Source organism: Bufo bufo, chromosome 3 (genome assembly GCF_905171765.1).
Source record: "Bufo bufo chromosome 3, aBufBuf1.1, whole genome shotgun sequence".
Classification (NCBI taxonomy): Eukaryota; Metazoa; Chordata; class Amphibia; order Anura; family Bufonidae; genus Bufo; species Bufo bufo.
In genome coordinates, this window is record NC_053391.1 from 434,424,403 (window position 1) to 434,568,581 (window position 144,179).

Here is a 144,179-nt window from a genome sequence, read left to right on the forward strand (position 1 = left end):
TCAAGAGGTAGTCCCCTGAAATGGTTTTCACTTCACAGGTGTGCCCTGTCAGGTTTAATAAGTGGGATTTCTTGCCTTATAAATGGGGTTGGGACCATTAGTTGCATTGAGGAGAAGTCAGGTGGATACACAGCTGATAGTCCTACTGAATAGACTGTTAGAATTTGTATTATGGCAAGAAAAAAGCAGCTAAGTAAAGAAAAACGAGTGGCCATCATTACTTTAAGAAATGAAGGTCAGTCAGTCAGCCAAAAAATTGGGAAAACTTTGAAAGTAAGGGCTATTTGACCATGAAGGAGAGTGATGGGGTGCTGCGCCAGATGACCTGGCCTCCACAGTCACCGGACCTGAACCCAATCGAGATGGTTTTGGGTGAGCTGGACCACAGAGTGAAGGAAAAAGGGCCAACAAGTGCTAAGCATCTCTGGGAACTCCTTCAAGACTGTTGGAAGACCATTTCAGGGGACTACCTCTTGAAGCTCATCAAGAGAATGCCAAGAGTGTGCAAAGCAGTAATCAAAGCAAAAGGTGGCTACTTTGAAGAACCTACAATATGACATATTTTCAGTTGTTTCACACTTGTTTGTTATGTATATAATTCTACATGTGTTAATTCATAGTTTTGATGCCTTCATAGTCATGAAAATAAAGAAAACTCTTTGAATGAGAAGGTGTGTCCAAACTTTTGGTCTGTATTGTATATATATTTTTTGTCTTTTATATATATTTTTATTATTATTTTTTTATTTTATTTATTTTTTATTTAAGACTATTTTCACACTTGCTTTTGGTGCGGATCCATCATGGGTCTTCACAGACGGATCCGTTCAGATAACACAAACGTCTGCATCCGTTCAGAACAGATCCGTTTGTATTATCTTTAACATAGCGAAGACTTTTAATAGCTGATTTAAGGTCCCCCCATATGTTTTTATGTATTTTTTCGGCACGGCTCCGACGGTCCCCCACTGATTCTTTACATCAATGCTTATGTGTGCGCTAACTTCCTGTCGCACTGCCTTGTGGGTCCTAGCGCCGCGCCGTGTGGTTTCAGCTGTCTATCAACTCCTACATGCATCCCCCCCATTCATATTCCGCTTATTTCTCCAGCCTGCCGCCCCATTTGCCTAGAATTTACATTGGAGGTGTTTACTATGTTAAATAGCATAGTGCTCTGCCTCCTTCATTGATAAGAAAGTGCACTGCCCGATGACATCACTGGACCAGAGGGGCGTGGCTTAGTGCTGTATGTTGCCGCCTAGTTACCGTCCTCCTGCATAATTACAGTGGCTGACGGTGACGTCACCGGAATCCTTGTGAAGTGGAAGAAGAGGCTTCGCTCTGCACAATGGGCCCCGGTACGTCACTGACTCTGCAAAAATCTGCAGAGAATTTCTGAATTGAAAACGGGACATCAGAAAAGTCTGGTAAAGGTAGCACAGGCATGTATGTAATATTTAGGTGACTGATATACACTTACACCAATGTCCCCAATGCTGGACATCCCCTGTAAGCTGGGGTTTGGCACCTCACACCTGCCCGTATCAAAACCGCCATTGATTTTAAAGGGGTTTTCTCAAAGTAGTTTACCAAAATCTGATCGGTGGAGGTCCAATTCCCTTGCTGATCAGCTATTTGAAGAGGCCGCGGTTATCCAGTGAACTGCGGCCTGCTCACAGCTTACCAAATACAGCACCGTACATAGCGGCGGGGCTTGGTATTGCAGCCCCCGGGTTCATTCACTTGAATGGGACTGATCTGTACATAGGCCATGTGACCCATGAACATGACATCACTGTCCTAGTAGGAAGAGCCTGAGGCGCTGCAACCTCTTCCAACGGCCGATTGTCGGGACTGTCAGAAGTGGGACCCCCACTGATCAGGTCATCAATATCGAACTCCAGGAAAATTCCTTTGATGGGCTTTTCTCATGGCAAGTCATCAGTTCAGCTCTGTTCACACTATAGTCCACAGTCCCAAGAAGCTATTCCTGCCATCAAAATAACGGAAACCCTGACAGACCCCACCAGACTCTATAAGGTCCAATGGTGACCATTTGGGAATGTCAGATGATGGATCCCAATCTTTCAGATTTCAGCTTTTTGTCTGTTTTCATGACAACTTGACATTTTGTTCCGCACACCATGTCAATGTGGCATAGGGTATTGGGTAGGTTTCATTGACATCCTTACACTGCCTAATACTTGCTGTAGTAACCATTCCCTTTTTGCTGTAGAGTATTAGCACTGCAATGTACTATGCTCTTGCAGCAGCCCCTAGTATACAGACTCGGTCCACCATGTCACACACTGCACATTACCTTCCTGACTGGACGCTGCGGCTCTCCCCTTCCCTCACTGCACGGACACGGCGCCCATGTCCAGTCTGCTGTCTGCCGGAGCCCCGCAGCCTGCCATGAATCCGACCGACCGAATCCTTCCAGGGGTGGGCCCAGCATCAGCGAGCTGCGCCTGCTCCGTGCCTCAGACCGCGGGCGGGTTCCCCTCAGTGTCTGCCATCAATGTCTTACATGGCGTCGTGACCAGAAGTCAGTGTCTGGTCTCATCTCCATATACAGCCCTAAAGGATGCAATCTGTCTCACCTAATATTTCCCCCCACATACCGGCTCCCATCTTTTTAAACGAGGACACCTTTGGTTTATTGTGTGAAAAAGCCACTTTTCCTGCATATCTATACTTCAAATGTTTTTTTTTTTTTTACACAGCACAAAATTATCTGAATATAAAAAAGTCTAGAATCCAAATTGCATCAAATAATGAAATAATACGCAAGGCGGGCTTAACTATATAGATAGGAACCAGAGAAATGCATCCTGGATCAATATTGTAAATGTAATAATGTAAATCTATCCCTCAGATCAAAAAGTCCCCTTTCACACGAGCGAGTATTATACGCGGGTGCAATACGTGATGCGGACGCATTGCGCCCGAGCGGAATCCGGATCCATTCATTTCAATGGGTCTGCGTTGGTTTTCACGCATCGCTTGTGCGTTGCCTGAAAATCGCAGCATGTTCTATATTCTGCGATTTTCACGCAACACTGGCTCCATAGAAGTGAATGAAGGCTGCGTGAAAATCGCATCCGCATTTGCTTGCGGATGAGATTTTCACTGATTGTTGCTGAGAGATGTTGTTTGTAAACATTCAGTTTTTTTATCACGCGCCTGCAAAACGCATTAAATCGCATTGCACCCGCGCAATAAAAACTGAACGCGATCGCAGACAAAACTGAATGAACTTTCTTGCGAAATGGCGCATTTTTCACTGAACGCATCCGGACCTAATCCGCTCACGCTCGTCTGCAAGGGGCCAAAGAGGGACGTTTAAGGAGCAAAGAGGGACTTGGGTCAAAAAGAGGGACACTTCGGAGGTCTGCATTCATGCGTTATTCCATTGCCGCAAGCAGGGACGTACACAGATCTCATAGGGCCCCATAGCAAAACTCGGTATGGGCCACCTGCACCTAGTTTCCCAGTGTAGGTGTAGAACATGCGCAGCTCCCCAGATTGCTGACAAATTTACGTTTTAGTTTTTTTTATCAAGTGGAAGAAATTTTAATTGAATTGAAATTGTAATAAAAAAAAAAGTTGTCTGGTCTCCCCCACTTCATCCAACTTCTACGTTGGAAAAAGTGGAAAAGGTGCTTTAAAAATATGGCGTTTATACTGAATGACGTATCTCTCAATGTATTTACACCAGAAAATCACCATAAATACATTTGGGGACATTTATCAAGACCAGCGTATTGTACAGGAACTAATATGCGACAACTTCAGTTCATTCCGGAGGACCGAAGCTGCTGCACAATGCAAACCAATCCCCCCAGCGGAGATTGAAGGAGCCGGAGCACAGCTGGGTTTTAGCACATTCAGGGGTAAAAGTCTGCGATCGGCATTACCGCCAGTTGCAGACTTTGGCCGCGGTATCTGCTGTATGAAACAGCTGGCACCCGGCGGCTATGGGGCTCGGCACATGTGTGAGCGGGCGCCATGTTTAAAGTCCCAGTCAGCGTCGTACATGTACAGTACATGAAAATGCAGTGTTTTCACACAGGGAAGAGAAGGACAAGTTCTGTGCCAGGGTGTCCTCCCCCCCGGGCGCGCCATAGGAGTTACATGCCTCTATTGTATGTAGAGCAATATTTCATTTAATGATTGTTAGTGGGGGTCGCAATGTGCAATTGCTATGATATGACAGTCGCCAGGGGCGTAGCTAAAAGCTCATGGGCCCTGGTGCAAGAGTTCAGCTTTGGCCCCCCTTCCCTTAGTGCTTTGTGGCCAGGGGCAGGGAAGCACATAGTCTTCATGCTGCCTGAGGCAAAAATTGAACCCCACCCTCGTGCCCAAATTCTTGACCTAACCCCTTCCCTCCAGCCAGAGCTGTAACTGGACCAGCATGCACTTTCTATAATACCTATAGCTACGCCCCTGACAGTCGTAAAGAATACAACACTGTTGGGATTTACACATAACGTTTCCGTGAAAATCGCAGCATGCTCTATTTTGTGCATTTTTCACGCAACGCAGGCCCCAGTGAATGGGGCTGCGTGAAAATCGCAAGTGCGGATGCGGTGCGATTTTCACGCATGGTTGCTAGGAGATGATCGGGATGGGGACCCGATCATTATTATTTTCCCTTAGAACATGGTTATAAGGGAAAATAATAGCATTCTTAATACAGAATGCTTAGTAAAATAGGGCTGGAGGGGTTAAAAATTTTTTTTAAAATAATTTAACACACCTCATCCACTTGTTCACGCAGCCCGCTTCTCTTCTGTCTTCTTCTTGTCCATGGTGATGGATCATGTGACGGACCATGTGATGAGCGCAGTGACGTCACCACAGGTCCTTTTCCTCAAAGAAGAAGAAAGAAGAGAAGAAGCCGGGCTGCGCGAACAAGTGGATTAAGGTGAGTAAAAATATATATTTTTTTTTTAACCCCTTGCAACACTGTTGGGATTTACACATAACGTTTCCACCATCGACCGCATGCCAGTTATGTGTGACTGCGATTTTTCTGCATCTCAGTCACAGCTGTAAAATAGAGCTCGACCTTAGGACACAGACATTTTTTGGGTTGTGCAACTTTTCTGAGACCTGCTGCATACCTCCCAACTTTGTAAATGAATAAAGAGGGGCGCAAAGCGCGCCGCTGCAAATTTATTCCACACTAGGCCTCGCCTTTAACTCCGCCCAAAATATAACTATACACCTAATCCCACCCAGTCCCCTTCATGCCACCACACAGTATTTATGCCCACATTTTGTCTTCACAGAATTATGCCCAGCTGTGCCCCCCAGTAATATGCCCACATTGTGCCCCCTCAATTATATGACCACATATGTCGCGTGTCACATCTTGACACCATTGACAATCATTAGGTGTGATGTCACAATGCAACCTTCATGTCAATTGACCCCTATTGACGTGAAGCCCAAGCCTAAGGGTGGCTGCACACGATGCGGATTACGCACTGATTGTTGTGCGGACAAACCGCAGTGTAAAACGGTACCAGCAAAGTGTACAAGATTAGACAAAGATCATGTGTACTTTGTTTTCTCTCTGGTATGGAAATTGACCTGCTGTGTGGATTTTTAAAACAATTGTTGTTGCATTTTTCTTGTCCGAATTTCACCTTTTTCAGTGGAAGGATGAATCTGTGGAAAATCCACATCAAATCTGCACCAAAAACTGCATAAAAAAACAGCAATATCGTGATAAATATTGCAGATTTATGTGTGATTTTTTTTGTGCAGCTTTGGTGGGGATTTTCTGCATATAAATCTGCACCATGTACAGCCACCCTTAGGCCTCTTTCACACGGGCGAGTTATCCGCGCGGGTGCAATGCGTGAGGTGAACGCATTGCACCCGCACTGAATCCGGACCCATTCATTTCTATGGGGCTGTGCACAATGAGCGGTGATTTTCACGCATCACTTGTGCGTTGCGTGAAAATCGCAGCAAGCTCTATTTTGTGCATTTTTCACGCAACGCAGGCGCCATAGAAGTGAATGGGGCTGCGTGAAAAGTGTGCAAGTGTCGATGCGGCCGCAAGCAAGTGTGGATGCGGTGCGATTTTCACGCATGGTTGCTAGGTGATGATTGGGATGGGGACCCGATCATTAATATTTTCCCTTAGAACATGGTTATAAGGGAAAATAATAGCATTCTTAATACAGAATGCATAGTAAAATAGGGCTGGAGGGGTTAAAAAAAAAAAAAATAATAATTTAACTCACCTCATCCACTTATTTGCGCAGCCGGCTTCTCTTCTGTCTTCATCTTTGCTGTCCATGGTGATGGATCATGTGACGGACCATGTGATGAGCGCAGTGACGTCACCACAGGTCCTTTTCCTCAAAGAAGAAAAAAGAATAGAAGCCGGGCTGCGCGAACAAGTGGATTAAGGTGAGTTAAATTATTATTTTTTTAACCCCTCCAGCCCTATTTTACTAGGCATTTTGTATTAAGAATGCTATTATTTTCCCTTATAATTATGTTATAAGGGAAAATAATAAAATCTACAGAACACCTAACCCAAACCCGAACTTTTGTGAAGAAGTCCAGGTTTGGGTACCAAACATGCCGATTTTTCTCCCGCGCGTGCAAAACGCATTAAAATGTTTTGCACTCGTGCGGAAAAATCGTGCATTTTCCCGCAACGCACCCGCATCTTATCCGGCCCAAATCAATGACGCCCGTGCGAAAGAGGCCTTAGGGTACTTTCACATTAGCGTTATTCTTTTCTGGCATTAAGTTCCGTCCTAGGGGCTCAATACCGGAAAAAAACTGATCAGTTTTATCCTAATGCATTCTGAATGGAGAGCATTCCATTCAGTATGCATCAGGATGTCTTCAGTTCAGTCCCTCTTACGGTATTTGGCCGGAGAAAATACCGCAGCATGCAGTCCAAAATCCTGGAACACTTGCCGGAATGCCGGATCCGGCATTATTTTTTATTGAAATGCATTAATTCCGGATCCGGCACCAAGTGTTCCGGAAAACCGGATCCGCATGCGCAGACCTTTAAAAATGTGAATTTTTTTTTATACCGGATCCGTTTTTCCGGATGACACCAGAGATCCGGATCCGGTATTGCAATGCATTTGTGAGATAGATCCGCATCCGGATCAGTCTACTAATGCTACCCATTTGCATATGGATTTCCGGATCCGGCAGACAGTTCCGTCGAAGGAACTGCCTGCCGGAATCTAACAACACAAGTGTGAAAGTAGAGCAGATCCCGAGCGGGTAATCCTCTGCGTGAAAGAGTGGGGGAAGGGGCACCCGGACAGGGGAACAGTCACATTTGTATAGGATATGTGTATAGATGCTAGGGGCACATCCATACACACACACATATATATATATATATATATATATATATATACACACTTTCTGGGGGAATATATACATATATATATATATATATATATATATATATATATATTCATAGATGTTTGGGGCACATCCATAAATATATATATATATATATATATATATATATACACACACACACCAATAAGCCCATCTATATAATATATTACATACATAGAGATGCATGCTGCCAATGGGGGCATACATACATCTCTATGTATATATCCACACCACCTGGACAGGCCCATATAAAAGGGCCAATATATGAGCATATATGTCAGGGCATATATATATATATATATATATTTAAATCTAACACTTCCCTCAACAGTTTTCCACTGACCTACAGTCATGGAAATGAGAAGCTGTGGTGTGGACTAAAGTTGGTGGTCTTTTTTTTATTTATTATCTTTTATTTTACACATTATGCCTCCCATGAAGTCACACATGACCATTGGGGGAGGAGGCATTAAACATTACTGTTTTTCTTGCTTATTTCTTTTGTAACTAGGGCTGACATACAGTGGCATATACATAAAGAAGTAAGGACCCCATAGCAAGGATCAAACCAGGCCCCCCAAACAGGACATAAGGGTTTCTGCGTAAGGGCATTTTCACACGAGCGGATCCCGTGCGTGGAATCCGCTGCGTGAAAGAGAGCCAAGCCCCATTCCGGACGTCAGAGACACTGAGGATTAACATGACTGATAATGCTCTGTGCTTCTCTGTGATCTTTTTACTACAAAATCACGGTGACAACTTTATCTGACTGTGATTTTGTAGTAAAAAGATCACAGAGAGGCACGGAGCATTATCAATCATATTAATGCTCCATGTCTCTGCTGTCCGGAAAGGGGCTTGGCTCTCTTTCACGCAGCGGATTCCACGCACAGCATCCGCTCATGTGAAAGAGCCCTAAACCCTTTTCAATAACCCTTCGGCCATTTTTTCCACTGCCTCATTTGCTAAAAGTTGTTCCTTGCATCCTCAAACTGCGGCCCTCCAGCTGTTGTAAAACTACGACTCCCATAAGGCCCTGCTGTAGGCTGATTTGCCACCATGGTAGTTACGCCCCTGCTGACATACAGTATTAGCCCTGGTAACAGGAGGTATACAGTCTCTTGACATGGGGTACAGAGCTAGTCTGGGGTCCTGCAGTTTGTGCAGTTGCCCTGGAGCTGGCAATCAGGTGATTGCTGGAACAGAAGCAGGCAGCAACATGGCAATGCCCTGACCTACATTCACAGTACTTATTGAGCTCTGTGTATACAGGGAGTGCAGAATTATTAGGCAAGTTGTATTTTTGAGGATTAATTTTATTATTGAACAACAACCATGTTCTCAATGAACCCAAAAAACTCATTAATATCAAAGCTGAATATTTTTGGAAGTAGTTTTTAGTTTGTTTTTAGTTTTAGCTATTTTAGGGGGATATCTGTGTGTGCAGGTGACTATTACTGTGCATAATTATTAGGCAACTTAACAAAAAACAAATATATACCCATTTCAATTATTTATTTTTACCAGTGAAACCAATATAACATCTCAACATTCACAAATATACATTTCTGACATTCAAAAACAAAACAAAAACAAATCAGTGACCAATAAAGCCACCTTTCTTTGCAAGGACACTCAAAAGCCTGCCATCCATGGATCCTGTCAGTGTTTTGATCTGTTCACCATCAACATTGCGTGCAGCAGCAACCACAGCCTCCCAGACACTGTTCAGAGAGGTGTACTGTTTTCCCTCCTTGTAAATCTCACATTTGATGATGGACCACAGGTTCTCAATGGGGTTCAGATCAGGTGAACAAGGAGGCCATGTCATTAGATTTTCTTCTTTTATACCCTTTCTTGCCAGCCACGCTGTGGAGTACTTGGACGCGTGTGATGGAGCATTGTCCTGCATGAAAATCATGTTTTTCTTGAAGGATGCAGACTTCTTCCTGTACCACTGCTTGAAGAAGGTGTCTTCCAGAAACTGGCAGTAGGACTGGGAGTTGAGCTTGACTCCATCCTCAACCCGAAAAGGCCCCACAAGCTCATCTTTGATGATACCAGCCCAAACCAGTACTCCACCTCCACCTTGCTGGCGTCTGAGTCGGACTGGAGCTCTCTGCCCTTTACCAATCCAGCCACAGGCCCATCCATCTGGCCCATCAAGACTCACTCATTTCATCAGTCCATAAAACCTTAGAAAAATCAGTCTTGACGTTTCAGCTTGTGTGTCTTGTTCAGTGGTGGTCGTCTTTCAGCCTTTCTTACCTTGGCCATGTCTCTGAGTATTGCACACCTTGTGCTTTTGGGCACTCCAGTGATGTTGCAGCTCTGAAATATGGCCAAACTGGTGGCAAGTGGCATCTTGGCAGCTGCACGCTTGACTTTTCTCAGTTCATGGGCAGTTATTTTGCGCCTTGGTTTTTCCACACGCTTCTTGCGACCCTGTTGACTATTTTGAATGAAACGCTTAATTGTTCGATGATCACGCTTCAGAAGCTTTGCAATTTTAAGAGTGCTGCATCCCTCTGCAAGATATCTCACTATTTTTGACTTTTCTGAGCCTGTCAAGTCCTTCTTTTGACCCATTTTGCCAAAGGAAAGGAAGTTGCCTAATAATTATGCACACCTAATATAGGGTGTTGATGTCATTAGACCACACCCCTTCTCATTACAGAGATGCACATCACCTAATATGCTTAATTGGTAGTAGGCTTTCGAGCCTATACAGCTTGGAGTAAGACAACATGCATAAAGAGGATGATGTGGTCAAAATACTCATTTGCCTAATAATTCTGCACGCAGTGTACAGTGATGGGGAAGGCAGGGACAGGGAAAAAACGTATCTGCTGTCTCAATGGGGAACCTGGCTATAACTAGCAAAGGGCTCCGATCTGCAAGGATAAACGCAAACCGCCCAGACTTTTATAGTCTATAGGCAGCCTGGAAATGTTAAGAATATTTTTTAGTCCCATTTAGGGTGGGTTCACATAGTTTTTTTTAAGCTCCAGAAGGTCAATGGGAAATATGAAACACCGAACCGCTACTGGTGGTGTTTTTTGTCTATCTTGCTTTTCAAAAACACAGAATTCTGTAGCTCTTGACTTTTTTCAGGTGTTTTGACGTTGCCTCTATAGGTGAACCACACCATTATAACAAAAGCTAGTGGTAAGAGACACTCTTCGTCAGGAAAAAAAGGAGCAAATAACGCAGGTGGGCAAAAAATTTGTGGTAATTTAATGTGTATGGAATGTGTAGATTTGTGGAGCCTTTCACATGTGGATTTTTGCTAGGATTTTTGGATGAATTGACATCACAGCTGGTAATTGCTGTTGTTCTGCTCCATTATAGGATATTGATTTACCATCATCCTTTCCATAGGGAAAAACACGATGAATGAATTGCTAGTTGAGCAAACAAACAGGCGGATTTATCAAAATCCTGGATTTGGCTCACGATCACTCATGGAAATCACTGACCAAAACACTTGGGTGTGAATGAGGCATAATTGTCAAAAATAGAACTTAAATGTGTTGGCCTCTTTCTGAAAAATTGTGATACCTTGATATTACTGAAATATCCCTTTAAAATTCTACAGTTCTACAGATTTTTTTTGGTTGCATTTCCTTAGTTAATAGGTAAAGCTTGCCATCTAGTGGCCGTTATGGATAACTGCAATAGTAGAAACATAAAATAAAATAATGTAGCCTCCATGCCACCAAACGCAGCAAATTATTATAATTTCAAGCTTATCGAACTTCCATTAATAGCATTTCAATAAAAAGGGAGGGGTTAGTAATCTTCTAGAAAAGTGTCACTGCTTTTTATACATTTGCCATGGCTCCAAAAAATCCTGCTTGTAATTTAGCAGAAAGGTATTTCATTCATTTCCTAGGGCTCGTGCACACAAATATGGAATCCACATGGAAGCTGTGTGCATGGAGCGTAAGCCTGTGCAATAGTTTTTCTTTTCACTGTCAAAATGGAAAATACAGACAGCTGTGTGTGACGTCCGCGTTGCATCCATTTTTTTGCGGATCTGTTGTAACAATGCGTATCCTTGTCTGTAAAACGGACAAGAATAGGACATGTTCTATATTTTTTGCAGAGCTATGGAAGGGACATACGGATGCGTACAGCACACTGGGTGCTGTCTGAATTTTTTGCAGACCCATTAAAATGAATGGGTCCGCAACCTATCTGCAAAAAATGCGGATTGGATGCGGACCAAAAATACGGTTGTGTGAACAGGGCCTAATACTGTAGAAGTAAGGTCACCCAAAGACATTATAAATCAGTATAAGGGCTCATCCACAGGAACGTATTTTCTTTCCGTGTCTGTTCCGTTTTTTGTTTTTTTTGCGGAACCATTCATTTCAAGGGGTCCGCAAAAAAACGCATGTTACTCCGTGTGCATTCCGTTTCCGTATTTCCGTTCTGCAAAAAAATTGAACATTTCCTCTTACTGTCCGCATTACGGACAAGGATAGGACTGTTCTATTAGGGGCCAGCTGTTCCGTTTTGCAAAATACGGCATGCACACGGACGTCATCCGTACATACAGTCGTGTACATGAGCAATGTACATAATGCTGTGCGTTCCGGTGAAAGGAGCAGTGTCCATAACGGAATCACGCTCACACACAGAGCATGATTTCCGCACTAGACACGCCTTAGTGAGGATCGCACACAGATCCATTCATTTCTATGGCTCTGTTAAAAAAAAAACGCACATGGATGTCAAATGGTCACTTTATTAATGGGGCTGAGAAATACGCAGATTACAAACGGAAGGTATCTATTTCGCAGATCTACAGTTTGCCGACTGCAAAACGGATACAGTCCTATGCACGAGGCCTAAGCCTATGCAATAGTTTTTCTTTTGACTGGCAAAAAGGAAAACACAGACATGGCTGTGTGCATCAAGCCTATGCAATAGCTTTCCTCTGGACTATACAAAAGGAAAATATACAATGGAAATATAAAATATTTTTAACCAGTTCAAGACCAGGACAGTTTCTGACGTTCATAATTAAACACAATTTTTTTTAAAGTACATAAAGCTTCAAAAGCAAGGTTTTAAAAATAAATTTTTTGTTAATACCACAAAATGCAACTTTTTTTTTTAAATTGCCCCCCTTACGTTATGGTTGTTTTGATTGATGCAGACACTGGGAACGGGGATAAAAGCTGTGTTGTGGATGGCGGCTTTTTTCACTTATTGTCATACAAGAGCTTTGGAGGCGGCCATATTCACTTTTTTTTTTTTTTCTGTTGCTGATTTCTCCTGTAACTGGGTTTAACATATTAACCCCAGTTACAGGGGAATAAAGCCTCCAGAGGAGCATTACTCCACCAGCTCCTTGTGATCACGATTGCTGGGACAGGAGCAGAAAGTGTGATGGCTATTTCTCAATGAGCGCCGTGTATTTAACAGTGGGGAAGGCATGGACGGTAATAAACCATCTTTACAATTTTTTATTGCAGATTTAGTTCTCACTGACAACTAGCTCCCCACTTCTGGAAACTTTGTAAGAACCTTTAGAAACTTTCTTACAGTCATTTGCTGACACACTGGTCATTTTAAGTCGGCTGGTGGTCTGCAAGTGGTTAATCTGACATTCATGGGATCAGATGGGTTCCAGATGATCAAATATTCTGGATTGTCAATTTTGCTATATGGCATGGGACTGCTGCAGCCAATCACTGTCCTCAGCAGTCTACCACGTCCATACACCTGCACGTCACCACTGCGGTTTGTATACAGGCAGAGGCTGGAGGACCAGATCGGTGGCACAGAGAATGGTGCTGGAGGAAAAAAAAAAGTCATTTTAGAAAAGGGTGACTTGTCTGAGATTTCTAATTATCCCTTAAAAACTATGTACACCTTTGAAGTCATTTTTTTAATAACTAATTTATATGTATTTCGAGCTAATAAAATTGTAGTACCATTTGGTTTCTACATTTCACAGTATATACAGTAGCAGCTGCAGAAGACTGTTCTGTGATAAATCAATTAGACTGGCTGCCCACTAGCTCGTATGACAAACGGACAGACGGATCCGATCTTGTAATGCATTTGTGAGACGGATCCGCATCCAGATCCGTCTACAAATGCTGTCCGGTTGCATGCAGATTGCGGGTCCGGCAGGCAGTTCCTGCAACGGAACTGCTTGCTGGATCACTCTGCTGCGAGTGTGAAAGTACCCTAAAAGAAGGCTTTTTAAGGAAAATAATACATTAATCTAGGAAAATAAAACTGAAGAGACCTTAGAACAGTGATGTCGAACCTTTAAGAGGCCGAGTGCCCAAACTGCAACCCAAAACCCACTTATTTATCGTAAAGTGCCAACACAGCAATTTAACCTGAATACTATAGTTCAATATAGTATATATTCCATGTACTTTATCATTTAGCTATTATAGCCTGCCTACATTCAGTGCACTCCCTCTGCCGTTCATAGTGCGCCCTGCTCTGAAGAATGGCAGGAAAAGTCTAAGGCATATTGGTACACCATAGACTTTTTTCACAGTGCGGGTGCTCACAGAGAGGGCTCTGAGTGCCGCCTCTGGCACCCGTGCCATAGGTTCGCATCACTGCCTTAGAATAAAAATAAAAAAAATTCCCATTAACTGGGAAACGAACACCTGGTGCCCTCCCTTTTCATTTTTGTGCTGCAGATCTGTCAATTCCCAGGCTCCTTTTCTTCCAAGATGGATACACCGCTTTTCAGACTACCTGATACACACCGCATAGGTAGTCCAAGACAGTCCTGCTGCCCTCAGATTGGCTAGCACTGCTCACACCAGGGCAGGGCTGGACATGCAAGAAGTGTCTTGGACTACCAAATGCACAGAATGCAGCATGCAGCCATCGTGAAGAGGCGCCCAGGGATATACAGATCTGCAGCCGAAGGTCACTATGTAAGTGATGTGCTTCCTAGCTAATGTGATTTTTATTTTTTATTGAATTAGAGGGTTGCTTTAGTAATTACGGTATCCGGAAAACATGGAGGACACGGTAGCCAAATATATCTTGAAGGGTTCAGAAGGAAAGAGAGGACAATCTGGAAAAGTACATGTATACAAGGAGTAAATGTTGTGAGACCTGAATATTTTACTGCATGACCAGTGATGGCAAAGGCTACTTTCACACTGGATGCAGCAGGGTTCAGCAAAAACGCTTCAATTACTGGTAATACACTGCTCAAAAAAATAAAGGGAACACTTAAACAACACAATGTAACTCCAAGTCAATCACACTTCTGTGAAATCAAACTGTCCACTTTGGAAGCAACACTGAGTGACAATCAATTTCACATGCTGTTGTGCAAATGGGATAGACAACAGGTGGAAATTATAGGCAATTAGCAAGACACCCCCAATAAAGGAGTGGTTCTGCAGGTGGTAACCACAGACCACTTCTCAGTTCCTATGCTTCCTGGCTGATGTTTTGGTCACTTTTGAATGCTGGCGGTGCTTTCACTCTAGTGGTAGCAGGAGACAGAGTCTACAACCCACACAAGTGGCTCAGGTAGTGCAGCTTATCCAGGATGGCACATCAATGCGAGCTGTGGCAAGGTTTGCTGTGTCTGTCAGCGTAGTGTCCAGAGCATAGAGGCGCTACCAGGAGACAGGCCAGTACATCAGGAGACGTGGAGGAGGCCGTAGGAGGGCAACAACCCAGCAGCAGGACCGCTACCTCCGCCTTTGTGTAAGGAGGAACAGGAGGAGCACTGCCAGAGCCCTGCAAATTAACTCCAGCAGGCCACAAATGTGCATGTGTCTGCTCAAACGGTCAGAAACAGACTCTATGAGGGCCCGACGTCCACAGGTGGGGGTTGTGCTTACAGCCCAACACCGTGCAGGATGTTTGGCATTTGCCAGAGAACACCAAGATTGGCAAATTCGCCACTGGCGCCCTGTGCTCTTCACAGATGAAAGCAGGTTCACACTGAGCACATGTGACAGACGTGACAGAGTCTGGAGACGCTGTGGAGAACATTCTGCTGCCTGCAACATCCTCCAACATGACCGGTTTGGCATTGGGTCAGTAATGGTGTGGGGTGGCATTTCTTTGGAGGGCCGCACAGCCCTCCATGTGCTCTCCTGAGGTAGCCTGACTGCCATTAGGTACCGAGATGAGATCCTCAGACCCCTTGTGAGACCATATGCTGGTGCGGTTGGCCCTGGGTTCCTCCTAATGCAAGGCAATGCTAGACCTCATGTGGCTGGAGTGTGTCAGCAGTTCCTGCAAGACGAAGGCATTGATGCTATGGACTGGCCCGCCCATTCCCCAGACCTAAATCCAATTGAGCACATCTGGGACATCATGTCTCGCTCTACCCACCAACGTCACGTTGCACCACAGACTGTCCAGGAGTTGGCAGATGCTTTAGTCCAGGTCTGGGAGGAGATCCCTCAGGAGACCGTCCGCCACCTCATCAGGAGCATGCACAGGCATTGTAGGGAGGTCATACAGGCACGTGGAGGCCACACACACTACTGAGCCTCATTTTGACTTGTTTTAAGGACATTACATCAAAGTTGGATCAGCCTGTAGTGTGTTTTTCCACTTTAATTTTGAGTGTGACTCCAAATCCAGACCTCCATGGATTAAATTTTTTTTATTTTTGTGATTTTGTTGTCAGCACATTCAACTATGTAAAGAACAAAGTATTTCAGAAGAATATTCAATTAATTCAGATATAGGATGTGTTATTTTTGTGTTCCCTTTATTTTTTTGAGCAGTGTACAACCATCTGCATCTGAATGGATCCGGTTGTATTATCTTTAATATGGCCAAGATGGATCCATCATGAAATCCATGGTGGACAGATCAGTTTTCTACTGTGCCAGATTGTATCCGAGAAAACTGATCCGTCCCCATTGACTTGCATTGTGGGTCATGACGGAGCGGTCTTGCTCCACATCTCAGGACAGGTCTTGCTCCGCATCTCCGGTATGAGAACGGAACGGAATGCATTTTGGAACATTCCGTTCTGTTCAGTTACGTTTTGTCCCCATTGACAATGAATGGGGACAAAACGGAAGCGTTTTTTTCTGGTATTGAGACCCTATGACTGACTCAATACCGGAAAACATTAACGCTAGTGTGAAAGTAGCCTAACAAAGAATCTTCTTTTGAAGTTGGATGCATGAAGTAAGGTCCCATAGACATCTATGTATATCTGTACAACTGCTGGGAACAGTCATATTGTAGCCGGAGGTGATCAGGGGGGTGATCACCCCATATAGACTCCCTGATCACCCCCCTGTGATTGATCACCCACCTGTAAGGCTCCATTCAGACATTTGTTTGGCACAAGTTAGCGGAAATTTATATTTTTTTATGTTTCTTCTTACAAAGTCTCATATTCCACTAACTTGTGACAAAAAATTAAATCTCACATGAACTCACCATACCCCTCACGGAATCCAAATGCGTAACATTTTTTAGACATTTATATTCCAGACTTCTTCTCACGCTTTAGGGCCCCTAAAATGCCAGGGCAGTATAAATACCCCACATGTAACCCCATTTCGGAAAGAAGACACCCCAAGGTATTCGCTGAGGGGCATATTGAGTCCATGAAAGATTGAACTTTTTGTCCCAAGTTAGCGGAAAGGGAGACTTTGTGAGAAAAATAAATAAAAAATCAATTTCCGCTAACTTGTGTCAAAAAAAAAAAATCTTCTATGAACTCGCCATGCCCCTCATTGAATACCTTGGGGTGTCTTCTTTCCAAAATGGGGTCACATGTGGGGTATTTATACTGCCCTGGCATTTTAGGGGCCCTAAAGCGTGAGAAGAAGTCTGGGATCCAAATGTCTAAAAATGCCCTGCTAAAAGGAATTTGGGCCCCTTTGCGCATCTAGGCTGCAAAAAAGTGTCACACATGTGGTATCGCCGTACTCAGGAGAAGTTGGGCAATGTGTTTTGGGGTGTCATTTTACATATACCCATGCTGGGTGAGATAAATATCTCGGTCAAATGCCAACTTTGTATAAAAAAATGGGAAAAGTTGTCTTTTGCCGAGATATTTCTCTCACCCAGCATGGGTATATGTAAAAAGACACCCCAAAACACATTGCCCAACTTCTCCTGAGTACGGCGATACCACGTGTGACACTTTTTTTGCAGCCTAGGTGGGCAAAGGGGCCCACATTCCAAAGAGCACCTTTCGGATTTCACAGGGCATTTTTTACACATTTTGATTTCAAACTACTTCTCACGCATTAGGTCCCCTAAAATGCCAGGGCAGTATAAATACCCCACAAGTGACCCCATTTTGGAAAGAAGGCACCCCAAGGTATTCCGTGAGGGGCATGGCGAGTTCCTAGAATTTTTTAATTTTTGTCACAAGTTAGCGGAAAATGATTTTATTTTTTATTTATTTTTTCTTACAGAGTCTCATATTCCACTAACTTGTGACAAAAAATAAAAACTTCCATGAACTTACTATGCCCATCACGAAATACCTTGGGATACATGAAGTACCGTAGACATATGGGAAATGTAAAGTAATAACTATTTTAGGAGGTATCACTATCTGTTTTAAAAACAGAGAAATATAAATTTAGAAAATTGCGAATTTTTCAAAATGCTTGGTAAATGTTTTTTTATAAATAAAAATGAAAAATGCTGACTCAAATTTACCACTGTACAATAGTGCTACAATATGTGACGAGAAAACAATCTCAGAATGGCTTGGATAAGTAAAAAGCGTTTTAAAGTTATCACCACATAAAATGACGCATGTTAGATTTGCAAAAAATGGCCTGGTCCTAAAGGTGAAGAATGGCAGGGTCCTGAAGGGGTTAATGAACATATGAGGACTAGACCATGTTGCTGCTTTACATATTTGCTCAATTGAAGCATCTGCTCTTTCCGCCCAAGATATGTAAATGAAACGTGTCGACTGAGATTTATTAAATCTGGGAGGTACTTTGTGCAATACCTTGTAAGCTTCAGATATTGATGCTTTTATCCATCTGGCCATGGAACTTGTCACTTTAAGACCCTTATTTTTTCCCAAATACTAAATAAAAAGAAAATCAGACTTACTGAATCTCTTAGTAAAAAAAAAAAATCACAGAAAAAACTGAGATAAAAACATCCTTCACGGTATGATATACAAATCTGCGGATGTCCCTAGCCATATTATTGAATAAAATCACAGAAATAAGATAATAATGCACTTAGTAAAGTAGATGCAAGCATTATATATGGACAAAGTCCTCACTCTGATATGATAAAATCTGAGACACTTAGTCAATATATTTTGATCAAAACACATCGGACCCGCCTGACCTGAGACCACCTTGGCGCTTGGTAGGCGGGCTCAGATGTGTTTTGTTCAAAATATATTGGCTAAGTGTCTCAGATTTTATCATAACAGAGTGAGGACTTTGTCCATATATAATGCTTGCATCTACTTTACTAAGTGCATTATTATCTTATTTCTGTGATTTTCTTCAATAATATGGCCAGTGACATCCGCAGATTTGTATATCATACCGTGAAGTATGTTTTTATCTTAGTTTTTTCTGTGATTTTTTTGTCTATGTAGTATTTGCTTGAGGGAGTGGCACCTTCAAGTGTGAATGCGCTTTATCTTGGGAGTAGCATTCCTTTGTACTTTTGCCCTTCCTATCCAATAGAGCACCTTAATTAGGTGGTACATATAGGTGTGCTTGCTCCTCCTCCCATTGGTTGCTTGATGCACATGAAGGTGACTAGGAGCAGCACACCATATGTGCAGCGTCTGCGCTCCTGAACATAGAAGCCCAATGGCTTAGGTAGGTTTAGCGTAGGAACCGCTTGACCTGAGACCACCTTGGCGCTTGGTACGCGGGCTCAGATGTGTTTTAATCAAAATATATTGGCTAAGTGTCTCAGATTTTATCATATCAGAGTGAGGACTTTGTCCATATATAATGCTTGCATCTACTTTACTAAGTGAATCTCTTAGGCCTCTTTCACACTTGCGTTGTCCGGATCCGGCGTGTACTCCACTTGCCGGAATTACACTCCGGATCCGGAAAAACGCAAGTGTACTGAAAGCATTTGAAGACGGAACCGTCTTCCAAATGCTTTCAGTGTTACTATGGCACCCAGGACGCTATTAAAGTCCTGGTTGCCATAGTAGGAGCGGGGAGCGGGGGAGCGGTATACTTACAGTCCGTGCGGCTCCCGGGGCGCTCCAGAATGACGTCAGAGCGCCCCATGCGCATGGATGACGTGATCCATGCGATCACGTGATCCATGCGCTTGGGGCGCCCTGACGTCACTCTGGAGCGCCCGGGGAGCCGCACGGACGGTAAGTACACTGCTCCCCCGCTCCCCGCTACACTTTACCATGGCTGCCAGGACTTTAGCGTCCCGGCAGCCATGGTAACCACTCTGAAAAAGCTAAATGTCGGCTCCGGCAATGCGCCGAAACGACGTTTAGCTTAAGGCCGGATCCGGATCAATGCCTTCCAATGGGCATTAATTCCGGATCCGGCCTTGCGGCAAGTGTTCCGGATTTTTGGCCGGAGCAAAAAGCGCAGCATGCTGCGGTATTTTCTCCGGCCAACAAACGTTCCGTACCGGAACTGAAGACATCCTGATGCATCCTGAACGGATTACTCTCCATTCAGAATGCATTAGGATAATCCTGATCAGGATTCTTCCGGCATAGAGCCCCGACGACGGAACTCTATGCCGGAAGACAATAACGCAGGTGTGAAAGAGCCCTTAGTAGCCTCTAGGTATTGAAAAACAGCTCTCCTAACATCCAAACTGTGGAATTTTTCTTCTTTTTGTGAACTTGGGTTTTCACAGAAAGGACAGAACTCTCCTCCTGTCTATAAAGATTTCTCACCACTTTTGGTAAGAAGGCATTATCGAGTCTAAAAACAATCCTGTGGGGAAAAACCCTAAGGCCCCTTTCACACGTGCGAGAATTCCGCGCGGGTGCAATGCGTGAGGCCCCTTAGTGACCGCCGTGAACACGTATGGGTGGTCACTAAGGGGTTAATAGACAAAACTCTTAGAGTCTTCTCTAACAAAGATTGAAAGGGGCGTTCTGTTAATACTGAGAGAACCACATTTAGATCCCAGGGAGTCAGTACCGGTCTTAAAGTAGTTCTCAGTCTATCTGCACTTTTAAGAAATCGAATGAGCCAGGGATGATCCACGATTTTGTGGGATTTTGGTGGGAGTTGTAGTTTTACAACAGCTGGAGGGCCACAGGTTGAGCATTCCTGCTCTAGAGTTTCTACCAAATTCCCTATCACTAACAGATCGTCCAGATAGGGAACTATCATTACATGTCCTCAGATGAGCCACTACCTTTACCATAACCTTGGTAATTCCAAAGGGCAGAACCTGAAACTGCCTGTGAGTTCCCTTGATGTAAACTGCCAAGTGGAGGAATTTCTGATCTCTTTTGCAAACTGGAATATCATAGTATGCGTCCCTCAGATCTAAAGAGGCCATGAAGTCCTCTTTTTTAGTAGATTTATGGTAGACCTTAGTGTCTCCATATTGAAGTTTTGGGATTTTATATACCGGTTTAGAAATTTCAGATTTATTATTAGACGGAACCTTCCGTTTGGCTTTTTTACAAGAAAAACTGTCAAGTAATAACCTGTTCCTGCCTCATCTGAGGAGACGGGAACAATAGCTTTTCAGGGAAAAAAGTTCAAAAATTCCCTCCTCTTATTTTTGTTGCAAGGCCGACTTTTGAATGGGAGTAATTTTGTAGATATTTATGGGAGGAGGAAGACAAAAATTGATGTTGTAAATGCTTTGAATAATATTTAATACCCACGGATGTTGTAATTTTTTCACATTCTTTTAAAAAAAAATTTTGTTTACTTCCCACCTTACTTCTGATGTCATTGTTTAAGGGTTTCAGAATTTTTGGGTGCAAACGAGAATCCTCTGTCACTTTTTTGCATTTTTCCCCTATCCATTCTCTTTGACTGGGAAAAGGCACCTTTTTCAAACTTCCGAAAGGGAAATTTTCTTTTACCGAACACCCCAGGAAAACATTTCTTTGAATCAGAGGCTGTTTCTAGGATTTTTTCTAAATCCTGACCAAACAATAAGTCCCCGTGAAAAGGAAGGCTGCATAGTTTTATCTTAGAACTGACATTTCCAGTCCAAGATTTTAACCATAAGGCTCTTCTAGCTGCAACAGATAGGGCCGTGGTTCTGCAGTCATCCTTACCGACTCTGCAGTAGCATCTGATAAAAAATTTACAGCTTTGAGTAACAAGGGAAATGAACCTTTTAAAGAATTATAAGGAGTGTTATCTTTAAGGAGAGACTCCAACTGCCCAAGCCATCTTTTAAGGGCTCTAGCAAACGAAGTAGCGGATAGATTAGGTTTAAATAAAGCTGGGTCTGCTTCCCTTAATTTGAAGAGTCTACCTTGTAATCCATGGGGTCCTTTAAGGAACCCATGTCCTCAAACGTGAGAGCATTAGACTCCGTAAAAAGCTTTATGTCCTCATCATCAAAGGGAAGCCTATGTTTAATTGTTCTGGGAATAAAGAGCTTTCAATCTGGAACCTTCCTTTCACATTTGATTAAAGAGTGCATATTTTTATGAACTGGAAACACCCGTTTCTTTCTTTGTTCAAGGCCACTGTACATTTCATCCTGTACTGACCGCTGGACTTTCTCATCAGATAAATTCATGGTAACTCTAACCGCTTTAGGCTACTTTCACACTAGCGGCAGCCTGTTCTGACGGGGGAACAGGCTGCCAGATCCGTGCTACTGCTAGTGCACCGTGCTTCCGGAAGTCCACTCCGGCCCTATTCACTGTAATGCCGAGAGGCAGCCAGAATAAAACTACAACATGCTGCAGTTTTATTCCGGCCGCCTCTCGGCATGTTTGCCGTGCTGTAGCCGGACCTCCAGCCCGCCTTCATTATAGTGAAGGGGGCCGAAGCAGACTTCTGGCGGCATGGTGCACTAGCGGTAGCACGGATCCAGCAGGGTGTTCCCCCGCTGAAACAGGCTACCGAGAGTGTGAAAGTAACCTAAATCAGCTCCTTAGTGTCCTCGGAAGAAAATTGAAATCTCTTAAAATCAGATAGTATCAGATCCAGAAGAATCGTCTGAATCTTGCAGTTCTATGTCAGAATCTGGATCTGATTCAGAAGAGGACATTTCTGAGTTAATTAATTTGGGCTCCCTATGTTTGAAGGAAGACTGACTTGGACCAGCTATAGAACTTTCGGCCAATACAGAACGCATTTCCTGCCTAATCACGTCCCTCAATTCATCTTTGATAGATAGGACTAAATCTTTGCTATATTGCTAGTACATTTTTTGCATAATTTTTTAGCACAGGTTTCAGGTAATTTTATAGAGCAAAAAACATACTTCCTAATTTTAGGGTCTGCTTTTGCCTTCTGAGAGCTGTCTTTCTCACTCCACACGCACACCAAAAGACAGAAAATAGGTATTTAGCTAATAAAATACCAGATTAGCCACCCCCAGCACATAGGTCACATAACTGCCGGACTTCGCATATTCTCCATTGAAATAATTTCCTGATCAGTCATGCTGGCAACCTTTGTATAGCTGCTGTGCTTATATAGCCTCTCCTACCTGCAGACCTCAGGGCGACTTCCGCCTTAATCTCGTACCATTTGCCCTCCGCATCTACAGTTTAGAAGAATCAATATGCTTTCCACAGTGGAACGCCCAGGCCGCTCACTGCACTTCCGAGTTCCAGCCTATGCGATGAAGTTCCGCATTCCACCCTGGAACGCACGCCAGCCAGAAGAACTTCCTTTTGCCGCTGCAAGAGCCAAATGTATCAGATTGCAGCTATGGCCCCATGTGACCAGAGGGACTCAGTGAGTTTCTGGTCTTCTCATGGCCTCTCCCAGACTGGCGCACAGTGCGGGGGTGGAAGAAGCAGAACCGCAACCTGCAGAATGTTTGACGATCAAGCAAATTAGAAAAACCAGGTACCCCAGATAGGGATTGGTTGCCCAAAGCTCCCTCATGTGAAAAGGCATAAAAACATAAAACACCACCTCTGTCTGCCTCCACAGATGCGGACCCACGGCCTTGCCATGAGAAAAAACCCTCTCCCACCTGGAAGGGACAGGAAGACACTGAGGATTTCTGTTTGGAAATAATAACACGTTTAGTTATATATTACTATTTTATTAGAAAAAAAACAAGCTATAATACAGCCAGGCTTCTTGAACTGCTGCAGCTATTACTTCCAACATCTGTGCAGCTGGTTAGCGTTTCTTCCATGTGAATTTTCTGCGGGCACCCTCCTGGCCTGGTTTTTTTCTTTCCCTGTTGCGTGGATCTACAGTGAGTAATCCAGCTAAAAGAAACAGTTACAAGTCAGAAAGATGGAAAGAGACAAGAACCTCAAACTATACGGCGACATTGCTGGATGTTAATCATCTGCTATGGCAGCCTGGGGCTTTCTGAAGACTCCCAGGCCTGCCACTGTAGGCTGCCTATTATCCTTTAGGATACCAGAGTTTTTTTCGTTTTCATTTTTCTTCCCCATCTTCCTTAAGATATAACTATTTTTCTGTTCACATAGCTGTATGAGGGCTTATTTTTTGCGGGACAAGTTGTACTTTCTAATGCCACCATTTAATATGGCATACAAAGTAGAGGGAAGCGGGAAAACAATTCCAAATGGGGTGGAATTAGAAAAAAAAAAAAAAGAAGCAATTCCTCAACAGTTGTACGGGTTTTGTTCCCACGGTGTTCCCTTTGTGGCAAAACTGACCTGTGCCCTTCATTCTCTGGGTCAGTACGATTACAACGATACCACATATGTATGGGTTTTTATGTCGAAATAGTGTAAAAATACATTTAAACTTTGAAAATAAATAAATACAATTTTTCACATCACCATATTCTGCCCCCCATTACTTTTTTTTATAGTTATATCTACTGAGCTGTGTGGTGGTTCATTTTTTGCGGGACAATCTTTAGTTTTTATTGATACCATTTTGGAGTGTGCGACTTTTTGATCACATTTTATGACTTTTTTTGGGTAAGAGAAGCGATGACAAAATGGCATATTGGCCATTTTGACCCTTTTTTCCATTACGCCATTTGTCATATTGGAAAAATATTTTAATAGTACAGGCGTTTTTAGATGCAGTGATGCCCATGATGTTTATATTTGTAATCTATGTATTTATTTTTTTATTCAACGGAAAGGGGGGTGAATTAAACTTTTATATTTTTAAAAAGTGTTTATATTTTTTTTTTTACTTTTTTGGATTTTGAAGCTCGTATTTGAGCCTACAAAATTAATGAAAAAAAATAAAAATAATTCTGAACAATCATAGATCCATTATTTGTACAGAATTGCTCATTTCTTATGTTGGCCTGCCACCTGCTGTCCAAAATAAAAATTACAGCTTCAATACCCTGGGTCTCTGCCAGCCTCTTCCTCTCTTTGACTGACAGGGCCAGGTTCCTGCATAGTCATCTTGCCTGGCCCTGTCATTCAACTCGTATCACCGTGTCCAAAGAGGTCCAACTATTAAAAATATATTTAAATAGTAAAACATAACAAAAACTATATAAGTTTGGTATCACCATCATCGTACGGACCCGCAGAATAAGGCTGCCTGTCATTTTTAGCACAGAGAACTTCGTTAAGACAAAAACTATGGCAAAATTGTGGTGGTACCTTGTCTAGTTTTTTCCCCTGAAAATAATGGGTTTTTTTAAATAAAAATTTGGGTTTTTTATGAAACTAACATACATAATGTACCTTTTTATTTTTGCACTCCCTAAAGACTGTAAATTGTGATCATTTGGTTGCTTACATAATGCTTAATACTTTGACATGGCCTAATAGACAGATGCATATGGCAGACCCGGGGCTATAATTAGACCCCGGTTGCCATAGTACAGTATGGCCCCCTCCCCAGCCAGAAGTTGTCCTGGGGTGCTGATGGGTGACAGGGAGAGCACTCTTCCTCTTTCAAACTCCCTTAGTGCCACTGTCAACACAGTTTCCAGACATGATCGTGTACACCAATAAAGATCAGGGTGAGCCCTGACAACCAATATCTTCGGGAATCCAGAGGATTCCATTTCACATACTAATAGAAACTATAAAAAGTCAGTCAAGTAATAAAAAGGAGCTGAGCTTTATATAGGGAAGAGTGGACAAAAAAAAATGTGCACAAATCAAAAAGGAGTAAAAAAAATTGTAAGGCCTCTTTCACACGGGCGTTGCGGGAAAATGTGCGGGTGCGTTACGGGAACACCCGCGATTTTTCCGCACGAGTGCAAAACATTGTAATGCGTTTTGCACTCGCATGAGAAAAATCGCGCATGTTTGGTACCCAAACCCAAACTTCTTCACAGAAGTTCGGGCTTGGGATCGGTGTTGTGTAGATTGTATTATTTCCCCTTATAACATAGTTATAAGGGAAAATAATAGCATTCTAAATACAGAATGCAGAGTAAAATAGCTCTGGAGGGGTTAATTTTTTTTTTAACTCACCTTAATCCACTTGATCGCGTAGCCCGGCATCTCCTTCTGTCTCCTTTGCTGAACAGGACCTGTGGTGAGCATTAATTACAGGTAAAGGACCTGTGGTGACGTCACTCCGGTCATCATATGATCCATCACCATGGTAAAAGATCATCTGATGGATCATGTGATGACCGGAGTGATGTCACTACAGGTCCTTTACCTGTAATTAATGCTCACCACAGGTCCTGTTCAGCAAAGGAGACAGAAGGAGATGCCGGGCTACGCGATCAAGTGGATTAAGGTGAGTTAAATTATTTTTTAACCCCTCCAGCGCTAGTTTACTATGCATTCTGTATTCAGAATGCTATTATTTTCCCTTATAACCATGTTATAAGGGAAAATAATAATGATCAGGTCTTCATCCCGATCGTCTCCTAGCAACCGTGTGTAAATCGCACCGCATCCGCACTTGCTTGCGGATGCTTGCGATTTTCACGCAACCCCATTCACTTCTATGGGGCCTGCGTTGCGTGAAAAACGCGGAATATAGAGCATGCTGCGATTTTCACGCAATGCACAAGTGATGCGTGAAAATCACCGCTCATGTGAACAGCCCCATAGAAATGAATGGGTCGGTATTCAGTGCGGGTGCAATGCGTTCACCTCACGCATCGCATCCGCGCGGAATACTCGCCCGTGTGAAAGGGGCCTAATTGTCTCTAAAAAGGGACTAAACATGTACCTATAAATATGTCTTACTGGTGAAGCGGCTGTAAAGTATTCATCATGTGGCTTTAACTGCATCACTACATTACCTTGTCTCATGGCCTCCATTTCTTTTTCACAGACAAAACTGAGCAGGGCCCTTGATACGGCTAAACGGATGGCTCCGGCTTGTGCCGATCTTCCACTACCCGTCACTGTACATTCTGTATCATGCTTCATCAATCGGTCTAAAAACTGAAACGGGAACATGAGTTGCTCCCTAAAGAAAAATAAATGAAAGAATAAGAAAGGTGAACACGGAAGTACAATCCTCAACCACGGTCTCTGCTAAAAAAGAAACAAAAAAAGAAACACAGAACAGTAATTAACCCTTTTACAGGGTAAACAAATAGAATTATGTAATCAAAGTTTCATTTACAAGTCTACATAAGGGACTAGTAAGAGGGTAAAATACAAGACAGATGCATCATACTGTACACAAAAAAAGACCCAATACAGGGACAACGCTTAGGAACCCAATACACCAGTTACTGACACGCATTGATTGTATTAGAAAGATATTCTTATAACGAATACTCAGGTCAAAGGATTACCAATGACACTGCCAACACATTAGATAATGCCATTCATGTCTGAGATCGGAGTACCCATCTTACACAGTGGTCAGGGGAGCTGGGGTTATAGAAACAACTGAGCAAGGTTTCATAACTTCTGTTCACTTTGGAAACCGGATAATGCAGCCCACTCGGCTGTTTCTGCAATGCAGGCCGCCCTGACTGCTGATGGGTACTATGATTGCAGAGATGGGAATATCTTTTTAAGGCTTAGTTAGAAGCTGAGACATGGTACCAGAGATCTGCCACTCCTAGCTCCGTGCTGAATCTCACCCATGACAATTATTCATGGAACATTATGTCATTTTTTTTCTCACAAATTCGTTATCTGTGTTATTTATGTTGTTGCACAGTAACACAAGGACCCTTTTCTGGCCTCTGTGCTTCAAATCAAGTATTGTTCCCTCTTTTTTCCAATAGGGGATGCTACAAAGACACGCACTGAAGCAGAAAACATACCATCATTGCATCTGGAGGTGTTTAATAGAAGTACAATGCAAGAACCAAATAAAATGTTGGTCTGTACGTTATGGACCACGTTCATATGGCCATATTATGCATCTGGATGAGACTAAGCCTGTTCAAATCCCATAATATAGACCCAAAAATGTGCCCATATTAGGCCTCATGCGCATACATCTGGTCCGCGTTGGATCCGCGTTTTTTGCAGATCAAAGGCAGACCCATTCATTTTTATAGGGCTGCACAATGCAGACAGCACATGGATGTCGTCCGTGTGCTGTCCACATCCGTTTGTTTTGCGGATAAGAAAAGACATTTTTAAAATAGCCGCCAGGTATCGGTGTTTTGCGGATCCGCTGTCTGTGGACCAGAAAACACATACAGTTGTGTGCATGTTGCCTAATGGTTATGGGATAGCAGCCGAAGGCTGGAATCGACTCTTTCCTCTATTTTACTTAACATCCTCACCCTCTTACAAGTGTTCACATTTTCATAATTAGTGAAAATGAACTTTCTAGGGTAATTTGACAAACCAGGGTTGTGAATTCTATTTCTTGTCCACTAACTGCAAGTTTACAAGGTTCTCTGTACACTATACTGATGCGGACATTGCCATATGACCCCTCTTCTCTGATATCACTCATTCCTGCCATACTGTGAAATATCACTAGGATATGCCATCACTTACTAGTTAATAGGGGTCTGACTGCCAAGGCCCTTACTAACCGAAGGGGCCGTAGGGCCGTGAAGCCATGTTCCCTACAATAGCTATCCATTCTCTCTCGGGAAGGCATATCCTAGCCTCTGTATGGTGCAGCTTCAGCTAAAGATACAGTGCAAAAACTACTATAGACTGGATATCATTTTGGCGATTTCTGTACAGCTCATTAACATGCAGGCATTTCATTATTTCCTGTGGTGCTCAGGGCCAATAGTGTACACAGCACTTTGGAAATTTCCATTTGAGGGGCCAAAGAGAAAGTTATAGCCCTGGTGTGTTACATGACCCTAGTAGCACCACTGTTTTAATTATGAAAATGTATCGCTGAACAGTGAATTGAACCAAAATGACAAATATGAAAACATTATCCAAATTATTTCATATCATTGTCTCTCATTAACACATGGTATGTTGGCTTATACATAAAGCATGCAGAAATTCGCTACCTGTCTTGAAGTACTGTAAAATAATCCAAATACTCCTGTCCATTGATGGTGATTTTTCCCTTTCCTTGGTCCCGTACTATAGCTGTTGCCACTGCAGTTTTCCTGTTGCCTACAAGTAATAGCATACAGTACATGAGTAGTGCCATTATGTTACAACATATCCTAAGGCATGCAAGAGACCACCACAAAAACATTGTGATCTGTTACCGTTAACTTAGGACCGACAGTATTGTAAAGCTACATTCCAATGTTATACCATTATATTGTATTAAGCTGAGTAATGAAACGTAGATACTCTTTTGGATTATCAAGAGATATTATCTTGTTCAGATGTATTTTCTGTATATTAAAAAGAAAGAATTTATTAAAAAAAATAATAGCATTGAGCGAAGCGAGCTTGGAATAATACTGTACGGAGATTCATCTCTGTACACTATTACAATGTATGGGCTCCGATGAGCCGTAATGATTCATGAAGTCGCACGTGACTTCGTGGAATAACTTTGGTAGTTGATGTTTAAAGGTTTAAAGTGGAAAGCCACTTTAAAACTTGAAACTGAACTTGGCTTCGGTTCTAACTAGTACCTCAGAACCAAAGCAGAGTTTGTTTTCAACTCAAAAACGATACAAACTCCTATTGTGTCTAATAGTCTGCAGGCGGCTGTCCGCGTTGAGAAACAGAATCTGAGCTCTGTGCGAGTGAAAGGTCCTGGCAGTGCAGTAGGGTAGAAGCAAAGTGTGTTATGTGTGCAGCATGTGTATGTTGTGTACATTGTCTGCTCAATGATCAGTCACAATCCATAGAATACAGATGTTTGTACCAGGACTTTAGGTGGAACAAGTCTTATTTAATATCCAGTTTCTTCTGAAACAGCTTTAAAAGAGCCAAAAAAACGGACCAAAGAAGAAGGCGCTCATAGGGAGAACATGTTCCCTCACAAGGGTATATATTCTGCTCATCTGTGTATGTTGTGCAAATTGGGCATAGCTCCAGTAATCGTTTGGAATGAAGGAGACGGTCGGCGCAGCCGATGCTATCCTGAGGCAGAAGCAGATTTCCCAACCGAGTGGACGGAGCTTAAGGAGAAAGACATCGGTGGACTACTTGAGTCTCACTTTTGGATAATTGTCTTAAGAATCTTTATGGCTCTTTACTTGTCTATAGGTATATCTGGACCCTTATGAAAATGTTGAGTGTATTTGTACTTGTTTTTTCCCCTATTCCCTCTTTTGATAATTGTTTTACACTTGAGAACGGGGTCCTTGGTACCCAAAACACGCTGTCTATCTGAATGCATTAATAAAAGATTCACGGTTCTCATCTAGTCCAGTTGTGTTTTGCACCCACCAGCTATCATCCAAAAGTGAGACTCAAGTAGCCCACCAGTGTCCTTCTCCTTGAACAGCTTTGAAAGAGTTTATTCCTCTTGTGTTAACTCTATTGGATTCTGTGGGTTTGGCGTTTCTCACTGTGCCAATGGCTGGCAATGGGATGACAAAGGACAGAAGTCAGAAACAGCAGACCTCCAGAATCCCATGGAGCTAACACACTAGGAAGAGTTCTTTTACACCGAGACAGATTTACTAATCTATTGTTACTAATTATTGTTAGATTATCGATCAGTGTAAAAGCAATGAACGACAATCGGTAGATTTCTCGTCGGTTCGATCGTTTGTGTGGGCACAAAAAGCATTGTTGGACGTTAACGATTTTATACGTGTAAGGCTACTTTCACACTTCCGTTTGGAGCGGATCCGTCTGGTGTGACGCCACTCAAATTTCGCTCTGTGTAAATGCAACAGTCTGTTTACAAATGATGGAATATGTGACAGAAATGACGATTTTGTGAACGATAATCAACGCGTCTAAAAGGGTCATTGTTGAAACGTTCACTACACCGGGAAACGACTCGTTTGTTGCTCAATTGTACCAATCATCGCCTCATGTAAAAGTACCTTTAGACAGGCTGTCTAGACCTGCACCAGATTTATCACGGGCTCAGGCTGGATGCTAAAAGCTGCAGGGACAGACACTTTTGTTTAACTGTATACAAACTACTGGTTGGTTTACTTTGAGAAAGAATTCAACGCCAGAACTGTGGTGTAAAATGGCGTCTCATAGGCCACACTCCGTTCCTGTACTGTCAGGCCCCTTCCTGCTAAGCCCCACCCTCTTTTAGAGCAGAAAAAAATAAATATAGAAACCCTGGCTACACCAAAACGCACCACTTTTTGGACAGATTCTAGAAGCAGATACGTTGGTAAATGTGTGCTGAGAGTTGGACCTCATTGATCAAATATTGAGGACCAAACATGAGGATAGGTTATAAATATCTAATATATTAAGCTGAGTGTATGTATGTCCGATAATGGAATCCGCACCGTCGCATTTACAATCACGTAATTTGGCAAACAGGTACATCAGGTGTCCGGGAAGGTTTTAGACCGGGTCTCAGCTCTCTAGCACATACCGTTCCTGAGATATTCCCAAAAAAATGCAAATATGGCACATCACATGACCTACATTAGCCAATAGAAGCCTGCAGGTCTTTCTCTTCATATCCTACTTGCCATACACACGGTCACATGTCCCTTATCAGCCAATAGAAGCTCGCAGGCCCTTAGTCTCCACATACACACAGTTTTACACCAGGTTTCCATAACAACCCAGCCATTTTTCTTCACTGCTGTAGGTCAGCTTTAAAGGGGCAGGGTGCTGTGGATGACACTGTTAAGGGAGTGGAGTGCTGTGGAGGTCACAGTTAAGGGGACAGGTAGGGTAGCCATTTAGGCCACCCTCAAAAGACTGACTTAAAAACGCTGCCCCCCGTTCCAGCTAAGCACGCCCCCAATTGAAAAAAATAAGGAAAAAAATCAACTTCTGTCAGCTGCAGGGGTGGGAGGGAGGGTGACTTTCTTCCTGCAGCTCATACTCAGACAGCACAGTGCTGCTGTCTGAGAGTGAGCTGTTCAAAAGGACATCCCTGTGTCTGTCCAGGACCTGCGCCAGATGGAGGACAGGGAGTCTGAAAGCCGAACTGTCCGGACTAAAACTGGACCTCTGGCTACTCTAGGGTCAGGCTGCTGTGGATGTCACTGTTAAAGGGGCGGGCACTGTGGAGATCTCTGTTAAGCTGTTTCATGGAGCCTCTGCAGTCATCGGAGCTCTGGTCAGCGATGCAGGCTCCCGTGAACTTTCCAAGGGTAGCGCCATATTGACTTGAAAGGGATGAGCTGCAATTAGGCCATGTGACCGATGTACAAAGATGTCACTCACCTAGGAAGAGGCTGTGGTGCTTAAGGCCTCTTTTAACAACTCTATGAGGGGTCCCGGGTGTCGCACCCCACAGATCTGATAGTGATGACCTATCCTGAGAATAAGTCATAAATATCTTCCTGGATAACCCCTTTAAGGACAGTATTTTCTATATGTATTATGTTCACACTTGCGGTCTGATTCCCATTGAACGATTCATAGGTTATCTGCCTTAGAAGAAACAGATATATATATTTATAAAAAAAGAAAAAAAAGAAAAAGAGCATTGAGGTTGCCATGTAATTTAAAATAAGTTCAGCCAAACCTGTTCATTTCGACATGACTGATCTACCATCTAATATGTATTAGATGTTTGACCGCCATTCGTTTGGGAGATGTCAGATTGGGTATCTTTAATTTTCAACATGTTCAATCCTTTGCCAGAGATGTCTGGCAGGAACTTACTCTATTCTTCCCATTGAGAACACCAAACCAAACATATACGTGTATGGCAGGGGTTGGAAGAACAGCTGCTGATGGTGTATGGCCACCAGGGGCGTAGCTATAGGGGGTGCAGAGGTAGCAGTCGCTCCCGGGCCCAGGAGCCTGAGGGGCCCAAAGACCCTTGTGCCACATAAGACACTGGCATTATAGAAAGTGCATGCTGGTCAATTTACACCTCTGGCTGGAGGGAAGGGGTTAGGTTAAGAATTTGGCATGAGGGGGTGCCCTTTCAATGTTTGCCTCAGGCAGCAGGAAGGATATGGGCTCCCCTGCCCCTTGCCAACAAGCACTGAGGGATGGGGGCCCAAGCTGAACTATTGCACCAGGGCCCATGAGCTTTTAGCTACGCCCCTGGTGGCCACCTTTAGCCTCCACAGACCTAATGGAAGCAGATCATGTGTATCTAGTAATATGTCCGAATTCACACCCCCTGAAATCCATGTTACTAAATGTATACGATGACGTAGTTACCTTCCCCTGTGCTGAATGCTACTCCATGTTCATCATACTGCAGAGGACTTATGGTCTGCTTTTTGGACTGGATTTCCAGATTCTTGCTGTATCTCTGTGCATAGTCTTCCTCAATGCTGCTGTGTGGCAGGCTCACCAAGCGTCCCATCGTTTGGAGAAAATACAGGTACTGCAGGCAAACAAAAACTCATTAGGAGGTGTCAGAGTAATTGCCTGTGCTGGAGTTCTGGGCTGAAGCTTGGCAAGCAGGACTCTCATTGACATTCCCTGTCAGATTGACACTTTGGCATATGGATGTTCATTTTCAAACAGTGTGAGACAATACATTTCTATGCTCCACAAAATCCCCGGGCCCTGTTTTGCAGACAACAATGAATCAAAGCCGTTTTTAAGCTACTCATTTGTAATTGAAGGAATCTTGTCACAAACCTCTGCAAATTATATGAGCCTTCAAGAATTTCTCTCCACTTGCCAGCTGATTTGCATTTTCTTTTGGCACTTTCTACAAATGGCGTTTATGAAATTTCGCCACCTTTAAGACCTTATTAGACTTTAATCTCCTTGAACAATTAACTTTCTTTGTTTATGGGGATGCGGTTGCTATTAAAGGGACTTATGCTGCCAAAATGTGGGTATAATATAGTAGAAATAAAATAGTTTTTTTTAAGTTTTTTTTTTCTACCAGTATGTCAGGTCGGTGAAAATAAATACTGTATATCTAGAAATCCTTGAGTCATCGTTTGGAAAGTGGCTAAAAATTCTGCTCAGCCATTTCTTCGTTAACTACTTACTGGAAAGCGATGTGATCGCCCACATAGCCTTCAGAGTTTCTGTAGGAGCTGAACCAGACAGAATAGTAAAAGTGCCATTCTTTTATCCCAGTGGACAAGGCCTGATTCAGGCAGCCATTTAGATCTCCATCCACAAAACAGACACATCTGGATTCCGCGTGCCATCCCGATGCGTCCGATTTTTTCCGGATCTCAGGGATGCCCAAACTGTGGCCCTCCAAGCTGTTGCAAAACTACAACTCCAAGCATGCCTGGACAGCCTACAGCTTTTAGGACATGCTGGGAGTTTTGCAACAGCTGGAGGGCCGCAGGTTGAGCATCCCTGATGAGTTATTGACAGGAAAGGGACAAAATTGGTGCATGCTGTGAATTTCTCAGCATTTACTTTACATGGATATGTCACCTGTAAAATCCATACCAAACTAGGCACAATGACTCATTAAATTCATACTTCTCTCTACCCAATCTGTCGCCACAATGGGGAGAAAAAAAAAAACGCTGGAAATCAATATCCAAATTGTCTTAAGTGCACAGAGGGCGGACCTGTGACACTCCGTGCACCCTAGCGCCTCTGCCCTCCCATTGTAGCCTTTTCTCCTTCCAGTGGATTGACCGGGCCAGGCAAGAGCGCGGTTCAGATGCCTGGCGTGTGGTCAGTCAACTGGTAGAGAGAGCGGCTAGCAAGGGGGAATGAAGGAGCTAGGCACGAGCATCACATGCATTACAAAATGCTTTGTTTAATGAAGGGTTGATGCCAAACATCCCAGATGACAATGATTCCAACGGGATTCCACATCTGGCATGCCATCCACACATGAGTAATAAACATGTGGAGACACAACTAGCACTTATATGATATTAGAAGCAAGGAGAATAGCATTAGGCTAGCACTACACTACAACTGGGGCTATGCAGCCAAAGAGCGCAGTATCCAGATGCTACATCGCAACAGAATGAAAGTATATGTAGTCACCTTGTGACCCGCAAGTTGCCAGACATCCAGCGGATTTCTCTAGCCCTTAATGGATGTGTGGACACTTGTGAATGATTTATCACCTCTCCACAGGATAGGTAATAAATGTAGAATCACTGGGGGCTCTGACGAATGAGGGTCCTTAAGTTCAGGGTCTGAATGAAGCGGTAGTCCATCAGTCCCATAGAAGTGTGGACTAACATGTGCACTAACGCTCCATTCCAGTAGAGGGTGCGGAGACCCCTTGTTCTCAGAATCCTGTGTATAGTTAATAAATGATGTTAAGTGCGATAACCTCTAACTGGGATGTAAGAGAGTCAGCAACAGAAACCAATGAAAATGGAAGGCAAATTATTCAAATACAGTATGCGTTCTTATATGACAAGTGCATTTAGAAAGGATGCGTTTCACTTTCTGAAAACATTGCGCAAAAATGTCAAGGAATTTATGGTCTGCCCAAGCAATTCAGTCATTGGAATATTCTTCTAATGCTTTTTCTTTTACAAGTGATGCAGCTTAAGGGCTCATACAGATGACCGTATGTATTTTGCAGTCCTCAAAAAATACGGATGACGTCCGTATTTGTGGAACGGAACAGACCCTAACAGAACAGTACTATAGTACTATCCTTGTCCATTATGCGGACAATAATAGGACACATTCTATTTTTTTGCGGAATGGACATACGGAAACGGAATGCACATGGAGCAACTTTTTTTTTTTTTTTTTGCGGACCCATTGAAATGAACGGTTCCACATACGGTCCGCAAAAAAAACACGTTTGTGAGAATGAGCCCTAAACTCCAGTGGATATCCAAGTACAAGTAGTTGATACTTGATGGCAATTATGATATGCCTGACAGATTCGTTTATCAATTTACTTATAATGGGTCGGTCAGGTTTGTTGCTGCACCCTTCTGACCATCAAAAAAAAAAAAAAGTCTGATGGAAAAGTAGTAAGGTTGGGTGCACGTCTGTGCTAGTCATTTCCGGTTTTCTGTTCCATCCAGCGAAGAAATGGAGAGCTATATCTGTCATATGACCTGTCCATCGATGTGCCCCTAACAAAGCCTCTGAGGCAGATGTGAGCCTAGCCCAACGTAGGGCGTGAACAAAGCCTAAATGATGTAAAATCGGCTGCATTACAACTGAACGATACATGGTAACGTTAAAACATCCTATAGTGAAGCTCCATCTCGGATCCTATAAAGGCATTTTTTCTGCCATCACTTGAGTTTCTTTCTACTCTGTGCAGTACAGAAAAGACATCTGTAGCTATCTGCAAGCTGCTATCTGATCTGACAATGGCTTTTACTCTAACTTTGGCTTGTGAAACCAAACAGCCATTCTTGTGTCAGGGAACATCCAACAACGATTCCTGAAATCTCCATTCTCCATTAATCTGGAGGGCTACCGATTCCCTGCAGCTCCCCTTTAGTAGGGACCCCCGAGCACAGTGTAGAAAGGGTTCAGGGCATGCGGAGAAGTGGCACATCACTGACAGTAGTGATCTATGGGCTGTTGCGTTTAGTCACCTGTATATGGGGACAGCAGGGGACACAAGACCCAAGGCCAAATAATTACATATTTAACCACCTCAGCCCCCAGTGCTTAAACACCCTGAAAGACCAGGCCACTTTTTACACTTCTGACCTACACTACTTTCACCGTTTATTGCTCGGTCATGCAACTTACCACCCAAATGAATTTTACCTCCTTTTCTTCTCACTAATAGAGCTTTCATTTGGTGGTATTTCATTGCTGCTGACATTTCTACTTTTTTTGTTATTAATCGAAATTTAACGATTTTTTTGCAAAAAAATTAAATTTTTCACTTTCAGTTGTAAAATTTTGCAAAAAAAACGAGATCCATATATAAAATTTTGCTCTAAATTTATTGTTCTACATGTCTTTGATAAAAAAAAATGGTTTGGGTAAAAGTTATAGCGTTTACAAACTATGGTACAAAAATGTGAATTTCTGCTTTTTGAAGCAGCTCTGACTTTCTGAGCACCTGTCATGTTTCCTGAGGTTCTACAATGCCCAGACAGTACAAACACCCCACAAATGACCCCATTTCGGAAAGTAGACACCCTAAGGTATTCGCTGATGGGCATAGTGAGTTCATAGAACTTTTTATTTTTTGTCACAAGTTAGCGGAAAATGTGGATTTTTTTTTTCTTTTTTTTTTTTTTCTTACAAAGTCTCATATTCCACTAACTTGTGACAAAAAATAAAAAGTTCTATGAACTCACTATGCCCATCACGAAATACCTTGGGGTCTCTTCTTTCCAAAATGGGGTCACTTGTGGGGTAGTTATACTGCCCTGGCATTCTAGGGGCCCAAATGTGTGGTAAGGAGTTTGAAATCAAATTCTGTAAAAAATGACCTGTGAAATCCGAAAGGTGCTCTTTGGAATATGGGCCCCTTTGCCCACCTAGGCTGCAAAAAAGTGTCACACATCTGGTATCTCTGTATTCAGGAGAAGTTGAGGAATGTGTTTTGGGGTGTCTTTTTACATATACCCATGCTGGGTGAGATAAATATCTTGGTCAAATGCCAACTTTGTATAAAAAAATGGGAAAAGTTGTCTTTTGCCAAGATATTTCTCTCACCCAGCATGGGTATATGTAAAATGACACCCCAAAACACATTCCCCAACTTCTCCTGAGTACGGAGATACCAGATGTGTGACACTTTTTTGCAGCCTAGGTGGGCAAAGGGGCCCATATTCCAAAGAGCACCTTTCGGATTTCATTGGTCATTTTTTACAGAATTTGATTTCAAACTCCTTACCACACATTTGGGCCCCTAGAATGCCAGGGCAGTATAACTACCCCACAAGTGACCCCATTTTGGAAAGAAGACACCCCAATGTATTCGCTGATGGGCATAGTGAGTTCATGGAAGTTTTTATTTTTTGTCACAAGTTAGTGGAATATGAGACTTTGTAAGAAAAAAATAAATAAAAAAAAAATCATCATTTTCCACTAACTTGTGACAAAAAATAAAAAATTCTAGGAACTCGCCATGCCCCTCACGGAATACCTTGGGGCGTCTTCTTTCCAAAATGGGGTCACTTGTGGGGTAGTTATACTGCCCTGGCATTTTCCAGGGGCCCTAATGTGTGGTAAGTAGGTAAATGACCTGTGAAATCCGAAAGGTGCTCTTTGGAATGTGGGCCCCTTTACCCACCTAGGCTGCAAAAAAGTGCCACACATGTGGTATCTCCGTACTCGGGAGAAGTTGGGGAATGTGTTTTGGGGTGTCATTTTACATATACCCATGCTGGGTGAGATAAATATCTTGGTCAAATGCCAACTTTGTATAAAAAAATGGGAAAAGTTGTCTTTTGCCAAGATATTTCTCTCACCCAGCATGGGTATATGTAAAATGACACCCCAAAACACATTCCCCAACTTCTCCTGAGTACGGCGATACCAGATGTGTGACACTTTTTTGCAGCCTAAATGCGCAAAGGGGCCCACATTCCTTTTATGAGGGCATTTTTAGACATTTGGATCCCAGACTTCTTCTCACGCTTTAGGGCCCCTAGAATGCCAGGGCAGTATAAATACCCCACATGTGACCCCATTTTGGAAAGAAGACACCCCAAGGTATTCAATGAGGGGCATGGCGAGTTCATAGAATTTTATTTTTTTTGGCACAAGTTAGCGGAAATTGATTTTATTTATTTGTTTCTCACAAAGTCTCCCTTTCCGCTAACTTGGGACAAAAATTTCAATCTTTCATGGACTCAATATGCCCCTCACGGAATACCTGGGGGTGTCTTCTTTCCGAAATGGGGTCACATGTGGGGTATTTATACTGCCCTGGCATTCTAGGGGCCCTAAAGCGTGAGAAGAAGTCTGGAATATAAATGTCTAAAAATTTTTACGCATTTGGATTCCGTGAGGGGTATGGTGAGTTCATGTGAGATTTAATTTTTTGACACAAGTTAGTGGAATATGAGACTTTGTAAGAAAAAAATAAAAATTTCCGCTAACTTGGGCCAAAAAAATGTCTGAATGGAGCCTTACAGAGGGGTGATCAATGACAGGGGGGGTGATCAATGACAGGGGGGTGATCAATGACAGGGGGGTGATCAATGACAGGGGGGTGATCAGGGAGTCTATATGGGGTGATCACCACAGTCATTGATCATGCCCCTGTAAGGCTCCATTCAGACGTCCGTGTGCGTTTTGCGGATCCGATCCATCTATCAGTGGATCCGTAAAAATCATGCGGACGTCTGAATGGAGCTTTACAGGGGGGTGATCAATGACTGGGGGGTAATCAATGACAGGGGGGTGATCAGGGAGTCTATATGGGGTGATCAGGGGTGATCAAGGGTGAATAAGGGGTTAATAAGTGACGGGGGGGGGGGGGGGGTAGGGTGGTGTGGTGCTTGGTGCAACATATTACTGAGCTACCTGTGTCCTCTGGTGGTCGATCCAAACAAAGGGGACCACCAGAGGACCAGGTAGCAGGTATATTAGACGCTGTTATCATAACAGCGTCTAATATACCTGTTAGGGGTTAAAAAAATCACATCTCCAGCCTGCCAGCGAACGATCGCCGCTGGCAGGCTGGAGATCCACTTTCTTACCTTCCGTTCCTGTGAGCGCGCGCGCCTGTGTGCGCGCGTTCACAGGAAATCTCGGCCATCGCGAGAGGACGCGCCGGCGCGTCCACTCGGAATGAATCAACCACCTCCAGGACGCGTCTGTGCGTACAGCGGTCCGGAGGTGGTTAATGAAACACATAAATATTGATGACTGTAAATAAAAAATACATTAAATAAAAATACATAAAATGAGAAAAAAAATTATGAATCACCTGCCTAAGTGCAGATATATGCGAGGAAAAGAAGGCCATCAAGGGATGCCATCAGTGATCACGTGATCCATCACATGACCAAGTCCATTACTGCAGCTTCCTCCTCTCGCCATGTAACTTATAGATCAGACAAGGGGGCACACTATTTATGAATCCATCAGTCTCGTATTCTAGCATTATGAACTACATTTTAGTATGTAGGGAGTTTGTTCTTTATGTTGTAGCCATTTTTATTAAATTATTTATAAAACCTTCACTGGGGCGTCCATATTGTATAGTGATGCTACCCTTTTTACCTAGACCTCCACTAATAATAAAGAAATGATGTTCCTCATCACCTGTAAGATGGCGGTGGTTACATGTCATGTTTAGGTAACCGCCTTCTCAGACTGATCCTGGGTTTTAGTAATTTGGTGCAGGCGCTGAATGGAAAAGGGATCCCCTGTATCTGCTCATACGCTGGACACCTCCACGTGCCAGCAGTTGGGGGACAGTACAAAGTCAAGGCTGCTTGCACTGAGGAAACATGACTCTGACATTTTTAGAATTCTGAGTCTAAGGGCTTGTTCACACGACCGTTTTTCTTGTTTCAATAGTGTTTCCGGTTCCGTTCCGTTTTGCCGTTCCGTTTTTCTGTATGGCATATACAGTATACAGTAATTACACAGAAAAATTGGGCTGGGCATAACATTTTCAATAGATGGTTCCGCAAAATCGGAACGGATACGGAAGACATACGGACTACATTCTGTATGTGTTCCGTTTTTTTGTGGACCTATTGACTTGAATGGAGCCACGGAACGTGATTTGCGGGCAATAATAGGACATGTTCTATCTTTGAACGGAACGGAAAAACGGAAACGGAATGCATACGGAGTACATTCTGTTTTTTTTGTGGAACCCTAAATTGGCCAACCCCTTTAAAGGTAATCTGTCACCACGATTCTGGACTATTATCTGCAGCAATACACGATACGTGAGCTGTCCTGCACATAAGGGAAGCAGATCTACGGCCCCCAATTCCACTACTGCCAGCTCTCAGAGCAGAGCTGAAATACAAAGTCCACACTGCTGCGCTAATATAAGGAAGAGGACTCCTCCGCGCATGCACAGCAGTCCCGACAATGTATTAAAGCGCTGACAGCAGGAGAAAGGGAGAAGTGACCTGGGCTTCCCATCTGTAGTACTACTCATATATTACAGCAGATAGTAGTCCAACATCCTGGTGAGAGATCCCTTTTAAGTAACACATATGGTGCTTTGTTTTGAAACATCTGCATAGTATAAGATCCAATAAGAGGAGAAGTCCAGCTCAGCTCGGGTGCAAACGTTTACTCTTTTATTCTAGCGGTTTTAAAATTTCCATAAGACAAGGTGTGTACAGCGACGCGCTTCCCTGCATAGTATACACTACCTTATATAGCATATTAGTCAAAAATAATTGTGTGACCCGTGGGGGGTTCCCTGGTTTGAGTATGGTCACTTGGGACGTTCTAAACATGGCATTCATGCAGTCCTTGTGAGTACTTCCGGTTATGTGACACGCTTCTCTGTTGTGGACAATTAGGCCCAGTTTTTTTCTCCATTTTAACATTATTTTTTTTACCCATTTAATATTTATTCAAAATATCGATTTCACATTTGTGAACATTTTTTCATTCCTGCTTCTTTCTTTTTTGGTGTGTGCTATTGTTGATGGGTCCTATATTTATGGTTTAAGTTTTTTTTGTAGTGCATACATACAGCAAAGCTGACTACTACGCTTCTGTGAAGAAGAAATATCAGCTTAAAGAGGACCTGTCACCACTCCTGACAGGTCCTGCTGTAACTACATGTTTTTACTCGGAACCACCTTTTCTTATAGCTTTATGCTGTTCCATTCCTCACTTATTCCTACTAGAAGTTTATTAATTAATCTAAAACTGGGTGTTACGAGCTGGGGGTTTGTCTCTGCACAGTCCGATACAGTGATTAGACAGTGAGTGACTGCGCAGGGACACCCCTACTGGCAACACCCAGTTGCAAATTCAATAATGAATGTCAGTAGCAATAACTGAGGAACAGAACAACATGCAGTTATAGGAAAAGCCGCTCCAGAATCGTTACTGCATGGAAAATCCAAAAAGTTACTAAAACTGCAATTTAAAAATTTGCATTAGAAAGAAAAAAACACCTTTATATTTGTTTAAAAATGTTTTTTTTTTTTTTTTAAACGTGTTATTTTCTGATATGTTGTCCTTTAATGTTATAGTTTTCAAGTCATATGCTCTATTAGAAAGTGGTCAACCAACTTAACATAGTTTTATCTTAAGGGGATATGAAGGTACATTCATAAAAAAAAAATCTAAAAACTATTTTATTTGCTGTAAATGATTACTCACGTCTTGGTCAGTCAATTTTTCTACTAGCAGGCTCTCCAATTCTTCCTTAATCAACCATCTTCTGCCAGCGAGGTCTCTGTTCAAAGCAAACACACAGCATTACGCACCCGCTAATTATTCAGCCAATTAGAGACGCATCACCTGATATCGCTAATACCGGCAGCCGAGGCTTCATGAGGCACAAAAACATGGGAGAAAAATACAATTTCAACTGCTGCCTAAAAATAGCACATTTCTATGAGAACAGCAGGTCTGCTCCAGGGATATCAGAAACATAAGGAGGGGGTACTGGGGTAAAAAACCCACATTCCTGAGAAAAGGTGGAACATAATATCTAACATCAGAGAAATATTTTATTTCATAAAGGAGATCATGGATTATGATAACAATTATGACAGCTTATTCCAGGAATGGGATATCGGGGCACATAGTACTGTATCCTACTGTACACACCTCATTCATATGCCATAAAACTGACTTGGGCTACTTTCACACTTGCGGCAGGACGGATCCAACAGGCTGTTCACCCTGTCGGATCCGTCCTTACGCTATTTCGCAGGACCGCCGCTCCGTCCCTATCGACTATAATGGGGATGGGGCGGAGCTCCGGCGCAGTACGGCAGTTCACGGTGAGAGGCCGCTGGACTAAAAAGTCGGACATGCAGGACTTTTAGTCCGGCGGCCTTTCGCCGTGCCGGAGCTCCGCCCCCGTCCCCATTATAGTCAACGGGGACGGAGCGGCGGTCCGGCGAAATAGCGGAAGGACGGATCCGACAGGGTGAACAGCCTGTTGGATCCGTCCTGCCGCAAGTGTGAAAGTAGCCTTAGACCTGTTAAGGCTTTGTTCACATCTGCATTGGAGGCTCTGTTAGATACCATCAAAACAGCACATAATGCCAGGACCCCATTATAGTCAGACACCATTCAGGTCTATCGTGTCCAGCAAGTAAGGGACCAGGCAATGGCAACCAAAAGTGCAGATGTGAAGGATGCATAATGGGAAGGTTCACCTATAATGACATCTTCTGACATATCATAACTGTGACGTGTGACCCCTAATGTCCCTTTATATTCTGCATATCTAATACAGTTCAACGGCAGTGTATAGGAAACCTGAGAGGAGTGGCATTGCCCCTTCATTCTAGCAATCGGTGGGGGCCACAGGGCACAAAGGCAGACATTTTTAGTGACAATGTTAGAAGATGTGTGAAGGTGACCCTTCTATTTAAAATGGGCTGTGACTTTTTTTGGGAAATAAAGTTTAGTCAATGCACTACAAAAATACAGTAAAATGTTATAATACATTTTGGGGGAAATTATTAAAACCAGCGCAAGGGATAACAGAAGTAAAAACCCATACAAACTTAAAACTTGCATCCAGTTTAAGCAGACTTCAATGAGCTAAAAAGAAAAAGTACAGATGTAGCTAGTGTTATCTTGACTCCAGGCGGTCTCTTTAACACGACATGTAATATTGTAATGAGATTTGTGTTAACACGTTATGCCAGTCAAGGGAACGTTGGCTACAACTGTAGCTCTCCTCTCCTGAGAAGTTGCTACAATGCAGCAGTGTAGTTCAACTGTATAAGGGCTCATGCACACGGCCGTTGCCCGTATTGGTGCGGAATGGAGGCACTATTTTTTTGCGGTGTGGACGGACCACGGACCCATTCAAGTTGATTGGGTCTGGATCAGTCTGCGGAATCCGCATTGATGTTGCCCGTGCACTGGGGACCACAAATTGCGGTCCCCAATGCACGGAACAGCCGATCAACGGCCGCGTGCATGAGCCCTAAGTGTAATAGTTCACAGTATACTGCCTGGAATGGATACAACTAAAGCAAACCCTCAACAATGAGAAGCATTTGGTCGGACAACAAACATATCTTTAAAAAAACTAAGTTGACACAAAAAATATATTTGAAAGCTGGTCAACTTTTTACCATAAAAAGCTCAACTTTAATGACTTCCACTCATCTGGGAGCCTCACCTATAAGAATAGGAGTCTGCTGATTTCCAGCAGCCACCGTCACTTGTTCTGCTCTTTCCATAACTTCTATTGACTTAAATGGAAAGGGCAGAGACCCCTCCATTAAAACATCTGAATAATGTGGCGCCACAAATCAGAAGAAAAAGGAAAAAGTGTGGCACCATGTTAGCCAGTGGAAAACTAGTTTTGTGCTCTTAAGTGCCCACTCACACAACCATATTTGTTGGTGCGGATTGCGCACGGACCCATTTGTTTCTATGGGTCTAGAAAAAAAATGGACAGCACACCGCGTGCTGTCCTCATCAATATGCCCGTTCTCCAGTCCAGCAAAAAGACAGAACATGTCCTATTCTTGCCCGTTTTGTGGACAAGAACATACACTGTTACAAAACAGATGCAACACGGAAGTCACACCGATGTCATCTGTATCTTTTTTTTGCAGACCACAAACTACATACGGTTGTGTGAATGCAGCCTAAGGCTGAATGCACATGGCCGTGTTATGCCGGCCTGGATTCCTGCTGACAGCAGGAGCGCACGGCGTCATTGGTTGCTATGACGCCGTGCGCTTAATGGCGCCGCTGCACTATACACTTGTATAGCTCTATAGATCCTCTCTACATTAAACACTGCATAATGAAATATACTATACTGTCCAGGCCACAGAAAGTATTACAAAGTTTTGACTACAACTAATGAACTCCAACTGTGGTTACACATGAAAAGTTAATTCTTACTTTCTGGCAAATAATATATACCCACATCACTGGTTTCTCATTTTCCGCACTTAAGCCTTTCCTCTTGACTTCTTCTCCATATGCTCGAATTGAGAGAAACTTTGCATGTGCATCCTAGAAGCCAATGGATAAAAGAATTAGAGGCACGGGTATGAGGACATCCACTGTGGCCACGTTCAAACCAGCCTCATGCAGTGCATTCTAAGAATGTAAGCCCATATTTCCCACACTCCTGAAGTAGATATTTGGCTTGTCAACATCTCTACTCTCTTAGCAATATTTTCTCTCTTTATACAATCATTTAAAGGGAATCTGTCACCAGGAAAGTTACTGTTAAACCAAGCACAGTGCCTTGTAGGCTGAATAACGTTACCTTCCATACTGTGCCCCACTGCTGCATTCTGCAGAGAAAGTATTGGGATAAGCAATTATTACATTGCACCGCTGCTACGTAGGATACGGCGTGCAGGTAAACTCTGCAGCGGGTGCACAAGGACCGCGACCCCTTCAAACAGCTGATCAGCGGGGTGCTGGGAGTTGGAGACCCGTTGATCTGGTATTAATGGCCTATCCTGAGGATAGGTCATCAATATAACACCGCTGCACAACCCCTATAATGAAAATTACATAAATTTGGTAGTTGTACTAACCTGCAGAATAAAGGTAATTTTTACTGTAAACACAAAACGCTTAAAACAATGGTGGAGAACAGGAAATCATACAATGGTGGAGTTTTTTTCCAATTCCACCTCATTAAACAATTTTTCCCAGCTTCCCAATACATTGTATAAAAACATTAAAGGGGTTGTCCGAGTTCAGAGCTGAACCTAGACATACCCCCATTTTCACCCAGGCAGCCTCCTTGATATGAGAATTTCATGCTCTGATGCTCTCCTTTGCCCTGTGCAAAATTGCGCAGAGCAAAGGCTTTTTTTTTTTGGAGATCCGGTGACGTACCGGACTCTCAATGGGTAAAGTTAGGCGGAAGCTTCTGTCTAGCAGTGAGCCCGGTGACTTCACCGGCACTAATGGGCAGGCTTTAGCCTGTAAAACGGCTAAGGCAGTGTTAAAGCCCACCCATCAGTGCCACCAGCAACATTGCTAGGCGGAAGCCTCTGCCTAGCAGTGTGAAAAATATAAACAAAACAGCCCTTGCCCTGCACTATACAACGCAGGGCAAACGAGGAGGGGGGGGGGGGGGGGGGCTGCCTGGGTGAAAATCCCCTTTAAATGGTGCCGTTAGAAGGTACAACCTGTCCCGTAAAAGGAAAGCCTATTTGGACGACAAAGTAAAAAAGTTATGGCTGTTGGAGGGCAGGGAGAAAAAAAATAAAATAAATTGTTTACAGCACCAAGAGGTTAAAGGGAATGCGTCAGCAGTTGTAACCTACTGTATGTGGATGTTCTTACTAAGAACATGGGTGAGAAAAAGTTTTAATCTGTCGCACACTGTAGTGCTAAGTGTCAGCGGGGCGATCCCCCTTACTGTGAATTGTCCTCGGCTCTCTGTAAACAGTCCCTGACCCCTCCAGTTTGCTCACGGACGGCTCTAGAGTCCATCCAGGAGACCACGGAGCGGTCACTGAAGAGCTGAGGGGGGGGGGGGGGGGGGTTTGGGGAACATTTATTCTGGAGAGCACAAGGCACTCCTCTCTGCTTGGACAACCGGCAGACCCTTGGCATCACACTGCGCGACAGATTACTGCTTTTTGTCGGCCATGACGGTCCACATAGGTATGTTGCAACTGCATTCTTGGTCACAAATTTAGCATGGACAGCAGTTTTGTGGGTCAAACCGGCTGACAGGTTCCAGTTTAATATTATGGCTCATAAGGCAGTCAAGGCACAATGTCATTGTGATTCTGTCCGTTTTCTGTCGTCCCGGGTGAGAATGACATCCCCTGCTGTGCTATTCTGTCCGGTCCATCTGTCCATATCTCTGATCAAATGCAATGGCTCAGAGATGTGTGTCCCCTGCAAATAAGGTTATTAGGCAAATTTTCTTGTACGGAGAACAGTGGCTATGAAGAAATATCAATTTAGACTTTTCTTATAAAATATGATATGCCGTTATGGGCCGAGCAGAATTTATTTTTACAGAAAGTTAAACCAGCAGCTGTGAGCACAGGTATGGACTCCGCCATGCTCTGTAAAAGGGCAGGCAGGTTTACACATTGTTATCCATCCTAGTTATTCTCTAATGACCAGAAATGGGATTTAAACTGTATGTAAATGAATACTAATAGCGGTGATATTTCCCAGATTTAGTACTCACAAGCGCTTTGCTATTCACCGCCGAACCCTCCGCTGAGCAGAAGACAGACAAGAGCAATGAGGCTGTCACTACATGAAACACCAGCTGAGGCACGAGACTACAGGACCACATTACCCAGAAGACTGTGTGCCATTTATAAGACTAAACTCTCCAAGCCACTGGAGCAGAAAAGACATATTGTAAAACACAACTAAATAAACGATAACATTTATTTATAAAGTCAAGGGTGAGCAGAAAGGGCCCTGCAAATGGACAGAACCGCGGGAGGAACTGTACTAGTAACTGATGAAACGCCATTCAGTGTCACACAGCATACTCCTCGACACATCTTACTGTCATGGACCACTGCGGTTTTCTTCTACAAGTGTTATATTGTCTCCACACAGCAGAGGATACAAGGAACAGCTAACACATTGTAAAAGATATAAATACTACATGGCTTATTGGTCCGTGCAGAGACAGTTAGCGCAGAATGCTCTATTCTAGTCCATTTTTCCCTCTACACTAGCTTATTCAAGTCAATGCGTCTGAGATTTTTTTTTTTACAGCACATGGATAAATATCTGACTGTTGGCGGTCCAACCACTAGAGGTGCCAGAGTCCCTGGAACTAAGGAAACAGTGGTCACGTATGCAAGCTGCCGCTCCCGTCAACTCTATGAGCCTGCTGGAGATAGACTGCTGTACTTGGTTACTCTTCAGCAGTCCCATAGGGTTGGATGGGGCATCACTGCACCTCCATGATCAAACACTTTTCCCCTATCCTGTGGATAAGTTCTTATGGGGGGGGACGACAACCCCTTTAAACAGGTATTTCCATGTCAACTTTTCGTGGCCAAGATAGGTATAATAGGAGTTATAGAAAGATCTGAGGCTGGTGCGCTCAACTATTTGCTGTAAGGCTACTTTCACCACACTAGCGTTTTTACTGGATCCGGCAGGGATCAGCAAAAACGCTTGCGTTACTGATAATACAAATGTCTGCATCCGTTATAAATGGATCCGGTTGTATTATCTTTAACATAGCAAGGACTGATCCATCATGAACACCATTGAAAGTCAATAGGGGACGAATCCGTTTTCTATTGCGTCTTAGAAAACGGATCCGTCCCCATTGACTTACATTGTGGGTCATGCCGAATCCGTTCTGCTCCGCATCCCATAACGGCAAGAAAACGGACGCTTGCTCCGGTTTGCTCTCCGGTATGAGAACAGAACGGAATGCATTTTGGAGCATTCCGTTCTGTTCCGTTTTGTCCCCATTGACAGTGAATGGGGACAAAACGGAAGAGTTTTTCTCCGGTATTGAGATCCGATGACGGATCTCAATACAAGAAAATGTAAACGCTAGTGTGAAAGTAGCCCAAGTCCCATAGCAGTGAATGGGAGCTAAGCATACAGCATAGGACGGCAAGCTATCGTGTATCCGTAACTCCCGAGTTACCAGAAACAGGTCAGCTTGCTCTGCTGTGCTATATCCGTAGCTCCCATTCACTGCTGTAGGAGTTACTGAAACAATGGAGCACAGCAGGCTCGGATGTTTCAATAACTCCAGCCATACCTAACGGCAGCTTACCGTTCCTAAGCCTCTAAAACCCAAATTTGGTTATAAGCCCTCTGACTCCTCAGAGCTCTTTGGGTAGTTAGCACCTAAGCAATGGTTTTACCTTACATATGTTCCATACTACAGTGCCATTACAGTACTGTTCACCAGATAGTTTTTGGTTATTGCTTTATGCTGCTACTTCTATCTATAAGGGCTCATTCAAACTGCCATTTAATGTCCGCAAAAATGCGGATCCGTTTATTTTTTACGGATTAGATGCGGACCTATTCACTTCTATGGGGTCCTTTTCTTCCGTTCTACAGCTCCGCAAAACAAATAAAACATGTCCTATACTTGTCAGTGAAAATCAGCACGTGGCCCCATTGAAGTTTAGGGGTCTGCGAAAATGCGGAATGCAATAAAAAAAATTGCGGACATGCTAAACTGTCCGCAAAAAAAAAAATGATCCGCATTTTTGCCGACAGCATACGGTTTTCTGAAAGAGCCCTAAAAGTGTGCCCACAGAGTACGACACTGAAATGTACCAGATACATTGTATTCATTATATAGGATATCTGACTCCCATTATGGCTCTTTACTGAGAATCCCACCAGTGGCTACTCAAATGTAACAATCTTTTCCTGTGCCAATCACAGAAGACCGTTAGCTCCCTCCGATAGAAAAAGTCAAATTAGGGTTGATATCTGGTGTTCCAGGGCAGTGCTTCCACTCACTGACAGCAAGTAGAGCGCTTGAATGTATACACTAGGGATTGACCCATTGTCGGAGTTAACGATATTATTGGCAGATATTCATGATTTTCAAAAGTTATCGGTATCGGCATCTAACCTTGCCGATAACGCACCCAGCGCGCTATCACAGAACATGAGCGCGCTGCTGTCAGCGCGCTCATGTTCCCTTAGCAGCAAAGCGGAGAAGGAGTCACTCTCTCCCTCCCCCCTGTGCCGCGCTGCCAATGAGGAGAGACAAAACTCCCAGGCTGTGACGCTTTGCACTGCAATTGGACAGCGCTACAGCCAGGGAGAAGGAACGCCCAGGGAGAAACAGGGCAAACTCCTCCCTGGTGAACCGATAGTAGCAATTACCATACAGCACGGGAGAAGGTAACGGGGCCACAGCAGGCAAACGGAGCGGCGCCCAGGGATAATAGTATGCGCAGTGAGATCCCTGGGCGCCGCTCTACATGTCCAGATAGTGATCTTACAATGTTCAGCCCCATGAAAGGTCCTCTTTAAATAAAAAAAAATTAAAAAAAAATACTAAAATATTAAGTATAAATCACCCCCTTTCCCAATTTTACATATAAAACACACACACATATTATATATACATAATATATATATATATATATATATATATATATATATATATATATATATATATATATAAAAACATATCACATATTGCCATGTCCGAAAAGTCCAAACTATAAAAATATTTAAAACATTTAAATCTATGTGGTGAACGCCGTAACAGAAATTTAGTTTTTTATCCCTCAAAAATGAAAATGCACAGAATATCGGTATAAGTTATCGGCTATCGGCCTAAAAGTTCACAGGTTATCAGTATCGGCTCTAAAAAAAAAAATCTATATCGGTCGATCCCTAGTGTACACAAAATATTAGACAATGGTAGAAACTCTGTATACAATAAATTTTGCACAAAACTGGAAACCTCTATTAATAATATAAAGACGTTCCTTGAGAATATGAATTTGGAGAGGGGGAATAGGTGTTAATGGGGGCTGTCCCCAGATGACAGCCCTGTGCATATGCCATCTTCAGGGTCATCGCCAGATCAGGAACCCCTTTATGCATCAGAGGAGAGCTGCTCTGTAAGCTACTTTTCCCCAGCGGGGGGTGAAGGGAGCTGGGCCCCAAATCGCCATGCTGGCTTCATTTCCACGAGGCATCCCCTTCAAATGAAGTCCCACCTCAAGTTCCATAGCTGGTCCTGCAGAGATGCCTAAGACAGGAGCTTCCAATCCACCTCATACACTTACATGTAATCCCAAATAGATGTATTTCTAGGCCCGCATATCTTATTCATATAATGTACACTGATAGGCATGATAAAACTTGGATGGAAAGCGAAAAGGATAAAAAGGTACCTTGTTTGATAGCAGGTATGATCTGAGATGGTAAATCCCAGCAGGTTAAATGCCTGAGGTACCTTCAAGCTTCCAGCATTGTCTGTGACATTATACTTTGAGGTGTTAGGGTTAAATGGCTCTGAAGCACAGCCACTACAAATAAAAGCTTTATTCCTTCCAAAATGTGTAATTTCTTCATTATGATGGAATGCAACAAACACATCTTGCCCTTGGGTTGCTCTGTTTCAGCCAAAACAAATGCAAATGGCTTGTGGGATGACAGCTGTTTGATAAGGCCTCGACAAGACCTGCATGCTAGACTTTTTCTATCTTTTTTTTTTTTCCCCTACGAAACTTGGGATGAGAGGCGGAAGGCAGGAAGAGAATTAATGTAGCATACAGTCTAAAGGCAATGCTACAACCGTGATTAAGTAGAAAAGTTAAAAGGCACAGATTTTCCACAGCCTCGCTGCGTGCAACCCATCCGTGTAACGAGTTGACAGGCCTAGCGCGTCCTCTCCATCATCCACTCCGACAGCTAAAACGCAGCACTGCATCCTTTTTCTGAGGAAATTTGCGTCTGCACCATGAAGCGTTGTACATTATTTCTTAGCACTGCAGGGGGCTCAAGTCCATATGGAACCTTCACAAATATTACCACAGATCAAACCAGCGGCATCTCCAGGCAGATTTGACATACCTATTTAAATGAACAGCAGGGGTCCTGCGGCTGCCGGAGGCTGAGCAGGAGAGAGAACCTCTGTGGAAACTGTGCTGCGGCTCCATTACTCAGCAAAGGCGCACTCTGCATTTATCACCCCTTTCATTTCTGCCAGGGCACAAAAACTCATTTGCTCAAGGTCAACGATAACAACAGAACGAACATTAAAAAACATATTATATACACATTTATGTGTCGAGCAGGGGAAAAGGTACAGACCTTCTAGAACCGCAAATATAATACACAGCTAATCACATGTAAAATTCCCATGACACATTATTTTCCATGTATGACATGGCTAAAACCGCACTATCCAGCAGCGGTGGCTTAGGCTACTTTCAGACTCGCGTTTGGGGCGGATCCGTCATGGATCTGCACAGACTAATCCGTTCAGATACTACAACCGTCTGCATCTGTTCAGAACGGATCCATTTGTATTATCTTTAACATAGCCAAGACGGATCCGTCTTGAACACCATTGAAAGTCAATGGAGGACGGATCAGTTTTCTATTGTGTCATAGAAAACGGATACGTCACCATCGACTTACATTGTGTCTCAGAACGGATCCGTTTGGCTCAGCAGCGTTTTGGTGTCCGCCTCCAAAGCGGAATGGAGACGGAACGGAGGCAAACTGAGCCGATCCTTTTCTATTCAGAATGCATTAGGGCCAAACTGATCCGTTTTGGACCGCTTGTGAGAGCCTATGACGGATCTCACAAACGGAAAGCCAAAACGCCAGTGTGAAAGTAGCCGAAAGCCGTATATCACACTAGTGTGCCAAAAGGGTTACGCAGAATCCTAAGAAACCTTTTGCTTTCTTAGGAAATTTCTACAGCGTTAGGATTTTTTTTGGGACGGACTTGCCAACTCCACAAAATTTCCCACATATTTTGCGGGCCTTTTTTTCATTCACCATTTTTTATATGCATTTTTTTCTGTAAAGAAGCCTATGGGAAAACTCCTAAAAAATTTTTAAAAAAAAGACCATGCAGAGCACGTAAAGACGGAAAAAACTATAAAAAGTGCACAACTGCAACAAAAGAGAAATAGCGCAAATATGTTTATTTTTAAATATGCCTAATTTATTATGTCTCTTAATTAATTAATGGCATCTCTGGCGCTCCGTGTGCCAGAAACTGGTGTAAGTTATAGTAATTACAAAGGGTCGCGGGAAGTCCTTCCCCTTTCCACTAAAACCCACCCTTTTATCTCCATTTTAGAAAAGCATTGAGAAGCTCAAAAAGGTGCAAATTATGACGCAAATATGGTGTGTGCCAAAATGTGTTACTTTTTTATGGTACAATAGTGGTAGAAAAACTTCATTAGAGGCCCCGGACTTTACACCAGCTTTGATAAATCCCCCCTATGTGTGAAACCACCCTAAACCCTAGACTTCATGGAAATAGTCGGCAAGAATACTGTTGCGGACTTCTTTCTGCAGAAAATGCGATTGGCTAGGTTGGTAAATTGCTGAAACGACATGTGTTAGGGCATGATCATTTGTTATGGTTCTCAAGGACCAGGAGAAAAATAACTTCTTCAAAAATGGAACCATGTCAGGAGTATCTCAAGTGTTCTACCAGGCCAAATTCACATAAGTTGTAAGATATATTAGTACTGGTGCACGATGAAAACCATGGGCCAGTATATCTACCACCTAGTATGTAGCATATTTATCAACAGTAGAAAAGCATACATTAACCCCTTCAGGACCCTGCAATTTTTCACCTTAAGGGGTTTCTGTCACCAGAATTAACCCTATTAAACTGGCTGACATTAGCGATGTGCTAATGTCAGCTGAACCTAACTAGCCTATTCCTAGTTTTATCCATGCCCCCGTTACTCCAGAAATATAACTTTATGCCCTGTTGCGCCCCCCCCCCCCCCCACCCCCCCTCTGGATCCGCCAATGCTTCCTGCCCTTTGAGAGCAGCTACATAGGCTATAGACACAATGGTCAGGAGGGGACCTCATTGACGTCTAAGGGAGAGTTTTCTAGGCACGTTCTGTGACTTGTGTAGAAGTCAGGAGCGAGTACATAAGATGCAATATCACGTGTGTTATCCATATAGAGGTGTTACGCGTCATTGTAATTCTGCCTGTGGTAATAACAAGATAGCTACCTAGAAAAGTTACCTAATCTATATGAAGGTTCTCTCACAGATGCAATGTTGTATAGGATCTCAGATTTACTCAGCCATGGGACATCCCGACTCTTTCATGCATATAAGCCGGATCTGTTATTGCATCTTATTTCATTTTAAATTAGCTTATCTTATCTTATTTTTGTTTCCAAAGTAGCCTATTCATGGGTGCCTGTATGCATTTCTGTTAACTTTTGTGAAAAACCAATAAAAACTATTTTAAAACAGAACAGGACATCATGACCTATTATTATGCCTGGTGGCCAGTAAGAAAAGAGTGTGTGTGTGTGTTTAACATAAAAACGTGATTTAAACAGGTAATTTTCTGATGACACATTACCTTTAAATGAATCTTAAAATTCAATGGACACATACAAACCAACCAGACTTACATACGGTAGTTAACCCCTAATCAGAGTAAAATGTGGTTAAAATATAAATGAAAGAGTGGTTCTCGAAGTTTTTAAAAAAAAATAAAAAATCCAATAGCCCTCTGACCTGTGGTGGATAACCTGGTCAATACTTACCCCTCCATCGGCCCACCGATTCGGCTATGCTCTCGCTCAGGTCCTGGCCGCATGTGTTCCTGGGTCTTTGTGTTTAGCTGCATGTACAGTCGGCATCTGAACAGGAAGAGCCAGGAACACATCTGGTTGGGACCTGGGCAGAAAAGCTTGCAGACAGTTTTTATATATTTTTTTTACAGGTGAAACATGTCAACTGAAGATGATAATTTGTCTTACATGTGGGACGCATTGATTTAACTTGTTACTTGTAAAAAAAAAAAAAAATATATATATATATATATATATATATATATTAAAATACATTTTTGGATGCATTTTTTTTGACATTTTTAATGCATTTATAAGAGGGTCCATGTGGTAAAAAATAAATAAAAAAATGTCACTTTGTGAAAACTGTCACACATACATTGATAAATCTGTCCAATTAGGTTTTAGTGAATGATATGTCCAGCATAAAGATACTAATACACAAGTAATAATTATTCATTCAGTAAAGGCATAAACAACAAACGATGTAAGACACAGAGAACACATACAGCCTAGTACACGGAGTACTGATCAAGTAGAAGGAAGTCAGTATCGCCATGAAATCTGTCCCAATAAGCTTTTCAAGGCATTTATTTATTGTCTTGGAAGGAAAGAGGAAAGGCCCAGAGTCTATTTGATGGAGTCCCCGGTGTAATTTAATGCTCTGGCTTGCGGTTCACACGATTTATCATACAACATAAAGATACTCACGTGCAGTAATGAGTAAAACGCCTGCTTGCCAGTGTAGTATAGAAAGTGGAATGGACGCTTGTCTTCTCCCCACTGAATTGCTGTTGGAGAAAGAACATCACTTTAAGACATTTCCTAAAGAGAGGTGTTAATTAGGCACAGGACTGATTTGCTACGTCTGTCTAAATGGTGACAACATAGCCTTAAATTACTATACCAGAACAACTGTATCTATATTTGGTGGATTTGGAGGGCCACAGCTGTATCAGATGCATCAAATGGGAGCATTTCCCAGAATATTCGACAAAGGGCCGTTCAAATAGAGCCTAAGGACCCATTCACATCTCCATTTTTGTTCATGTATAGCGTGTATGCTGGGAAGCCCCCAACATACACACTAAACGTGTTCGGAGAGGTTATATGGGCAGTTACCTCAGTGGAGCTGCCTGGGCTGAGCAAGGTAGACATGAGCCTCAGAGCAGAAACTGTTGATGGGAGACTTATGTTGAGATGAGACTGGACAATAGAATGAGAAAAACCTAATGTGCAATGCCTTGCAGACTGCCCTCCACACATGGCCTTCACGGCTTCTCCTCAACCTGCTCCACCACCCAACATCATAGAGTCATGGCAGAATTCTATCCAGACTGTGTGTGGGACAGAAGAGAGAGAGCTGGCTCAAGGGAGCATGGCTGAACCTGGTCACAGAGAGAGGAGAAGGGTTGATACTGCAGGTCATTTGCTAGAGCAGTGGTCCCCAACCAGGGGCTTGGGAGCCACATGTGGCTCGTGACCCCCTGCTGTGTGGCTTGCCATGGGAGTCCTGAGTTATGACCATATGTACTAGAAATTGATATTGTTGCAGACCTATCCTAGATTTACCACCAAACAGTGCCAATTTGGATGGTATAATGCTAGTGTTAAATTTCACAGTAAAACATCGGGAAAAGTTTGCACTTTCATGTTTTTTGTTTCTCCACATTCAAAACTTCCCTGCTCTGTTTTTGAACTGCCTGTTGCTCACCACCATCACCGAAAGTTTAATGTGGCTCTAGTTGATGTAAGACATAGTGCTGCAGGTGCTCCCCTGACGGTATGTTTATGGCCGATACCAAGAACATGGGGTGGGGACTTGTGGAGCCTCTCATGGAGTTGGGGCTGAATGTAGTGCAGCCCTGTCACTGCTGTGGGGCACTGTACACATGTCCTGCCTGTGGTCCTACTCTGGCAGATAGCTGTACTGTGAGGAGGAGGCACTGTGGGGTGCCTTATCCTACTGTATGCTTATACAGTTGGATATGTTGCTTCCTTCCATTGAAGGTAGAAGGCATCCTCCCAATGATTACCTCTAATGTAGACTGTGTAATGTGATGTGAACAGAGCCATAACCTGCTGGAGAACAGTGTCATAAGAGTACAGTTCCTGCACAGCTCCATCATCATTATTACCATGCTGAGGTTGCATGGGCCCATAATTTACAGCTTTGTTCTCACCCTAACCTCTGCCCTTTAACCCCATCTATGTCATGGCTAAAGTAGATGGCGGCACAGAAGTAAAACAGAGTATGCTCTTTTGTAAATGCTTCATTGAAATGAAAGGGGGTGAGCTGCAAAACACAGCCAATGGACAGCTGTAGAAATATTTCTAGAAAAAAAAAAAAAAACAGCAGATGCTGTTTTTATAGTAATGGATAATCCCTTTAAAGGCGATGGACACCTTTATAGCAAATTTTTTATGATGGCATTTTACAAATTTTGAGTTAAATATAAATTTTTCATATTTAATTAAAACTGTTGAGCCGTTTTGAAGTTACAATAGTTAAAAATCAGTCTGTTTGCAAGCCGTCAGTCTGTTTTCATTGAATCCCTTCATCTGATAGTTCATGTGTAGCACTTATCGCTGATCTCTTCACCTCATAAACACTTTTTCAAGCCATATTCTTATTAGTTTAATAAGAACTGAGCTATGAGTGTTTATGAGGTCAAGACATCAGAGATAAGAGCTACAGATAAGCTCTCAGGGATTCAAAGAAAACAGACTGCTTTTAACCCTTGTATCTAAGAAACAGCTGAACGTTTTTTAATAAAGATCAAGTAAAAATTATGTTTAGTTGAAAAATGAGTAAAATGCAATTCTAAAATAAAAAATGCCCCCGAAGGTGTACATAGCCTTTAAAAGTTATTTTTTTCAATTTCCTTTTCAAAGGGCCGTTAGGCTACTTTCACACTAGCGTTCCATTTTCCGGTATTGAGATCAGTCATAGGGTCTCAATACCGGAAAAAAACGCTTCCATTTTGTCCCCATTCATTGTCAATAGGGACAAAATGTAACTGAACAGAACAGAGTGCTCCAAAAGGCATTCCGTTCCGTTTGGTTGTGTTCTCATACCGAAGAGCAAACGGTAGCATGCTGCGGATGCAGAGCAAGACGGATCCGTCATGACCCACAATGCAAGTCAATGAGGACGGATCAGTTTAGCTCTGATACAATTTAAAAAAAACACACAATAGAAAACGGATCCGTCCACCATTGACTTCAATTGAGTTCATGACGGATCCATCTTGTCTATGTTAACGATAATACAAACGGATCTGTTCATAACGGATGCAGACGGTTGTATTATCAGTAACTGAAGCGTTTTTGCTTAGTCCTGCCGGATCCAACAAAAACGCTAGTGTGAAAGTAGCCTTAGTGTGGCTACTTGAGTATTGGTATCACTTACCCAGCTGCTTTGGAAAAATCTCATCAGGGTGCTATAAAACAAAATTGAAGATTAAAGTGAGTGATAGGTAGTGTGCTAGTGTTTTAGAAATGGTAATAACACCTTGCCTTCTAACATTGTTTCTATTTTCTAATGTTTTCAAGCTTTCAAAAAAAAACTTGTTATGTCACAGCAGCATATGAAAGGTTTTGATAGGTGGGGATCTGAGTGCTGAGACGTCCACTGATTGCTAGACAAAGTAGAGAGAAGGGCTCACATAGAGCACTATCATGCCTGCTGCAGAAGATGGGCTCAATAGAAAGTCTATGAGTCTGTCTCCATTCAGTCTCCTTCAGCGAGAGCTTCTCTCTAGCGATCGGTGGAGGTCTCAGCAGACATATCAAAAGTTTTGTGAAAGTCCACTTTTAAATATTTACCCATTCAAAGGGGTTGTTTAGTGAGGACAACCCTTTTCCAAATGCCACCACAATAATCCAGGCTATATTTACATGCACATAGTTTGTTTTCTCATTATGTCATATTATTAATAAAATGTTCACATTTAAATGCATTTGTGGAAAACAAATTATTTAAAAAAAATTCTTTTATGTTTTCTCTGATAATGTTAGAATTAGTCAGGAGCTTTGGGGGCAATGTATCATAATGAGAATTTTTGATGTCCATTTTTCTTTGACTTTCTTTTGAGTTGGCGAAAGGGGCACCATATTTATCAAAAGTTGCACAATATTTGTTAAAATTGGAACATCTTTAACCCCTTCCCAACATGTGACCTAATAGTACCATATTTTTCACCCCATAAGACGCAGACCAAAAGTAGGGGAAAAATGCCCCAGCAACTTATGGGGCGAATACTAATGAGCGCTTCCATTATGGAGGCGCTCATTAGTAACAGAGCACCAGGAGGCGGTGAAGGCTCTGTACTCCCTGCTTCCTGGTCCTCGGCTTTCGGCTGTGCAGTGGTTGCACACAGCGTGAGGGCACTCTGTGACCTCACACTGTGCGCGCTGGTTCACAGCACAGCCAGCAGCAGGATGAAGAGGATCGCGCTGGAGAAGAGGAGCGGCGGCGTCCGGAGCAGGAGAGGCAAGTGTTTTTTTTTTATTTTATTAAGCATGAAGCAATGGGGGCTGCCGGGAGCTGATCTGTGGGAATGGGGGCTGATCTGAGGGAATGGGAGCTGCTGGGGTCTGATCTGAGGCAATGGGGGCTGATGAGGAGCTGATATGAGGCAATGGTGGCTACTATGAGGCAATGGGGGCTGCTGTGGGCTAATATGAGGCAATGGGGCCTGATGAGGGACTGAAATGAGGCATATGGGGGCTGATGGGGGCTGGGCTCTTATCTGAAGTCTGATTGGGGGTCATTCACATTGGGGTCTGATCTGAGGTCTTATTAACATTGAGGCTGTCAGCTGAAATCTGATTAACATTGAGGGTCTGATTAGACCTCATTCAGACGACCAATGAAAAAAATTAAAAATTTCTTATTGTCCTCCTAGGTGCATCTTATGGGCCAGTGCGTCTTATAAGGCAAAAAATATGGTAACCCCTCAGATGCCATGGTAAAATGTAAAAAAAGAAATTATCCGAATGTCGGATCCGAAAATGCCCGTACTAATATTTAAAAAAAAGATTTTTTTTTATCCCACACAGAAAAAAAAAAAAAATCAACATGGCCAAATTGCTGTTTTTTTGTCACTTCACCTCCCCAAAAAATTGTGAAAACCGTAAAAACAAAACCCAAAAAACTGTGGCGGAATTGCCTTTTTTTCCAATTCCACCACATTTGGAATTTTTTTCCAGCTTCCCATTACATCCTATGCATTATCAAAGGCTTTCTATCACTTCGTTTCACATAATTAGCTGTCAGACACTAGCGATCCGCTAGTGTCTGATCTGCCAAACCATCCTAATATAATTGCTTTTGGGGCAGCCATTTTGCTAAAAAAAGAACTTTTATTAATATGCTAATGAGCCTCTAGGTGCTATGGGGGCGTCATTAGCACCTAGAGGCTCGGTCTACCTTCACAAACTGCCGCCGCCCAGTGCGTCCCTCCAGCCCGCCCATCTCCTCCTGAATGCGATCCTGCCTGTGAGCATATGTATTCGGGGCATGCGCAGTGAATGTCTGACAGCTTCCCTGCTCAGACATCTTCACTGCGCCTGTTCCTCGGAGCACTATGACGTCATCGCGCAGGCGCAGTGGAGATGTCTGAGCAGGGAAGCAGTCAGACATTCACTGCGCATGCGCCGAATACAGGCGCTCACAGGGAGGATCGCATTCAGGAGGAGATGGGCGGGCTGGAGGGACGTGCTGGGCGGCGGCAGTTTGTGAAGGTAGACGGAGCCTCTAGGTGCTAATGATGTCCCCATAGCACCTAGAGGCTCAATAGCATATTAATAAAAGTTATTTTTTTTGCAAAACGGCTGCCCCAAAAGCAATTATATTAGGATGGTTTGGCAGATCAGACACTAGCGGATCGCTAGTGTCTGACAGCTAATTATGTGAAATGAAGTGATAGAAACCCTTTAAATGGTGCCAATAGAAAGTACCCGTAAAACAAACAAGAACTCATGCGGCTATTTGAACAGAAAAACACAAAAGCTACGGCTCCAAGAAGGCAGGGAGTAAAAAACTGAAAAACGCCTCATGAGGAAGGGGTTAAACCTTACAGTTTTGTCTACAAATCCTAATCAACATTTCCTACTCCCCTCCCCACCACTGGAGTGATCTTTGTGACTTCCTGAGTAACTTTTTCAAAAAGTCGAAAAGATAAATCTGGCATGAATCTACCGGTAATTACCATACCAAACCACACTCACTTTTAAACCCCTTTTCAAAAGTGGAGAGGATGGTGTCAAACGGTAAAAAGTTGCAAATTTTGGCGCAAAACGGCACTTGTTCCAATATTTGTGACTTTTATTAGGCAGAAAACTGGCATACAAACTTGATATATTCCCCACTGGCTACTACATACAGAGGATATAACACAGTACCTTCATAAGTGGCCGGGCTCTCTTCTCAAATAATCCAGAGGGAAAGAGATAGGCAATGGCTTTCTGAAATGAGAAAATAGCAGACTGTTCAGACAATATGCTGCACTACATACATAACCATTTTTACTAGCACATTTGCATTTAAAATGGAAAGATAGAATATTAGCATTCAAAAAAAGGAAGTCCAGTCTCATGTGAATGGAACACAAGTAAATTTCTGCGCCCGTATTTATTATGGCTGCAAATCCCAGAGCAACTGTGGGTGTAATGACCCAATACTAATAGCTTTCTAGGGGACCTATGATGCCGTTCATGTTGGTCATTAGACCCGCGGTCAGGGACAGTATTACATCTGTGTAAAATCTTCTTACGACTCCACGCACTAAATGGACCTAATAATATATCCAGGTTACAAAGAAAAGTCCATTTATCTGTGATGTAACTGGGGAAAGCAGAAGGCATGTGCGGCCACCTCTTATCATCCCATCATCAACTCTCCTTTGGGTCAAATTGCACTCGGCCCTGCACTAGGCAAGACATTTTAAGGGCTCTTTCACACCTGCGTTCTTTTCTTCCGGCATAGAGTTCCGTCGTCGGGGCTCTATGCCGGAAGAATCCTGATCAGTTTTATCCTAATGCATTCTGAATGGAGTGAAATCCGTTCAGGATGCATCAGGATGTCTTCAGTTCCGGAACGGAACGTTTTTTGGCCGGAGAAAATACTGCAGCATGCTGCGCCTTTTGCTCCGGCCAAAAATCCTGAAGACTTGCCGCAAGGCCGGATCCAGAATTAATGCCCATTGAAAGGCATTAATCCGGATCCGGCCTTAAGCTAAACGTCGTTTCGGCGCATTGCCGGACCCGACGTTTAGCTTTTTCTGAATGGTTACCATGGCTGCCAGGACGCTAAAGTCCTGGCAGCCATGGTAAAGTGTAGCGGGGAGCGGGGGAGCAGCATACTTACCGTCCGTGCGGCTCCCGGGGCGCTCCAGAGTGATGTCAGGGCGCCCCACGTGCATGGATGACGTGATCGCATGGGGCGCTCTGACGTCATTCTGGAGCGCCCCGGGAGCCGCGCGGACTGTAAGTATACCGCTCCCCCGCTCCTACTATGGCAGCCAGGACTTTAATAGCGTCCTGGGTGCCATAGTAACACTGAAAGCATTTTGAAGACGGATCCGTCTTCAAATGCTTTCAGTACACTTGCGTTTTTCCGGATCCGGCGTGTAATTCCGGCAAGTGGAGTACACGCCGGATCCGGACAACGCAAGTGTGAAAGAGGCCTAACACTTTCACAGAATTCAAACAATTTCACAGTGCCCCATCATAATAGTAACAGCAACTAGGGATCGACCGATTATCGGTTTTACCGATATTATCGGCCGATATTCAGTATTTTGAACGTTATCGGTATCGGCATCTATTTTGCCGATATTCCGATAACGTATTAGGAACACAGATTGCGCTCGCTCAGCAGCACAGGGGAGAAGGAAGCAGTGTCTCCCTCCCCCTGTGATGCTGCTGCCGCTGCCGCCAATGAAGAGACAGATGAGAAGAGGAGGGGAGGGGCTGTGGCCGCTGCGCCACCAATGAAGAGAAATCTCTCATTAATTCATATACAGTCGGCGGGAGCTGGCTGCAGAATCACATAGCCGGCTCCCGACCTCTATGACAAGTAGCTGCGATCTGCGGTAGTTAACCCCTCAGGTGCCGCGGATCGCAGCTACCGCTCATAGAGGTCGGGAGCCAGCTATGTGATTCTGCAGCCAGCTCCCGCCTCCTGTATATGAATGAAAGAGAGATTTCTCTTCATTGGTGGTGCAGTGCGCCCCCCAGTATTAATCATTGGTGGTGCAGTGCGCCCCCCCACCCAGTATTAATCATTGATGGCAGTGGCCACAGGATCCCCTCTCCCCTGCTCCTCCGATCGGAGCCCCAGCAGTGTAAGCCTGGGGCTCCGATCGGTTACCATGGCAGCCAGGACGCTATTGAAGCTCTGGCTGCCATGATAAGCTCCATGCTGCTGTGTGCACAAAGCACAGAGCAGCAGGGACAGTGTGAGCTCCTATTCACCCTGATAGAGATCTATTCACCCTGATAGAGATCTATCAGGGTGAATAGGACAAGTATAAATGAAAAATAAAGATTTACAAAAAAAAACAAAACTACACGTTAACAATAAACATTAATTTCCATCAGAGTTGTGTAGGAATTTTTTTTTTTTCAAAAATGAAAATTCCCAGAATATCGGTATAAATTATCGGCTATCGGCCTGAAAATTCACAAATTATCGGTATCGATCCCTACCAGCAACCCACTTCTTGTTTTACTGTGCCCCCTGGTAGTGCCACTGCTCACCCCTCCTCTTCTCTCTAATATGGAACCACCAAAGGGCACTCACATGTACCCTCCAAGACCGTGCAGAGCACTCCATTCTTTGCATCATAAGAATCCCGCCAGTCTACAGTTAATATCATAAAATTTTATATTATTATAGCTATGGTTAAATAAAAACCATCTACTTTAATTCTGTGATAAACAAAATGCCACATGAATATTTTCATATGCTCCAGGATTAATGGTGGCAAATACATGAATAGATTCCATACTGGTGCCACGGTTAAAAGGCAATCACCATTTTCACTAAGACTGAAAAAAACTACAACTCTCTTACAGTTTATATAATGTTATATACTTTAGGGTGCAAAAAACAAAAATAACTCCCAAAACACAGGATAAAGGTCACAGATATAATAACTGCAGTGTACTGAGGTGACCTTTCATGCAGTGATATACATAAGTGGCCTTTCATTTTCCTAATGAACAAAATTAACATAATAAATTAACGGCATGGATACCAATAAATTGTGATTAGACATAGAAATATATTTGGCACCAATTAGGAAATTGTGAAACTGTCAAGAAGAGCTGTCTGTGCAAAGGTAGGGGAAAAAAAAAAAAAAAAGAAATTGAAAAACTCACTCAAAAAAGTCACTTTCTATTGCAGATTTTGAATTTATGTCTCCAGTAAATATAGCTTAAAAGGGGTTGTCTGGGCTCAGACCTGAACACAAATCGATCTGCACTCATTCACCATGAATGAGTGGAGCATCGAAGCTGTTCACGCTCCGATGCTCCCCCTTGCCCTGGTTTGCATCATTTGGACTCTGCTAGGCGGAGGCTTCCGGCGGTCTTTAGTGCTGGCCTAGCCTGTAAAACGGGCTCACTGCTAGGCGGAAGCCTCTGCCTAGCTTATCCATGGAAAGCCCGATACGTCACCGGTTCTCCAGCCATTAATATTGATGACCTACGATCAGGACAAGTCATCAAGATCAGATTGACGGGGTGCGATGCAGATCAGATGTTTGACGAGGAGGCACTCCATGTGAGCACCGCTTCCTGGTCTTCACACTACGTGTTGTCTCCTCTGGAGCGATGGCGGAGTGTAATTACAAGTACCCGCTCCATTCTCTTGAATATATAGAGCGGTTACATGTATTACACTGCACTTCTGAGGTGAAGGATATATTCATCCGACCGGATGTGTTTTGCGGTCTGCAAATTGTGGATCAGCAAAATACGGATACCGGCCGTGTGTTCTGCAATTTTGCCAGGAGTCGGATCCCCACCAACCTGATGTTGATGACGAAAAATACCGGTCAAGTTTACACAGGTAAAAAGGGGGTGTCGTTTTGGGCGCGGCTAAACACCGGGTGTTATTTGACAACCAATCGTTTTTGCATTCTTTGAGGTTTTTAGGCATCCAGTTTTTTATTTCTTTTTTGAATTTCCTATCACTTTAAAAATAACGCAGCCTAAAATGATGCAAAAAGTCCTTATGTTTGAACAGATGGTATTGAATAAGCTCTTTATGGGGAGTGAAATAAACAAAAAGCTAGGAAATATACATTCCCTACACCTATTTCAGTGCTGCTTGCCCCCTCCCCATAAGGTGCCATAACACCAGCTTACCCGGGTCTGCTTTGTAAAAACTAAAAGAAAACGATTGTTGACAGTCACTGAGCAAAAAGGTCTTATCTGACTGTCAGAAACCTTTCATATAGATCTAAAAGGAAGTAAATATATTGAGATTCCTCTCTCGTGACAATTGTTCACTCCAGAAGCGGTCCACATATTGTATGGTAGAGATAGGACAGGAGAGGGGCAGCGTAGAAAAGAAACTTTACTAGTTTATCATTTATTTTTGTGTGTGTGGGGTGCAAGTGTTTGGTGCTGTGATCTGGACACTGGTAAATGTCTGGTAGGGAGGGGGGGGGGTTAAAAATCTACAAAATGAAACTGACTGACGTAAATGTTAAAATAAAATAAAAAAATCTTTTGCTGCTCCAGCGGTCCCCTCAGTTCTTTGTTTATTTTGCTCCGACGATAAAATGCCGTACCACATGTATGGATACAGCTGCATTCACATGACCACTGCAGCCAATCACTGGCCTCAGTGATGATGCTACCATGTACAGCACGTGGCCTCTGAGGTGGATGTAAAGCAGATTATTGCTGTAGCACAGTAAACAAAGAACGTCGGGAACGGCTCTTGAGTAACGATTTATTTTTACTTTATAAAATTTACTGTGGTCACTTTCAAACTGCAAATTCTCGGACAACCTCTTCAAGAGATAAATACTGTGGTGCAGATTCGCTAAAACGGACCCTTCCATTCCAACGTCTGTATGGAGTAAGATGTCACCATGATAAAGGCTGCCGATTGCCGATCCCTGAATTCTTTTTTTTATATTGGATGAGGTCCTCATGCTTTGATATAGAATACACTGATTTATGATAATGACTTTTAGAATAAAGAATTTGGCATTGACAGATATGTGGCAGGAATAATTCAGTCATACCCAAAAGGAAATTATGGATAAATTACCCAGCAGTAAAAAGTTGACAATTACAAATTTGTGATTATCCACTTACCAAGTCTGGGTAAAGAAATACATCAATGTCTGCAGTGCATTTGTTCTTCCATGCCCTCATCATTAGAGAAATGTGCAATAAATAACTGGTGTTGCAGTGTGTCAAAGTAAAAGAATTAAGAAATCTCTCATTACAACAACACCGATCCAAAGATGCCCATGTGTGAAAGGAGAAATTCCAACCTGATATGCGGTTGTTACTTTATAATAGAGCTACTGTACTGTCAGAAGGTAAAAATGGATACACACAGCTTGCTCACAATTTTACAAAAAATTGTTATATAAAAAATTTCATTGTTAAGCACAATTTTCAGAATTAGTAACTACTGGGGCAACAGGCTTGTTAATTATTTTACTCTGGTTCACCAAATGCAATTTTGAAAGGTGCGCTGTACACTTTAGGTCCTTGACACGTTATTAGGGTATACAGCAGAAGTTGACATAATGGTGAGCCTCTGAGGCCAGTGACTGGCTGCAGAGGTAATGGGTTGTCTATGAGACATCATTGCTGTAGGTGGGTAAGCAAAGCCCAGCAGGAAGAACTGAAGCAGAAGCGCTGGATAATACTGGGTGAGTAGTACTGCTAGACTGTTCAGGCCATTCACCCGAGTTTTCTTGCTTGTTGCTGAAACCAGACAAACCAGTTAATACTGAGAGGTCTTTAAAAGTAATCTGCCTTCCTTTCTGATAAAATTGGTTGTCCCATTACAACAGCTTAAGGGTCCATTCACACGTCCGTATGTGTTTTGCGGATCCGCAAAACACGGACACCGGCAATATGCGTTCCGCATTTTGCAGACCGCACATCCCCGGCACTCTCATAGAAAATGCCTTTTCTTGTCCACAATTGCGGACAAGAATAGGACATGTTCTATTTTTTGGCGGAACGGAAGTGCGGATCCGCAAATGTGGACAGCACATTCCAGCCCCATTGAAAATGAATGGGTCCGCACCTGTTCCGCAAAATTGCGGAACGGATGCAGACCCATTTTGCAGACATGTGAATGGACCCTATCCACAGAACAGGGGATAAGTGTCTGAGCAATAAGGGTCCAACAGCAAGAGGCCCCCACAGATCAAAAGAACGGGAACAGTGGCGGACATGAACATTCAGTTCTGTTACAATTCATTCCAGTTATTCTTTTACGAATAAGTTTATTGCTACTTATTTCATTCTTGATTTTTTTTTATTTTTTATCACTAAACGCTGTGTATTTTGGTATTCAGATATATAACATTTTAGGCAGGTATTAGCAATTAACAATAAATGCTAAAAAGGTTCCTATCCAGATGCTTAAATCCCAAGGATAAGGGGACTTTGATGTGTTCTTGGCAGGAAACCAAGTCAGCGTATGTGTCAAATATTCCCAAAGGTTAAAAAATAAAATGCATCTGTTAACTAGGAATGTGCGACCTGTAACTTCTATTTTATTGAAAGCTATTGAGCTAAAGAAAAGTTCATTTTGCTCAGCTTCCAGTAATTCTTTTCTCCATTAGAAGCTTCCTCTGGAGCCTTCACTAAATGGACTCTGGGAAGCGGAGCTGGCTCACCGGAGGCATCTGTGCTGCATTAATCTATTACTTAGCATATCTTTTCTTAATCAAGGTTTAAAGACTCTCCCCATCCAGCCTCCTGATTAAATAAGGTTATACAACTGACTCACAACAGAAGATTTTCCTGGAAAACACCTGTTTTGCATTGGCCATAAATCGAGCCTTTCTCCTGGCAGTCACAGGCAAGATAAGATGGCAAAGCACAAAGTAATTATGGATCAGAAATCTTTAGAAATGCAAGCTTCTTGAGGTGTTGTATATTATAGGATCTGTGCATGCTTAAAGGGGTTTTCCGCTCTATTTCTACTGATGACCTATCCTCTAGATAGGTCATCAGTATCTGATTGGAGGGGGTGTGACACCCGGGACCCGCACCAATCAGCTGTTTGAGAAGACTTCTCTCAGCTTTTCCTAGGCCAGTGCTAACACATTCACCTGTCACGTGGCCTAGGTGCAGCTCAGCCCCATAGAAGTGAATAGGGCAGAGCACAGCTGCTATACTATGTACGACGCTGTTCTTGGCCACGGTCCTCACAGGAACGCCAGTGCCTTCTCAAACAGCTGATCGGCAGGGGTCCCAGGTGTCGGACCCATCAGATACTGATGACCTATCCCGAGGAAAGGTCATCAGTAGTAAAAGGTCAGAAAACCCTTTTAAACCAAATGACATTGCCATTTAGTAGGGCTAGAATAATTGTATGGAAAAACTATGTATTAGACCACATTCAATGGTGGTGTTCCACCTGATCCAAGACATACGTTTAACTAGAGATACATATAAGAGCGGCGCTAAAAAGAACTATGGTGGATCACAGTAAAACATTTTTGACAGAGCAGCACAGGTACTGATGAATACACCTTCACTGGGCACAGATAGAATCATGGCCATTGACTGCAATAGCTGCTTTAGTTAAAGGGGTTGTCCACTTCTTGGCTTCTGTTGATCAATGTGTATGTAAGACAACGATATAGCAGTAATATAGCCATAAGCCGTGCCCCCTTGTTGGCCAAATCTTCTGTGCTGTCCGCATTGAGGCCTGTCCATAAGACGGTCATGTGACCAGACATCACACCACCTTCTCTATTCACACGCACTGCACCTGCAATAAACTCCCAACAAGTGAAATAAAAGCAGATGGTAGGTGCAGTGTATTTGAATGGAGAAAGGCTGAATGTTACGGTATGTCTGGAGTTTTTTTTGCCTGGCCGCGTGACTTTCCATCAGCAGCCATTTTACGGACAGGACCGCCGTGTGGACAGCACAAAAGACTTGACTACTAAGAGGACATACCTTATGAAATCTAGAAAATGGAATATAATATCAACAAATACAATATTAGTAAGTGTTAAATAGTCATCTTACATGCACACCGGTCAGCAGTATCCAGAAAGTGGCCAACCCCTTTAGTTAAGATGTCTATGTCTTTTTATTAACATTTTCTTACAGTAGGCTCATCAGTGGGTGACCTGCTAAAAAAAAAAAAAAAAAAAAACGCAATTCCGCTACAGTTTTACGGGTCTTTTTTTTTTTTTTTACGGCGCTCACTATGCATTATATTTTCTCTATTACGCCATTCACTGTATGGGATATCTTTTATTTAAATATTTGAATAGTATGGGTGTTGTCACACATGGCAATGCCCATAATGTTAATTTTTTTTTTAAATTATTTATTTTTATTGTAGACAGAAATCACTATACCCCAGTTCAGTGCTGCCACCTGAACTGGGATATACTAATAATGAGCCTAAAAGCCTAGTACAGGCTCCGGCTCCTTATTACAACAGGGGAAAGCGCGCACTTCTTGGTTTTAGCCTTCTTAGACACCGTGGCCACATTTGACCAAGCCATCTGAGGGGCTAAATGTCTGCAGTTGGCCTTACAGCCGATCGCGGACATTAGCTGTGGGTGCTGCTGTATGAAACAGCAGGCACCCGGTGTCTATGGTGCTCGCTCCATGCCAGAGACCCAATATCTGCCATACACGTACAGCAGATTTTGGGAAGGGGTCAAAAGGAACTTGCAGATCATTATGTTCTAGATCAGATAGAGCTCGGCAGACTGATATGCAACTTTTGCATGATCATTCTGAGATTTGGAGTCATGCGAGTGGTCCTCAATTGGGAGCCTTTCCTCTTTGAATTTACATACTGAGAAAGACCACTCGATTGACTCCTCATGTCAGAAAGAGCATAGATTCAGAGCCACAAAATCATATATCAACCTGCTCAGCTCCTCCTGCTCTATAACATGCTGCCCGCCGATTGGACGGCATGTTTAACATGACAGGTTCTCTTGAATGAGCTACAGCTAGGCGTGCATGCAAACAGCTGGACAGGGAGGTCGCTGGTGACGCTCTTTACATCTAGGATCTGTCAGCATCAGCTTGACGACAATTTCTATTTAACAAGGTTATTTTCGTAAAAGTAAAAATAATTAGAAACAGCAAAATTTACAAGACACTAAATTTGACATATTTGGACTATGAAGTCAATGATAGAGCTAGAGACAATGTAAACCATTAACCATTCACTGCTCGGTGAAATTTTGATATGACATGCCAGTCAGGCTGTCAAGGAATGAATAGAGCAGCCTACACTACATACATAATAAGGCTGGTCTCAATCTGTGCCCACTGAAAGGAGAACTAAGTGGTATTACCACCCTCACCAAGACCTCCTCCTCCCCTGCCCCTTATGTGTTCCAGCTGAGTAAGACTAGTGCCATGAATAAAACATAACCTTATGCCTCACATTTCTCTTGTTTTTCAGGAACAGACTGAATGCATTTCCATTATGTTTTTACCTCATACATTTGGCATTTAATGAGACTGTAATGTATAAAGCTTTATGCACTGAACATTTTCATCTTCGTTTTAACAAAGTTTACATTTGTAAGATTTTGGCGACATCATTTTAAGGAAGGGGGGGGGGGTTTATGGCCTACCCACTTGGTCGACTACTCCAACAAGAGGTTCGCGGAAGAGAAAATATTCCCTACAGACTACAAAGGAGAGCGATAGCATATGCACAACACCCCTTTTTCTCAGGAATGGTCCCCATGGATATATCCTTTAGGGCACATCCAGTAGATGATGGCACACTTGGGTTTATAACGGAGACCTGATGGATGCACGTGCATTGTGAAACCTATACCAAGTAGTCAAAAATATACAAAGTGTGGCAAGAGGCGTATGCCAGATGGGCACTATCAAACCAAGATCTGTCACACGTCCTACAAATGTAATCATAGCCCAGGGTGAACTAAAGCATGCACTGACATTCGGAGCAGCGCGTTGCCTTCTGCACATTTTCTAAATAATCCAATACCGGGGGGAATTTATTAAACTATTTTACGCCCGTTTTCTGGCACACAGAAGTTTCCAAAGTGGCACTAAACTTTTTGACTTTTTTCACTTCTCTCCATCTTTGAAAAGGGGCGAGAACAATAGATGGGGGTTAAGTGTTGTGTCACTTCAACAAGCAGGGATCAGCAACCTTCGGCACTCCAGCTGTTGTGAAACTACAATTCCCAGCATGCTCCACTCATTTCTATAGGAGTTCTTAGAAGAGGAGAACAAGTAAGCATGCTGGGAGTTGTAGTTTTACAACAGCTGGAGTGCAGGAGGTTGCCTACCCCTGATGTAGAGAACATTTGCTTGTTTTCATGGTTACGACCACCCTGCAATCCATCAGTGGTGGTCATGCTTGCACATTATAGGGAAAAAGTGCTGGCCTCTCTGGTGGCCAGGACCGTGAGATCTCACATAGGCTGGTGCATTTTTCTATAGTGTGCAAGCATGGCCACCTCTGATGGATACCATGGAAACACGCCAAGTATAATGTGATGGCAAAAAGAATCCAGCCAGCAAAGGAAGCAATATGGACAATCACAATACATTAGTAAGTGCCTTGTATTAACTTTTACTTCAGCAAATGGCATTTATAATGTAGAGAGACAATCCTTTTAAGTGGAAAGGAGAGACCACGGTCGACCCGACAGTTTAAATATAGTTTACACAAGATATTGGCATAAATTATAGTGCAAATTTACGCAGGCTCATAGCAGGCATAGATTTCAATTTCTGGTGCACAGATAGACGGGTATGAAGTGCCGGTCTAAGCAAATTTTCCCTGGCGTGTTTAGTTGCTCAGTTTTAACATAGGGAAACAAATCCTAGGCAAAAAACCTAAGCTGTAACTTTAGTAAACCTAAAGATTACTAAACCTAAGTTTACAGTGGATATTGACGTGGCATTTTAGGTTAAAAAATAATGCACCAGATCAGATGTTACATTAAAGGGGTTATCAGATGATTAATGTCAAAATGAAATCAGACATCAAATAGTCCATGACAATCTCTTACTAACAAAGCTAGAACCAGCCCTGTACCTCACATGGAACCAGAGATCTCCACATTCATTGCTCCAACTGTTCTGCTAGATATATTTCAAGCTGGCGGCACAGGGAGCATGTCCTTCCTGCTGCAGCACTCTCCTCATCACACCTCAGGGTGTGTGTCCTTTCTGCTGCAGCACTCTCCCTATCACACCTCAGGGTGTGTGTCCTTTCTGCTGCAGCACTCTCCCTATCACACCTCAGGGTGTGTGTCCTTTCTGCTGCAGCACTCTCCCTATAACACCTCAGGGTGTGTGTCCTTTCTGCTGCAGCACTCTCCCTATCACACCTCAGGGTGTGTGTCCTTTCTGCTGCAGCACTCTCCCTATCACACCTCAGGATGTGTGTCCTTTCTGCTGCAGCACTATCCCTATCACACCTCAGGGTGTGTGTCCTTTCTGCTGCAGCACTATCCCTATCACACCTCAGGGTGTGTGTCCTTTCTGCTGCAGCACTCTCCCTATCACACCTCAGGGTGTGTGTCCTTTCTGCTGCAGCACTCTCCCTATCACACCTCCGGGTGTGTGTCCTTTCTGCTGCAGCACTATCCCTATCACACCTCAGGGTGTGTGTCCTTTCTGCTGCAGCACTCTCCCTATCACACCTCAGGATGTGTGTCCTTTCTGCTGCAGCACTATCCCTATCACACCTCAGGGTGTGTGTCCTTTCTGCTGCAGCACTATCCCTATCACACCTCAGGGTGTGTGTCCTTTCTGCTGCAGCACTCTCCCTATCACACCTCAGGGTGTGTGTCCTTTCTGCTGCAGCACTCTCCCTATCACACCTCCGGGTGTGTGTCCTTTCTGCTGCAGCACTATCCCTATCACACCTCAGGGTGTGTGTCCTTTCTGCTGCAGCACTCTCCCTATCACACTTCAGGGTGTGTGTCCTTCCTGCTGCAGGTTACTCCCTGTAATTGTCCCACCTTCTAAAAAGAGATTTGGCTGGTGACAGTTGAAGGATGGAACTCAGCATATGTGTTCACCACAGCAATGTTAAAGGGGGTTTCTCATCTCAGACAATGGGGGCATATCGCTAGGAAAAGCCCCCATTGTCTTTTAGGTGCGGGTCCCACACCTAGATCGAGAACGGAGCCCCGAAAGTGAAGGAGGGCGCACTGCGCATGCGCAGCCGCCCTCCATGCATTCCTATGGGGCCGCCGAAAATAGCCGAGCACTGGCTCGGCTATTGCCGTCTGCCCCATAGAAATGAATGGGAGCATGGGCCGCACATGCGTGGCACGCTCCCATTCACTTCTATGGGAGAGGCGGGAATTAGCGCTTGGTGGTTGATGGATCCCGGAAAATCTGGGGTCCTCCAGCCACAGCGCTCCCCGCTCCGTTCTCGATATAGGTGCGGGTCCCAGCGGTGGGACCCGCACCTATCAGACAATGGAGGCATATCCTAGCGATATGTCCCTGTTGTCTAAGATGGGAATACCCCTTTAAGGAGGTGGACAGAGAAATTAGGAAAATAACAGCAGGTGGCGCTATGCAGATACATTTTATTGAATAACTCAGTCGCTATACTAAATATTTAATTACTTACAAATACAAAAACAGTCAGTCAGATTCAGGTGTTGATTTGAAAAATGTAGAATATTTTTCATAGGACAACCCCTTTAAAGTCCATGGGGAACTTCATCCTGTGCATTAGTGCACAATGGAAGATACATTCATACTGTCAGAGGAAAAAATTCTGGGACCATGTAAAAACGGTCAATGTAATGAATATGATGTATTTATTAAAACATTGCAACGATCTTAATAAATTTCTCTGCAACTAAAGACATTTATTAAAGAAGTCTAGCCCATCAAATGTGCTCCACAAAAACGCGGATCAGATGCGGACCAAAAATAGGGACGTGTGAATGGGGTCTTAGAAACTAGTGTGAACGCAGCAATTATTTTTCTAAGTAGAGAGTATTATGCAAACTATTGTCAAGTTGCTATCCCTCATTCACCTCGGGAAAATTCTGACAGAACTCATGAATACTTGCGCACTTTGGATTCATTTTGGAGTCCCACTGAAATGAATAGGATTTGATGTAGCTTTATCATAAAATTGCTAAATATAAATAAAATAAAAAGCACACAACAAAAGACACGAGTGTGAATGCACCGTTGTTTAGAACCTATGTCCTTCAGTTTTACAGTAAACTAAGAAGGTAATAAATCTGCCCTAGTGTGCTAGAGCACCAGCTGTGTTATGTTTAAGGTGCACGAGATTCCCCCAAAGTACCATATTTTCCAGTGGACGTGTAACTCCAGTTTTACAAAGCCTCTCGTATGTCATACAGACATATAGGAAGGTTATCTTAGTGGGGTTCCCGAGTTGCCATTTCCACTAATCACTAGACCTTTGTCCTTTCAGATTTTAGATATGATTAATAAAAAAACATTTCAATCAAAACAAAATCTAGTATACAACGACCTATGTCTAAAAGCTACAACCAGCCCTGTACCTCACATGGATCCAGAGATCTCCCCATTTATTTCTCCAATTGCTCTTCTACAGGGTGGGCCATTTATATCGATACACCTTAATAAAATGGGAATGGTTGGTGATATTAACTTCCTGTTTGTGGCACATTAGTATATGTGAGGGGGGAAACTTTTCAAGATGTGTGGTGACCATGGCGGCCATTTTGAAGTCGGCTATTTTGAATCCAACTTTTGTTTTTTCAATAGGAAGAGGGTCATGTGACGCATAAAACTTATTGGGAATTTCACACAAAAAACAATGGTGTGCTTGGGTTTTAACATAACTTTATTCTTTCATGAGTTATTCACAAGTTTCTCTTTGTTTACAGCCATTGACATGTCGCCGAGGTTAACACGTGAGGAGCGGATAGAAATTGTGTTGATGTCTGGTGAACGCAGTAACCGGGTCATTGCAGCAGATTTCAATGCAAGACACCCTACGAGACCACCCATCTCCCATGCTACAGTTAGCAAACTGCTTGCTAAGTTTCGTGAAACTGGTTCAGTGTTGGATTTGCCAAAATGTGGACGCATGAAATCTGTCTCTAATGAAGAAACATCAGTGGCTGTCCTAGCTTCATTCAGCAAGAGTCCACAGCGTAGCACTCGCCGCATGTCACTGGAGAGTGGCATTAGTTGAACATCCCTTTGGCGGCTATTAGCTACTCACAAATGGCACCCTTACAAACTCCAGCATCTCAACGAGGATGACCCAGATCGGCGCACTGAATTTGCAGAATGGGCAAAACAAAAATTGGAACAGGACCCTCAGTTTACGCAAAAGATTTTGTTCAGTGATGAGGCAAACTTTTATGTGAATGGTGAAGTTAAAGGGTTTCTGTCACCCCACAAAACTCATTATTTTTTTTGGATAGTTAGATTCCTCATAGCGCGATATAGGAGAATATAATAGTCTTACTTACTTTCATGAGGCCGATTCTTTAGAAAACGAAGTTTTATAATATGTAAATGAGGGCTCTACCAGCAAGTAGGGCGTCTACTTGCTGGTAGCCGCAGCAGAAAACCGCCCCCTCGCCGTGTTGATTGACAGGGCCAGCCGTGATCTCCTCCTCCGGCCGGCCCTGTCAGTAATTCAAAAATCGCGCGCCTCTGGTCATTCGGCGCAGGCGCTCTGAGATGAGGAGGCTCGTCTCCTCAGCACTCCCTCAGTGCGCCTGCGCCGATGACATCACCGAAAGAGAAGACGTCATCGGCGCACTGAGGGAGTGCTGAGGAGACGAGCCTCCTCATCTCAGAGCGCCTGCGCCGAATGACCAGAGGCGCGCGATTTTTGAATTACTGACAGGACCGGCCGGAGGAGGAGATCACGGCTGGCCCTGTCAATCAACACGGCGAGGGGGCGTTTTTCTGCTGCGGCTACCAGCAAGTAGACGCCCTACTTGCTGGTAGAGCCCTCATTTACATATTATAAAACTTCGTTTTATAAAGAATCGGCCGCATGAAAGTAAGTAAGACTATTATATTCTCCTATATCGCGCTATGAGGAATCTAACTATCCAAAAAAAAAAAAAAAAAGAGTTTTGTGGGGTGACAGAAACCCTTTAACAAACAAAACCACCGCTATTGGTCTGACACTAACCCACATTGGATAGATCCCTCCAAGACTGTTGGAACAAAAAAATTGATGGTATGGTGTGGTATATGGGGTACAAAGATATTGGGGCCATTCTTCATCAATGGAAACCTCAAGGCCACTGGATATGCGAAATTGCTACATGATTATGCACTGAAGATGGCACGTTCCCTGAGTTTTTCCAGCAAGATGGTGCACCACCACATTATGGGTGTCAGGTCAGAGCATTCCTAGATGAACAGTTTCCTGGAAAGTGGATTGGTCGTCGTGGACCAGTTGAATGGCCCCTAAGGTCTCCCGATCTGACCCCCTTAGACTTTTATCTTTGGGGTCATTTGAAGGCAATTGTCTATGCTGTGAAGATACGAGATGTGCAGCACCTGAAACTACGGATACTGGAAGCCTGTGCTAGCATTTCTCCTGCGGTGTTGCTATCAGTGTGTGAAGAGTGGGAGAAGAGGGTTGCATTGACAATCCAACACAATGGGCAGCACATTGAACACATTTTATAAGTCGTCAGAAACTTGTAAATAACTCATGAAAGAATAAAGTTACGTTAAAACCAAGCACACCATTGTTTTTCTTGTGAAATTCCCAATAAGTTTGATGTGTCACATGACCCTCTTCCTATTGAAAAAACTAAAGTTGGATTCAAAATGGCCGACTTCAAAATGGCCACTATGGTCACCACCCATCTTGAAAAGTTCCCCCCTCACATATACTAATGTGCCACAAACAGGAAGTTAATATCACCAACCATTCCCATTTTATTAAGGTGTATCCATATAAATGGCCCACCCTGTAGATTTATTTTAGGCTAGCAGCTTCTCAGAGGGTGTGTCCTATCTGCTGCAGCTAGTGGCAGTCGAAGGATGGAACTGAGCATGTGCGGTATTCTCAGTGAGCAGGACAAAGAAATAAGAAAAACAAAAACAGTAGGTGGCGCTATACAGGCAGATTTCAGTGAATAATTCAGCTATACATAGATCTCTCTTTTCATCTATTTACACTGCCTGTCCAAAAAAAATAAAAAAAAAGTTGCCACCTGGATTTACCTAAGCAAACAGTTATGAGCCTCCTATTGGATAATTACTGCATGGGCGATTATCTTTCACCTGGCAATAAGTTATTTAACCCCAACTGGTGCAATGAGTTGCTTCTCATTTCTTATACAACCATGTCGAAAGACACATCTCGTGGTCGTGGAAAAGATGTCTGTTTGAGAAGGGTCAAACCATTGGCATGCATCAAGCAGAGAAAACATCTAAGGAGATTACAGAAACGACTAAAATTGGGTTAAGAACTCTCCAACGCATCATTAAAAACTGGAATACATAAGATAGTGGGGACCCATCGTATTAGAGGAAGAAATGTGGCGGGAAAAAAATCCTGAATGATCGGCGATCACTTAAACGTTTGGTGAAATCAAAATCGAAGAAAAACAACAGTAGAACTCAGGGCTATGTTTAATAGTGAAAGTAAGAGTATTTCCACATGCACAATGCAAAGGGAACTCAAGGGATTGGGACTGAACAGCTGTGTAGCCGTAAGAAAACCACTGATCAGTGAGGCAAACCAGAAAAAAGGGCTTCAATTTGCTAGGGAGCATAAAGATTGGACTCATGTGGTCTGATGAGTCCAGATTTACCCTGTTCCAGAGTGATGGGCGCATCAGGGTAAGAAGAGAGGCAGATGAAGTGATGCACCCATCATGCCTAGTGCCTACTGTACAAGCCTGTGGGGGCAGTGCTATGATCTGGGGTTGCAGCAGTTGGTCAGGTCTAGGTTCAGCAACAGTATGTGCTCCAAGAATGAGGTCAGCTGACTACCTGAACATACAGAATGACCAGGTTATTCCATCAATGGATTTTTTCTTCCCTGATGGCATGGGCATATTCCAAGAGGACAGGATTCATCGGGCTTAAATTGTGAAAGAGTGGTTCAGGGAGCATGAGACATCATTTTCACACATGGATTGGCCACCACAGGGTCCAGACCTTAACCCCATTGAGAATCTTTGGGATGTGCTGGAGAAGGCTTTGCGGAGCAGTCAGACTCTACCATCATCAATGCAAGATCTTGGTGAAAAATTAATGCAACACTGGATGGAAATAAATCTTGTGACATTGCAGAAGCTTATCGAAAGAATGCCACAGCGAATGCGTGCCGTAATGAAAGCTAAAGGCGGCCCAACTAAATATTTTTGGTGGCGACTTTTGTTTTGGACGGGCAGTGTATATCCAGGACTGTGATGAGGGGACATACTCTGCGTCTGGAGGAAAGAAGGTTTGTACACAAACATAGAAAAGGGTTCTTTACGGAAAGAGCAGTGAGACTATGGAACTCTCTGCCTGAGGAGGTGGTGATGGTGAGTACAATAAAGGAATTCAAGAGGGGCCTGTGGTGTTCTTGTATTGGGGTCCTTTGCTGCCTGTGACAAATACCCCATATAAATGAGGACTTGCCTAGTTTTACATACACTACAGGTAAATGTACAATCACGAGCAAAAGGGAAGTGAAGTGAAAAGGAAAGCGCTCAGTTGAGCATCCCGTGGTGTGGGCAAAGCGCTAGGTCAGGACTGCTATCTCTATTCATTAGCCATCCCAGCTGGGCAGTAGGTAGGCAGCTGTTAACGTGATCAATGACTTACCTAAATGTCATCTCAACTGATTCGCTTCGAAATTACCAGCAAGTGAGACTAATGTACAGGTGCTAATTTATTTAAACCGTTCTCTTCACTTGTACGTAGCATTAGAAACTGCATCTGGCACCTAATGTTAGCTGTCAGTTGTACTTAGTCATGCCTCTTCTAATGACTCTGTTCATTAGAAATGAGCACAAATTATGAAATATTGTGAAAAATGATACGGCAAATAGATCGGACACAGCAAATCAATTAGAGAAATTTCCTGCAGAATTTGCTCTCCTAGCAGGAGGAGAACATGCAGGTTTCCGAGCAAGAGATGAGAACAATTAAAAAGCAATTGACAAGAAGTTGGCAGCCGTATTTATCAATCTGCTGGCACGTAGGCAAGGAATTGTTTCTCTAGTAAAATTGGAAATGTACATATATTTTTATGATACATGTATATACATGCACAGTGCCGCTGCCGTTACTATCGCATACCAGATAGCTCACAGTACTGAGCAATCGTCAGGGCATCCTTTCCCTCGTGTACATTTCCCTTATACAAATGCTGAACACAAAACGCGTCAGCAATAGTGGAGGTACAATTTGTTTTCCTACATACAGAAGGACATTAGGGAGATGAGGGGGATTTAGCTAGCATCTAGCTTTTATTTTTAGGGAAGAGTATTACATTGGTCAGTGTGAGGGAAAGTTCACACATGCCAAACAATGTCGCTGATTTGCCATCGCAGATTTTCCTGCAGCAGATCAGCAGCTTTTGTACAGTACCAGCAAACTGGATGAGATTGTCCGAAATTTCATCCAAGCACTGCGCCAAAAATCTGCACAGTAACTTGGCCTGTGGGGGTGAATTTGAAGTCTACAGCATGTCAATTTTAGGCTACATGCACATGACCGCGACATGTTTTGCGATTTGCAAAACACGGATGCCGTCCGTGTGCGCTCCACAATCCGCAGATCGGAACGGGCCGCTCATAATAGAAATGCCCATTTTTGTCCACAAAACAGACAAGAATAGGACATGTTCTATTTTTTTTTTTTGCGGGGCCACAGAACGGAGAAACGGATCCAGACATCACGCGGAGTGCTGTTCACATCTGTTGCGGCCCCATTGAAGCGAATGGGTCCGTATCTGAGCCGCAAAAAAATGTGTCGTGTGAATGAGGCCTTATGCTGCAGATTTTAACCTTTGCAATGGAGAGGATGAAATGCACAGCCATTTCCACGGAAAAAACGGCAACGTTATTTTCCACTATATTAAGTTCCACAAGTCATGCATTTCCGTGTGGTTGAAATCGGCATAAAAATCCACATGTAAATGCGTAATGAAATGTTACTCAGATATTGATGTGGACGTGTAGATTTTGACCCAGATTTCATTCCGGATCCGCAATGATATCCACACATAAAGCATTACGTCTTGTGAATTTCAAAACTCCATTGATTTTAATAGAAAAAAAAATCTGCGGCAAATATTGCCAGTTTCAAAAACTGATTCCACAAGAAGAACACCATACTAAAAAGAACATCTGCAGCTGTACACATTGTGAGCAAAACACGCTGGTGGGGAGGGGGGCTTGGATATCACAACCTGCACTCCAAAATTCTGGCTTCAAAATGTCGCAGCATAGGGTCTTTGCAACATGTTGGGTTCCCTGTGCAAAAACTTTGCAACTTTTTTTATATTTTTTGCCATACCCTCCAGTTTTGAAAAGTGGGTGTTAGCTATGTTAGGCTACTTCCACACTTGAGGTAGCCGGGTCTGGCAGGCTGTTCCGGCGGGGTAACAGCCTGCTGGATCCGTACTAACGCTAGCCGACAGTGCTGCCGGAAGTCCACTCTGATCCCATTCACTATAATGGGGGCGGGCCGGAGAGGCGGCCGCAATAAAACTACAGCATGCTTGTTTGCATCCGTCCCGCCTCCATTATAGTGAATGGGAACGGAGAGGACTTCCAGCGGCACGGTGGGATAGCATTAGCATGGATTCGGCAGCCTGCCGTACCCTGCTGCCGCAGTGTGAAAGTAGCCTTAATGAGTTTCACTTCAGATTTATCACTTTTTTTTTTTAAGTTGCAAACTGACTCCATCCAGTACAAACTGAAATACCACTTCTAGACCATAGTGTAAGGTTTAAAGATGCACTAAATGGAACAAACACCATGCATCATGTGATAAACCTGGTGCAAAGTACACCAATGTAGACTACTGCAAAACTGACTTCAAATATTATTCTCATGATAAATTCCCCCTACTGTGCTAAACTGGGTGCAGATTTGGGGTGTGAACTGCGAAATGTGTGAACTTAGCCTAAGGCTCAGTTCACACCTGAGCGTTTTACAGCGCATTCCTACGCGCTGTAAAACGCTCAACAAGGAGAAACCAATGCTTCCCTATGGGAATGGTTCTCACCTGGGCGTTTTACAGCGCGTACGATCGCGCTGTAAAACGCCCGACGCTCACACAAGTAAAACGCCCGACGCTCACACACGTTTTTTTGGGCGCTTGTCGCGCGTTCCCGTACATAGACTTTCGGGAACGCGCGACACTGTGTGCACACTTGTCTCTGTATGCGCGCTTGTAAACGTCCGTACAATCGCGCATACAGAGCGCTCCTTTCAGAACGCTCAGGTGTGAACTGAGCCTAAAGGTCCTACCACATGGGACATAAAACCAGTACTACAGATTTTGCTGCTGATCATCTCCAAAAGTGATGCCCAACCTGCAGCCCTCCAGCTGTTGCCAAACTACAACTCCCAGCATGCCTGGGCAGCCTACAGCTATTAGGGCATGTTGGGAGTTGTAGTTTTGCAACAGCTGAAGGGCTTCAGGTTGAGCACCCCTGCTCTAAAAAAACAGCAACAAATCTGCACGCGTTATACGCAGATTTAATTAATGTGGATTTTGCTGTAGATTGGCTGCAAATTTCACCCTATGCATTGCAAAAGGAGAAAATCGCCAGTGAAACCTGCAGCCTAAATAACGCAGATTAAACAAATCTCATCCACTTTGGTGCTATTGTAACACACTAAGGGTCCATTCACACGTCCTGATTTTTTTTCATCCAGAAAAAACAGTCTGTTTTTTGCGGATCCGTTGTTCCGCAATTGTGTCAGTTTTCCTGAATTTTTACATCTGAATCCGTTCCGTTCTTCCGCAAAAAATGGATGATATTCGGAGACACACGGTCCTTTTTTTTGCGGAAGAACGGAACGGATTCAGATGAAAAAATTCAGGAAAACTGACACAATTGCGGATCCATAGACTTTCATTAGGCTACAGACCGCAATTTGCGGATAATAATAGGACAAGTTGATTATTTTTTGCGGATCTGCGGAACGGACAAACGGAAACGGACAGCACACGGTTTTTTCCAGGAACCATTGAAATGAATGGAACCGCATCATATCCGCTAAAAAAACGGATCGGATAAGGATAAAAAATCAGGACGTGTGAATGGACCCTTAAAATGTTATGTCTGCAAATTAACAGCAGAAAATCTGCAGCACATACATCTGGCTGCATCTATTCTAAGGCCTCTTTCACACGGGCGTCGCGGGTGAGGGCAGGATGCGATGCAGGTGCGTTCAGGGAAAATCGTGTGAGTAGGCACGCAATTTTTTGTCAGTTTTGACTGCGATTGCGTTCCGTTGTTCAGTTTTTTCCCCCACGAGTGCAATGCATTTTGCACGCGCGTGAGAAAAAACTGAATGTGGTACCCAGACCCGAACCCGGACTTCTTCACTGAAGTTCGGGTTTGGTGTTCTGTAGATTTTATTATTTTCCATTATAACATGGTTATAATGGAAAATAATAGCATTCTTTATCACAGAATGCTAAGTATAATGTGAATTGAGGGTTAAAAAAATAATAAAAACATAACTCACCTCATTCCCTTGTTCGCAGCCAAGATCCTCTTCTTTGTTCTTCTTGAAGGACCTGCAAAAGGACCTTCGCTGACATCATCGCACTTACCACGTGGTGACGTCAGCGCAGATCCTGCTGAATAAAGGATCTTCATTTAGAAGGACCTGCGATGACGTCAGTGAAGGTCCTTTTGCAGGTCCTTCAAGAAGAACAAAGAAGAGGATCCTGGCTCGCGATCAAGGGAATGAGGTGAGTTATGTTTTTATTATTTTTTAACCCTCAATTCACATTATACTTAGCATTCTGTATTAAAGAATGCTATTATTTTCCATTATAATCATGTTATATGGAAAATAATAAAATCTACAGAACACCAAACCCAGACCCGAACTTCAGTGAAGAAGTCTGGGTTCGGGTCTGGGTACCACATTCAGTTTTTTCTCACGCGCAAAACGCATTGCACTCGCGCGGAAAAAAACTGAACAACGGAATGCAATCGCAGTCAAAACTGGCTGAAATTGCGTGCCTACTTGCACGATTTTCCCTGAACGCACCAGCATCGCATCCGGCCCTCACCCGCGACGCCCGTGTGAAAGAGGCCTAAAGGTGCATTAACAGATTTGTACAGACTGACTCGTTCATCAGAATGTGGTTTGCAGAAATGCATGTGCTTACCACCAGAAAAACCCAATTCAGGTGGATGGGAATGGTTTTCAGTCCCAGACATTTATGCGACAAATCTGCCACAAAAAGTCTGCAATGTTAACACTACCAATAAAGCGGATTACATTTAAACAACTCTCATCCACACTCTACAAAAAAGATCTGTGTGAATCCACGTGGAAATGGACATGTGGTGCAGATTTTAATCTTCAGCATGTCAATCTATGCACAGGGTGCAATTTGGAGGAACCTTGGCCCGTGGGCCTAACCCTAAAGCTGTGTTAGTTTCTATTTCCTTCATTGCTCCACCGACGTTGAATTATTGGTGTTCTCCTGGTAGTCATTCCAACATCTTGATCACAGCTCTGAACATACAGCAACTCTCTGAAATGAAGAATTTCCTTGATATATAGTGGAATTACTGCATAATGGAAGGCACACCAGAGGTCTCCTGTGTTCTACACAGATCTTGTCGACAACATGACCCCACAGTGGTCGTAACAAGGAAGTCACCGCAGAACTGTGAAGGCAGCGCAGTGTGTTATTTAATGTGACCAGTCCTACACAAGACAGCAGAACAAATGCCCTGGCTTTCGACAGAAATGCGCTCAGCATTACCCCGACAGTTTGATTAAAATTCACAGGGATTTGGGACAGTTTCACCAGAGTTGAAGAGTTTTCAATATAAAACTCTGCACGAAATTACTTCTCCAACCGAGCAGCTCTACTTACATCAATATCCTCTTGGGTAAATGTCTCTGGATCCTCTCCCATCATGTTGGCTAAATGTCTCTTTCCAATGTTGAACTCTTCAATCTGTTTTTTAATAAAAGCCTCTGTGTACTTTTCAGGTCCCGAGGCTGCAACATTTTTCCTCTGTACTGTGGAACTGGTATGTATTAGTCGAGACGCCTGTGCCAAAATAAGAGGGGCAGGGATACAAAAAAAACTAAGAGGAGAAAAACTAATCAAATGATCACTAAACACCAAATAAACGAGCCGGTAGAATACACAGAAGACAGGTAAGGCCATGTTCACTATATGGCATCAGCACTTACCAGCAACACCGGCGACAACATAAAGTTACAATACAATAAAAATATAATAAAACAGACTAAACTTTGAAGATTAATTGCTTTTCATACTCACTGTGATAAATGAATACAATACTGACCCTACTTACCGAAGATACAAAGGAAAAAATGCACACTGTCATCACAAAGTAGTGGGAACGTCTCAGCTTGTAGCATTGCTACTATTTAGGATTGTGTACACAATGGGTCGTCATTAAAGCTGGAAAAGTAGAACATGTCTACGTCATTTTGAAGACCTCTGGTGCACAAGGAGTAACTTGCCATGGCATTTTGTTGCCTGACCAGGCTGGCATAAGGTACTGTCCTCAATAGTAAATGTGTTGCACAACTGCAATCCTTCTCTTAAAAGGGTATTCCCATCAGGAACATTGGCGGCAAATCACCATCATACGCCATCAATGTCAGATAGGAGAGGGTCCCCATTCACTTCAGTGTGGCTGAGCTACGCCTAGGCCATGTGACCGATTAAACACATGGCCTAGGCTAAGCTGATCTGAGGGGGTCCTGGGTGTCGGACACCCACTGATCAGACACTACTGACTTATCCAGAGAATAGAGAAAGAAAGGTGTGCAGGAGCAGCACAGCAAGCGGCTAGTGTAGAGCGATAATGGAAGTCATGCAGCAGCTGGGCAGAAGATCACAGATCCAAAGCAATCCAAGGTATGTAGAAAAAGTGGAGGGCCACAGCAGCATATCCAAAATCCTTCTTTATTTCAATCGATCACCGCATAACACAGCAGCAACGTTTCGGCTAGGAATAGCCTTTGTCAAGCAAAGGCTTGACAAAGGCTATTCCTAGCCGAAACGTTGCTGCTGTTTTTATGCTGTGTTATGCGGTGATCGATTGAAATAAAGAAGGATTTTGGATATGCTGCTGTGGCCCTCCACTTTTTCTACTTATCCAGAGAATAGGTCATTAGTATAAGGCTACATGCACACAACCGTTGTGTGTTTGGACAGCCATTAATATAACTGCGTATTCTTGTCCGCAAAACGGACAAGAATAGGACAGGTTATATTTTTTTTGCGGACCACGGAACGGAGCAATGGATGCGGACAGCACGCGGAGTCCTGTCCACATCTTTTGCGGCCCCTTTGAAGTGAACGGGTCCACATCCAAGCTGCAAAAACCTCGGCTCGGATGCGGACCCAAACAACGGTCGTGTGCATGTAGCCTAACTCTTGGGAAACCCCTTTAATGTCCCAGATGGGCGAACCCCAGGAAAGTTGCAGATACGCTGCAGATTTTCTGGCTTAATTTGCAGGTGGAAAATCTGAAATGTACTAAAGTGGAAGCGATTTATAAAAAAATATATATATGTGGATAATTGACAATGCACAAGACATTACACACAATTTCCAAAAGCAGAAACAACTAAAATTTGAAATCATTAATATTCTGCAATGTAACAACTTTACTAGGGTCCTCAGAATAAAATGACCTACCTACTATAAGCTTTCGGGGGCATTCACAACCGTATTTTCGGTGCGCATCACATTTGGACCCATTCATTTATTAGTAGTGTTGAGTGAACTTCTGTTTTCAAGTTCGGCGTACAAGGTTCGGGTTCTGTAAGAATTCCGTTATGGATGTCGCTACCACGGACCATAAGTTATGGTCCGTGGTAGTGTAATCCATAATGTCATTCTCAGATAGCCCGAACCTTGTACGCCAAACTTAAAAACAGAAGTTTGCTCATCCCTATTTATTAGGACCACTAAAGATGTGGAGACACTGTCTGCATCCATATGTCCGTTCCACAGCCCCACCAAAAAAATAGAACATGTCCTATCCTTTTCAATTTTGCGGACAAGAATAGGCATTTCTAACAAAGGGCGGGAAGTGCTGATGCGCAAAATATGGAATTCATGCGACCAGTATCTGAGTTTTGTGGATCCACAATTTGCGGACCGGAAAGCGGACACGGTAGTGTGAATGCCCCTTTAGGGTAAAGTGAATTTCATGTGTCTTAACAAGCTTTTTTTGTGACATTTTTCTGGTTCCATATTTTAACGTGTTTTTGTTAAGCTTTTAATTTTCTTGTTTTAATCTATTTATAAGTCTACGGGAAAACTCCATACCTAGAGCATGCTGCATCCAAGAAACGCATGAAAATCCACCTTTTATAGCACAATTATTTTTTCTTATTGTCCTACTCTAAAAACTAGGGGCGTCTTAGGCTACTTTCACACTTGCGGCAGTGTGATCCGGCGGGCAGTTCCGTCGTCGGAACTGCCCGCCGGATCCGCCGCTGACTGAAAGCATTTGCAAGGACGGATCCGTCTCTCCGCTTGTCATGCGGACAGACGGATCAGTCTTGTATCTTTTTACACATTTTTACCGGTCTGCGCATGCGCAGGCCGGAAGGACGGATCCGGCATTCCGGTATTTTGAATGCCGGATCCGACACTAATACATTCCTATGGGAAAAAATGCTGGATCCGGCATTCAGGCAAGTCTTCAGTTTTTTTCGCCGGAGATAAAACCGTAGCATGCTACGGTTTTATCTTTTGCCTGATCAGTAAAAACGACTGAACTGAAGACATCCTGATGCAAACTGAACGGATTACTCTCCATTCAGAATGCATGGGGATATGCCTGATCAGTTTTGTTCCGGTATAGAGCCCCTGTGACGGAACTCTATGGCTACTTTCACACTTGCGTTTTTCTTTTCCGGCATAGAGTTCCTTCACAGGGGCTCTATACCGGAAAAGAACTGATCAGTTTTATCCCCATGCATTCTGAATGGAGAGTAAGGCCTCTTTCACACTTGCGTTGTCCGGATCCGGCGTGTACTCCACTTGCCGGAATTACACGCCGGATCCGGAAAAACGCAAGTGTACTAAAAGCATTTGAAGACGGAACCGTCTTCCAAATGCGTTCAGTGTTACTATGGCACCCAGGACGCTATTAAAGTCCTGGTTGCCATAGTAGTAGTGGGGAGCGGGGGAGCAGCATACTTACCGTCCGTGCGGCTCCCCGGGCGCTCCAGAGTGACGTCAGAGCGCCCCATGCGCATGGATGACGTGATCCATGTGATCACATGATCCATGCGCTTGGGGCGCCCTGACGTCACTCTGGAGCGCCCGGGGAGCCGCACGGACGGTAAGTATGCTGCTCCCCCGCTCCCCGCTACACTTTACCATGGCTGCCAGGACTTTAGCGTCCCGGCAGCCATGGTAACCACTCTGAAAAAGCTAAATGTCGGCTCCGGCAATGCGCCGAAACGACGTTTAGCTTAAGGCCGGATCCGGATCAATGCCTTTCAATGGGCATTAATTCCGGATCCGGCCTTGCGGCAAGTGTTCCGGATTTTTGGCCGGAGCAAAAAGCGCAGCATGCTGCGGTATTTTCTCCGGCCAAAAAACGTTCCGTTCCGGAACTGAAGACATCCTGATGCATCCTGAACGGATTTCTCTCCATTCAGAATGCATTAGGATAATCCTGATCAGGATTCTTCCGGCATAGAGCCCCGACGACGGAACTCTATGCCGGAAGACAAGAACGCAAGTGTGAAAGAGCCCTAATCCGTTCAGTTTGCATCAGGATGTCTTCAGTTCAGTCGTTTTGACTGATCAGGCAAAAGAGAAAACCGTAGCATGCTACGGTTTTATCTCCGGCTAAAAAAACTGAAGACTTGCCTGAATGCCGGATCCGTCCTTCCGGTATGCGCATGCGCAGACTGAAAAAAAGGTGAAAAAATAAATGCCGGATCCGTTTTTGCCGGATGACACCGGAAAGACGGATCCGGCATTTCAATGCATTTTTTCGACTGATCAGGCATTTTTAAGACTGATCAGGATCCTGATCAGTCTTACTAATGCCATCAGTTAGCATACATTTTGCCTGATCCGGCAGGCAGTTCCGGCGACGGAACTGCTTGCCGGATCTCTCTGCCGCAAGTGTGAAAAACGCTAGTGTGAAAAGAAAAACGCTAGTGTGAAAGTAGCCTTATAGGACGAAGAATACGGTAATCTGGGCCTCTGTGTGTGCATGAAACCACCCATGCAATAACTAGGTAAATTCCCCTCTGCAATCAGAATGAGCGACACAGCTAAATGTGTAAATGTGGATGAAAATGCATAGGTGTTTTTAAAAGCAATGTAGAAGATCATAAGCAAGGCAGTGCACCTTACGGAGAAGCTGACGCCTAAATATACAGTACATCACAAACCACTATTTCCTGGAGCAGCAGAGGCAATACGTTCAGCAAACACTGCCAGGCAGTTTCCACTGACTCACCACCAACCCTATTTCTAATTATGTAGCTACTGGCTAGAGGCGCAGCGCTGAGACTGCACACACGGCTTTCAGGACACCCAAATCTACTGTACAGGGACCACGTGCTTCTCCACTTATTCTACCCAAGTAGATTTTGTGCTTCAGCCTCTTCTTAGACATGCTGCTGGGGAGATAGAGAGACTGCATTCTTTGCAGTTATTTGCTTATAAATACTTCAGTATATAAGTACTAAAGGGGAAATCCTGAGAAAATGATATTGTGATATGTTACACTGGTGAGGGCTGTGATCTCATGCCAGCCTCGGTTTCCAGAATGAAAGGGCTCTACATATGGCTTAAACCCCTTTGGCACGGCTTGGAGATTTCTGTTACATCTGCGTTTATGCTTTTATCAGGGGATTCGTCAGGATTTACCTCACTTTTGACAAGAGGAACAGCAAGGTTTGCATCTGCCGAAAAATGGATCAGCTACAAAGATCAGCCATAACACAGATGTGAACAGAGTCTAACCAAACCAATGACAGTGTGCTAGATTTCCAGAACTCTGAGCAATCTACAGAGCCGGTTTATTCTGGAGAGGTAACAGACTTCGCAGTGATCTTCCCACTGGATTCCCCTGCTAATCACCTACAAGGGCAAAGGCATTTTCCAGAGTTCCGGTGACGTTCCGGGCTCTCCTTGGGGCTGCCAGGAAGCCAGGTAACGTCACTGGCACTCATAGCGGGCTTTAGCGCTGCCCTAGCCTGTAAAACGGCTAGGGCAGCGCTAAAGCACCCCCATCAGAGCCGGTGACGTCACCGAACACACAGTGTGTTATTGTAAACAAAAGAGCGCATGCCCTGCGCGATCAAGAGCAGGGCAAGGTAGCGCATCGGAGCATGAAATGCTAACATCAGGGGGGCAGCCTGGGCAACCCCTTTAAACAGGGAAAATTTTCTAATCGCTCCCACTCGCACAGTTTTGAAGCTACACTCACTCGGACCACATATTGTTGGTGTCAACCTGAATAAAAAGGTGATTTTTTTTTGGGGGTGCGGAGCTAGCAACGGGCAATGAAAATTTTGCTATTTTCTATACGCTACTCCTCCCACAGTTTTTTGAGTACAATTACGGAACTTTGCACACTTGTTTGGCACATACCCGAATAGGTTGCTTGTGCTTTGTTAACCGATACCACCCTCCGGGCCCCTGGGGCGGCCCCCCAAAGACCCTACTTTTTGCCATAGACTTTCATTGGAAAATTGGAAACTTTTGCCACCCATACAGCTTTGAAGTTAAACTTACCAAACTTGGGTCACTCTGACAATTTCTGTCACATTTTGGGGACTTTAAAAAGTGGGCGGAGCCACAAACAACCAATCAGATTTTCCCTATTGACTTCAATGACAAAATATAAAAAGCTGTCATTCTCACAGTATTTAAGCCAGAATATCCAAACTTGGCACCGTGGGTCACTGGGGTTAAAATTTATAAAAAGTTGGCGAAGTCTACAACGGCCAATCAAATTTCATCCATTTGTTTAAATGGGAAAATGTAAAACTGCCGCTACTTTTAGACCGTTAATGGCAGGGTCCTCAAACTTGGCACATATGGTCAGTGGAGGACTGGGATTAAAATTCTAAAAAAAAGTTGGCAATACCAAAAACAACCAATCAGATTTCTTTGATTTAAAATGGAAAAAAAAAATGCTGCCATTCTCACATTATTGATGTCATGGACCTCAAATATAACAAATGTGGTCATTGGGTGTTTCCACTTCAAGGTTAGAAAAAGTGGGCGGAGCCACAACAATCAAATTTTACTCATTGATTTTTCAATAGAAAAAAATAAAACTGCTGCCATTTTTACATGTTAATGCCTCATTCACGCGTCAGTGTTTGGTCAGTGATTTCCATCAGTGATTGTGAGCCCAAACCAGGTGCGGCTCGAAACACAGAACAGGTGCAGAGATTTCCCTTATCTCTGTGGAGGCTCCAATCCTGGTTTTGGCTCACAATCACTGACGTGTGAATGAGGCTTAAATGCCATAATTCCCAAACTTTAAAGTGTTAGTCACTAGGTGACTGTGGTTCACAATTGGGGAAAAAAAGGGGCGGGGTAACAACAGCCAATCAGATTTCAGCCATTGACCTTAATGAAAAAGAGATAAACTCCCAAACTTAGCACAATTACTCACTGGGTCGAGATTGAGGAAAAGTGCGTGGAGCCTAAAACAGCCAATCAGATTTCACCTATTGACTTCAATGTAAAATGATCAAATACTGCCATTCTCACAGTTTTTAAAGCCAGAGGCCAATCACATTTTAGCCATTCGTTTTATATGGGAAAATGTAAATTGCTGCCACCTTAGACTGTTAATGGCAGGGTCCTCAAATTTGGCAATTGGGTGACTTGGGTCCAAATTTTAATAAACCAGGTTAAACAGACTTTGCTTATATCTCTCGCGTTTTTAAGCCAACATCCCGTGGCCATCTAGTTTTTAAATTATATTTTTATACTTGTGTTTTTTAAATGCAGTTTTAAAGGGGTTGTGGGCATACCCTACAGGCCCCACAGCGTGGCCAGACCTGTGTTGGCAATCATACTTACCTGATCCCTGGCTCCATCGCGGCCCCGCCGGGTCTCCCTACTACATCATCAAGCCATGTCCAAACACTGGCTGCAGCACTGAGACGCCACCCATGTGTCATGACACTGGGTCACGTGATGCATGGGTGACAAGTGAACACTGCGGCCAGTCACTGGCTGCAGCTATCACATGACCCGGTGTCAAACCAGGCTATGCAGAGCCCACCGGCAGCGATGGAGCCGCAACCCAGCGGCAGAGATCAGGTAAGTATGATTACCACCATGGGTATGGTCACACAAATCTAAATGCTGTAGCCAAGGCATGTCACATTTTGAAAACCACCACTAATGGTCCAATAATCAGGCCAATTATCAGGGACGAGTGTTTGTAGAAACAATATGTGGCCCAAAAATGCGGGCAAACACTCGTTCATTGGGTGATGGTGTCTTTCAGCCGGAGACTGAAATCACTGTTTGTGTGCAGAAGATTGTGCTGTGTGAACAGGGATCTGCTTGTCCCCATACCACTGAGGCGATTGCTGCATGTAAGAGCAGCTCTCATCTCCCCTGACAATTAGGCAATTAATTCATGATAATTAGCTGAAACCTTGGTTCATGTAAAAGGACCTTTACGCATTATAGAAAATGAAATCTCCGCTGACTGATTGCGGAGGGCCACAAACACCGTTGTTTTTTTTTTTTAGACAGTTTCATAAATCTCCCCCATTAGAACTACTAATTTTCCTCGAAATTATGGCTCATGCAGACGAACGTAAGGGCCCCATGCCCGTATTGCGGACCGGTTCACGGATGCAAACTCATTGACATAAACGGGAAGATAGGACATGTCATATCTTTTATCGGTAGCCCACAGAAGCATTACAAAGCACTTCAGTGGGCTTTCGGGTCTGTGCACTGCAGAAAATAAAACATGTCCTATCTTTTATTGTATATTGCGGATCGCGGACCCATTCAAGGCAATGGGTCCGCATCCGTCATATGGAGTGCACACAGCCAGTTCCCATGCATTGCAGACCACCAGTTGCGGTCCGCAGCACAGGCACAGAGCCCTTACTTTCATGGGCATGAGCCCTTACCAGCAGACATTATGGCATGGCATTTACAGTATGGCAGGAGAAAGAACGCCACAAAAATTAACCTAAATACCACATGCGAAGAACCCAGTTCCCCTCTGATGGTGCTAAATAAAAACTGGACACAGGCTTCCATGTTCCCACACAGTTAATATCTGGGGGTCCTTACAGAGGAGACCACAAAATCAGCAGTGTAGGAAAAATTACTTCTCCAAAGAGGACAACCCGATTGAGGCATTACCCAAAAGCACTGTCTAGACTATAGACGTAAGGCGCATCAGCTGGATCCCTCGGCTGTAATATAAATACATTGAGATCATATGTTGTAGTGGAACGTGTGCAAGATGAACGGTCTGATAGGTGTGGGCCCCATGGTAGCACAGCTGGCTGCTACGCTGTCACGTCAAGTACATCTGCTCCATAACGTTGACTCAAAGAAAACCAATTCAGCAAACATAACGGAAAAAATAAACTTTGGAGGCAGAAGCTAGTAATTCTGAGAAGTGGAGGGGATATTTTATCTGGTTACAGATCCCGCTTCATGGCAGCGCTTTAGGCTGTGACTGGGAGAACACAGCACTGAACAGAATAAGGCTACTTTCACATTAGCGTTTTTTGCGGATCCGTCATGGGTCTGCAAAAACGCTTCCGTTACAATAATACAACCGCATGCATTCGTCATGAACGGATCCGGATGTATTATGTCTTCTATAGCCAAGACGGATCAGTCGTGAAATCCATTGAAAGTCAATGGAGGACGGATCAGTTTTCTATTGCGTCAGAGAAAACTGATCCGTCCCCGTTGACTTACATTGTGTGCCAGGACGGATCTGTTTGGCTCCGCTTAATCAGGCAGGCAGTGTTTTGGTGTCCGCCTTTAGAGCGGAATGGAGACTAAATGGAGGCAAACTGATGCATTCTGAGCGGATCCTTTTCCATTCAGAATGCATTAGGGCAAAACTGATCTGTTTTGGACCGCTTGTGAGAGCCCATGACTGATTTCACAAACGGAAAGCCAAAACGCGAGTGTGAAAGTGGCCTAACAATGTCACACTTAAACCAGTGGAAACCATCATGGCACCCCTCCTGGTCGACGTCCACATGGCGAGGGAGCTTGCTTCATGTCATTCATAAGGAAGATAAACTGCGATCTTAAGATTTCCCCATACTGTTCTGTACCTGGAAAGGATGAAATAAAAACCGTTCATCCAGAAATAGTCTTCTGTGTGCAATGATATATAAAGCCTCATGCACGTGGCTGTTGCCCTTCTGTGGCCCACAAACAGTGGATCCACAAAATATGGACACCGGTGGTGTGCATCCTGCACTTTCCTGTTCACTGTCCGCAAAATGGACAGAATAGGACATGTTCTACAATTTGTGGAATGGCTGCATGGATAACATCTGTGTGGAGCACCATAGAAATATATGGGTCAGCATGCGATCCACAAAGAATGCGTATCGGACGCGGACCAAAAATACAGTCGTGTGCAGGTTACTACAAGTAATTCCACCAGAATTTAATGAGTAAATGCATGTTCCAGTCAGTCCCATTCTGATAATCCGGATCACCAGCATGGTGCCAAATTAGCAAATTAAAAAAAAAGCTGGACAAATGCCACAAAGCCAATGCGCCTACGTTTCAGTTTTTTTTTTTAGTCATTTATAGCTTGGATCAAACACAGGATAAAAGTGTAAATGGACAGCCCCTTTAAGTCCTTTGCGACATACTATTACGTCACAGTGACAAATGACTTGGCACATTTTGACATAATAGTACATCACTGCAGTTTTCTCGTGAAAGGTAAATTTGAGTCGATACGTCTTACCTTTCATATATTTAAAAATCTAAAATTTACAGAAAATGTGGAAAAATGTGCAATTTTCAAAATTTCAATTTCTCTGGTTTAGTGACACCTTATAAAATAGCATTCCCCATATGTCTACTTTATGTTGGCATCGTTTTGAAAATATAATTTAATTTTTTTGGACGATACAAGGCTTAGAATTTTAGAAACAATATTTAAAATTATAAACAAAATATCCAAAATTGACTTTTACAGTAACGCATTACTGTAGGTCCAAATTGCAAGCAATTTACTGCATTTGGATGTACAGTCACGTCCAAACTGCTTACCAGGGCTGTGACACTATAAAGTGTCACAGCCCCAGAGTCTCCGCTCTCCCCGAGAGCAGAGACACCGGGGAAGCCGGCAAGGGACCAATCAGAGTGGTCCCTTGCCGGCAAGCACTCCGATTGGTTTGTCTCTGCAGACGAACCAATCAGAGCGCTTTAGTGTAAAAAAATGCCGGTTTCAGGCTATGATCTCCACACTGGAGATCACAGCCGGAAATCAGGCATGACTGCCACTGTGCCCCCATTGATATAATTACCCCCAGTGCCCCTAGTAATTTAATTGCCCCTATAATGCCCCCCAGATGCTCCGAATCTCCTCCTTGCTCCTGGACGTCACAAAGTTAAAACACCGTAATCTTGCAGCAAGCGCAACTGTCCTGAAATTACAACTCCCAGAATCCTCCTTTCACTTCTATGGGAGTTACAGGAACAGGTAAGGCCTCTTTCACATGGGCGAGAATTCTGCGAGGGGGTAAAATGCATGAGGTGAACGCATTGCACCCGCACTGAATCCAGACCCATTAATTTCTATGGGGCTGTGCACATGAGTGGTGATTTTCACGCATCACTTGTGCGTTGCGTGAAAAATCGCAGCATGCTCTATTTTGTGCGTTTTTCCCGCAATGCAGGCCCCATAGAAGTGAATGGGGCTGCGTGAAAATCGCAAGCATCCGCAAGCAAGTGCGGATGCGGTGCGATTTTCACGCATGGTTGCTAGGAGACGATCGGGATGGGGACCCGATCTTTATTATCATGTTATAAGGGAAAATAATAGCATTCTTCATACAGAATGCTTAGTAAAATAGTGATGGAGGAGTTAAAAAATTGTTCGCGCAGCCCGGCTTCTCTTCTTTCTTCTTCTTTGAGGAAAAGGACCTTTGGTGACATCACTGCGCTCATCACATGGTCCATCACCATGGTGATAGACCATGTGATCAGAGCAGTGACGTCACCAAAGGTCCTTTTCCTCAAAGAAGAAGAAGAGAAGAGAAGCCGGGCTGCGCGAACAAGTGGATTAAGGTGAGTTTAATTTTTTTTTTAACCCCTCCATCACTATTTTACTAAGCATTCTGTATTAAGAATGCTATTATTATATAAAATCTACACAACACCTAACCCAAACTTCTGTGAAGAAGTCCGGGTTCAGGTCTGGGTACCAAACATGCCGATTTTTCTCACGTGCGTGCAAAACGCATTAAAACGCTTTGCACTCGCCGGGGGAAAAAAATATAAAAAATTAATAAAATCGCACATTTTACCTCAACGCACCCGCATCTGTCACATGCAACGCCCGTGTGAACCCAGCCTAAGTGTATATGCTGGGGGTTGTAGTTTCACACAGCTGGTGTGCCGAAGGTTGCTGATCCCTGACCTAAAGGGTTAAAGTTTGAAAAAAAGAGTTGTGAATAACTTGAGGGGTGTAGTTTGTAAAATGGGGTCACTTTTGGGTGGTTTCTGTCATGTAAGACTTCACAACTGCATTGATCCTTAACCCCTTCAAGCAACAGCCAGTTTGGACCAAATGCCGGAGCCCCATTTTTCTAATCTGACACGTGTCCATTTATTTGGTAATAACTTTGGAATGCTTTTATTAATCCAAGTTTTCTTGTGACACATCATACTTCAGGTTAGTGGTGAATTTTAGTTGATACATTTTGCCTTTATGCATAAAAAAAATCCCAAATTTGCAGAGAAATTTGAAGAATTCGCTATTTTCAAAATTAGAACTTCTCTGCTTTTAAGACGGATAGTGATATTTCATAAAATTGTTATTACTTTACATTCCCCATATGTCTACTTTATGTTGGAATCATTTTTTAAATGTCATTTTATTTTTTCAGGAAGTTAGAAGGCTTAGAAGTTTAGAAGCAAAATTAATTATTTTTAAGAAAATTGCCAAAACACACTTGAAGGACCAGTTCAGTTATGAAGTCACTTTTTGGGGCTTACATAGTAGAAACTAGGGTTGTCCCGATACCGATACTAGTATCGGTATCGGGACCGATTCCGAGTTTTCTCGGCGGTACTCAGCCGCCGATACCCCGCCCCGATACATAAATAGAATACTAAGGGCGTAACTATGGGCGGGGCCCGGTGCAGTCACTGTACTCTTACACCGGGCCCCGCCGCTCACCGAAGTATTTATAAACGTGAATCCTTATCCTGTTGTTAAGTTGAACTAACGCTGCGCTCTCCCATGTTCCCCTGTATCCCCACAGCACTTACTTAAGCTTCCATAGCAGGCAGAGCGGACGGCAGCAGTAACGTCACTCACTGACGTAGAGCGCCTGCTCCGCCCACTTTATGAGTGAAGCAGGCGGAGCAGGCGCGCGACGTCAGTGAGTGACGTTACTGGTGCCGTCCGCTCTGCCTGCTATGGAAGCTTAAGTAAGTGCTGTGGAGATACAGGGGGATACAGGGGAACATGGGAGAGGGCAGCGTTAGTTCAACTTAACAACAGGATAAGGATTCACGTTTATAAATACTTCGGTGAGCGGCGGGGCCCGGTGTATTGGGGGACACTGTTATGAGGGGGATCTGTGGATGACATATAGCAGTGTCATCCACAGATCCTCCCCATAACAGTTCCATCCACAGATCCCCCATAACAGTGCCATCCACAGATCCCTATAACAGTGCCATCCACAGATCCCCATAACAGTGCCATCCACAGATCCCCATAACAGTGCCATCCACAGATCCCCATAACAGTGCCATCCACAGATCCCCCATAACAGCACCATCCACAGATCCCCCATAACAGCGCCATCCACAGATCCCCCATAACAGTGCCATCCACAGATCCCCCATAACAGTGCCATCCACAGATCCCCCATAACAGTGCCATCCACAGATCCCCCATAACAGTGCCATCCACAGATCCCCATAACAGTGCCATCCACAGATCCCCCATAACAGTGCCATCCACAGGTCCCCCATAACAGTGCCATCCACAGATCCCCCACATGACAGTGCGTCATCCACAGATCCCCCAAAACGGTCACATGACATTTTAAAAAAGTATCGGTATTCGGTATCGGTGACTACTTGAAAAAAAGTATCGGTACTTGTACTCGGTCCTAAAAAAGTGGTATCGGGACAACCCTAGTAGAAACCACCCATAAATGACCCCATTTTAGAAACTACACCCCTCAAGTCATTCAAAACTGATTCTACAAACTTTATTAACCCTTTAGGTGTTCCACAAGAATTAAAGCAAAATGGAGGGGACATTTTTAAATTTCATTTTTTGGTGCAGATTATCCATTTAAATCCAATTTTCCTGGAACACATCAAGGGTAAACAACCAAAGAAACCTCAATATTTATTACCCCGATTCTGCGGTTTACAGAAACCCCCCATATGTGGTTGTAAACTGCTGTATGGGCACACGGCAGGGCTTAGAAGGAAAGGAGCGCCGTATGGTTAACGGAGGGCAGATTTTGCTGGAATGGTTTTCAGGTGCCATGTCACATTTAAAGAGACCATGAGGTACCCTTAGAAAGAAAACCCCAAAAAGTGACCCCATTTTGGAAACTACCCCCCCCCCCCCAGGAATAAATTTAGTGGTGAAGTGAATGCTTAGACCAAACAAGCGTTTTATAGAATTTAGAAACAAAAGGCTATGAAATGAAAAATTTACTTTTATTTCCAATATAAAGTTGCTTTAGCCCCAAATTTTTCATTTTCACAAGGGTAACAGGAGAAAATGCACCCCACAATTTGTTATGCATTTTTCCTGAATACGGCAACACCTCATACGTGGTGTGGGGATTTGCTATGGTAGGCAGGTTAGCGGACGCAGTATAGAGGCAAAGGACCAGGTTGTAAATCACTCTTCCATAAGGGGGGCTGTGGTGGGACATTACTGGCCGTAAGGGGGGCACTAGAGGACAGTATGGGGGGAAATTATTACTGTGGAGCATATTTCTACTGTGGGGGCAGTGGGGGGGGAATTACTATATGGGGGCAGTGTGGGAGAAAATTACTGCGCGAGGGCAGTGAGGGGGGAAGTTACTATTATGCGGGCAATGTGGGGTGAAATTACTATGTATGGACAGTGTGGGGGGAAGGGAATTATTCTAAGGTTTTATTATTATTACTGGGGGCACTCTAGGTGGCATTTATAATTGCTATAGACACTATAGGGACATTATTTCTAGTGGGGGTCACAATTTTTTTCAGCAGTATAGTGCCTGGGGCATTGGGGAGCACCACGGGCACAGTATTGGGAATGGCAGCAGGATGACATTATTGGGACACCAGGATGGGGGGGGGGATCTGGTGGAAAAATTTAAAAATCTAACGTGTCTGTAACAAACTCTGTAGAGACGAAATGCGGCTGAAAGACTTTGTCATGAGGTCTGGGTCAAATGGAGAAGAGGTCTACATGACAGGAGATGTCACTGGATGTAAGAGGTATATGGTGCTGTATTCTCCTATATGCAGTGCTGGCTCATTACTGTGACCTGCGTCTCATCAACTCCACACTGAAGTTGTGAGCAATGCGCCCCCCAGCCTCATAGACTTGCGTCCATCGTGATTATCACTAAGTCCCTGGTGCCCTATGGGACTCCCTTCTGGAGATGGCTTAGGTCCTGCCACCAAAGAAAATAATGAATCACAGAAGGGGAGAGAACAATTTTGTTCTCTAAAGCATTCAGGTCTTTGTTCCAGTTCTCCAGTAACCACAGTTGGAGTATTCGAGAATGGAACTGGGCCCATCTCATGGCTGGAATATAGGCCGTTCCGAGTACCTAGAACAGTGGTGGTGAACCTATGGCACGGGTGCCAGAGGCGGCACTCAGAACCCTCTCTGTGGGCACCCGCACCCTAGAAAAAGTCTATGGTGTACCAATATGCCTTAAACTTTTCCTGCCATTTATCAGCACAGGCAGCGCACTGAAATAACTAGATGATAAAGTACATGGAAGATAGACTATCGTCTTGTTGGCACTTGTTGTCTTGCGATAAATAAGTGGGTTTTGGGTTGCAGTTTGGGCACTCAGTCTCTAAAAGGTTCACCATCACTGACCTAGAAGCTTCATGGCTTCCCGAATTGTACATATCGGGTGACCCAGAAAGTTTGAGACCTTGTTCAGTATCATAGAGGCTTTCTGAGGAGGCAGAAAAGTCTTCTGTTTTACGAATCCAGATGGGAGCCCAGAAACACCAGGTTCTGTGAAGGGACTGGGTTTGACTTTTCCCAATTTATTATCCACTCTAACCAATAAAGGGTTTGGAATAAACTGCTCTTCAAAATTTGTGCCGAGTTTCCAATCACTCCCTGCACCCCCAGCCCTGATCAGCTGTTTGAAGAGGTGGCTCTCGACGCTTCCTGTTCATTACACTGCCGTTATCTTGGAAGTCTCGGTGGCGCAGTGCAATGACAAGTACTAGCTCCATTCAGATATCCGCGTTGGCAAATCTGCAACATTTATGCCCGGTGTGGCCATATCCTTATCCCGATGAATGATGTAAAACTAATTTCAGTTCTATCCATGTGGGATCAGTATCGTCTCCAGCTACATTCAGTTTGCCTGTTTTTCAACTGTCTGAATAACATCAGTATATCATGTGTTTTCCACATCAGTGAAAGAACCTCTGTCAGCATGATCAACCCTATGAAACCTGGCATACTGCCTGGTAGGGTTGATCATGCTGATTAAAACAATACATTTATTTTATCTGTATGTTAAACAGCTGCAGAGATATCTGTGTTTCATTCGTATGCAAATAGCCAAGTTAGAGAACCAAAGGTGCGGGGCTGAATCCTTGGAGCACTAAAGCTTATACATATTACTGGTGTATTCACAGGCACAATGTAAAGACACCAGTAATATGTCGTCGTATTATTCCGGTCGCCTCTCGGCATGTTTTCTGTGCTGCCGCCCGAATTCCGGCCCGCCCCCATTATAGTCAATGGGGCCGGAGCAGCCTTCCGGCGGCACGTGTGCACTAGCGGCAGCACGGATCCGGCAGGCTGTTCACCCGCCGCTAATGTGAAAGTAGCCTTAGAATGCTAATGCATATTACTGGTGTCTTTACATTGTGCCTGTGAATACACCAGTAACATGTATTCACTTCCTAAAGAATTAACCTCTATTCTGAACATGGTGAGGCTACAGTAAGTAGTGTATATGTACAAGCTGAGACAGCTCTGCCCTCAGCATTAGGGGACGGGGGAGTGTGCAGAGCATAGGTGTTACAAAAATAGTGCTCCTAGGATTCAGCCGGCCTCCTGGTGCTCCTAGGATTCAGCCGGCCTCCTGGTGCTCCTAGGATTCAGCCGGCCTCCTGGTGCTCCTAGGATTCAGCCGGCCTCCTGGTGCTCCAATGCTCGTTTGCATGTGAATAAAAAGCGGGTTGTTGAACATACAGACAAAGGCAAGGTAACATTTTAATCAGCATGATCAACCCTAGCAGGCAGTAAGTCTGGTTTAAAGGGGTTGTCCAGGTTCAGAGCTGAACCCGGACATACCCATATTTTCACCCAGGCAGCCCCCCTGATGCGTTCCCTTGCCCTGCGCTAGATCGCGCAGGACAACCCCTTTAATAGGGTTGATCATGCTGACAGATGAAATGAAAAACCGATCACACATAGTGTCTGTCTGCTATAATTTTTCCCCCTGATCAACTGATTTAAATGGGCCAGTCCACCAGGAGAGGCAGATGAACTGGCCCTTTGTCTTTAAAGGGAACCTGTCACCAGGATTTTGTGTATAGAGCTGAGGACATGGGTTGCTAGATGGCCACTAGAACATCCGCAATACCCAGTCCCCATAGCTCTGTGTGATTTTATTGTGTAAAAAACCCAATTTGATACATATGCAAATTACCGAGATGAGTCCTGTCAGAAAGCTAAGCGCCGTAATCTCGCGATGCGCGAGCTAGCGCATGCGCAGTTCGTTCCCTGAGGCTGATGCCAGAATAGGGAAGGAACACTATGAGGACACTGCGCAAGATTACGACGCTCTGGCTTTCTGATGTCGGGGCGCAAGGAAAAGATTCGGAGGATGCGGGCGGTGCTGGGCTCCTTCACGCTGGACCCATCTCAGGGACAGGACCCAGCTCGGGGACAGGACCCAGCTCGGGGACAGGACCCAGCTCGGGGACAGGACCCAGCTCGGGGACAGGACCCAGCTCGGGGACAGGACCCATCTCATGGACAGGACCCATCTCGGGGACAGGACCCATCTCGGGGACAGGACCCATCTCGGGGACAGGACCCATCTCGGGGACAGGACCCATCTCGGGGACAGGACCCATCTCATGGACAGGACCCATCTCAGGGACAGGACCCAGCTCATGGACAGGAACCAGCTCATGGACAGGACCCATCTCGGGGACAGGACCCATCTCGGGGACAGGACCCATCTCATGGACAGGACCCATCTCTCAGGGAATCAGAATGAGTAAATCACTCATGGGAATGAGTATGTGATGAAAGCCAAGGTATATTGTGCTGCAGAGCTATGGCAAAACCCATAGCAGATTCTACTGCCCATGTGCCACTGAACTCATTCCCTGCATTGACAGGAGTCAAGGTGGAAATGGAAGAGCTGCAGGTGACAGCTCCGATCTCCTCCACTTGGCTGGTGTGCTGACCGCTGGGGCACGGGGAGCACCCTGCCAGCTAGTTCATGGGCACGGAAGCAGGTGGTAAGCCCGGGTAGTACAGCGCAGCCGTCACAAAGGGGCAGGACATAAGGGTAATAATGCCGGGTCAAGTGAATGACACATGGAGGGGGCATCGCTCTCCACGAGGTCGCCTGCTGCCAGCTCTTTATTCGCCCAGGTGTGCCCGCTGCACCTACCTCTCCACAAGCCGCGACCACCGCTGCTGGCTTCCAGGGAGCCGCCGCCCGCAGCACCGCCAGCCCCGGTCTAAGGCACACAGCGGCCATGCTGGAGGATGGAAGCTGCAGGAGGTCACGTGACCGGACGGGGAGGAGAGAAGAGGCCGCGGAAGTAGTGCGGTCTGCGGCTTGTGAGGGCCTGTCCCCAAGGTGTCGCCTGGAATGTCACACTGTCCCTCTACTTGTTTTGTTTCCTTTGAAAGTGATGATTATTTAATACATTTTCTTTTGTTTGCAGGATTATGTGGTGTCACCCCATGTGCCCAGGAGGAGCCCCAGTGCCCACATGTGTACCCAGGGTCTGAACTGCAACAACTGGCAGTTCTTCACAGTATAGAGAAGAACACTTCAGAGCCTCAACCACATGCCCCATAGAGAAGACGTCAGAGGTGGCGCTGGCTTCAGATGCGCACAGTGGTCACCGGATCTGGCCTGTGACGTTTCTGCCCGGACTAATGGCTCATGCACACAAACGTATTCTGTTCGTTTTTTGCCGTTTTTGCAGACTGTATGCGGAACCGCTCCATGTCCGTTGCTCAAAAAATAAAACATCCTATTATTGTCTGCATTACGGACAAGGTTAGGACTGTTCTATTATGAGCTGGTCGTTTTAGCCGGTATCCATGTTTTGCGGATCCGCAATTTGTGGCCCACAAAACAACGGTCATGTGCATAAGCCCTAAGCTAGCCATACACGCGTCATCAGAGGCCATTGGATAAGGGGGCGTCAGGTTGTTGGTATTCAGTACACCCAGTCACATTAAAGGGGTTCTCCAAGATTGTGTGAGCTTCAGCAGGGGTTCGCATAACACAAATATATACCTAACTTTGTGAACCAACAAAGACACATTGTAAGCGCGCCGCAGCAAATTCTTTCCACACTAGGCCGCGTCTCTAACTCCGCCCAAAACATAACTATACACCTAATCCCACTCAGTCCCCTTAACCGCCTCCCAACCACCTAACGCAGGGATGCGTCCTGCGGGCGGCCGGGTTATTCCTCGTTGACGCATCGGCGCGTCATCTCGCGAGACGCGAGATTTCCTGTGAACGCGCGCACACAGGAGCGCGCGTTCAAAGGATCGGAAGGTAAACGAGCTGATCTACAGCCTGCCAACGGCGATCATTCGCTGGCAGGCTGTAGATGCGATTTTTTTTTTAACCCCTGAAAGGTATATCAGACGCTGTTTTGTTAAAAGCGTCTGATATACCTGCTACGTGGTCCTCTGCAAAAAAGTGTCACACATGTGGTATCGCCGTACTCAGGAGAAGTAGGGCAATGTGTTTTGGGGTGTATTTTTACATATACCCATACTGTGTGTGAGAAATATCTCTGTAAAATGACAACTTTGTATAAAAAAAATGGGAAAAGTTGTCTTTTACAGAGATATTTCTCTCACCCAGCATGGGTATATGTAAAAATACACCTCAAAACACATTGCCCTACTTCTTCTGAGTTCGGCGATACTACATGTGTGACACTTTTTTGCAGTCTAGGTGCGCAAAGGGGCCCAAATTCCAATGAGTACTTTTAGGATTTCACAGGGCATTTTTACGCATTTGGATTCCAAACTACTTCTCACACTTTAGGGCCCCTAAAATGCAAGGGCAGTATAAAGACCCCACAAGTGACCCCATTTTAGAAAGAAAGCACCCCAAGGTATTCCGTGAGGGGTATGGTGAGTTCATGTAAAATTGTATTTTTTGTCACAAGTTAGTGGAATATGAGACTTTGTAAGAAAAAAAATATATATCATTTTCCGCTAACTTGTGACAAAAAATAAAAACTTCCATGAACTCACTATGCCCATCAGCGAATACCGTAGGGTGTCTACTTTCCGAAATTGGGTCATTTGCGGGGTGTTTCTACTGTCTGGGCATTGTAGAACCTCAGGACACATGACAGGTGCTCAGAAAGTCAAAGTGCGTAAATTCACAATTTTGCACCATAGTTTGTAAACGTGTATGGCAGAGAAAAGCAGGCAACACCACCTATCTGGAATAAGCGTGGAACAATAGAAATACTTTTAGAATATTTATTATGAGATGCCACACATTAAAAAATGGCCAATGTTTATAAAATATTACAATAAAATAAAATACAATACACTGAATAAAATACAATTAATAAAAATACAATTGATAAAAATATATCAGGATGAGGTCTCCTGGAATAATGTCTCATGAGATAATTTGCGGCAGAGAGCAATACAAATCCACCTGTTGGTGTTTGCCTGATAGGACTGTCTCTGTGAGACTCTTACCGCTCAGTAGTACCGATGCTGTAAATGTATAGTTAGCTTCCACGGAGTGGCGAAGAAATATCGTCAGCAGGACTCTGGATTATAAACGCTGAATACTGAACAAGCGTGCAGCTTGAAGTAAGTGGTCACACAACGGTGAAAGATGCAGACACCGGAGCGCAGGACGCTGGATGCTGAGTGTTCAGCTCGGAGGGCGTGCTCTCGATCAGGTGATCCTATGTATCAGATGTTCCGATCAGCTGGTATGTATCGCCCAATCACGTACTGCTCAGGTCCTTGTACCCAGAGGTAACTTGACCCAGCGTAAATCCAGATCCAGGTCCTAAATTGCAGTGTTGGTGGATGAATATTTAAAGAGTAAATTCTCTATGTCCACGGAATCTTTTGTACTTAGGGTCCGGACCAGTACATAGATATAGAAGTTGCGTAGTCCGCTAGACGCGTTTCGAGGCCTCCTGCCTCTTCCTCAGTAGCTGCCAGACTGCGCTCTTCCAAACATTATATAGGATACATAATTAAAATCATTGCTGAAACCTGTGTTTCAGCAATGATTTTAATTATGTATCCTATATAATGTTTGGAAGAGCGCAGTCTGGCAGCTACTGAGGAAGAGGCAGGAGGCCTCGAAACGCGTCTAGCGGACTACGCAACTTCTATATCTATGTACTGGTCCGGACCCTAAGTACAAAAGATTCCGTGGACATAGAGAATTTACTCTTTAAATATTCATCCACCAACACTGCAATTTAGGACCTGGATCTGGATTTACGCTGGGTCAAGTTACCTCTGGGTACAAGGACCTGAGCAGTACGTGATTGGGCGATACATACCAGCTGATCGGAACATCTGATACATAGGATCACCTGATCGAGAGCACGCCCTCCGAGCTGAACACTCAGCATCCAGCGTCCTGCGCTCCGGTGTCTGCATCTTTCACCGTTGTGTGACCACTTACTTCAAGCTGCACGCTTGTTCAGTATTCAGCGTTTATAATCCAGAGTCCTGCTGACGATATTTCTTCGCCACTCCGTGGAAGCTAACTATACATTTACAGCATCGGTACTACTGAGCGGTAAGAGTCTCACAGAGACAGTCCTATCAGGCAAACACCAACAGGTGGATTTGTATTGCTCTCTGCCGCAAATTATCTCATGAGACATTATTCCAGGAGACCTCATCCTGATATATTTTTATCAATTGTATTTTTATTAATTGTATTTTATTCAGTGTATTGTATTTTATTTTATTGTAATATTTTATAAACATTGGCCATTTTTTAATGTGTGGCATCTCATAATAAATATTCTAAAAGTATTTCTATTGTTCCACGCTTATTCCAGATAGGTGGTGTTGCCTGCTTTTCTCTGCCATACACTTCATTTTTTAATTGGGTGAGTGACCCAATCAGCAGTGAACCCACCACAATCCGTTCATCTTAAGTGTTGAGCCTCCCTATCTTGTCAATTTTGATAGTTTGTAAACGCTATAACTTTTACCCAAACCAATAAATATACACTTATTGCATTTTTTTTTTATCAAAAACATGTAGAACAATAAATTTAGAGAAAAATTTATATAGAAATGTAGTTTTATTTGAAAAATTCTACAACAGAAAGTGAAAAATGTCATTTTTTTGCAAAAATTTCGGTCAATTTTGAGTAATAACAAAAAAAGTAAAAATGTCAGCAGCAATGAAATACCACCAAATGAAAGCTCTATTAGTGAGAAGAAAAGGAGGTAAAATTCATTTGGGTGGTAAGTTGTATGACCGAGCAATAAACGGTGAAAGTAGTGTAGTGCAGAATTGTAAAAAGTGGTCTGGTCATTAAGGGGATTTAAGCTAGGGGAGCTGAGGTGGTTAATGCCCCTACATAGTAATTATTCCCCTTTATGCCACTGCACAATATTTATGCCCACATTGTGTCTTCACAGAATTATGCCCAGCTGTGCCCCTAGTAATATGCCCAGCTGTGCCCCCAGTAATATGTCAGTTATGTGCCGCCAGTAATGTGCCCAGCTGTGCCCCTAGTAATATGCCCAATTGTGCCCCCAGTAATATGTTCAGCAGTGCCCCGCAGTGTTATGCCCACATTGTGCCCCAAGTAATATGCCCACATTGTGCCCCCCAGTAATAAGCCCACATTGTGCACCCCAGTTATAAGCTCACATTGTGTGCCCCCAGTAATATGCCCACATTGTGCCCCGCAGTAATATGCTTACATTGAGCCCCCAGTACTATGCCCACATTGTGCCCCCCCAGTAATAAGCCCACATTGTGCCCCCCAGTAATAAGCCCACATTGTGCCCCCCAGTAATAAGCCCACATTGTGCCCCCAGTAATAAGCCCACATTGTGCCCCCCAGCAATATGCCCACATTGTGCCCCCCTGCAATATGCCCACATTGTGCCCCCCAGTAATATGTCAGTTATGTGCCCCCAGTATTATGCCCATGTTGTGCCCCCAGTAATATGCCCACATTGTGCCCCCCCAGTAATAAGCCCACATTGTGCCCCCCAGTAATAAGCACACATTGTGCCCCCCAGTAATAAGCCCACATTGTGCCCCCCAGTAATATGCCCACATTGTGCCCCCCAGTAATATGCCCACATTGTGCCCCCCAGTAATAAGCCCACATTGTGCCCCCAGTAATAAGCCCACATTGTGCCCCCAGTAATAAGCCCACATTGTGCCCCCCAGTAATAAGCCCACATTGTGCCCCCCAGTAATAAGCCCACATTGTGCCCCCCAGTAATAAGCCCACATTGTGCCCCCCAGTAATAAGCCCACATTGTGCCCCCCAGTAATAAGCCCACATTGTGCACCCCAGTTATAAGCTCACATTGTGTGCCCCCAGTAATATGCCCACATTGTGCCCCGCAGTAATATGCTTACATTGAGCCCCCAGTAATATGCCCACATTGTGCCCCCCCAGTAATAAGTCCACATTGTGCCCCCCAGTAATAAGCTCACATTGTGCCCCCCAGTAATAAGCCCACATTGTGCCCCCAGTAATAAGCCCACATTGTGCCCCCCAGCAATATGCCCACATTGTGCCCCCCTGCAATATGCCCACATTGTGCCCACCAGTAATATGTCAGTTATGTGCCCCCAGTATTATGCCCATGTTGTGCCCCCAGTAATATGCCCACATTGTGCCCCCCCAGTAATAAGCCCACATTGTGCCCCCCAGTAATAAGCACACATTGTGCCCCCCAGTAATAAGCCCACATTGTGCCCCCCAGTAATATGCCCACATTGTGCCCCCCAGTAATATGCCCACATTGTGCCCCCCAGTAATAAGCCCACATTGTGCCCCCAGTAATAAGCCCACATTGTGCCCCCAGTAATAAGCCCACATTGTGCCCCCCAGTAATAAGCCCACATTGTGCCCCCCAGTAATAAGCCCACATTGTGCCCCCCAGTAATAAGCCCACATTGTGCCCCCCAGTAATAAGCCCACATTGTGCCCCCCAGTAATAAGCCCACATTATGCCCCCCAGTAATATGCCCACATTGTGCCCACCAGTAATATGCCCACATTGTGCCCCCCAGTAATATACCCACATTGTGCCCCTCACAGAAAGTAAAATAAATAAACACTACATACTTACCTGTAGTCTGTGAAGGAGGCGGAGCCGAGGCTGACTGCTGGCCAGCCCCGCCCCCGCACAGACCAGAGGTGTGGAGAGCCGGCAGGGGGAGGGATGATGAAGCAGGAAGCCGATGCCGGCTCTCTGCTTCATCATTATACAGGCAACTGTCTCTGCCTCCTATGGACGCAGAGACAGCTGCCAGAAATCGGGATATACCTCCCCCGTATCGGGACAGCCACTGTAATCCGTGACTGTCCTGCCGGATCCGGGACGGTTAGGAGGTATGCAAATATATATACAGTACAGACCAAAAGTTTGGACACACCTTCTTATTCAAAGAGTTTTCTTTATTTTCATGACTATGAACGCATCAAAACTATGAATTAACACATGTGGAATTATATACATAACAAACAAGTGTGAAACAACTGAAAATATGTCATATTGTAGGTTCTTCAAAGTAGCCACCTTTTGCTTTGATTACTGCTTTGCGCACTCTTGGCATTCTCTTGATGAGCTTCAAGAGGTAGTCCCCTGAAATGGTCTTCCAACAGTCTTGAAGGAGTTCCCAGAGATGCTTAGCACTTGTTGGCCCTTTTGCCTTCACTCTGCGGTCCAGCTCACCCCAAACCATCTCGATTGGGTTCAGGTCCGGTGACTGTGGAGGCCAGGTCATCTGGCGCAGCACCCCATCACTCTCCTTCATGGTCAAATAGCCCTTACTTTCAAAGTTTTCCCAATTTTTCGGCTGACTGACTGACCTTCATTTCTTAAAGTAATGATGGCCACTCGTTTTTCTTTACTTAGCTGCTTTTTTCTTGCCATAATACAGTCTATTCAGTAGGACTATCAGCTGTGTATCCACCTGACTTCTCCTCAACGCCTCTGATGGTCCCAACCCCATTTATAAGGCAAGAAATCCCACTTATTAAACCTGACAGGGCACACCTGTGAAGTGAAAACCATTTCAGGGGACTACCTCTTGAAGCTCATCAAGAGAATGCCAAGAGTGTGCAAAGCAGTAATCAAAGCAAAAGGTGGCTACTTTGAAGAACCTAGAATATGACATATTTTCAGTTGTTTCACACTTGTTTGTTATGTATATAATTCCACATGTGTTAATTCATAGTTTTGATGCCTTCATAGTCATGAAAATAAAGAAAACTCTTTGAATGAGAAGGTGTGTCCAAACTTTTGGTCTGTACTGTATATATCTCCAGATTTCCCCCTTTGGAATGCAGATAGTGAAATCCAAAGCAATCTGCAACAAGTCCACATGTAACATTCTGATTCAGCCGTGGAAAGGTGTGCCCATAATCTTACTCTATGTAGTTGTGCCCACATGTCATTACTGACTACTGTAGCAAATGAGGTTTTCCGAGGATAGAGGTACACCCCCCTCCCAAATTTCTAACGACGTACTATACATATGCTATAAAATATTCTTCAATGAGATAGTAGTCAAAAATAATCCTAGAAAACTATGACAATTGCTGTTTTTTGTTCATCCCACCCCACTAAAACTGGAATAAAAGCTATTCAAAAAGAGCTATGTACCCCAGATGGGAGCCATGAAAACTATAAGTCGTCCTACAAAATAAAAATAAGCAGAAAATCCGAATGTTGAAAGTCTTGGAATGAGGCAAAGGAAAATAAAAGCTATAATATTATGTATACTGCACAGAAAACAAAAGCCAAAAATGCAGATCAAATAGCTTTTACAATTGCTGCCAAAAAATAATATGAATTATTCAATATATTAACCCCTTAAGGACTCAGCCCTATTTCACCTTAAAGAGGACCTTTCACTAGAATAGAAAATCTAAACTAAGCATACAGACATGGAGAGCGGCGCCCAGGGATCTCCCTGCACTTACTGTTATACCTGGACGCCGCTCCGTTCGCCCGGTATAGCCTCCGGTATCTTCATATGTTCGGCTCCACCCAGGGGAACCTGCCGGCGTCTCATTCTCCCATGCTGTAGCGCTGGCCAATCGCAGCGCTCAGCTCATAGTCTGAGAGTTTTTTTTTTCTCTCAGGCTATGAGCTGAGCGCTGCGATTGGCCAGCGCTACAGCATGGGAGAATGAGACGCCGTCAGGTTCCCCTGGGTGGAGCCTAACTATGAAGATACCGGAGGCTATAACAGGAGAACGGAGCGGCGCCCGGGGATAACAGTAAGTGCAGGGAGATCCCTGGGCGCCGCTCTCCATGTCTGTATGCTTAGTTTAGATTTTCTATTCTAGTGAAAGGTCCTCTTTAAGGACTTGGCCATTTTTTGCAAATCTGACCAGTGTCACTTTAAGTGCTGATAACTTTAAAACGCTTTGACTTATCCAGGCCGTTCTGAGATTGTTTTTTCGTCACATATTGTACTTCATGACACTGCTAAAATTGGGTCAAAAAAAGTTAATTTTTGTTCCATAAAAAAAGACCAAATTTACCAAAATTTTTTAATAATTAGCAAATTTCAAAGTTTCAGTTTCTCTACTTCTGTAATACATAGTAATACCCCCAAAAATTGTGATGACTTTACATTCCCCATATGTCTACTTCATGTTTGTATCATTTTAGGAATGTCACTTTATTTTTTGGGGATGTTACATAGCTTAGAACTTTTTATGGACCAGTTCAAGTCTGAAGTCACTTTGTGAGGCTTACGTAATAGAAACAACCCAAAAATGACCCCATTTTAGAAACTACACCCCTCAAGGTATTCAAAACTGATTTTACAAACTTTGTTAACCCTTTAGGTCTTCCACAAGACTTCATGGCATATGGACATAAAATGTAAGAATTTCGATTTTTTGGAAAATTTTCCAATATAATCAATTTTTTCCAGACACAAAGCAAGGGTTAACTGCCAAACAAAACTCAATATGGGTTGCCCTGATTCTGTAGTTTGCAGAAACACCCCATATGTGGTCGTAAACTACTGTTTGGCCAAACGGGAGGACATAGAAGGAGGGGAACGCCATATGGTTTTTGCAAGGCAGATTTTGCAGGACTGGTTTTGTTTATACCATGTCCCATTTCAAGCCCCCCATTGCACCCCTAGAATATAATTTCCAAAAAAGTGACTCCATCTAAGAAAGTACACCCCTCAAGGTATTCAAAACTGGGTTTACAAACTTTGTTAACCCTTTAGGTATTCCACAAGAGTTAATGGCAGATGGAGAAACAATTTTGGAATTTCTATTTTTTGGAAAATTTTCCATTTTAACCCTTACTTTATTACTGGAAAAAATGGGTTAACAGCCAAAGAAAACACAATATGGGTTGCCCTGATTCTGTAGTTTGCAGAAACACCCCATATGTGGTCGTAAACTACTATTTGGCTAAACGGCAGGACATAGAAGAAGGGGAACGCCATATGGTTTTTGGAAGGCAGATTTTTCTGGACTGGTTTATTTACACCATGTACCCTTTCAAGCCCCCTGATGCACCCCTAGAAGAGAAACTCCATAAAAGTGACCCCATCTAGGAAACTACGGGATAAGGTGGTTGTTGTTTTGGGACTATTTTAGGGTAAATATGATTTTTGGTTGCTCTATATTATACTTTTTTGATGCAAGGTAGCAAAAAATTTAAATTCTAAAATTGTTTCTACATTCGCTATTAAGTTTTGTGGAACACCTAAAGGGTTAACAAAGTTTGTAAAGTAACTTTTGAATACCTTGAGGGGTGTAGTTTCTTAGGGTACTTTCACACTAGCGTTTTTCTTTTCCGGCGCTGAGTTCCGTCCTAGGGGCTCAAATCCGGAAAAGAACTGATCAGTTTTATCCCCATGCATTCTGAATGGAGAGTCAGTCCTTCAGGATGCATCAGGATGTCTTCAGTTCAGTCTTTTAGACTGATCAGGCTTTTCAGAAAAACGTAGCATGCAGTATTTTTACCTCCGGCCAAAAAGCCTGAACACTTTGACTGAACGCCGGATCAGGCCTTTTTCCCATTGACTTGCATTAACGCCGGATCTGGCACTGTGTGTTCAGTCAAAACGGATCCGGCTTTTGCATGTTAAACCCGAAAAATGTGAAAAAAAAGTTAAAGTCCATAAATGGCGGATCCGTTTTTTCCAATGCATTTTTTCATTGTGATCAAAATCCTGATCAGGATTCAAATGTAATCCGTTTTCACACGTTTTTCCGGATCCGGCGGGCAGTTCCGGTGTCGGAATTGAACGCCGGATTAAAACAACGCTAGTGTGAAAGTAGCCTAAGATGGGGTCACTTTTTTGGAGTTTCTAGTCTAGGCTACATCAGGGGGGGCTTCTAATGGGACATGGTGTAAATAAACCAGTCCATCAAAATCTGCCTTCCAGAAACCATATGGCGTTCCCTTCGTTCTATGCCCTGCCGTGTGGCTTTATAGCCATTTACAACCACATATGGGGTGTTTCTGCGAACTACAGAATCAGGGCAATAAATATTTAGTTTTGTTTGGCTGTTAACCCTTGCTTTATTACCGGAAAAAAAGGATTCAAATAGAAATTTTGCCAAAAAATGGGTGTTTTTTTTGTGGGCGACAATCTAATGTAGGGGCTCATTTTTTGCGGGATGAGATGGCGGTTTTATTGGCACTAATTGGGGGTGCATATGACATTTTGATCGCTCGCTATTACAATTTTTGTGATGTTAGGTGACAAAAAATGGCTTTTTTACACGTTTTTTTTTTTTTAAACGCTGTTCATCCGGGGGGGTTGGGTTAAATGTTATTTTAATAGAGAAGATTTTTACGGACGCGGTGATGCCCCATATGTATGCCTCTCAGACTTTGGAGACACTAAGCAGGCATCCTCAAACTGCGGCCCTCCAGATGTTGTAAAACTACAATTCCCACCATGACCTGCTGATAGCTGTAGGTTGTCTGGGCATGCTGGGAGCTATAGTTTTACAACATCTGGAGGGCCGCAGTTTGAGGATGCCTGCACTAAAACTAATATTTTTGGGGAAAAAAAATTGTTTCCGTGTCTACAAAGTCTGAGAGCCATAGTTTTTTATGTTCTCTAGGGGACTATTAGGGATTATAAAAATGTATTACTCCATGGAAGTGTGATACTCCCTGAAGCAATCGATAACACAGAGGCCCGGATGATCGGGGCAAGTGTCACATTGAGTGGTGGTGTCCATCCGTATCCCCCTCTTGTGACACACTCTGCATCTTTTTTGGGTTCGTCCCTTCTTTCCAGTATGGGGGACCACACCTGGAAAATGTTGGTCTGGGACGATCCGGGCGCCTCCAATTCCCGAGGTACTCCGGCCTGCTCTTTCCCGGTCTGAAAAAATCAGGTCCTTGAGGACTGCCTCATAGAATTGGAGGAATGTCCCTGTTTTTCCAGTGCTTCGGGATAGTACAAAAGCGTTGTACAAGGCAACCTGTACCAAGTAGACCGCAACTTTTTTGTACCATGCCTGGGTTTTGCGCATGGCATTATATGGCTTGAGGACTTGATCAGAGAGATCAACTCCTCCCATATACCGATTTTAGTCGACGATACAATTGGGCTTGAGGACCGTTGCCGCGGTACCTCGCACAGGGACAGGGGTGGATTGTGGACAGTACAAGGACATCCCTCTTGTCCTTATACCTGACCAGCAACAGGTTTCCACTGGTAAGGGCACAGGTCTCACACCTGTGGATAGGTACCTGGAGGGGGTGGGCAGGGAGGCCGCGCTTTTGTACTATTCCAGTGCTTCGGGATAGTACAAAAGCGTTGTACAAGGCAACCTGTACCAAGTAGACCGCAACTTTTTTGTACCATGCCTGGGTTTTGCGCATGGCATTATATGGCTTGAGGACTTGATCAGAGAGATCAACTCCTCCCATATACCGATTTTAGTCGACGATACAATTGGGCTTGAGGACCGTTGCCGCGGTACCTCGCACAGGTCCAACCGTGGATTGTGGACAGTACAAGGACATCCCTCTTGTCCTTATACCTGACCAGCAACAGGTTTCCACTGGTAAGGGCACAGGTCTCACACCTGTGGATAGGTACCTGGAGGGGGTGGGCAGGGAGGCCGCGCAGATTTTTCCGCACGGTCCCACAAGCGGACGTGGGTCTGGCGGCAAGGGACCTGAACAAGGGAATGCTAGTATAAAAATTATCCACGTACAAGTGGTAACCCTTATCCAGCAGTGGGTACATAAGGTCCCACACAAATTTCCCGCTAACACCCAGAGTGGGGGGACATTCTGGGGGTTGAATACGGGAATCTCGCCCCTCGTACACATGAAATTTGTAAGTGTACCCTGAGGTACTCTGAGTACTGAGTCTTCCCTTGACTGAGTCTCCCCTTGAACGCAACGAGACTCATCAACCGCGACCTCCCTTCCAGGTATGTAGGCCTGCGCAAATTTGGCCCCGAAGTGATCGATGACCGGCCGTATCTTATACAGACGGTCATAGGCAGGATCACCTTGGGGGGGACATGCTGCATCATCTGAATAATGCATACATTTCCGGGTGGCCTCAAACCGGGGACGTGTCATGGCCATACTGTAGAGTGGGGTCTGGTAGAGGACGTCCCCACACCAGTATTGCCTGACACTGGGTTTTTGCACTAGACCCATGTGCAGCAGGAGGCCCCAAAATGTCCTCATCTCGGCTGCACTGACCGGCGTCCAGCCACCGGATCTAGCCAAAAAGGAGCCCGGGTGCTGAGCAACGAACTGTTGGGCGTACAGGTTCGTCTGCTGCACCATCAGATTCACAAATGGGTCACTGAAAAAAAAAAAAAAAAAGTCCATTTCAGTGAACCCCATTGTGGGAATCTGGATTCCTGGATTGCCAACAAAATTCGGAATCTCGGGCTCAAAATCCACTGGGGGACACCAGCTAAGTTCACCAGCAGGGGGCAACGGTGGGCTTATTTGGTGGGCCGGGAAACCAGTACGAGCCCCAGGGCGGCACGTACTTGGATGGGCCACAGGGTCCCTAGCATGTGGGGCCCCTGGCTCCGCCTGGCGGCGTCTCCGTCGCCTTGGGGGCTCATCGTCATCAGATGATGATGAGGAGGATGCGGATGACAAGAGGAACGTGGGGTCATCCTCATCTTCACTGGGGCTCTCGGAGTCGGAGGCAAGCTGGGCGTATGCCTCCTAAAAAGTAAAAAAAAAAAAAAATGGACAAGTGTGTGTTAGAAAAAAAAGTTCAAACTTGCTGATCAGCGGTACAACGCTGATCAGCGGTGGGGCGGGCGATGCGCTAACTGTGGCCGGACGCTAAGAATGGTGGTGGGGGGAGGCTGGGAGGGAGCAAGTGGCAGGGGTGGGTCTAGGGTCTCAGAGCTAAGTGCTGTGGACCCCAACCACCAGAGACCACCAAAAACAATAAATCAGTTAAAAAAAAAATTATATTTTTTTCCCTAATTAACTCTCCCTTCTATCCCTGCCTAATGGTGCCTCTCCCTCACTGACCCTAACCTACCTGGAAGGTGATGGGTGGCAACGGGGGGATCGCAGGAGCTGATGAGGACAGTGTAGGTGCTGCAACAGGAAGAGGAGGGGAGAGAGGAGCGCTGGGAGTTTGAATCTCCCGCCTCTCTCCCCGCACCATCAGCACCACGGCCAGCACCGCCTCTCCCAAATGCTCGGACTGTGATTGGTGGTGTGTAATCACACCACCGATCACAGTCCTTTTCATCGGGTCACCGGAGACCGAATGGACTGGAAACGCAGCAAACCGCAGGTCTGAATTGACCTGCGGTTTGCTGCGATCGCCGATACGGGGGGGGGGGGTCACATGACCCCCCCCCCGGCGTTATGACAGGATGCATCCTGTTCCGATTAACCCCCGCCGTGCCGCAATCGCGTTTTAAACTCATGACGTACCAATAGATCATGGGTCCTTAAGGACTCGGGAACCATGCAGTACCGGTATGTCATGGGTCCCTAAGGGGTTAAATGCCACCATTAGAAAATACAACTCATCCCCCCAAATAAGCCTTCGATCACAGCTACAGCAATGGAGGAGCAAAACCTTATGGTACTCGGGTGTGGGATTTTGTTATTAATGGCCTCTCCTCAGGACAGGCCATCAATATCATATTGCAGGGGTCTGACGCCCCACACATCAGCTGTTCTCTTGTAGCTCTGTTCATTGCTGGTTACTGTAGTGCAGCTCCCATTTAAGTGAATGGAGACAGTGCTCTAGTTACCAGCAACGTCCACTACAGAGCAGACAGAGCTGTGGAGTTCCAGAGCTGCAGTCAAACAGCTGATCGGCAGGGATGCAGGTTGTCAAACCCCCACCAATCTGATATTGATCCTTAGGCCTCTTGCACACGAAGGTGTCAACGACCGTGGGGACAGGGGCGGATTAAGTGCATGATAGGCCCGGGGCTGTCTACCCAACTTGGGCCCCCCCCTCCCCCTCCATTTTATTTATTTATTTTTTTGTATGAAGAGGCAGCGGTGCTTCATGGGCGTCACAGTCTCTTCTCAGGCCATATGACATCTTCAGACAAAAAAAAAATATCCCAAATTGGGTCCTAAACTGAAAAATTTGGTCACCAAATTTAAAATACATATAATTGTAATAAAAAAGACATGGAGGAGAATACAGCACCACATACCTCTTACATCCAGTGACATCTCCTGTCATGTAGACCTTCTCTTTCCTCTTCTCCTCCATTTGACCTAGACCACCATGGCAAATTCTTTCAGCCGCATCTCGTCTCTACAGTTTGTAACACAAACACGTTAGATTTCGCAATTTTTCCATCAACCTCCCCATCCTGGTGTCCCCACAGTGTCATCCTGCCACCCCTAATACTGTGCCCGTTGTGCTCCCCAATGCCCAAGGAACTATTCTGCTGAAAAAATAGTGGCCCTAATAGACATAATTGGGATAATTTATCAAACTGGTGTAAAGTAGAACTGGATTTCCAAAAGAGCTGTCAAATATGAAAGGTGGAATTTGATTGGCTGCTATGGGCAACTAAGCCAGTTCTGCGTTACACCAGTTTGATAAATTACCCCAAATGTTCCTATAGTGTCCACAGCAGCTATAATGTCCCCTAGAGTGCCCCCAGTAATAATAACACCCTCTATTGTGCTCCAGGCAATAATCCCTGTATAGTGTCCCCAGAAATAATAGAATTGCCCCTACAGTGCCTCCCCAATAGCAACACCCCCATATAGTAATTTCCACCACACAGTAATTTCCCCCAAACTGCCCCCATATAGTAGTTTGCCCCCCACACAGTAATCTGCCCTACACTGCCCCCACATATTAATTTCCACCACACTTCCCCCACATAGTAATTTGCCCCCACATAGCAATTTCCCCACACTGCCCCCACACAATAGTTTTCCCCACATAGTAATTTGCCCCCACATAGCAATTACCCCACACTGTTCCCACATAGCAATTACCCCACACTGTCCCCACATAGCAATTACCCCACACTGTCCCCACATAGCAATTACCCCACACTGTCCCCACATAGAAATTACCCCACACTGTCCCCACATAGAAATTACCCCACACTGTCCCCACATAGAAATTACCCCACACTGTCCCCACATGGCAATTTCCCCCACACAATAGTTCCCCCCACACTGCCCCCACATAGTAATTTGCCCCCACACTGCCCCATATAGTAATTTGTCCCCACACTGCCCCATATAGTAATTTGTCCACACACTGCCCCCACATAGTAATTTGCCCCCACACTGCCCCATATAGTAATTTGTCCACACACTGCCCCCACATAGTAATTTGCCCCCACACTGCCCCATATAGTAATTTGTCCCCACACTGCCCCCACATAGTAATTTGCCCCCACACTGCCCCATATAGTAATTTGCCCCCACACTGCCCCCACATAGTAATTTTCCCCCACACTGCCCCATATAAAAATTTGTCCCCACACTGCCCCATATAGTAATTTGTCCCCACACTGCCCCCACATAGTAATTTGCCCCACACTGTCCCATATAGTAATTTGTCCCCACACTGCCCCACATAGTAATTTGCCCCCACACTGCCCCATATAGTAATTTGTCCCCACACTGCCCCATATAGTAATTTGTCCCCACACTTCCCCATATAGTAATTTGCCCCCACACTGCCCCATATAGTAATTTGTCCCCACACTGCCCCACATAGTAATTTGTCCCCACACTGCCCCATATAGTAATTTGTCCCCACACTGCCCCATATAGTAATTTGTCCCCACACTGCCCCATATAGTAATTTGTCCCCACACTGCCCCCACATAGTAATTTGCCCCCACACTGCCCCATATAGTAATTTGTCCCCACACTGCCCCATATAGTAATTTGTCCCCACACTGCCCCATATAGTAATTTGCCCCCACACTGCCCCATATAGTAATTTGTCCCCACACTGCCCCATATAGTAATTTGTCCACACACTGCCCCCACATAGTAATTTGCCCCCACACTGCCCCATATAGTAATTTGTCCCCACACTGCCCCCACATAGTAATTTGCCCCCACACTGCCCCATATAGTAATTTGTCCCCACACTGCCCCATATAGTAATTTGTCCCCACACTGCCCCATATAGTAATTTGTCCCCACACTGCCCCATATAGTAATTTGTCCCCACACTGCCCCATATAGTAATTTGTCCCCACACTGCCCCATATAGTAATTTGTCCCCACACTGCCCCATATAGTAATTTGTCCCCACACTGCCCCATATAGTAATTTGTCCCCACACTGCCCCATATAGTAATTTGTCCCCACACTGCCCCATATAGTAATTTGTCCCCACACTGCCCCCACATAGTAATTTGCCCCCACACTGCCCCATATAGTAATTTGTCCCCACACTGCCCCATATAGTAATTTGTCCCCACACTGCCCCCACATAGTAATTTGCCCCCACATAGTAATTTGCCCCCACACTGCCCCATATAGTAATTTGTCCCCACACTGCCCCATATAGTAATTTGTCCACACACTGCCCCCACATAGTAATTTGCCCCCACACTGACCCATATAGTAATTTGTCCACACACTGCCCCCACATAGTAATTTGCCCCCACACTGACCCATATAGTAATTTGTCCCCACACTGCCCCCACATAGTAATTTGCCCCCACACTGCCCCATATAGTAATTTGTCCCCACACTGCCCCATATAGTAATTTGTCCCCATACTGCCCCATATAGTAATTTGTCCCCACACTGCCCCATATAGTAATTTGTCCCCACACTGCCCCATATAGTAATTTGTCCCCACACTGCCCCATATAGTAATTTGTCCCCACACTGCCCCATATAGTAATTTGTCCCCACACTGCCCCATATAGTAATTTTTCCCCACACTCCTCCCCCCAAGTAGGCACATGAAATAAAAAAATAAAAAATGAACAAAAAAATGAAAAGATAAATACTCACCTATGTCCAGGGGCAGGCGCTTGCTCGCAGAGGAAGGCGGGATGAGTCAGGCGCGTCACAGTGCTGCGTCCCGGCACAGGCGCGCGATGACGTCATCACGCACGCCTGCGCCGGGATTTCTCTACCGCATAGGCCTCAGGCCTACAAGGCCTGAAGCCTATGGCGGGGATCGCGGACGGGACAGGGAGCTATGCGCTCCCGTGCCCCGCCGCAGTATGTGGGCGTTCGGGTCAGCGTTGGGCCCCCCAGCGGTCCTGGGCCCGGGGCTGCCGACCCGAACGTCCCTATTGTAATCCGGCACTGCGTGGGGATGCCACATGCAGATCGCGACCCCATTCACTTGAATGGGGTCTGCGATCCGTCCGTTCCGCAAAAAGATAGGCCAAGTTCTATCTTTTTTTGCGGAACGGAACCCCACGAAAGCACTCTGTAGTGCTTCCCAAACTGGTTACCTCCCCTCTGTACCCTTACTGCAGACTGCTAGCAATTCATTCATAACTTCTGGATGAAATAATAAAGGAATGGCACAACATAGAGCCATAAGAATAGATGCTCCAGAATTGTTATTACATGGGGAATGCATGCAGCTATTAAAACAGACATCTCAGGAGTGGTGACAGGTCCTCTAAGGCCTCTTTCAGACGAACGTGTGCGCTCCGTGGCCGTTTTGCGGATCCCCAATACACAGGTGCAGTTCCTTAGGCATCCTGCATCACGGATGCGGACCCATTTACTTCAATGGGTCCGGAGATGCGGAACGAAAGCACTACGGAGTGCTTCTGTGGGGTTTCGTCCCGTACTTCCGTTCCGCAAAAAGATAGAACATGTCCTATCTTTTTGCGGATCACAGACTCATTAAAGTGAATAGGTCCGCGATCCGCTGCGGCTGCCCCACGGTTGGTGTTCGTGCTTTGCGGGCCGCAGCACGGCCATGGTGCGCACACGTTCGTGTGCAAGAGGCCTAAGGGTGTACACACCTAGCTAAAAAATTGTTCTGTCCATCTGAATTAGTTTCTGGCAGCAAGCACATGGACTTGGGAGCTAAATGCTGTGGCCAGAGGTTTGCTGGGAGTCTTTTACATAAGGCATTCTTTGTTAGGGCTCATTCAGATGGCCGTATGCTGTCGGCAAAAATGTGGATCAGTTTTTTTGCGGATTAGATGCTGTCCCATTCACTTCTATGGGGCCCTTTTCTTCCATATAGAAACGTCCTATACTTGTCAGTGAAAATCAGGACATGGCCCTATTGAAGTCTATGGGTCAGCAAAAAAACGCAATACAATCCATTTTTTTGCGGACAGCATACGGCCGTCTGATTGAGCCCTTAGGAGAATCTCTGTATTTGTGGGGGTTATATGCATGCAGAAGAGGCCTAAGAGGGGGGTGTACTTTTGTACTTGCTAAGTATGATGACCATGATTCTTTGTGCAATATTAAGAAGCTCTTTGCCAGCGTTCGGAGGCTTATGGATGTATAGTAAAGGCCTCAAGGACCTCTATAGTAGCCCAACTGTGATTCTATACAAAATATGACACAGCCATATTCAATACAGGGTGCCACATACTGTTAAAGCGGTTGTCCAAGTTACATTTGTTGATGACCTATCCTCAGGATAGATCAATAATATCAGATCGGCGGGGGTTCGACTCCCAGCACCCCTGCTGATGAGCTTGTATAGGAGTGATCCGTCCCATTGAAATGAATGGGACGGTTTGGGTGTAATTACACCTGCTCCCCGCTGCAGATCCAACGGTGAGAAGGTAAACAGTGACGAGGAGGCCGCGCTGGCACGGCGCACGCCTTCTCTTCAAACAGCTGATCGGCGGGGGTGCCGGTGTGCTGCTTCCTCATAACGCCTGTGTTATCTGCTCACTGAATAGTGGATAGTGTGAATTTCAGTGAGCAGATAGTGACTCCATGCAGTGTGCCATGTCTTCCATGCTGTACAGTGTCCTCTTCACAGCCTGATGAGCCAGCCTCACCTATACACACAGTGCAGTCTCCCCACCACCTCCATTCTGTATTAGGGCTCATTCAGACAACTGTATGAATGGGTCTGCATCTGCTCTGCAATTTTGCGGTACGGGTGCTGACCCATTCATTTCAATGGGGCCACAAAAGATGCGGACAGCACGCCATGTGCTATCCGCATCCATAGTTCTGTTCCGCGGGCCCGCAAGACAAGAATAGTCATTTCTATCGTAGGGCTGGCCATGTGCGGTCCTCAAACTGTGGAATGTTTTGTGGACCGCAAAACACTATGGTGGCCTAAATGAGCCCTTATACAGTATATACACAGCGGAGGTGATGGGGAGAATGAGGATATACAGTATCTTCAGAGTGGTGGTGATGGCAGACAGTGAGGGTATACAGTATAGAAAGAGTGGATGCAATATACATGCAGAGAATACTGAGTGGGGGTGATGGGGGACAGTGATTGAATACAGTATGTATACCATCACTATCCCCTATTGCTTCCGCTCAGTATGTACTAGGGTTGTCACGATACCAACATGTTGATTCTATTTCGATACCATAAAAAAGTATTGCTATACTCGAAACCATTCGCTACCACGCTAAAAAAATAAAACACCAAAAAAGCCTCGTGCATTCCGCATTTTATGGAATGTCCGGCCCATAATTGAACAGTCCGATCCTATTTTTGGGGGGACAAGGTGACTAAAAAATAGCGAATCGTGCAGTTTTTATTTTTTTTCTGTTACGGTGTTCACCGCATAGGAGATATTTTTTAATATATTAATAGTTTGGACTTTTCGGACATGGCGATATGTAATATATTTATTTATTGTTTATATATTTTATATGTAAAATTTGGAAAGGGGGCTTTTGATCTCTTGTCCCATTCACGCTAATAGAGCTCTATTAGGGTGAATGGGACTTTACATTCTCCCTACTTCCCTGGCTTCAGTAGCGTCCTGGCTGCCATGATAACCGATCAAAGCCCCAGGATTACACTGCTGGGGCTCCGATCACAACTGCACCTACAACACCAATGAGGAGGAGTGGAGGGGACCTTGTGGCCACTGCCACCAATGATTTAATACTGGGGTGGCACACTGCACCACCAATGATTTAATACTGGAGGGTTGGAGGTGCGCACTGCACCAGCAATGATTTAATACTGGGGGTGTTGGGGGGGGGGGGGGGGGCGCACTGCACCACTAATGATTTTAAACCATTAATACAAATACAGGAGGCGGGTGCCGGAGGCAGAATCACATAGCTGGCACCCGGCCTCTATGACAGGGATCTGTGATCAGCGGCAGTTAACCCCTCAGGTGCAGCCGTCACCCGCCTCCTGTATTTGTATTAATGGATTACTTATCATCATTGGTGGCGCAGTGGCCACAGCCCCTTCCCTCCTCCACTGCTCTCCCTTCTCCCCTGTGCTGCTGAGGGATCATGGAGTGTGCTGAGAGCAGCCTAGTATCGGTAAATGGCAAATCCCGGCAAATCGATACCAGTACAAAAGTATCGATTGGGTATTGATAATTCGATACCCGGTGCGAACCCTAGTATGTACTGTATGTATACCCTCACTCACCCCATCACCTCTACACTGTATATGCTGTATAACCTCACTGTCCACCATCCCCACCACTATGTATATGTCGCAGGAAAATACTGAAAATGGAGATTTGATCAAATACATTAGGGAAATGATGAAAGTTTTGGTATATGTACCTAAGGTAGATAGAAGCCCATTAGATGGAAATAACATTGTGGGGATCGTATTAGATATAAAAAATAATTTATATCAAATTGGTACCTCAGTTGGAATTATAAAAGATTGGCTACCTAGAGACGCTCTTCAAATAGCTACTGCAACATTTACCAAAACATTTCCCCGAACTAACCTAAGTCTGCGTGAGATTGCAGGAAAATTATCCTTATTTGGAGGTCAAGGATTTAAGAAGTGTTCTTGTGAACAATGCAAAATACAATGTAAAACAAAAAGATGTGCCTGTAAAAAAGTAACGTACTTTGTAACTCGAGATGCCACAAATCAACGTGTTTTAATAAAAATGAATGAACATTATTATTTATTAATTACATTCACTAAAAATGTTTAAAATTTCACTAAAAATATCCTTTTTTGATGATCAAATCACTTACTTTCTTTACGGAACATCATCTTCCGTGAATTGATCATCTCCCTAAAGGGATTTGATCAAATCTCCATTTTCATCATTTCCCTGCAACATATATAAAGTATACCATCACTGTCCACATCATCTCCATACTGTATATGCTGTATATCCTAACTGTCCACCATCCCCACCACTATGTATATAAGGTATATGTAACACAGAGGAGCAGGCGACACCACCTTCTGGAATAAAAGTGGAACACTGGAAATACTCTATTGAAAAGTTTATTGTGAGGTATCACACATAAAAAATGGCCAATATATACACTACTCAATACAATAAAATAAAATACACTGGATAAAATTAATATTAAAACGGATGACACAGATGAATGGCCAGACTGTCTTACAGTCTCCTGGAATAAAGTCTCCTGAGATAGATTATGGCAGAGAGCAATAGCAAACCATCAATCAGTGTTTATCAGATGGGGCTGTCTCCATGAGACTCTTACCACTCAGTAGTACCGATGCTTGCCCAGAGCGGTGAAAAGGTGTAGTCACCAGGGCACTTGGCTCTGAACGCTGAGCGCTAGGTAGATTGAAAAAGCGCTCAGTATGAATAATCACCCGGCGGTAGAGGGTGCAGTCACAGGAGCGCAGGACGTTGGACGCTGGGTAAGTTTCCAGTGCTCAAGTCGGAGGGCTTGCTTTCGATCAGGTGATCCTATGTAAATGAATCAGATGTTCCGATGTTCCGATCAGCTGGTATGAATCGCCCAATCACAAACTGCACAGGTCCTTATACCATAGTAGAAACTTGGCACAGCATAAGTCCAGGTCCCCTCCTCCTGCTGTAAGATCTCGGTTGAGCGAAGTGCCGGCGCATGCATCACTGTCCACGTCATCTCCATACTGTATACCCTCACTGTGCACCATCCCCACCACTATGTATATAAGGTATACCATCACTGTACACATCATCTCCATACTGTATATGCTGTATACCCTCACTGTTGACCATCCCCACCACTATGTATATAAGGTATACCATCACTGTCCACATCATCTCCATACTGTATATGCTGTATACCCTTACTGTCCACCATCCCCACCACTATGTATATAAGGTATACCATCACTGTCCACATCATCTCCATACTGTATATACTGTATACCCTCACTGTCCAACTTCCCCACCACTATGTATATAATGTATACCATCACTGTCCACATCACTTCCACACTGTATATCAGGCACGCTCAACCTGCAGCTCTCCAGCTGTTGTAAAACTAAAACTCCCATAATGCCCTGCTGTAGGCTGACAGCTGTAGGCTGTTCGGTCATGCTGGGAGTTGTAGTTTTGCAACAGCTGAAGAGCCATAGGTTGAGCATGCCTGCTGTATATGCTGTATACTCTCACTGTCCACCATCCCCACCACTCTTTATATAATGTCTACCATCACCTCCACTCTGTATATGCTGTATACCCTCACTGTCCACATTACCTCCACACTGTATATGCTGTATACCCTCAATGTCCACAATCCCCACCACTATGTATATAATGTATACCATAAATGTCCACATCAAGTCCATACTGTATCTGCTGTATACCCTCACTGTCCACCATCCCCACCACTATGTATATAATGTATACCATCACTGTCCACATCATCTCCACACTATATATGCTGTATACCCTCACTGTCCACCATCCCCACCACTATGTATATAATGTATACCATCACTGTCCACATCATCTCCACACTATATATGCTGTATACCCTCACTGTCCACCATCCCCACCACTATGTATATAATGTATACCATAACTGTCCACATCAACTCCATACTGTATATGCTGTATACCCTCACTGTCCACCATCCCCACCACTATGTATATAATGTATACCATAACTGTCCACATCAACTCCATACTGTATATGCTGTATACCCTCACTGTCCACCATCCCCACCACTATGTATATAATGTATACCATCACTGTCCACATCATCTCCACACTATATATGCTGTATACCCTCACTGTCCGCCATCACCTTTGCTCTGTATATATTGTATACCCTTACTACCTCCATCACCTCTCCTCTTTATATACTGTATACCCTCACTGTCTGCTATCACCTCCCTCCTCTTCCTTTCTTTCAACTTTCTGATTAGTTGTGAGTCTTATGGTCCAATGTGCCTGATGGTCTTAAAAATATAACAGTACATGAAATATCTTTCTAACAAAGCTAGAACCCATCCTGTACTCCACATGGATCCAAAGCTGTACACATTCATTGCTCCAATTCCTCTGCTAGATTTATTTCATGCCGACGGCCCAGGGGAGTGTCCTTTCTGCTGCAGCTCTTTCCCTGTAAGGGTCCATTCACATGTCCGCAATTTCGTTCAGCATTTTGCCGAACGGAATTGCGGACCCATTCATTTCTATGGGGCAGCACGATGTGCTGCCCGGGTCCGCAATTCCGTTCCCAAAAAAAATTAGAACATGTCCTATTCTTGTCCGCAACTGCGGACAAGAATAGGCATTTTCTATTAAGTGCGATCTGTGGATCGGCAAAACACACACGGACGTGTGAATGGACCCTAACAGTCATGGTTTCTAACAATGGAGACGGATGGTGGCAGTTGAAGAATTGAACTGAGCATATAGACGACCTCCATTAGGTTACTGAGGTGGATGTGAAATAAGGAAAAGAACAGCAGGTGGTGCTATACAGATACTTTAAAAAAAAAAAAAAAAAAAGTTAGTGGCTATACTTTACTTGTAATTGCAATGCTTTAGTGCTGCCGTAGGCTGTTTTACAGGCTAGGGCAGCGCTAAAGCCCACCCATTAGTGCCGGTGACATCACCAGGCTCACTGCTAGGCGGAAGCCTCCACTTAGCATTTTCATACAGAGATCTGGTACATCACCGGATCTGCTAAAAAAAAAAGCGCCTTTTTTCTGCGTGATTCAGCTCTGATGCTCCACTCAAAGGGGCTGCCTGGGTGAAGAAGAGGTTATGTCTGGATTCAGCTTTGAACCGGGACAACCCCTTTAAATCTATGTGTAACGGGGAGTGGGTGATTTGGAGCACTGTACACAAACATGGAAGTTGCTCCCTATAATGATACATTAAAAAATAAAACCATATAGACTTATGGAACAATTATGATCCAAAAAAATTGTGATATTCACATTTCAGAGAGACAAGATATGGTGCAATCACATTCTCTCTCTGTCCTGGTAATAGCCTGCTACAGAGATTTAGAAATATACCAGTATTCCAGTTGCATCATGGTCAGTGGGTCAGATTTATCATTAGCTCAAGTCAGAATAATGGAGTGAAAAAGTCGCAATTTTTTGCGCAATCGCTTAAACTGCGCAAAAATTTTCGACTTTTTTCTTCTCTGCACTATGTTTGCCAGTTTTCTGAAAGTGGGCGTGTTTTCTTATGTAAATGAATCTCTAGACAGATTTACTATTGCGACTATTTAAAAAGTCGCAAAAAAATGTGCAATTTTAATAGAACATGCAACTTTTTCGTAAAGACGTGCGACTTTTGTAAAGCCGCTTACTGACGAATAAACTGCTACCGTCAAACCACATTTATTACAGTCTTAAAGGGCCGATCAGAAATCTGACTTGGGTAAAACTGACTTTAGCCATATGTGAAAGTGGAGCGAGCTGTCAGAGTAATGATAAATCTGGCCCATAGTTTCCAGTGAACGGCCAACTCAAAGGAGTTATTTCTTGAACAGAACCTCTTTTAAAAAAAGGCAAGTTGAGTGCAGCACCGTGTGAGAGGACTTTACAAGGAGGTGGTTTACCAGGAAGAATGGAACAAGCAGTAAGTGTCACCAAGTGGCCGCTCTGAGGCTCTCAATATGCCGGCCTTTTAATGGCTGGTCTTTCAGAGCCCCCAGAACCTATAGAAGATCACCCCTGAGCTAGCACGCCCGTAGGATCTCAAACATTAATAGCAATATCTTCTGCTATGGCATCAGCCCAGGAACGGTTTCTGGCTGTGGTGGGTGAAGCAGATGAATCAACCATAGTAACTACATCAGTTGCTGCATCCCTGGTAATGTCAGAGATGACCTCAGTATTAGGGATCATGCACGCGAACGTATTTTCTTTCTGTGTCCGTTCCGTTTTTTTTTTGTGGATCCTATGCAGAACCATTCATTTCAATGGGTACACAAAAAAAGTCTGTATGTGTTTTGCGGATTCGCAAAACACGGACACCAGCAATGTGCGTTCCGCATTTTGCGGACCGCACATTGCCGGCACTCTCATAGAAAATGCCTTTGTTGCGGACAAGAATAGAACATGTTCTATTTTTATGAGGGACGGAAGTGCGGATGCAGACAGCACATTCCGGTTCCATTAAAAATTAATGGATCCACATCTGTTCCTCAAAATTGTGGACCCATTTTGCGGACATGTGAATGGACTCTTACTCTGTGTGCATTCCGTTTCCGTTCCGCAAAAATAGAACATGTCCTATTATTGTCCGCATTACAGACAAGGATAGTACTGTTCTATGAAGGGCCAGCTTTTCCGTTCCGCAAAATACGGAATGCAAACGATATCTTCCGTATTTTTTGCAGATCCGTTTTATGCGGACTGCAAAATACATACGGTTGTGTGCATGAGCCCTTATCTTGAGAGTTCAAGCAAACTTACGGATCTACTTCAGCATCTGTATCTATGCTTCCGGGTACTGCTCCTGCTTCAGCTTTGGATGCTTCATCTGTGGTCCCCTCTTAGACTGCCACCATGACTGTCTCTGTGCCAGCTGTAATGGTTCCAGGTTCCGCCATTGCTGCTGGGATGGACCAGACACCAGTCTCTGTCCTGGGTTCAGTTTTAAACCTGGCACCGGATTCTACCTGCACTATTGCTCCCGCTCTTGCTTCTACCTCGATATCCGCTGTATTCACCTCTGCTGCCATGATAACAATGTCAGCAAAGAATAGTACCACTACAGTTGCCTGGTCTTCACCGCAAGGTAAGGTCCTGTTTACACTATTAAAGGGGTTGTCTGCTTTTTTATATTGATGACCTGAGAGTTTCTTCTCCAAATTAGCAGAAGACTTAAAAGGAACCTGTCACCATGCAAATTAATCTGCAGGCAGTATGTTATACAACAGGGAGAACTGCGCAGAATGATGTATTGTGGGAAAATGTTCAGTATAGCTTGTGTTTCATTTATTTAAACTCCTGCTCATTCTGGGCTTTGAAGTCCAGGAGGCGGTCCTACCAGTGACTGACAGCCTTCCCTCTATGACTGTGCATACAGAGATAGCTGTCAATCACTGATAGGACCGCCTCCCTGACTTCAAAGCTCCGAATGAGCAGGAATATAAATCGATCAATTAGAGGTTTTACTGAATCTTTTCCAATAAAACTATATAGCAATCTGCTCAGCTCCTCCTGCTCTATAACATGCTGCTTTCCGCCCAGACACCCTGTTCAATGTGACAGGTTCCCTTTAACCTACAGTATTCCTAATTTTTGGATCTTCAGGGCCGTTGTCTTCCTGGCCCCAAAGTCATAAACATCTAGAAGCTTTTGATAACCATAGTGCCTGTAGTATCAAGCTAAACACTTTGTCTAAGGGTCCATTCACACGTCCGCATGTGTTTTGCGGTCCGCAAATTGCGGATCCGCAAAACACGGACACCGGCAATGTGCGCTTCGCATTTCGCAGAACGGATTTGAACCCAACTTGCGGATGTGTGAATGGACCCTGAGATGTTAACTCAGATCTGGTGAGAATAAGATTGTTCTCTGCGTATTTCCAGGAAACCGTTTTGGTGTTTTAATCAGTTAAAAATGTTTTTTTTTTTTTATTATGGCTTTATGTGTGTCTTTGAAGGGTGTGTTCTGCCAGTATTCATCTTGTGTAGATAACATCAAGCCCTGTATGAAGTGTACATCCTGGCCACATGAAAAGATATCTCCAATGTTGGTGTCATGGGATACAAACTCATTGCTTCGTCGTTGTGTACCGCACATTCCGCAGTACAGCTAGATTTACCAAACAAACACTGGTGAACGTAAATGAAAGAAACACAATCCATTAGTACGTGATGAAGCTTTTGTAATATATGTACCCTAGTAGTAAGATTTATTGGACAGTTGTTAGGTACTTCTTTGCTCTACAGACTTTTATAATGTTACATTTGATAAATCTACCCTTTAGGCCTCATGCACACAAGCATAACACGGATTCTGTCCATGTGCGTTCCGCATTTTGCGGATTCGCACGTCCTCCCAGAATAGGACACAATCTACTTTTTTGCAGGGCCGCAGAACAGACAGATTTTTTTATGAAATCTACATTTCTATGCAATTTCTGTAAAATAAAGAGAACAATTTTTAGTAAAAAAGAAAAGAAAAAAATAACCTCTTTTCAAATAAAAGTTATCATGGCGATCAGCTGATCTCTATGGGTCTGTAACCCCTGGCGATCAGCTGTTATCAGCAAGAGGCACCGCCTCTGGCCTGACCTTTTACCTGCCGCATTACATGGCAGCCATTCAAATGAATGACTGTTCATGTGATGTATGGACAGGCTGTGGCCGCCAGACCCGTTTTTTTATTCTGGCTCATAGGAAGGGTGCCCCCCCTTTTTGACATCCATATGCCCTTTAAAGGGGTTATCCAAGATTATAAAAAGGTTCCCCAGCATTGCGGGTGTCCCCTCCTGCCATTGGCTGCTCCCATCCGCGCACAGGGAGAAGCAGCAGCGGCGGTGCGGAGACCAGGAGCGGCACGGGGAGCCAGGTAAATATATTCATTGTGAGGGGCCCGGCCGTATGGGGGTGCTTTTTATAGTCTTTAAGAATGGCTAACCAATCCTTTGTTTACATACCTGCAATGGAAATACAAAGAAATAATGAGTCAATGTCAATTCTCCATGAAGAAATTACTGTACATATGGCAAAGAATAAAAAAAATAACAGTAGTGCTTATTGTATAAATTTTCAGCTATGTGATATTCCTCCGGGACTAAATGACATTTAATTCATCATTAATTATTTACACCTTTAGATCTGCATAAATAAATTGTAAAGGGAAAATAATTGGTTCACCTACTAAATTTACGACTGGCACAATTTACAAACTAAAGCCTTAAACCCATTTTAGTGGAGAATTTCTGATATCAGACATTTATAAGGCAAGATTATTAAGCGCAGGCTATTGAATTAATTAGGCTCCGTCAAATAGATTTTTCAACAAGTGCCACCAAAATGACATGAAATTGTACTAAAACCAAAGAAAGCACATTACAAGCTTAAAATTAGGTTTGAAAATTAATTTAAAACTATTGCACTTTTTAATTTGTAAAATGTGGCATATGTTTAGCATGATTCATTATCATTATTTGCTAAGCCTTACTACAGAAATCCAGAGCTGCGAAGGTGAATAGCTGTTCAATAGCAATTTAAATGTAGCTGCACTTTTATTTAAAGAGGATCTGTAATAAAAATGTTAATAAGTAAATTTTCAATTTGTCGATTATTTTCGGGCATTTAAAAATTTAAACTATTCCATAGCCATTCTAAGGGTCCATTCACACGTCCGCATCCGTTCTGCAACAGGTGCGGACCCATTCATTTTCAATGGGGGCCGGAATGTGCTCTCCGCATCCGCATTTGCGGATCCGCAAAAAAATGGAACATGTCCTATTCTTGGCCGCAATTGCGGACAAGAAAAGGCATTTTCTATGAGAGTACCGGCGACGTGCGGTCCGCAAAATGCGGAACGCACATTGCCGGTGTCTGTGTTTTGCGGATCCGCAAAACACATACGGACGTGTGAATGGACCCTAAACTGTTTCATATACAGTAGTTTGCATTGGAGAAAGGAAGTCAGTGCCAGGTGTAATAGATTATGAATGTGTATATATTGATACAAGACATTTGGCAATAGCATGTAACAGCGAGGGCACCCGGCATGAGACTCGGAGCACAAGCTGGGTGCCTGGCCTTAATGACACCTATGGTTTACATTTTTATGGATGAATTTGATTTCAGGGTACTAGAAAGTAGAAAGATCTGCATATTCTTTCTTTTAGGTTCCCAAACCATCATCAGAGTAAAGGACCATTTTAACAAATTATAATATTTCTTGATATTTTCCAGTGTTGTTAATGGTTTCAAATTGAGAATTTCACCATCATATACACCTTATCATTCAGACTTGCATGTCTATGTGCATGCATCAGATTGATCACAGGAAATCGACAAAAATGGCTACTCCAGTTGAATGTCTATGGAAATTTTAAAGCACAGGACACACGTGCATTTTTTTGCCCGTGGCGTTTTTCATTTGGGGTGTGTTGATTGTGGCCTTGTGTTTTTTTGTGTGTGTTTTGCAAATGCAGCATATTATAGCAATGGCACTTATTTACACACGTGTGAAGGAAAAAAAACACTAAAACGACATAAAAAGGTAAAATGAAAAAAAAAGAAATGCATGCACCAAGGCAAATTCATGTGTTGTCACACACAGCTTTTTGAGGCAGTTTTATGAGTAAAAGGCCTCATGCACACGGCAGTATTTTTTCACGGTCCGCAAAACGGGGTTCCGTTGTTCCGTGATCCGTTTCCGTTTTTGTTTCCGTGTGTCTTCCTTGATTTTTGGAGGATCACCAGACATGAAGGAAAGTGAAAAAAAATCAAAGTCAAGTTTGCCTTGCAAATGATAGGAAAAAAACGGACACGGATGACAATCTTGTGTGCCTCCGTGTTTTTTCACTGACCCATTGACTCGAATGGGTCCGTGAACCGTTGTCCGTGAAAAAAATAGGACAGGTCATATTTTTTTGACGGACTGGAAACACGGATCACGTACGTGGATGACAAACGGTGCATTATCCGAGTTTTCAACTGACCCATTGAAAGTTAATGGGTCCGCAGAAAATCACGGAAAACGGAACAACGGACACGGAACACAACAACGGTCGTGTGCACGAGGCCAAAGACAGAAATGGGTCCAGCAGGATGGGGAAATTTAAGTCCTTTCTTTATATTTCTCGTTCTTTTTAAACGCACTTCTGGCTTTGGTTTAAAAACTGCATGAAAAATTGCCACAAAAAGCAGTATTTGATACCACGCTTAAACGCTGTTCTTATGTAGTTTTCCGGCAATCCACTGGATATTGCCAATCAGGTGCTGCCGAAGTTTATAATGGACAACACCCTGATGGAACACGGACTTAGGCCCCTTTCACACGGGCGAGATTTCCGCGCGGGTGCAATGCGTGACGTGAACACATAGCACCCGCACTGAATCCTGACCTATTCATTTCAATGAGTCTGTGTACATGAGCGTTTTTTTTCACGCATCAGTTCTGCGTTGCGTGAAAAATGCAGCATCTTCTATATTCTGCGTTTTTCACGCAGCCCTGGCCCCATAGAAGTGAATGGGGCTTCAGTGAAAAACGCCTTGCATCCGCAAGCAAGTGCGGGTGCAATGCGTTTTTCACTGATGGTTGCTAAGAGATATTGTTTGTAAACCTTCAGTTTTTTATCACGCGCGTGAAAAACGCATCAAAACGCATTGCACCCGCGCGGAATAAACTGAACAACTGAATATAATCGCAGACAAAACTGACTGAACTTACTTGCAAAGTGGTGCGAGTTTCACTGAACGCATCCGGCCCCAATCCGCAACGCCCATGTGAAAGGGGCCTAAATGATTTATCAAGACTGGTGTTTCCTATGCTAGTCTTGATCCTTTGTGCACCGGAGTGAGATACACCTAATTTATTAAGAGGCACATGTCTCTTGGCACTCCGCGCATCGAAAAACTAAAATCTATGCCAGCTAGTGGCTGTCATAGACTTGAGCCATAATTTACAGCAGTCTCTCGCATTATTATAGTAAATACAGTGGGCAGCAGAAGGCCCCACCTCCCACCTTTGAAAATTTACAAGAAGTGATAAAAGATGAAAATAATGGCTCAAATATGGCATGCACCATAATTTCAAGATGGCTGCCCACCATTATACATACAAACAATAGAGCTAAGAAATGGGGGTCATTCTAAATAAAAGTGGTACAATACCGACTATAAGAAGCTCTTAGCGCACATATTTGCTCAAACATGTGTCGGGCCCATCTACCAGGCATCAAGGTGGCTTCCGCAGATTGGTCCGTAACACTAAATATACTGCCTCTCTTTGGACTTACTTAAGCCTACAATATTCAGGGCAGTGTAGAGACAAGCTGCATACGTACTCTGCTCAGAAGTCCCAGGTAGATGGGCGTGATCAGTCTAAAAGAGGCGCTACCCTCAATATATACTACAAGAGAATTTAGACTAGAACCTTCAGAATCACAGGTGCATATCCATGAAGCAAACATAATTCCAAAAAACAAGATGGCTGCACACCATTATGCATACAAACAATAGAGCTATGAAATGGGGGTCATTCTAAATAAAAGTGGTACAATACCGACTATAAATGAGTTAATGGAAGCTCTTAGCGCATCTACCAGGCGTCAAGGTGGCTTTCGCAGATGGGTCCCCAACACTAAATATACGGCCTTTCTTTGGACTTACTTAAGCCTACAATATTCAGGGCAGTGTAGAGACCAGCTACATATGTACTCTGCTCAGAAGTCCCTGCAGAAGCCACCTTGACGCCTGGTAGATGGGCCCGACACATGTTTGAGCAAATATGTGCGCTAAGAGCTTCCATTAACTCATTTATAGTCGGTATTGTACCACTTTTATTTAGAATGAACCCCATTTCTTAGCTCTATTGTTTGTATGTATAATGGTGTGCAGCCATCTTGTTTTTTGTAATTATGTTTGCTTCATGGATATGCACCTGTGATTCTGAAGGCTCTGGTCTAAATTCTCTTGATGCACCATAATTTGTGCCTTAGAACCTTTGTTAATCCTCCTCCAATGGTTCAATTTACATTAGTACATCTTTCTCCAGTTTTCCTACAAGACTTTTTCACTCAAGTGACTAGGCCTGCGAGAAAATTGGACCATGGGAACACAGACAAGTTTCCTATCTTCTAAATTAAGCCTAAAAGTATTGCCAGTTTAGGTCCAACCAGGGGCGGACTGGCCATAGACCTCACAGGGAAATTTCCCGGTGGGCCGATGCCCAGGGGGGCGGCCAGTGGAAGTTTTTGGGGATGTATTTTGTGCTGCTGGCAGTATTTTGTGATGGACTGTGGTATTTAGCTTTATGGGGTTGTATAATGTGCCACAATATGGTATTGCAGGCCCTGCCTTCCATCAGTTTGAGCCCAACTACAAAACAGGGCCACTTTTAGTATTTTTTCCAGGACCACTTTATGTTCCCAGTCCGCCCCTGGGTCCAACAGATCTGTACGGGAAATACAGTACAAATATAAACCATGGGACAACTCATTGGAGGCAGCTTTATGATTTGGGGGTGGGAGGAAACCCACAGCCCCAAGTTCAAAGGGTCATATGTATTGTAACGAGTTTAAAATTTGAGGTCAAGATGGTAGATACTACAATGTATCTGTTGCTAACTGAGTCTTGGATCTTGATGTGCATCACTGGACAGTACAATGAAACCCAATGTAATCCAACCCTTTTTAGAAGCCAACTAAACATCTGCTCTCCCTGCCATTCAAGTACCTGAAGACAGTATTATATATGCTGGTTGAGATCTTAATATTTGGACTCAGATGATTGACTTCTGGCTCCAACAGAGACAAAAAAGGACTATACAAAGAACAATATATATTAGCATATATTATTTGTTTTGTAACCAAACATGCTTTAACATCAGACCAGTCACCTTATGCCATTCATAGTATCACAGCTTGTGTGGCCTACATTAGGATTCAGAATTTTAGGTTACTGACATTGATTAGTCAAACATGCTCGAGTGTTATTCCCAAAATCTGCCCCACATTTTTAGTAATTACCCGAGCTCATTAACAACTAGTCTTGTGAAGTTGCATGCTAAGCTGGAGCTTGATTAGAACATTAGATTTTCAGCCATAAGATAAACAACCTTCTTGCTGTGACAGTGGTCTTTGTCAAGTGCAGCTTAATTATTATTCCTTTCCGCTTGAAGAGAAAGAATTTAGAAAGAAAAATAAACCTTGCACCTAGTTAAATAAGTCTCACTTTCATATTTTACATGCTCAAAGTCAGTGGACCAGCTGTACTTGGTTAAACATTTGGAACTGTTACATTTTACTTGCTTTGCACTAACTGGAACTAAATAGAATCAAACAGTAACCGACTGCTGAATTTTTGGTATTATTTGAACTTGAAAGATTAATGGAAATTAAGACAGCAACATGACCACAGATAAGAAAAATACCTTTGTCTTTTTATTCTTGTTGAGAAATTAGATGGACTGTATATACATCATCAGCCAACACATTAAAACCACCTGTCTAATGTTATGTAGGTCCTCCTCAAGTTACCAAAACAACTCTGATCCATCAAGGTTTGGACTTCGTGAGTCCTCTGATAGAGTTCAATGCTATCTAGCACAAGAATGTCAGCACATGCTTTTAATCCTGTAAATTGTGAGCGATGCCGTGTCCATAAATCAGACTTCCTTTTTCAGCACATGCCACAGATGTGTGGTTGTATTGAGATATGGATAATTTGGAGGCCAAGTCAACACCTTGAACTCTTTCTCTTGTTCCTCAAACTATTAAAAAAATCTGCAGTATGGCAGGTGCATTTCGAAGCTTAAAGACACCAATGCCATGGGGTATACCATTGCCATAAAAGGGGTCTACTTGGTCTGCAATAATGTTTAGGTGGGTATGTGTCAAAATAACATCCACATGAATGCCAGGATCCAAGGTTTTCGAGCAGAACATTGGCCAGAGCATCACATTTCCCCTGCCCTCTTGCCTTCTTTCTATAGTGCATACTGGTGCCATCTCTTGCCTAGCTAAGTGAAGCATACACAGCTGGTCATCTATGTGATGTAAAAGAAGTGATTCATCAAAACAGGCCACCTTTTTTGATTGCTCTATAATCCAGATGCTCACCTGCCCATTGTAGGTACTATTGGCAGTGGACAGGGATTAGCATGGGCGCTCTGCCCATTCTGTGGCTTTACGGCCTCATATGCAGCAAGTTACAATGCTCTGTGTGTTCTGGCACCTTTCTGTCATAGCCAGCAGTAATATTCTCAGCAATGTGTGGTACAATAGGTCTTTTGTGGGATCAAACCATACAGGTTAGTCTTCTCTCCCAACGTAGATCAGTAAGTCTTGGACGCCTGTGACCCTGTCCATGGCTCATTGGGTGTACTTTCTTGGACCATTTATGGTAGGCATTAATCACTGCATACTGGGAACACCACACAAGACCTGCCATTTTGGAGATGCGCTAACCCAATCGTCTAGTATCACAATTTGGTCCTTGTCAAAGTTGCATAGATCCTTATGTTTGCCCATTTTTCCTGTTTCCAACACATCAATTTGAAGAACTGACTGTTCACTTACTGCCTAATATATTCCACCCCTTGAGAGGTGCCGTTGTCAGGAGGCAATGTAATTCGCTTCACCTGCCAGTAGTTCTAATGTTACGGGTAATTAGTGTATATGCCTTTGACTCGCATTGTCCTGAAAGGCTCACAATCACATTTAAGGAATGCCCCACTCTCTATTTGATCAGTGAATATATTTTACTGCTCTTTACTCAATGCTTGAAACACTAGTGTTCATCTGGAATATAATCGATTGTAAAAGGTCAACCAGGTAATCACAGATTAGCCATGAGGGCATTGGCAAATGTTACTACTCTGAATGCCAAGAATTTACTGGAAAAGGCATGCCAAGAAACTGCAATGTAATTCACAGGGAAAACCTGACAGTTCTGCCACTGCTTAAGCCGAGGAGAGCTTGAAAGATGAACATTGGATTGTCAGTGATGTTAGTATTACAGCGCTACACATATCAGACCTTGGAGCTTCATATCCTTTGTTTTTGAGCCTATGGTGCCTTTCTCACTGAGTGCACCAGTCTCTAACTGCTGCAACACTAGGCCCATTGCTTTACTCATGCATGTACTACTGTTTAATAGCTTCCAGAGTATGGCAGTCCTTTCCAGGGCTATTACTCCATCAAGTTATGATTTGGGGCTATACTAAGGTCAGCATTTAACCTAAATTCCTATTGTGGATTAATAAACGTTATGTTTTTCAAGATTTTTTCACTGCTCAGTGATAGTGTTTCTAATATAGTAGGACTACAGGTTTTTCCCTGGGTATTGACAATAAAGAGGTTGTCTAAAATAAATGAACAGCAGGAGACTGCATACAACAAAGAAAAAACTCACTCCCCTTGTGAAAGTTCCTCTATTCCAGTGCCAAGGCTCCCATCCTCTGGCGGACCACAGGTGATGACATTCTGTATGTGGTCACATGCCCTACTGCAGTCATTGACTGGCCTCATTGGTGATATGCCACTACTAGTGGCATGTGCTGCTGAGACTCTGTAGTCATGTTCCGTTTAGAGGTTAGTGAATGGCTGCAGCAGTCTATGTGAACAAGGACGGGATATCTTCACTTCTGGTCTGCCAGGGATCGTAGGCAACTGGGAGGAGATCTTCAGCACTGCAACAAAGAGGTTTTAATATTTTTTTTTTATTTATTTATTATTTTTTTTTGGGGGGGGGGCGGGTTTCACACTCCATTTACATGATTAATGTAAAAAATGAAAATTAGACATCATATAGTACATAACAATGTAACAATCTCTTTCTAACAAAGACAAAACCGCCCTGTACCACACATGGAGTCATTTATAGAATAACTCAGTGGCTATGCTAAATTTGTAATTACTTGCAATTACGAAAGTATTCAAATCCAGGTGCTGGTTTCAAAACTGTAGAATATTTTTCGTGGGACAACCCGTTAATGTATATCCACTGAGCAGTGAATGGGGCTGTGCTGCATTTACCTGCACAACAGGTAAGTGGAAGTCTCCAAAGGGATTCTCTATAAAGGAAATCCAGCACTTAACAGGAATGTGTCATTAGCAACCTCTCTGCCTAGACACATAGCTGTAGTTCACCTGATTGAAACACTGGTTGATCAGAAGCTCCATTCATGAGTTACAATACAATATTCTAATTAGCAAAATAGGCATTTAGTGCAATGACGGTATCACCATTGCTCTTTTCTGATAGTAAAGCACTGCGGAATATGTTGGCACTATATAAATAAAGATTATTATTATTTGTTGCACTCAAGCTCCTCTCTTTCTGTGGACAGCCCCTCCCTTGCTGCTTTGCCACTGCTTCGCCGTGTCAATCAAAGCCACAGGCACACAGAATCCCAGATCCTTGACGTTTAACCCCTTAGATGCTGTTGTCAAAAGTGACCACGGCATATGCAGTGCGTAGTTTAAAGGGAGGAGCTTCCTTTATCTCCCATCGGTACCCCCTCTGTCTCCCATCGTAGCCCGCAAATGAGATCTGCCTGCAGTGTATGCCTAGCAGGCCGTGCCTCTATCTGGCGCAGCATGCTGGCAGTGTAAAAGTGATCACGCCTAGCTCTATCATTAAAAGAGCAGAGGGAGCGGCAATTGCAGAAAGAGCTGATCCTCTAGGACTAACGGCAACACCCCCATTGAATTTAGCAGCTAATTTGCATATATATTAAAACTTCATTTTTCTCAGCAATGCGGGCACATGTGTACAATGGACCAACACAGATCGCTTCAGCTTCCAACAGGTCTGCCAGTTTCATAGCTACAAATCTGCTGACACATGCCTTTTAAATAGTGCAGAAACCCCTTAGAAGAAAAATGTCATGAATACTACTACCTGAATGTATATGGTGTTTAGCTGATGTTTACTGATGTTGATTTTGATCATCTTCTTGAAATTACTATACAGTATATTGTCCACATTAGTGGTGAAAACATACGGCGATGAGTTAAGAAATTTGAGTTGAGTGTTACCCCTGCTACATCTGTACTTGAAACGACAATATCTATCAAAGTACTCCTTCCTATAAAATATATAAAAATTGGAAACATGTGAACCCAGCCTGATATCTATTCAGATCACACAGCTAATGATATAGAGATTTTAAGTGTCTGCTAAGAGCTGTACAGAATTGCCTGGTATGAAGACAGAAAACACAAAGTGGCAAGCCACTGAGGCCATAAACCACCTCCTTTCTATACGCATTGCTCTCCCTCTATCAAACACACAAATTGGATACTATTTCAAGGCACACCAGTAATCTAAATCCTACAGCCTTGTTAAAACTCCAGACACACACATCTGACAGATACAACAGAGATTAATGAGCCATGACCAGAAGTTTGATTTTTCTGTCAAGTGCTCCCATCCGTTTTTAATAAACAGAGGGACAACATAAACGCTAAATGCTAGGTGCTCTTTGCTGCTCCCGCTAAGCTCGCTGTATTTTGGTGATATATGTCTTTTTGCTGAGTTATTACTGGAAGCCACTGACAAATACTTTACTAGACCCTTCAGAGAGACCTCCAATAAAAAAGCCTCTGTAATGTGAATTGTACAGGAATTACCAATGAGATGGCCATAACTGTATCCTTAGCTGAGAAGCAGCGCCTTAGAAATTGGTATTAACCTGACCTATGTATTTTGTCAGAATCTATTTGTGATCTGTTTCTCATAGGTTAACCGCTCCTACCCCGGGACAGTTTTCACCTTCCTCACCAGGCCATTTTTTGAAAATCTGACATGTGTCACTTTATGTGGGAATAATTTTGGAACGCTTTTGCTTATCCAAGCCATTCTGAGATTGTGACACATTGTGCTTCATGACAGTTGTAAATTTGAGCCGATATGATTCACCTTTATTTATAAAAATTTGAAAATTCTTTCCTTTTAAGAGTTATTACTTTACATTCCCCATATATTGTTCAAGCGGTGTCCCGAGCTCTTAGACCCAACAAGCGTTTCATGGAATTTAGAAACACTGGCCTGTAAAGAAAATGTCACTTTATTCAAAATTTTCCATCATTATAAGGGATGACAGTAGAAAACGCACCCCACAATTTGTTACCCATTTTCTCCTGAATACAACAACACCCGATATGTGGTCATAAACTGCTGTATGGGCAAACTGCAGGGCTCAGAAGGAAAAGAGCGCCATATGGTTTTGGGGAGCAGATTTCACTGGAATAATTTTCAGGCACTATGTCGCATTTGAAGACACCTTAATGTACCCCTACCGTGGAAACCCCCAAAAAGTCACCCCATTTTGGAAACTACTCCCCTTATGAAATTTTTAAAGGGGTGTACTGAACACTTTGGCCCAATTGGCGTTTCATAGAATTTTAAAACACTCGATTACGCTGCAAGGTTCAAAAGGGAAAGACCGCCATTTGACAGCTTTTGCAGCTGAGATTTTGATGGATTGGTTAACAGGTGACATGTTACTTTTGAACAGCCTCTGGGGTACCAGTACAGGCATTTTCTGAGAACAACACGTTTATTTTCCATTTCAACGGAGCTGTGTGAGGGGTTATTTTTTTTTGCGGGATAAGTTGCCACTATCATGGTTCTATTTTAGGATACATACAACTTTTTCATCGCTTTTTATTTTGCTTTTTGGGAAGCCAGATAAGGAGATGGCAGCAACTCTGCCATTGCATTTTGTGTTTTGTAGCAGTGTACAGAAAGCAGGAAAAATGAAACGTTATCTTTAGTCTGCTGGTCAGTTCTATTACAGAGATACCAAATTTATATTGTTTTATTTTTTTTAAGTTTTACCACTTTTATTCAAAGCATCTAAATGAACAGCATGTTTTTACATCACCATTTTCCGAAAGTCTTATATATTTTATTTTTGTGGTGATTGTCTTGTGTGAGGGCTTGTTTTTTGCAGGACAAGGAAATGGCTTCATTGGTTCTAATTTGAGGTACATATGATTTTTTGATCATTCGTGCTTTTTGTGAGGCAAGGTAACCAAAAAATGGCTGTTCTAGCACCGTTTTTATTTTATTATTTACAGCGTTCAGGATAGATCATGTGCTATTTTTATACAGCCAGTCATTATGGGTACCGCTATACCAAATATGTCTATTTTTATTTGTTCAGCTTTACACAATGAAAACATTTTTGAAAAAAAATGTTTTTGTGTCGCCATTTTCTGAAAGCAACATTTTTTATTTTTTATGATTGTCTTCTGTGCAGGGTTGTTTTTTGCTGGAAGAGATGTTGTCTTTATTAGTACCATTTTGGGGTACATATGATTTTTTTAATCGCTGATGGAGTAGATCATGTAATATTTTTATAGAGCCAGTCATTATGGATCTGCCAATATAATGTCTATTTTTTTACCTTTTTTTTTTAATTAAAAATGACTTGATGAGGGAAAGGGGCACTTTTTTTTCTGAAAACCTCAATTGTTGATTTTTTACATTATAATTATTTTTTTACAGCATTGACTGCATAGGATAAATTACATACCAATTATTGTGTATTGTGGGTCAATGCGGCAATGGAAAAAAGGTGTATTTTGTAACTTTAATTTTTTTTAAATTTAATAAAACTTTTTTGAACTTTTTTATTATTTACTAGTCCCACAAGGGACTTAAAATAAGCAATCTTTTGATCTTTTTCCTTCCTTTAAACCGCTTAGCTACCGCAGTTCACGTGCCACTAACCACGGCATCTAAAGGGTTAAATGGCCTGAAACGGTGCATCTGTCAATCTAGGCTGTTAAAGCAGGAACCCCCAGTCTTTCTGCTGCATGGGAGCATGGAAGACCCACGAAAAGGCAACAGCCAAGAATAAAATGAATTAATGACCTGTGAAAACATCGGCGGTCATTAAAGGGATAAAATAAATTTGAATTATATTTCACTATGTTTTCATTTGTGTCGTTTTTTTCATCATATGCTTATTGTGCGACTCTGCTACAGAACTTGGTATACAATATCACAGCCGCACAGTACCAACACGTGAGACAGAGAGTGGTCAGAAGACAAGCCGAGGTCAGAAGCACAGAGGAATCAGTACGCAAATGCAGGAACAGTGAACAAGGAACCTAGCTAGTGAGCCAAACAAGACTATCACTGGCAATGGTGTATGGCCAGGAAGGGATTTAAATAGAGTGCCAAGTACCTGGATCAGAACCTCATAGGTCCATGATTCGACGCTCCATTAGTCAGAAACACTAGTATACAATAATAGAGCAGCAGAGCTAATCAGCCCACTGCTAATCTCCCCCCGCACATGCCCGCAGAGCATTGCATCCTGTTACTAAGGATGCGGTCATATTACCACGGGGCGTGGCTCTCCAGACGCAACCATGCCGAGGCTGAGGATTGTGCTGCTGGAGCCCGGACAGGTAAGCTTATTACAGGTATATTGAACTTACTAAAATCTTCATGGCTATAGGTAATATCAGACACACTGTTCATTTTATTTCTGTTTATCGTGCCGGTATATTTAGACAGAGGAAATGGCAAAAATTGTTATTTCTACCTTTCTGACTACAACTTAATGTTGCATACCTACAGGATATGCTATAAAAGTCTGATAGACACTGGTCCCACTTCTGGGCACCTATCTCTAAACAGGGTCCCGCGACCCCATCCCACCTCACCCCATCCTGCTGGCCATGCAGCTGACTGTTTCCATAACTCCCATACAAGTGCATCTGAGTGTTACGAGCAACAGCAATTTTCCTGTTGCTTTATACTCACGCATTTACTAGCATTGTTAGAGCAGTTGCTGTGTCACTGGGTGTCTGGGTTAGGTTATCGCTTAGCTTGACCTGGTTAATTTTAGGTGGAGCTGTTGGTTGCTTAGCCTTTATATGTCCAGGCCCTTTGGGGATAGTGTATGCTCTATGCATTGTTTCCAGATTCTTGTAGTCTAGTGTGTTGTAACTGTATATCCTGGGATCTGTAGTCCAATGGTCTTTTATTTCTGTGCTTTGAAGTTTGTCTGCTGCTGAGTTGGTTTTTGGCTTGTCTCTATTTTCTTGATTGGCTGTATTCAGAGCACGGTCAGTTCAGTTTAGCTTATTTCTGTTCCCCGTCATTATCCGCTCTCAACCTTTATGCCGTACCATTTTCAACTGACTCCATTATTGGACTCCTCCATCCGTGGCCATCATCATTTGTATAGATTTCTTGCGACCATCCAGTTGTGCAGTTCAGCCCAGGTCCTGGGGGTATCTGAGTACCTGGAGACACTGCTAGTACTTTTGAACAGTGACTGATATAGAAGGAGTTCAGTTCTGTAGTCTTGCGAACTATCAGAGATAAGAATTCTGGACACAGAGCCTCCTCTACTAACTCCCTAACAGAGTATACAAAAATTGGTTTTCTAAACTTGAGAAGCCCCTTTTAAAGGAGGCTTTCTGGTTTTCATCAACATCCCTTAAAATAATAATTTATGAAGGTCTCTGTAATTTTGTGATGTATTTCTTTTACCTTTATTGCTTCTCTTATATTCTGAGCAGTGGTCACATGACCATGTCCATGCAGCGCTTTCTTATTTCCTCTGATGTTATGTCCATGGGTGGGGCAGTGATAGGGGAGTGTCTATGTAACTAAGTGGGAGGAGCTATAAACTAGCTGGTTGTTATTAGGAGCAGTGATAGGGGAGTGTCTATGTAATTTGCTGAGTGGGAGGAGCTATAAACTAGCTGGATGTTGTTGGGGCACTAATAGGGGAGTGTCTATGTAACTAGCTGGTGGGAGGCGCTATAAACTAGCTGGGTGTTAGGGGCAGTGATAGGGGATTGTATGTAACTTGCTGAGTGGGAGGAGCTATAAACTAGCTGAATGTTAGGGGCAGTGATAGGGGAGTGTCTATGTAATTTGCTGAGTGGGAGGAGCTATAAACTAGCTGGGAGTTGTTAGGGGCACTAATAGGGGAGTGTCTATGTAACTAGCTGGTGGGAGGAGCTATAAACTAGCTGGGTGTTAGCGGCAGTGATAGTGGAGTATCTATGTAACTTGCTGAATGGGAGGAGCTATAAACTAGCTGGGTGTTAGCGGCAGTGATAGGGGAGTATCTATGTAACTTGCTGAATGGGAGGAGCTATAATTTATCTGGGTATTGTTAGGGGCAGTGATAGGGGAGTGTCTATGTAACTTGCTGGGTGGGAGGAGCCATAAACTAG

The 144,179-nt window shown here is 43.8% G+C and overlaps 2 protein-coding genes across 2 annotated transcripts in view; both read right to left on the reverse strand.

The window, feature by feature from the left end:
* Positions 1–2,462, reverse strand: part of GPR45 (G protein-coupled receptor 45) — a 9,052-nt gene extending 6,590 nt beyond the window's left edge. Inside the window, exon 1 of the mRNA XM_040421960.1 lies at positions 2,321–2,462. The gene's annotated coding sequence lies outside the window, so the exon portion shown is untranslated. The remainder of the gene's footprint in view (positions 1–2,320) is intronic.
* Positions 2,463–23,567: 21,105 nt separating this feature from the next.
* On the reverse strand, positions 23,568–101,782 carry MRPS9 (mitochondrial ribosomal protein S9). Its single transcript, XM_040425015.1, has 11 exons — positions 101,662–101,782; positions 83,441–83,620; positions 60,566–60,628; positions 57,570–57,600; positions 54,869–54,948; positions 44,829–44,917; positions 42,077–42,152; positions 33,092–33,260; positions 28,861–28,969; positions 26,707–26,876; positions 23,568–23,755 (listed from the first exon to the last, which is right to left on the reverse strand). Exons 1-11 carry the CDS (start codon positions 101,749–101,751, stop codon positions 23,664–23,666), a joined length of 1,149 nt encoding a protein of 382 aa, XP_040280949.1. The 5' UTR covers positions 101,752–101,782; the 3' UTR covers positions 23,568–23,663.
* Positions 101,783–144,179: the final 42,397 nt, after the last annotated feature.

What these genes read in the sequence shown, in the direction of transcription:
- MRPS9 (XM_040425015.1), bottom strand. Translation starts at nt 101,751, where the DNA reads ATGGCCGCTGTGTGCCTTAGACCGGGGCTGGCGGTGCTGCGGGCGGCG. An exon ending in TTACCCAAGAGGATATTGAT is followed by an intron (nt 60,629 to 83,440) that starts GTAAGTAGAGCT and finishes TTCTCATTTCAG; the next exon opens with AAAGCCATTGCCTATCTCTT. An exon ending in AATGGAGGCCATGAGACAAG is followed by an intron (nt 23,756 to 26,706) that starts GTAATGTAGTGA and finishes TGTTTCTTTTAG; the next exon opens with CTGGATTACTCACTGTAGAT.